Source organism: Camelus ferus, chromosome 6 (assembly GCF_009834535.1).
Source record: "Camelus ferus isolate YT-003-E chromosome 6, BCGSAC_Cfer_1.0, whole genome shotgun sequence".
Classification (NCBI taxonomy): Eukaryota; Metazoa; Chordata; class Mammalia; order Artiodactyla; family Camelidae; genus Camelus; species Camelus ferus.
In genome coordinates, this window is record NC_045701.1 from 87,533,503 (window position 1) to 87,677,681 (window position 144,179).

Genomic DNA, 144,179 nt, shown 5'->3' on the forward strand with positions numbered 1-144,179 from the left:
TGCTCAGTTTTAAAAATCTGACAGTTAAGGGAATTGAGGATTTGGGGAAGGGCGAGGGTGGGTGCTTCCTTTAGTTGGTGGTTCTTGGATTTCTTTCTCTTTCTTTCTTGTGTTTTTTTGTCCCCTTTTTGGCTTTGAATAATCTGTGGTGCAGGAATGCCTATTCACTACTGCTGGTAATTTTGGTGAAATATAAATGATTAGAGTCATATGAATGGAGACACTTTAGTTGATAATTTGTAGGTTGAATCTGTTCAAAGAGTGATCTTTCCCCTGACCACAAAAATCCACCGTCCATTACCGAGCTATTTGGAGATCTTTTAGGACAGTTGTATGCCAACTTTTTCTTAGCTGGAAACTTCAGTGTCTTGCAGAAAACATCAAGGAATAGGGTGGACTTTGTTAACTTGGAAAACATAGTAGCCTGGGGGAATAATACACGTTAAACCAAAGCAGCATTTATTGACTGAATCTTTCCCTTTGACCTTATATAGCAGAACACGAAGGTGTTTTTCAATGACCTCCGTGTGGCCTTTGGCACGTCTCTCAGCGTGAGGAGCTTTTTCCTGTGTGTTCTCGTTGTGTTGTTGTGATTGTTGCTCCTTTGAGCATTTTCCTCACTGCCTCTCTGGTTGTTGAGCTGAACATTCTCTTAAGGCTCTTATGGCAAAATCTCAAAAAGACTGAAACCAGATTCTCAAACGTCTCTCAGTTCTCCTTCTTGGACTCAGAGTGTCTGTCCAAGTACCAAGGGCACCATTCACCTTCTCCCCTTGCAAAGCACCAAGCCGGGTAACATGAGGTCATGGAAACTCTACTCTTAAAGATGCCCTAATTCAATCATGTTTAGAATCTGGTGTGAGCTGCCTTACATTTTAAACAAAAAAGTAGTATCACCCCTGTTTCTGTGAAATAATCCCTGGACTAGAAAGACTTCAATACTTCTTGTAAAAATCTACAATGGAAAAGAAGAAAAATTATATATATATATATATTTTTTTTTTCATGCCCGAAACTAACACAGCATTGTAAAACAGCTATATTTTAATTTAAAAAAAAAACTAACAGGTTTTCTAACAACACAGTCTACTATGTATGATGATGCATCACAGGTTTATAGCATCCACTGGTCAGAAAACATCCTGGAGGTAAGCTTAGAAATTTCTTGATGAGTGAAAATATTTTTTAAATGAATCTATTACTTGGTGTACATTCAAAAATCATTTCGGGTAGAAGTTACTATCTTTTATTATCTTTAAAATTTGCAGAAATTTAAAAAAATCTTGCAACAAAGGGGAGGCCGCGACACAGGCACTCTTACATGCTCGTTGCAGGAGGGTAAATTGGAATAATTTTTATGAAAGGCGATTTGCCAATATGTGTCAGGAACATTAAATATGTTGGTGCTTTGACTTAGTAATGCTATTTCCAGGAACCCATTCTAAGAAAGTAATCCAACATGGAGAGCTATTTTCCATGAATTGGTTTATTTAAGCATTACTGCAATTATGGAGGAAAAAAGTGCCCCCAAATAGGTGAATGATTAGGGAAAGTATTATATATAAACATTAGGTTATGTAAATGAGGAAATTTTAATGATATAAAGAAATATTTATTGATGAGGTTAAGGGCGAAGTACAGTGAACTCAACTGTATAAAGTGTACATGTCTAGAAGACCATGAGAATAAATCAGGTCAAAATATTTATTATTGGTTATTGTCTTAGGCCATTTTTTCCCTCTTTCTTCATGATTTTTGTATTGTGAGCATGTAAAATAATTAAAAACATTCTAAGCAGTCATCATAATTTGGCCAAAAGTGTGTGTGTGTGTGTTTAGATGAAAAAAAATTTTTTTTAGAAAAATATGTCTAGCAAGAAAGATGAAACAAAGAAATAGCTGGGCTAAGTTCACATTTTTCAAACCAACTTGTGCTTCTAAAATAAAATGCTGCCTCTCTACACACTGGGTTCCTGGAAGCTGACCAAAATCTGCTCAGTAATATTAACTCCACTTAAAAAAGGGAAGGGAACATATTGAACTACATTCACTTATGGTCTGGGTGCGCGGAGGAAATCAGCTGGTGAGTACCAAAGTGATGACATGCATGTTTCTATTTGCATTTTGAAAATTGACAGATAATTGAAAAGAATCAGCATATGAAATTTCTCAGAGGAAGCAAGCTGAAAAGCCAGAGGAACCTTGCCTACAGAGGCATCCTGGTGCCCAACGTCTGGTTGCAGAATGTTCTAGAATCGTATGCTTTTTCAGTTATCATAACATGGGTTCTCTGTTTTCTGGGAACCAAAAAGACTTTCATCTGCCTGTCCAGCCAATGCAGTAACCATGCTGTATATTCAGAATTTCTTCCTCCTCATTTTCTCCAGTTACTATTGCTGCAAAATTGCAGAGAACTTACACAGGAAATCATCGGAAATAATAATCCATTCTGGTGCCTTTTCGGGTCTCCACAAAGATACTTCAGAGAACAGCCTTATCTACTTACTAGTTTTTAAACTAGAAATGGAAGGACTGGCTTTACATTAAGCAAATCTTCAATCTACATATTTTAAAATAATCATGACCATCTGACAACATTTTAAAAGTTGCAGCCATGCACAAAATCTACATACTAATAGATTAAAAAAGAAAGCATAGAGAAGTATAAAATAAATTTTAAATCAAAAAAACCTAATTTTTAAAATTAAAAAAAATTAAACATTCAATCTAATTCCTTAATGAAAAAGAACAAAACAAAACTACTACTGAATAAAGATGTTTCACCGAGGGAAGGAGAGGTGGTGAGAATAATGGGGCAGAAAAATGGGGGACGAGGCAGAGAAAGAGTTAAAAAAAAAAAACTGTACTCACAATAGCATACACTTTTGGTGGTGGCTGTGTGAGTTTAGACCTAAGCTACCTATGGGAAACTATAAATCTGAATTTACCACCTCGTTCTGCCCCGAGGGCAGGGGGAAGGGGTGCCGAGAAACAAACAGAATTTATCCGAGAACACAGCTTACATGTCTCTTCCCTTGTGCTTCAGTCTCCCTCAAAATGTGTTTATTTAACAAATGTCACCCAAAACAGCTTGGTAGCAGATGAGGTTTATTTAATGGCAGTAAAACAGGTGAAACATTCCCTACATTTTCCGTCTCTGTTTATGTTTCTATCAAAAAAAAAAAAAGAAAAAAAAAAGGCGAGCTAGTTACAGCTCTTCATGCCCTCAGACAGAACCGGGGCATGTATTTGGGGGGGCATGTATTTGGGGATCCATGCGAATTCCACTTAGTAACTGGCTTGGAAAAGACACATCTCTACATTTTTCTCAAAGCAATTTATGATTTCTCTACCCAGAGGACAGGAGCATCCAATCCGGATTCAACTTTATTTTTATTTTATTTTCTTTCTCGAACGCTTTCCCCTTCAAGATTTGCCGTCTCGATTTGGCACCGGTTTTAAGTTCTTTTCAGTCTTCTGTTCTCTTCTTATTTTAGCTTTACTATGCTTTGGAGTGCCCTCTCGGTGAGGGAAGAACCCCACCCGGCCTCCCCCCCCCCCCGCCCCCAGTCCTTTCATCTGTAACCTTTCTACAAGTAAATGCTAATTGAAAAAGAAAGAACACCACTAATCTTGGAATTTAAATGCATTTAACAAAACCAATCTCACTCTAAATTGTTGTTTCTCCATTCCCTTTTCCCTAACAGATGTCGAGAAACTGCAGCTCCTATTAAGAGCACTTGCCTGTTCACTCAGCACGAGGACTTCAGCCTCGGTCTACATCAATCTAAATGCGTTTCGAGACGTCAGGCCCCCGAAAAGTGCAGACGGTTAGCTGGTTATTTTTAAACGTAATCTTCACATAAAAGAATCACAGCCTTTTCCCTTTCACTTTGTCATCCCGTCTCCTTTTCCACGATGGCATCCTGCAATCCGCATACAAGGGGATTTTTATGACCCTGTTCCATTTAAGTTGCTGTCGGCATGAGCTGGTGGATTTGCCATGCGGTGAATGAAATTATTAGCTAAGTTTATTAAGTTGATTGGGAAAGAAGGCGCTGTCCGGTGCTCTCTAGCCCAGCCGCTCAGCATCTGAAATGCAGCTGCGCTTTCCTGACCGTGTGCACACGGGTCTGCGGGGCCACGCGACACAGGCTCGCAGACGGAGGTGGAGGGGAGCCGGGGGTCCTACGTGGGGTCCCTGGCTTGGTGCTGGCTGGCAGGCGGGGACGAGACGAACACAGGTCCATGTCGCAATCTAGAAAACCCTCACACTCACTTGGCCTCATCCTCCAAGAGTCTTATCGTATTTGTCATTTGTTTAAAAGCACTTCCTTAGCACTTGGCACCTAACGTACATATATTGCACACGCGAGCTGCGTGATTTTGCAGCTCTCTGTTTGCACTGGGTTGTAGGGGCCCTTGTCACCTTGCCAGCACCAAGCTGCACGATTTGGAAAGATGTCTTTTCAGAATTCTCGTCATTTTGACATGTTTTCCCTTTCCAGTTCACTGTCCCTTTGATTAAACTTTTTAAGAATAGAAGGAATAAAAAAAACAGATAAGGAAATAGCATTAAGTCAAAACTGGGGGAAAAAAAATCACTCGCTGTTTGGAATGTAACTGGGGCGTGTACCTTTATTGGGCCCCTGCTAATAAATGGACTCTGGGGGTCAAGTGCACTGACGTAGCACTTTGACTTTGACTTTGACTTTGTACGGCAACTGTGCTCTTACGTGCTCCACTTTCTAGAGGAGAAAACTGAGGATCTGGAAGGTTGATTTGACCCCAAATCCAGTCTGTAAAAGAGGCCAGACTTGCACTAAAGCTTATGTATATTCTCTATTGTCCAGACAGACCCTGCAGGTTGCTGGCATTTTTGCTTTTTCATTTCTTTTAAAGAATATTCTTTAAGAGATATTTAAACACAGATGTGAAATCTCTCACTACATCATAAGCGCCCCGGGCAGCAGAGGTTGTCCTGAGGAAATAATGATGCCGTCCCCAGAAAATGCACCCTCCCCCCACGGCTGGTCATATGTTAGTGGTCGGATGTTGAATTGAGGGATTAAAAAATACAAAATACATCAGTTGTTAGATGTGCAATTGCGTCTGCCGCTCAGGTGTGATCTTCCAGTAGATGTTGATTTTACTGGCCTGATATCTTAAAAAAAAAAAAATTCTGGGATATGTGGGGTCTGGCCCCCAAGTCAATTGGTATGTGTGGTTCAGGTTAAAACTTTTTTTTTTTCCCCCTCACTTGTTCTAACTGATTTCCAGGCTTCGGAGTTCAGTGTGTGTCTGAGACTCTTTGGGTGAGAACAGGGTTGAACTTGGAGACAGGCAGGCCAGTCTGGTGGACAGCCCTGGCCTCTGGAGTAAGGCGGGCCTGGCTCTGGGCTCACCTCTCAAGCAGCTTCAGGAAAATGTCTTGTTGAAGACTCACTGTCGTCCTCCTGAAGGGGACACATAACTGTCCTCCCTGCAGGGGGAGCTGGATGACGGAGACGTGGTGATGTGTCTTGTAAATGTCCAATCTGCTCTGGTTTATGTGAGTAGAAATGATGGATTTGGGGATCTAGACAGCAAAGCGCAAGGGTGCTAGCGTTTAGTCTTTAGTGCGTCCGTCTCCTCGTTTTCTCCCGTCTCCTGTTTGCCTTCTGTTTCTTTGTCTCTCTGTCGCCTTCCTGCTCAGATCCCTTTTCTGCTTGACGTCTCTTTCCCTGACTCCCGCTCTATCTCCATGTTCTGTCTTCCTCTCTTTCCTCTCATCCCTCTTCTCCTAGGCTCGCTTTCCCCCCACCTTGTTTGCAAATCCTGTTCCCAGGCTTTGTGCCTTGATAAGGAAGAGCAGGGCTCATGGCACCTGGAGTCCGGCCGCACGAAGCATGAATCACGGCTTCCTCTCTGCACGTTTCCATGAGGCTGGTCCGGGTTGGAGACTCTCTCCAGAGCAGGATGTGAACCTGATTTCACGTACATGAGACACTTAGGCTCTTAGAATCAATCCGTCAGCACCAGCCTAGAAGCCTGGCCCTGAATCTGTCTGGAGAATCCTGGGGAGGAATCCAGCTTTGGTGTTCTCTCTGCCTCCGTGTTTGCAGATCTGGGTGTGTCTTCCCCTTGTGTTCTCTGAGCTTCTATGAGAGTAAGTGACAACAGGAGGAGGTGAATAAGGAGATGGTGGAGGGGAGATGCTAAGATTTAAATATCTTAAAATAATTGAGTCCATATCCTTTCTTTTATGCGGAAAGAAACTGAATCTCAGAGGGTTCAAGAGACTTTTCCAGACTCACATGGAAGAAGACAAGGAAGAAGATTGAAACCCAGGTCTCTTGACTCTCAAATCACTTCCGCTCTCTACCTCTTATTTCCTAGAAAGTGGACAAGGGAGGGGATGGGGTCGGAAGGCGAGAAGGGAGGAGAGCACAGGGAGGCTCCAGTGGAGCTGGTCCTGCCGGGCGGTGCACAGGGTGAACGGCACACGCTAGAGTTGAAACCGAAAGACTGATACTGAGCCGTGTGAGCTTGAGGAAGACGTTTGGCCTCCACCCTGTTCCCTTATCCACTTCCCAGCCCTCCCGGCCCTCCTCCTGTAGAAGATCCAGGTTTAGATTCCCCTGACATCGTGGGCACCTGGCCTCATTCCCGGCAGTGGGGAAGCCTTAGACAATTCAGTTCTCCCAATCAATGTTTGAGTTACCTTTTACTGTCTCATTTTGTAGGTGATGAAACTGAATCAGCAGCTTCCTTTCTTTTTCTTTACGCAGGAGAATCAAACAGAGCATAATGGTAGAAACGAAGACTTTGAAATCAGATCCACTGTGTCTGAATCCCTTCCTTCCTTCCTTCCTTTCTTCCTTTCTTCTTTTATTTCTCCCTCTTTCTCTCTCTCTTTCTTTTCTATTTTCTATATTTCTTTGCACTCTGTACTTGATCTTAGCCAAAAAGGCCAAGGAGTGATTTTCTTTGCACTCTGTGAGGGCTCTGAAGTTCAGCTTTCTCATCCGTCTGTGGAGATGAGGAGGCTGACCTTGCAGAAACAAAGGGGGCCAGGTGGGGCCTTGTTTCGGAAGGCACCCAGCCCCCTGCTAGAGAGGATCTGATCCCTCAGGAGGCAAACAGAAAGCCTCACATTAGTACCTCCTCTACTTCAGTCTGAAGTTCGGTTCTGAAGGAGGGTGAACAGAGTAGATGAAGAAAGATTCAAGAATCTTCCTACACGTGGAATTTCACTCTCTTCATTCAGGAGATGCCAGTGGAGCCCCGACCAGGATTGAGTCATGCTTCTTGGTTTTGAAACTGTCAGGAGGCTTCAGAGAACAACACAGAAATGGTTACCAGTGGGCACAGAAACCAGGAAATTCTTAATGGGGCAAATGCAAGGGCTGGAGGGCAAGTTCTGGTCCCACAGGGCGCTAGCATTCCCCCACAGCCCAGCTGTTCCCCTGCGGCTCCCCGACGCCATGAGGAGGAGCCAAAGGAAAGACACAGGCAGGAGCTGTGCACAGCGAGACACGTGCTCTGCCTACCTATTCGTCTTCCGGGGAGATGGATGAATGGACAGGAGGTGAGTTTATTGCAGTAATTTAGATGCTGCATTCTTAGATACTAACCCACGTTGTCCACGTCCAGAAGATAATGAAGAAGCGCCCTGCGTGTCACTTCACAGGGCTTTCGTCGAGTCTGGCACAGTCTGGCTCATGACAGGTCCTGTCTGCAACCCTGTCCCTCATCCGTGTGGTTCAGAATCCTCATGCAAAAATTCACCCAGTCGTTCCATAGCCACCGCGAGCACCCCACTGGCGTTCAGCATGATTCAAAATGAAGCAAAACAAAGCAGAGAGATGTGCTGGAGACGGCGGTCACAGCCTCCTCATCTCCCCTCCCTTGCCGGGGGGAGCCCTCAGCCCAGCCCGGCTATTGCTGGAGCCTCTCCCTCTCCTGTCCTGTGCTTTTCTCCCACCGCTCATCCCCCTGGCCTGCCTCTTCCTGTTTCCACATCAGACCCGCCCTTCATGGCCCCTTCCAAACGTGTCTTTGCATAAGTGTCTCTGGACCCCTTCAGCCCTGGGCCGCCTCCCCTCTGCCTGGACATCAGTGGGAGCTCATCTCTTGTGCTGACTTCTTCCTGGAAATTGCAGCTCTGTCTCCCCAGATCCACTCTTTCCAATGGCCTCCAGGGCTCCTGTTGACACAATAGGACACTTCTGCAATTTCCTGTTCTGCTTGGTGCCGAGCGGACTGCTGTGCGCGTGAATCCTGCTTACATTAGGGAACAGACACCTGCCGCAGCCTTAGGGGTCTGACCGAGGATCCTTCCTCGCCGATCTGTGCTCTCTGCTCTGCGCTTTGGAACCATGGGTCTCCAGTTGGAGTTCTGGCTGGGCCAGCTCCTTGATGTGACCTGGGGCCAACTAAGGACCTTCTCCGTGCCTCGGTGTCCTCATCCCTCACCTGGAGGGGTGAATGCTGCCTGTCTCCCAGGGCACTGTGAGGACCCAATGAGTTAATACACGGACAGCAGGTGACCAGGCCCGGGCCTCGTCAGTGGTCAATGTAGGTCAGTCCTGACACGTACAGGGTGTGAGCAGGGATGCTTGGAGAGTCTCCAGTCTGGGCTCTGCTGATGCAGATGGAAGAGCACACATTTAGGGGGGAGAGTGCCGGCCAGGGTCACGTCTGCGTGGCCAGCGTGGTGGGAGCCCAGACAGGACCTCTGATGCCTTGTGACACTGAACATTCTTTGTGTGTGTGTGTGTGTGTGTGTGTGTGAGAGGGAGAGAGAGGGAGAGATAAGGAGAGGCTAAAAGGATGGGGAGAGGAGGCAGCACCAGCCTGTTTCCAAATCTGAGCAGATTTCTCATTAGGATAACATTCAGCTGCTCTTAGGAGAAAATAGGAGGAAGGGGGAGCTCATCTCTGGGCCTGCTCAGAAGCACGCACGGCAGAAGGCAATCAAGCTTCCCTGAACCTCAGCAACCGGTCGGCGGAGAACCAGGCACGAGCTATCTTTGCTTCCCTATCTTCTCCCGAAGCCTTTAGCAATTGCTAACAATCCTATTTACTCTGCGTACCAGACAAACACAGTTGCCGTCGCCATCTCACTATTTTTTATCTAATATTGAAACTTCTCTCCCTAAGAGCGGCCCGGAATTTATTATGATATCTGCTGAATAAATGATGTGCGTAACGCGCTGTGCAGAGGCGGCGTTTTTGAGCCGGCTCTAACCGAAACGAAGGGATCATTCAGCTCTCCTTTGAAAGGAAATTCAATTGGATACATTTTCAAGAAAGCAAAGTCATGTTTTTTTTTTTTTTTTTTTCTTTTTTCTCAAATCCTTTGCAAACTTTGGGATTCGAGGCCAATCCCTTTGTATTCTGCAGTGGGATAGACGGTCCTGCCATTTCTAGCAAATTCTTCCTGCAGAAATTGAGGCTGGCTCCCTGTTCCTACGTGAGGCATGTCCCACTAATAATATCATTACCCTTGTTTTTATGTATAATAATATGTTGAAGCCATTTAATAGCATGTTCTACCTTATAGATCCTTCTCTCAGCATGTCTCTGAGTTAAAAGATGCCCATTTTGCAGAGGAGGAGGCTAGTCTACACCAGGGCGGGGCTACAGAGCAGCTGCTGTTCCCTCAACAGCTTTGCCAGCTGTACAAAGTGTTTAATATTCACAGGGTAATTTTGTTTGGCCTGTTATGCTTTGTGCAGAGTGACCACAGGGATGGTAGCAGTCTTGGCATTAATGATAACATCCTTCGCTTATTACGACAGGTTAGAAAGCATCTTTTGTGCTCCGTCATCTCCAGGGATACAGGGGAACTGAGGCCAGAAGAAGAGTGGGTAATTGTGCATGGTCCCATGGATGACAGGTGCCGAACTTGGGTTCAGATCAGGACTTCTGCCTCTGAGCGCAAGTCCATCAAGTGGTCTTTATGGGGATGCACTGCTTTCCTCCTGCGGCCTGGATCCTTGCGGTTCTGAATCCAGAAACAAAAGTCAACCCAGTTTGTTTTCATGGAGTTGATAGTCAAGAAGTCAAGTCCATGGGTGAGAAGTGCTGGTCCCTATTTCTGCGTATTCCTCACCCTTGAATTGGCTTCCACATTCTAACTCTCCTGAAAGACTAATCATCATCATCATCATCATCATCATCATCATCATCATCATCATCATCATCCTAGAGCTGGAACAAAGGCAACAAAACCACAAAATCCTCAGGGATTTCCTAAGCGGATGTCTTCCTTTTTCAGCCGAGGAAAGCGATTTTGCCCATGAAGCTCAAAAAGGTGACGCGGCTTCCCAGAACCACAGAGCTAATTAACGGTAAACTGAAGACGAAGACTCAGGTCTCTTAAATGGATCCTTCCGTGAGGTCATGAGGCTGCTTCTTGGCTAGTCTTCAGCTCATTGAGACAAAGGTTCCCAACCAAGTCATCCTGGTCCTGACCTGCTGGATCTATCAGCCTCCCCAGATCCCAGTCCCGTCCCCTCAGAGGATGACTCACCCAGAGGAGGGTTAGCAAAGTGAGGTTAGAACTCTCCCTTTTTCTGCATCCCACAGCCTGCTGACAAACATGGGCTTCAGGGAAGCACCCCTCAAGACTAGGGTCCTTTGGGTGGGAAGAGGGAGTAGGTACCCAGGAAGGTCAGATAAGTTTGGGAAAACTCTGGTTTAAACAGTTTATTTGCAGTAAGATTTTTCCATCTGTGTGAGGGGCTAGTGTGCATGATAAATATACTAGAGATACCACCAAGATGTGTGGTGCTTCCTGACTCATTTGTCTAGAGAATCATTTGTTTTTTTCCAAGAATATCTTGTAAGGCTAAGGGTTGTTGGATCATACTCTCGGTAGTGATGCTTTAGACCAGTGATCGGCAAACTATGGCCCGCAGAGCAAATCTTGCCAGGTTCCTGTTTTATAATTTTTTAAAATAAAGTTTTATTGGAACACAGACATGCTTGTTGGTTGACATTCTCTCAGCGGGTGATTTTGCACTACTGGAGTGGAATTAGCTGCTTGGAACAGACACCGTATGGCTGGCAAAGTCACACCCATTTGCTGCTTGGTTTTTTACAGGAGAAAAAAAAAGTATAACCCTTTAGAGAATCCTATAATGGGATTCTTTCTCCTTTTTATTACAAACTTAGAGCCATAGTATTAATCACTGCAGGTGTTAGAGCCAGAACACTTTTCTCCCTTCTTAATGGTATAATGGGACCTATCCATTGAGATGGTCCTTATGGACACGTTTTTAGAGTTATAATTTAGAGCCCATCTAATTTTCTATTCAGAGATAAGTTACCTAAGACTTAGCATGTAAATGTGACATCCCTGAGATCATGACGACGGCCAGTTACAGGGCGGGGCAGTTACATCTGCTGCGTGACAATCTCCTTGGCTGGAGGCTGAGTGGAAGAAACTGGGATGGAGAGCTTGCCTCTCTGCATGAAGTGCGTCCCGCCTGGATGTCCGCTGTAAGTTTCCCAGCCAAGAGGAACAGCAGCTGACTCACTGCCCGCTGTGTGCCGGTGGTTAGAGGCACGCCAATTTTATGTCTTGCTATAGACTTAGATTTATCTTTAAATTCTTTAATTTTTTTCTTTGTTGCAGATTGGCTTCCGGTGAACTGAATATTAAAAGGATATTCCAGGGAGAAACCGCCCGCCCGGCTGATTGTTTCTTCCCCAAATGGATGAGATGATGAACGAACGTTTTCATTTACATAAACAATCAGTTGGAAGGGCCTCCCCGAATGGGAGCATTCATATTTGATGACATCCTGATTGTAACCGTAAATAACAATATTTTCGTTGTTGGGTAATAAACATCATTACCCAGTGTGTTTTAGGTGAGTGGGCACTTAACAGGGTAAGGAGGAGATGATCAGGAAGATTAAGGTGAGCACTTAGCAGTATGGGAAAAGCTCACCCTGCACATTCAAGGTGTGTCATAAATGTCTCCACCAAGGGCCCATCGGTAAATAAGATGAGGTATTTGACTGATACCAGGTTAACTTGTGCAAGTGAAACGCAGCAAAGCAGAAAAACTATTTCACTCACCCCGAGAGCCTGTGTCAAGGGACCAGAAGTGCCAGGCTCTGTCCTTCAAATGCTGCTGTCTGGCTGGATGGCAAAAACACCCCCGGACAAGCACTGGCAGTGTCATGTGATGAAAGCATCAGGGCAGAGGAACCGCCTTCCAGGGAGTCTCTTTCAGTGTGGACCCTCTATGCTCCTGTGATTCTTGTTTTATTGTCCTCGTCTTCTGATTTGTTTTGTCATCTGGTTATTTTTAAATCTCTGTGTTTTAGCTTTGAATGCTTTTATTGAGGTCTGACCTGCCTCCAGAAGGGTCATTAAACTTCTGCCCCCAGGTTGATGAAGTTTTACGTTCTCCAGATCAAGACACAGAGTATTCCAACACCCTACCTGTGGGGTCGTTAATTTTAAATGGGAATTGTTGAATTAAACAGATATTTTAAACCCAAGAGCAAGACACATTCTAAATAACACAGGGAAAAAAAATGTCAGAGAGGCAAAAGAAAAAAAAAAAACTGGAAAAAGATTACAAAGAAGGCAAGTTACCCGATGGTCACAGACGCAGGTTTCAGCACGGACGGGCCTGAGTTTGAAACCCAGCATCAACGTTTACAAGCTGTGTGTTTCTAGGAAACTTGTCTCAGCTCTTCGAGATGCAGATTCCTGGTCTGCAAAACGCAGATGACAATACCTAATGGTGTGGCCGATAGTGACCGTTGTGCAGGCAACTGGTGGCAGGCGTGGAGCAGGGCGCTCAATCCCTCGCCCACATGAGAGCTCGTGCGAGCTGGTATTATGGTGTGATGGCAGACACCGATGCAAAGACCACACCTGCAGCAAGTCAACAGTTTGTGTGACCCCCAGATAATGGATTTACTTGCCAAAAGAAAATAAAATTCATAAAGGAGGAGCGACACATTGGTGATGGATGATCTTACATTGTGGAGTAAAAAGGTGATGGGGAGACTAAGAAATCTGGAGTTTGCAGATGATAGATGCCCATCTTTATATATTTTTGTTTCATAACTTCTGTTCTCTTTGTCTCCTGGGCCTTTTTATTCACGGGGAACAATGGACCTCCATCTCGACAAGTTAACATGAGAACATGTCTTCAAATGGTTTTCGGAATGAGGACAGGTGACTCTAGACTCAGGATTCTCCCTTTGCCACTTTGAATCTCATCATGGATTACTGCCATGTAAAGGGGATTTTCACATGTCAGATTGATTGCATCAAGGTGCCCAAAAAATAGGTTAAATGTGATTCTGGATGTTTCAGCAAGTGTCTTTTTTGGATGGGATTTACATTTAAATCAGTAGACTTTGAATAAAGCAGACTGCCCTCCCTAATGTGGGTGGGCCCCATCCAATCAGTTGAAGACTTCAATAGAGCAATGACTGACCTTCCCTGAGAGAGAAGAAATTCTGCCAGCAGATGGCCTTTGGACTCCAACTGCAACTCTTCCCTGGGTTCTCCAGCCTACAACCTACCTTGATGATTTTGAGCTTATCAACCCTTCACAATCGCATGAGCCAATTCCTTAAAATGAATCTATCTGTCTCTAAATATGTGCAACCCCTGTTCTATTTCTCTGGAGAACCCTGACTAGTACACCCCACACAAAGGAAGATAGTCCAATATTGGTGATGTTCATGATGCTAGACAACCAGCATCTTAAGAACAAAGAATATATATATATATATACATATCTATAGTTTTCCACACTAATGCCTTGATACATCTGCTAACCAGCATTTGGCTGTTTTACAGCTGGTGCAATTACTTTGTCAAAGGTGGTCGATTTTTGGGTTTATTTTTTAATCTTCGGAAAAGTTAGTTTATAGCTTATTAACTTAGATTACTGGAAATTGCTCCCATGGGCTTTTCAGCTGCAACAAGACCTCAGAAAAGTGAGTCCTTAAGACCAATCTGAAAGACTTAAAAACATTAATAGCTATCATTGAAACAGCAGGAGAAAAAATAGACTGTCTTTTTTTTTTTCCCTCTCTCTGCATTCAGGATCAAGTTTTTGTATTTTCCCCACAAACAACCTGAATATGATCTTTCTGTTCTTTTCTCCTGCAACACAAATGCCTAGTTTCTATAATGATGATAATTGTATAGCACCTAAGGGCTTAAAATGCATTCATTTGCACGTTTTCTATGAACAGACTCTTAGCTCACTCCAGAAAGGGAAGATTATTTGTTGATTATTTGGTTTTTCGCTGAAGGGACTGAAACTCGGGAGGATGACTGGCGTAACCAAACTGAGGTGACACGAGTGGCAGAGGAGGGTCTGGGAGCTGGGGTCAGTCTGGACACTAAGCCTGTGTCCTTTCCCGTGAGAATAAGCTGTATGTCCGAATTATGCACATTCAGCAACCAAACTGAGGACCAGCTTCTACCCAACGTCCAGGTCCTCCCCCACTTCTTGTCTCCTCCCCATCTTTAAAGACACACCCACGTCTGTCTAGATCATCTTCACTGAAGATACCTTCCTCCCTAGGCCGAAAGTTACCAGCTGAGTGCCTCCAAAGGGCCACGGGGAAAGAAAACAGAAGGGGTATCTCATGTTCGGAGTTTAAGTCCTCTCTCCGACAGGTAAATAGCTGCGTCATCTTGTCTAACTTGCTTTTTGTCTCTAACCTCAATCTTTCCATCTGTACATGGGAAGACCAATGTCCAACTAACAGCATTATTGTAATTATTAAATGAAACAGTACTTGCACCTGTATAAAGAATATAGTTAAGCACATGATATGTACTTAATAAATGCTGGCTGTATTTCTCCCTTTCCTGAAATGAGTTAACTTTTCTCAAGATGTCAACATTGATTGACAGATATGGACAAGGTGAGGTCTACTGAAGAAGAGGTTGCCAGGAGTTCACAGCCTCTGCCACCCACACCCACCCCCTTCCCAAGCACCCAGCTAGATAACACTGACCGGCCTCCCTTCCATTAGGCATTGTACCGGACTTCTTCCACAGTTCTCTGTGCCCTGATGAAGGCTCAGCTCCTCTCCTCCGGCTTGATGAAGAAAAGTACAGTGAATTTGAAAACCGCTGTTTCCTTCAGAGATACACATGTTAGAATGAACTTAAGAAAGAATTACACTTCGAATGAGTTGCATCACTGGAAGTTGAGGGTTTTTCTGTTTCAGTCGCTGGTATTAACCTCATACAGTCCTTATCCACACAGTATTGTTAGTTCATTTAGAAATAGCTCACACACTCAGACACACACCAACATACATACACACATACACACATACCAACTTGCCAGAAATTCAGCATATTGTGGACACAGCGAACGTTTTATTGACTTAATATTTGACTTTTCACCTGGTTGTTCTTGGCCTTACAGATACAACTTAAAGCATACAATTAAGAATTTTAACATTTATATCTGGAGAGACTTTCAGAGGCCAATCAAGACTCCCCATTCTATAGTTACCTAATAGATGGCCATTCTCTGCTTGAACCTCTCCCGTGACATGGTACCCGCTGCCTCCCATGGGAACTGTTGGCCAAACAACTCTTAAGTGTTACATTGTACATTTCACATCAACACCTGAGCTGCCTTCGCTAATATCTGTCCATTCCCCGTGGGTCCACCCTCTGATAAACCAAGAACCAGCCTGTTCATTTTCCTTTAGGAGAGCCCCTTAAATACTTGAAGATACAGCCAGTTTTCCTCTAACCCTTGTTTTGAAAACACATTTATTTCAATGTGATTGATTTAAATTTGCATTTTTGCATGTGTCATTTCCTGTGCAGGAAACACCAGGTGAGAGCAGAAAACTGCATCCATGTGGATGGAGCCACACGGAAATGCACAGATTGCATTCACATGCATAGCCTGCAAACATCATCTACCTCCCCAGTCTACCATGTGTATTAGAATTCACAGCCATGCACTGCCCACGTTACAGCTATTCCTCTCATTTCAGAAAGCCCTTCTTCTACCACTTTGCAATAACTCAACGGCTTCAACTCTTCCAACATCACTTCCACAAGCAAATTTTGAGCCTTTTTCGAGGTAAAGCACCATATTTAGTGCAGTATTCATATATTTTTCTTAGCCATTGAATATGCGATACCTTTTCTATGAGGTCTTTTTTTTTCTCCAATGTGCCATTGATGAAGTGTTTGAATGTTTCCCCGTTAATACTGTGGTTTATTGCACAAGTGCGTGATTATTTGCATAGTGTTTGATTTTTAGGCATACGTATGTCGCCTTAAAGCAGAACTGGTTGTGGAACTTGTATCTTCCTTTGGCCTGTCAATGGAACGGGGAATATCTGTCATTCAGGCACATCTGCACATTTGCTCAGTAACAAGATACTGTGTGCCAGGCCTTGACCTGATGCCGGCCACCCAGTGATGGATAAACACATGGAGTTTCTGCTCTCTTAAAGCATGTGGACCTACCAACCTCTTAATTCTCCTGGGAGGGAGAATAAATTGGCAAAAAAAGAGGATGCCATTGAAATGACATAATTTCTGATTCAGCTAATCTAGCCACTAAAAACAGGAAAAGGGAATAATGAATTCATGTTTGGTGGGTAACCAAAGCCAGAGTCTATGCCAAGTGTAGGTATGAGCGTTAGGTGAATCCAACCCCACTTCAACCCCTCAGATACGCCTTACATCTGCCATCTTGGAAACGAGGCAGTGAAGAGTTTTAGTGTCTTCTCAAAAGCCAGGACTCAAGTCCGACTGAGCTCTGACACTAATTCTTGTGCCTTTTCCAATACGCCACATTTTCCTCCACTTTGCTTTCTTGTCTACCCAATGTCTACTCTACTGAATTAAGGACCAACTATGTTCTTGGTACACAGAATTCTTTACAAAGAGTCCACAAAGCTGCCAGACAGGCAAAAATTGGAACAGCCGCATAAAAGTAGGTGGAGTTCATCTGGTTAGCAAAGATGAAAGAGAAAAACAAGTACACAGCTTATTAATGATTATCACTTGTCTTCAAACCTAATTTAAAACTAAGAAAGTTGCATCATTCATGCAATCATAAAGTCAAATATGTTGTAGAATTGCATCCCACATGGAAGTGATGGGCTAACCTCTCGTGTCTGTGAAACACAAGGGCGATTTCAAAGCTGCATTTCAAGTGGTGCTTGAGGGATCATTACGGGCCAGAAATGGCCGCTACGGTGGAGTTGTGGCCATTTGGTACAGGCATGGAAACTAAAAGCTGGAACTGAAGCCAGAAATGCAGTAAAAACAGACTATTCATCCTGCCTCTATGACTTGCATTCGTCACTGCGGACAACCAGGTAATTCAGTTATCTTTGGCCTTGGAAGTGTGTGTCGTGTGGCTTATGTGCCCTTCTCTATCGGTCCCTGCTGTTCCACCAGACCTGGGGATGGTGGGGCTGGGTTGGCTGGCGGGGCGGTGGGGGGAGCGGGGAAGCCCTGGTGTGCACGTGGACAAGAGGCTGAGAAGAAGAGTCTGTGTTATTTACTCTGAAAGTGATGACAGTGATCTCATGGTCCAGAATGCATTGTCCCTTAGAGCCCCCCGTAAGAATAACATGATTCACTTTTATAGCAGCACATTTTATACAAACTCTTTTGTTGGTGGAGAAAAATGTCTCATCTGACATGATTGCAGGGGAAATCTCCTTGTGTTCTTTTCTCTCTTTTGCCCCTAGTATTCTCATGCTCATCTATAAAAGTACATAAAATGTGTGGCGTGCAGGATGGTAATGAGATGGCAGAATTTTTCTTACATCAGAATTTCAATAAGGATGGAATTTGCCTCCAAAAGAGGACAGTGATCTTTTCACAAATGCTGTCCTATGTCCTGAGGCACACAAAATCCCCAAATCCCTAAAATATTTCATCTGAAGATAAGATAATTCTGCTCTAGCCTAGGCTGAAAAAGAAAGAAGGGGAAAAAGCCATCTATCAGATGCAGCCAGGAAAGCCCTGTTGCTTAGGGAGAAGGTAAATTAAAGGCTCCTATCTTATCTATATTTCAATTAAAATCTTATTTTTGGTCCCCAGCAGTGCAACCTATTGAAGTCTTTCCAAGTAAAAAACATTTCAGTAGGGTGGACGTTAGAGCAGTCTTTAGTGGGCATATTCTACAAGTGATATGGGCTACTTTTCATGTGTGGGAGGAATGACACAGACAATATTTTGAAAGAGATGTGAAACTTACAAAGGTGGAAAGGGCAATGAATGCATTACCTTGGTGAATTCTCTCTTGCAGGATCTTTTTCTCTTTTTTTCCACTGAGTCCCCATTTGAATATTTGCAAACCTGTCCCAAGTATTAAAAAAAAAAATCACTAAAGGGGCAGGAGGAGAGAAATGCAGGGAAAGGAGTTAGAAGTGATCTGAATATCTTGTCAAAATCCTTTTGAGATGCTGACTTCAGAATCAAGTTTATCTCCACAAAGCTGGTGAAAAGAAAGAAGCCAGTATTCAGATTTAGAGGATTTTATCCACGGAAGTAACTTATGGAAACAGGCTGGTAGAATTCAATGACTGAGATCTAACGCCCCATGATACAGTCTAGACTAAATCAGGCATCAAACAATAGATCAATCAATCAATTCATGAATCAATCAATCAAACTAAATGTGAAGTGATACAAAACTCTACTAAAAAGTAAAAAAAAAAAAAATGAGGTAAGTGTAAAATGTGAATTTTAAATTAGTTTAGGAAACATGAATGAAGACTTTCTACGTCCAGGGCACTGTGCTGTGTAATCACTGGGGGACCAGGGGGTAGAAGAAAAGGATGAAGATGTTTTGGAGTGAAAAAGAGAGGAGAGGGTTCCATTGCCGGCTTTGCTACAGTTGCCCAAGACAAAGGTCAGTAAACTTTCTCTATGAAGGACTAGATAGTATACACATTAGGCTTTGGAAGCCACACGTTCTCTGTCACAGCCGCTCCACTCTGCTGCTGTAGAGCAGATGCAGCCGTAGACAATGTGCAAAAAAATGGGTGTGGCTGGGTTCCAGTAAAACTTTATTTATGGATACTGAGACTGGATTTCATGTAATTTTCCATGTCCTAAGAGATTCTTCTTCTGATTTTTTCAATCATTCAAAATGTGAAAACAACTCTTAATGATCTTGCAAAAAACAGACAATGGCTTGGTTTGGCCTGTCCCTGGTAATTGGTCAACTGTTGATCAAGATGATACCTTAATACCAGCTCAAGGGGGTCAGGTTCATTGCCAAAGAAGGGATTCAGAGAATGCATGGTGTGCATGGTGAATGTGCTTTCACTCTTGGAGTTCCGAAGAGGCAACGTCTACTCCTGTTCAGATAATTTAGGTTACATGGGAGAAGATGCAGGCAGCCCTAGTTAACTATTAACTGTTTGGTTAACTAGAAACAGGTATTAGAAAGAGCAGCTGGCTGATAATAATACAACTAGTAAGTTATCTTATCGAGTTAACACTTGGAGAACACTTAACTCCCAACCAGGCACACACCATTCTGTGTGCATTTCCAACTCCTTAACTCTTACATCCATCCAGCAAGGTGGGAATTACTTCTGCCACCACTTTGCAAATGAGGAAACTGAGGTTCATGGACTTTACCTAACAGAGCTGATGAGGGATGCATCTGGAACATCCTGACTCATGTGGGTCAGAGGTGGAAGTGTGGGATATGCCGTGTCCAAGTCCAGACCTGGAGCCCAAGGGTCCGATTGTCTGGCCCCTGGTCAAGGCTCGGCCACTTGCCAGCTCCAGGAAGAGCGTCCTAATCTCTCTGAGCCTCAGTTTCCTCATCTATGGGACAGAACAGTAATTGTATCTGCTTCATAAGATGAGGTTGGAGAATAAATGGATTCATGATCCATAACTCATTCCCAGTGATATTGGCTAATGGCATTATTTAACCATCAGCTAGCCTAAGTTTTCTCAAATTGATTTATATGTGGTACCCGTGGTACCATATTATATCCTTTGCTTTGAAATTATCCCATTCCAACTCTGAGAAATTTTTCTAGAGCCATTCTTTGCATCAGGATTTAGCAAATGAGGCCAGGCTCACTCCTTTCATAACCATAAAGTTTATACTATTTTAAACAGCCTTGAAAAGTCCTGAGGATCTTTCAGACAGCCCTTGGGCACCTCCCAGGGGTCTTCAGGTTGTCCCAGACTCCATTTGGTCTGGAAATGTAAGCAGCATTGAGCACGGCTGCTGGAATACAGAGTCAATGGGCTTGAAGGGACCTGGAGGGGGAAGCTGACCTGACCCCCTGCCTCCAGCAGGGACAGCATGTCAATCATTCCCACCGGCGCTCTGGGCTTGCAGCCAGTCCCACAGGTCCACTCTCCATAGTATCAGCTCAGCTAAACTCCATCTGGTTTTATGTGGAAGCCCCTGATTATTTGAGGCCATAAAATTCCTGGGTGTGGAGGATTTTCTTTTTAGTAGTCATTGGTTTAAAAAATCAAGATCAGAACTTACCACCACATAACTCAAGGACTCACATTCCCAAAACCTAAGAGACTGCCTGTGATTTGTAGAATAAAGTTCAAATTGTTTGCTTGTTTTTTCTGATATCCAGGGTCTTTCAAACTCTCATTCATCCACTTATGCAGCAGAAGTTTATTGGTTCCTATTGCTTTCTTTTAAGCATTTTAAGAAGCACACATAAACATCTGTATGAAATTGGGACACACCTTAAAATCCCACAGCGTGTACCCATGGCTCCATACAAAGCGCAGTCATGATGCAGTCACAGCTTGTATGGAAACGCATGTCCAAGGGCTACTAGCATTGCATCTCGCAGTGTTGCAGAGATAACGGTAACCAGGGGAGGATGGTACAGCACCTTTCTAAATCCCAAGGACTCAAAGCCTTGTGGGAAGGTGGTAGACCATCCAGGGTTAGCAACATTCCCAAGGAATCAGAAATCAGCTAGTTCTACATATTTGCAAAGCAGACTTACAGCTCAGCATCAAGGACCATAATTACTTCAAGAAGTGCTGTACCACCAGCACTCCTGACGTGGAGACAATCGTACTGTGTGGAGGAAGCAAACCGCAGACTTTAACCGAAAAAGTGATTCAGGAAGCTGCAATCTGGGAATCAGTTTTAAGACTACCATAACCATATTTATTTTCTGTCACAACAGTGATATAGGAGAAAAAATATGTCTCCTTAAGCCTAAATTATTTTTCCTGTAAGTATAAAATAAAATTCCTAAGTAATAAGAAAGCATTTTTTATTTGTCAATGTTTTCTGTTGTCTTTCTGTTTTCTTAATAGCACGAATGATAGTGTTCCATCTTACAACTGATGGTGTCTTCGATTCAGTAAAATATGGTTGTGTGCTAGTCATGGTCTCCAGGAAGCAGGGGGCACAGATGAACAGAAGTGGTCTTTGCCCGTAAGGACTTACCATCCAGTATAAAAGGACACCAGTCCCCAGGTCCTCTAGGGACCGTCGCCCTGGACTCCCCCTTTTCCTCTTGGTGTATTCCTGCTTATCCTTTGAGGCCCAGATTAAATAACTCTACTGAGATATTTTCCCAGTGTCATGTCTTTGTGTCTGCAGGAATACTGACTTCCTCTTTTGTATTTCTATGTTTGTATAGAAACTTAGTTATGGGTTCCAGAGCCAGGCAGCTTGTTTTAAATTCTGGCATCTCTGCTTGAGTAAGACAATCAAAACTGCTAGACCTCAGTTTATTTATATAGTGGGAATGTCATTCATGTGTAGCTTGTATGGCTGTTTGGGGGATTAAATACATTAATACGGGAAGGACACTTAGAAGAACTTAGCTATATCTATCAAAATTCATCAAATTGTACATCTGAAATATGTGTAGTTTACTGTATAGGAATTATACTACAATAAAGGTGTTAAAAAGAGAAGATCTGAGCATAAGGCACTTGGAATTGACCATTTTCTCACCACTATGTCAGCATTGCTCCTGCTGAAATTTGATTCACTGTGATGTGGGTCTGTCTGTAGGCTCCATGGCAGCTGGAATGGTGTCTGATGTCAGTCTTATTTCTTGTAGTACAGCATTTGGCTCAGAGTAGAGAGTCACTCATTAAGCCCTTCAACAAACATTTGTTAAATTAAATACCTGGTATGTATTAGCCAGTGTTCTAAGCTCTGGTCCTAGAGAGCTTGAAAAATATTTGTTGAACAAATGAGCAAATGATTATTCACTTTACAAAGAGTGAGGTGATACCCAGAAGACAACCAAGCAATCCTCGCTTGGCCAAGGGACAGAACTCTCTAGGAGTCAGCAGCTGATAACAGTCCAAAAACTCTGGATGTGATTTGGCATCTTTTAGTTGTTTATTTCTTTGAACTAACCAATAATCTCTTAAAATTACAGCCAGCACAGATGATAGCATGGTCTTCTAGACTGCTTTCTGCCACAACTGAACTCCTTTAAGGGGCTATTTCTGACTTTGCAAGGGTCATGTGTTTCTCTGTAACTTAAAGGTTCTGCATCTGCAGGAGTTCGGGGTCTTACATTCTAAGAGTTCTCACTTCAGCTACTCACTTATCCCTCCTTCTGTCCCACCAGACATCTCACCCATGGAGCTCACTCCCAGCCTGTGATCCTTCTTTTGGTTCAACACTTCCAAGTTGATGTGCATTCAATTTCTCTTTTGGTTCTTTGTTGGTTCTATTTTGGTTTCTCTACCTGAGTCCTTCCTCCCAAGGGTAACTTTCTAAGTAGCACTTGTGTTTGCCGCCTTCCAGTCTGGGGAGGGGATCTGCCTCCCTTTGACACCCTCACAGGCAGCCTCCCTGGTTTCTTCTCCCCTGAACACGTGGGAAGAAAGTGGGGAAGTAGCTATTCATGGTGCTCATGATTTCTCAGTATCTGCCTTCTGGGCACATTGTATGTTTGTTTCTGGAATCATGTAGTGGTTTTGGCCAATGAGTTGTGAGCTGGAGAAATACATGCCACTTGAAGCTACACTGTGTATTTGCCTGTGAGAAATCCTCCAGGTCTTTCTGTCCCTCTGCTTTAGTGACCAGAACAGTCAAGATGGCAAGTGACCCATCACATGAGCCTTGGAGTGAGGAGGTAAGAAGCAGAGCTTCAGCAAACCTGTGACAGACACGGAGCATGAAAAGGAAAGAAAACTTAGTAGCTGTAAGTTACAAACATCTAGGGGCTCCTTGTTACCACAGTGTAATGTAGAGAATTCAGCCTGATAAGGGCATACAACGCTTCCTACAACCTTAACCTCTATTTCCTCTTGGATTATTCTAATGACTCATTAACTGTCAGTATAATGTGGATTAAATCCACATGACAGTGTTGGGGAGGCATCAGCCAAACATGTCAAGATCTGTATGCCTGTATCCTATGGAAGGTGGTCCCTGTTGCCAAGTTGTAGGTTGATGGACCAGTTCTGGTGTTTATTAGAACTGAAAAAGAGCAGAAAGCTGTCTAATAGAATGTCTACCATTTAGCGAGCAGGGCTGGAATTAGGTAATGGTGGTGGCCAACATTATAAGCAATCATGCTTGATGCAGGGTTCGTTTAAATTCATTCATATCATGGAGTCATTTCCAAATGCCAGTCGCCACTCCGTGAGCTGCAGCAGCGTCTACCATTTCTCAACATATTTCGGCTCAGTGACACCTTAATGGTACACAATAACACTCGGCCTCCCTCTTAGAAAAATGGATACTCTCATTTCTCTAAACATTGGGCCTTTGCCTTGAACCATTTCCATTTAAATGCAAATTTCAATCATGTCCACCTTTCCGGCTTCCAACATGAGCATACGGAAATGACAGCAGCTGGAATCCAAATTTCGAGAGGCTGAGTGCTGCTCCCTACAGGGGTCCTGGACAAGTTGAAATGGCTCTTTTTTTGACTTGGCCCTGAGATTAGTCTCAAAAGGCTTGTTTTGCCTCCACTGGGTGGAGTGGCTAAGTCAGAGGAGGGAAGGTCGGCACCCAGGGTTGGAGACACATGGATGCGGGTATTACGTGGCGGTCCCTAGGCGACCTAGTGGCATTTTGACTTGCTCTGGCTTATCTCCTTAGTCCTGGACCCCCAAAGACAGACTCAGGGCCCACGGGCTCCTTAAGGGCTCCTGTGGACAGCAGCTGTCTAGCAGCTGCCCCCGGAAGGTAGCTGAGGGTCCAGCACTGGGGAGGAAGGCTGGTGGCAATGGTGTTCACTCCTCTTCTTTGTCACATGGTTTCTCCAATGGTTCCCATTGTGTCCAGCAGAGAAATTCTTCCAGCCTAAAGGCCTTTCCTTGCCGTAGGAAAGAGAGAGCACAGGTTGGCTATTAGGACTTCCCCATTTGTCTTGAGACCAGGGAAACCCCTCAAGGAAGCAGCACTAGGGAGAAGCCTGCAGGGCTGTGGGTGAGGGGAAGGTGAAGGAGGACACTCTGTGAGCCCAACTGTGAGACTTGGTCCGCGGGGCTTCGTGGTCTGAAACTGTGTGACATTGCCATTGTGACTTACTGTGGGGTAATTTAACCTTCTCCACGGAGAAGTGGGGTGTGACTGACTGAACTTCAGTGTGGTTATAGGTTGCATTAATGAAAGACACGGTCAGTGGCCAAGGGAGGGGAAGCGTAGTGCTGGGTGGACAGCTCCCGGCAGGGTGTTTGCTTTGGGGATGTGTTCTTGACTAGGAGCCGTTAGGTGGGAAATGCTGCCAGAGCTGCTCCTCCAGGCCATATCCACGGGAGTAAGAATGACTGAGACGTTCCCAAGAAAGGGGCCCACATGCCCGTGCTTCCTCTGTACCTCCCACCACCTGTACCTCCTCTGATGTCTGAATATAGAACTTCCTGCTTAGCTCAACTCTTCCCAACAAGGCATGGGACTCATTGTGGGAAACACCATTTTATTTAAAAATTCACCTCATATCATTTCAGCCTCTACCGAATCTCTGCTGTTGCCAGGCACCAAGCTGGGCTCCTGGGAGCAACATATCTGCACACACTAGGTCCCAGAATCGGTTTGAGGTCAAAGGGAGAGACGGACGTAGAAACCAACCTTGAAGTTACTGGGTGACAAGTGCTACAGGCCTTGAGGTCACTGAGAAGAGGACCTCTCTCCCATGCTGGGAGGGTTTCCCAGAGGGGATCGTGGGAGAGCTGAGTCTTAAATACCAGCAGGAGGCAGCCCGGTAACGGAAGGGGATCTGGGGACTCAGTCCCTACATGGATTTCTTTGCTTCCTTCTTGGTTAAATGTTTGAGAGCCTTTAATCTATGAGTTTCCTTAGTTGTGACACATAGGACAAAGGAATATTTTACTGGAATCTTCGTGAAACATTAATGCTTTAGGTCTGGATTTGACCCATGATTCTAAAGTAGCCCAGGGGCCTTTCCCTCTTTAGCATAAAATGAGCAAGAACATCTGGGGAAGTCGTGGAGACCTGGGCCTGGAGCAGCCACCCACCAGCCCTCTCTGGCCTCCCAGCCATCACCACACATGTCATGGGCCATTGGCTTTACCTTCCCAATGACGAAGACAGCATCTTGTAGCAGAAGGTGCATTGGACCAAGGGTCTGAAGTCTTGGAGTCTTGACTCTACCGTGCTGAGGCCTTGGGTGACTAATACATGTCTGTAAAATGGGCTTTTTAAGAAAACATTTGAAAGAAATCCCATGGCACATCACCAGGTCAGAGAAGTACTCAGGCATCACAAGGGTGTTGGACCTTCACAATTCCCCGCTGCAGCCCCGTCCTTCTGGAAAGTCTGCTGTCTCCCCTATAAAATGGGTAAATTGGCTCTAATCCCAAGGAAGCAGTGAGGGTCTGATGAGATACTGTCCATGAGAGCACTTTGTAAAGAAAGGAGCAAAGGTGAGGTGTGATTCCTTCTTTCCTACGAACCAGGAAAAATTTACAGGCCTCACCCATAAGGTTTGATAAGTGGCTGTAAGCCCTGGAAAGACCCAGAAAAAGCATCGTCTGGCACAGGTGTGCAAATTGATTAATTGATACCAATTAAGTCAGGCAGATATGATGAGGTTATCACCTGAAAGCTTTTAGGAAAAAAACAAAAACAAAAACAAAACAAAACCCAAAATCTCACCATCGAAGCCTGATTCCTGGTCAGACCAAGACCTTGAATGCTGGTGAAGAAACAGGGAAAGCTGAGGTCCATATAGTTGATAAAACACGGGGCTGAGTGCATGTACTTTGAGCTAATTATGACCCAGAGAGCAAGCAAAGGTGGGGTGGGTAACTCAGAGGCTGTTAGTATAAGAACCTCGGTCAGAGGACCCAGAAGGGGGCCTGATGCTTGGCTGGAAGGGTTTTTCATTTTGCCATTTAGAGTTTTATTTGAAGTGTTATTAATAAAGGCATGGACATGAAAGACAGTAGCAGCTGGAGGTAAAGGAATTGCAAGGAAGGCTGGAAAACAGCCCAACGACCAGAGACAAGCAACACAGAATGTTTGCCAGAGATTATGAAGTCCTTATGAGCAAGAGTGAGGTCTGATTCAGAGAGCCTGGCACAGGGGAGTCCAGGCTTGATATGTGCCTGTCCAAGGATGGATGGATAAATGGGTGGGCGCATGAGTGAATTTGCATATGTGCTCATTAACATGTATGTCTCCCCCTTCTTCCCTCTCATCATCACCTTCCTCATGGTCTCACCAGCTCGTCCCTCTCCCCATGGAGTCAAACCTTCCCTGACATCTGCTACTGGTTGGCCCCAACTTGTCCTTCAGCTTCTGCTCAGGTGTCCCCCAGCTGCCCTCCAGGGACCAACCTCCATGCCTGTGACCCTGTCACTTGCCACTCTCCACCACTCAACCCTGGTTCACGATGCCCCGCAGCATGCACCATTCTAGGAATTTAAGTTGTGTTTGTCAGATACTCTTTCCCCACCTGTCATTGGAACATTGACGGCACCGAAGCTTGGGGTGTGGTGACCCTGTTAACCACTGCTTGCCCAGAAACCAGGCCAGCACCCAACACATGTGGATGCTCAGTAACTGTTGACGGAGTTTATCAAGGACTCTTCCTCAGCCTCATGGGGGATGTTATCTGTGGGGCACAGAGGTCCCCTAGGCTGTGTTTCTTGACACACAGTATGGCAGTGCCTCTGTAAAACAGATGTCGTTAGCCCCACTCCATAGACCCGCCGTCTCAAAGCACATGGGCACACGCACACACGCGCACAGGCAGTGCTTCTCCTGTTAGCAGAAAGCTCCTGCCGATCTCAGAACATCCTCAAAAATGTCACAGCTAAGGTCTGGATTTTTGTGGGCTGAGTCCAGCTGGCCAAGAACCCAAGGTCCAGGGGACAAGCAGGACGTGCATTTAAGAACACCGCTCTTCCAGGGCCAGCCCCGATCTCCCGGGGCCAGGAGCACGCACTGCACGAGGGGGCCTGTTCTCAGCAGATGGCGAGCCCTCCCTGCCAGACAGGGGCGTGCTAACCGAAGTCAGATGTTGCAACTCCAGGGGGCAGACCAGTCCCTGGACGTTTGGGAGAACTTGAAAGAATTCTGGGAGAGCCATAAATCTTGGACTGGAGCCTTTTATCAATCTCTAATTTATCATGGTCTCTTAATGACTTTGACGGGGGAAGTCATAATCCATATGCACTGGAAACTTGGTCGGCCCCGGGCCTGTTTCTCGTGACAAGGGCAGATCTTGACGCAGAAGATTTAGCTTAGAGCAAGTCCACTTGGTGGCGACTTGCTCCTGTGCTCCTCGGCTGGTTGTGCTTGTCCCCCCAGCAGACACTCTCCCGCCATCTCCATCTCCTGCGCCTGCAGGTAAGATACAAGAGGACGAAGAGAGCCTCTCAAGGGACTTGGTATCGACTGGGGGAGAAAAAAGACAGCTAGACAATTCCAACTGAGTGCTATAAATGACATAGGGGCCAAGTGTGGGGAGTTGTGTGGCCACTAAGAAAAGGCACAAGACTATGCCCAGGGCATCAGGGAAGGCTTCCTGAAGGAGGTGATGTCGTCCTGAGACTTAAAGGCTTTCAGAGAGCAAGGGCTACACAAAGGCCTGGAAGATGATAACATGGAATACTGGAGAACTAAAATTAGCCAGAGGTGACTCTAACTCTAGAAGAAGATTTTATAGGCATATTGATAAGGCCTGACACATAGTAGGACCTCTTCTCTGAAGTCCAGACAAATCCAACCTGCCTACTTGGTTGGCTGATGGGCCATCCCTACCTAACATGGCCCGAACTCTTGGCTCTCCCCTCACCACCCCTCTCCCCACAAGCCCCTGTCCAGTCTCAGTTCTTCCCCATCTCAGCCCACGGTAACACCATATTTCCATCTGATAAGGCTCTAAACCTAGAGGTCAAGCTTGCACTTTCCCTCCCTTAAACTCCCTCACCCAGTCCAGCACGGAGTCCTGCTGGTTCTGCCTGCAAAGTGGATCCTAAGTCTGATCAGGTGTCACCCCCACCACTACCATCCATCCCACTCCGAGCCTCCAACTACTTGGCCCGGCTTCCTGCTGGGGCCGCCCGTGCAGGACTCGGTCTGTCCAGCAGGACTGTCGTGGGGATCCCAGCACCCCCAGAGCCCAGCCCCACTGCTCGGGTACACCTGTCTATGGGCACACACTTGGAACTCTACTTGGAAACAGTGAAAACTGTTCAGTGTGTCTTCAGTCCTCTGTAATACTCGTTAGTTAGAGGCAGAGCAGAGTGTCAATGGGAAAATCCCCCAATTTGGAGACAGGCCCCATCACTTTGCATCACTGAGTGGTCCACGGGCCCCAGGCCCCATGCCAGTGCTGACTGCAGCGGTGCGGGACACCAGACGTGCCCTTGAACTTACAGTCCAGTGGGCGAGGCAGGGAGATAACCAGAGCGTCACAGCAGGGTAGGAAGGGACTCTGAGGAAGGGGACCACGGGGTGCCAGGGGGCTTGGTGAGGCGCACCTGATACAGGCAGCAGGGGAAGAGGAGTAAGTCAGCTGTGGTAGAGAGGGCTCCTCAGAGCAGGACATGCGGGGTGGCGGGGCTCTGGGGCAGACTGCGGCGGCCGCTTTGTAGCTCTTCACTGTGGGTGACTTTATGTGCCATTTGCTTTCTGTACATGCCATTACTTTTGTTACATGTAATCATTAGTCACTCCCTCACCTCCCAGCCCCAGTCATTATCCCAGGTGTCCCAGTACAGCCCTCCTAGGGGACTGTCACCACGTCTGAGGCACCCAGCAGACTGGCAGGAGGGGCTCTGTCCTAATGCACAGTGGGCCGAGGTGGAACCCCTTGGTTTAAAAAGCTCCCCAGGTAGTTCTTTTTTTTTTTTAATGGAAGTATAGTTGATTTACAATGTTGTGTTAGTTTCTGGTGGACAGCGTAGTGATTCAGTCATATATATATATATATATATATATATATATAGGTTATTGCAAGATACTGAGTATAGTTCCCTGTGCTCTACAGTAGGCCCTTGTTGTTTATCTATTTTATATATAGTAGTTAGACTCTAAAAATCCTGAACTCACAATGTATCCCTCCCTTCCCAACCCTTCCCTCGGTGGTAACCATAAGTTTGTTTTCTATGTCTGTGAATCTGTTTCTGTTTTGTAAATAAGTTCATTTGTATCAGTTCTTTGGATTCCAGATATAAGTGACATCATGTGATATTTGTCTGTCTGACTGACTTCACTTAGTATGATCATCTCCAGGTCCATCCATGTTGCTGCAAATGCCATTATTTCCTTCTTTTTAATGGCTGAGTAGTATTCCAGTGTGTGTGTGTGTGTGTGTGTGTGTGTGTGTGTGTGTGTGTGTATACAAACCACAGCTTCTTTATCCAGTCATCTGTTGACGGACATTTAGGCTGTTTCCATGTCTTGGCTGTTGTAAATAGTGCTGCCGTGAACACTGAGGTACGTACATCTTTTCAAATTGAAGTTCTCTCTGGACACATGGCCTCCCCAGGCAGTTCTGACCTCCTCCACCTTCCTGTGCTTGAACACCCCCTGGCTCGGGGCCCACTCGTGCATACCGAGCAGCTCCTTGTGCCAGGCGCCAGCTAACTGCTCTCAGGCATAGCCGCCCGGGGGGAGGGGAACGTGCCTGTCCACAGGGCAGATGAAGAGACAGGAAGTTTGAGTCACTTTTCCAAGGGCACGTACTCAGACTTAACCCCTAGACCTCAGAACGTGACCATGCTTGGAGACAGAGCCAATAGAGAGGCAGTTAAGCTTAAATGAGCTCATATGGATGGACCCTGATCCAACGCGACTGGTGTCCTTACAAAAAGAGGAGGTTAAAACACACACAACGACACAGGACTTGGGCGTTTAAAGCAATGAGCGTGCGAAGAGGCAGCAGGAGGGGCGCATCTCCAAGCCAAGGAGGGAGGCCTTGGAAGAAGATGACCTTGATCGTGGACTTCCACCCTCCATGATTGTGAGAAAATGCATTTGATGTTTGAGCCCCTCGGTCTGTGGTCGTTTGTCACCACGGCCCCAGCAAACTAATGTATCCAGCAGCACAAACGAACGCAAACTGTGTCATCATTCAGTCACTCAACAACCATCTACTGGGCACCTTGAAAACCTGTCTGTGACCCTGCTAGGCCCTGGGTAGACAATGGTACCTTCTACAAGACTTTTATTCTGAATTTATCGGCCTTGCTTGCGTGTGCACAGTCCTGTCCAGATAAAACAGACCTAAGATGATAGGCGATTCACTGTGACAATTTCATTCATTCATTCAAAGTGTATTTATTCATGCCTCTGTAGGAATGAGGCACCAGGGTACGGAGCTAAGAGCTTGAGAAAGTGATCCTGACCCCCAGGGTGCAGGTAGACCCCGGACAGGTGACCATCGGAGCCCTGGTCCTGGGGTCAGACTTCAGAGGTTCAAAGCTCTACCACCTGAGGCTGGCTGACTGTGGACAGAGTTCTTAATCTCTCCAGCTCTTCTCTTAAGTGTCAGGAGGGTATTGGAGTCTCTGCCCTAAGAGCTCGCTGTAAGGAGATTGTGGAACTACACGTGTAGGATCTCAAGCCGGTGGCAGTGCCATTGCACCTGCGCAGTGGTGAGGAGCTACAATTAAACACAGAAAAGCAGTGCTAGCAGTGCCATTGGGATTCATTTTGAAGGTTCCCCACAAACAACATTTGCAGCCACAAGGCTGTACTGGCCGTGGGACAAGGACAATGGCCCCGTGACAAGACTCAGTCCTCAGAAGTCTGGTGGTCCAGCATTTCAACGTCTTTGGGTTAAAGTTTCCTCATCTCAAAAAATGGGGATTGTATCATTTTCCTCGTGTTTAGCTAGGTTGTGAGAGTTTGGGCACATGCAATTACGAATCTTCCATTGTGCACAGGTGGAAACTGAAGTCAGAGGGTCCCAGCGAGTCGGCCAAGGTCATAACAGCTACTAAATGTCGGACCACCTGTCGTTTGCTGCATAATCTATGCCCTTGACCGCAGGTGGGAAGGGAGGAATGGCCTGCAGCTCCTTAGATGGCAGGAACAGGGCAAGGGGGGCTCTCAGGGCACAAAGCAAGAAAGGAGGGGGCAGCCGCCTGCGACCTGAAGCCCCTGCTTAGTCACATCCAGGGGAGGAGCCCTGAGGACCCCCAGTACGCAGATGTGGTCAGCATTCCCTTTTCTGGGGACACACGGTCCCAGCCTCCCCCACTTCTCGCCCCAAGCAGGATGTGCTGCAGGAGCCCAGCAAACAGCTCCCTTCCTTTGTCACATGGAAACTGGGAGAAGGATTTAAAACTCCCCGTCAGCGTAGCTCAGTGTAATGCTCGCTGTTCTTGACTTTTTTTTTTTTTTTTTTTGTCCCAGAATAGTGCCTTAGAACATTTTATTCTCATTTCCCAATTAACAGTTTTTGCTTTGCTTTGTTTTGTTGCACACTAGCCAAGAAGCAATAGACCCTTGACTCCGTGCCTCTGGGGCTGGACTGTGCACGCGGGCCCGCGGCCTCCGGAGGGAAGCACGCTTTAGGGTAACACCTATCTCCGCTTCAGTTCAGTCCTTCTTGGCTGCTCGTTCGTTTTTGGTTGAGGAGCAAAGGCACTGAGACATTGATAAGTGTATAGTCTTACATTCTCATTAAAGTAGCCCCTGACTGCAGGCTCATTAGAGCCATCGTGTTGGCAAAGATTCACTCAGGACATGAAATGCTGCTTCTGCCTCCATTGCACACAGAGATACATGAGTGTGATCTGTACCACTTATTGGGGAATTTGTAATTTTGGATTCAGACTTGTCCCATCTGTCTGGTCTGGCCTGTACCTCTGCCGTGGGGCCTGAGCCCATCCTCTCTCCTCCTCTCTTGCCTTGCTGTGAGGGCTGATGCTACACCCTGGCTTGGGTGTTTCTTTAGAAACCAAAGATGTTCCTAAGACTTTGTGCAAACTGACTTGGCCCTCCTTTTCTGTACTGGGTGGGATAGTGTCCTCCAAAAATTCATGTCCACCCAGGACCCCAGAATGTGACCTTCTTTGGGGACAGGTCTTTGAGGCGTGATCAAATGAAGATGAGGTCACAGTGGATTAGCTTGGACCCTGGGTCCTAATCCCTTGACTGTTGTCTTTATGATAAGATGGAGGAAATTTGGACACAGAGCCAAGCACAGAGGGAAGATGATGTAAAGACAGACACGGGGAACCCCACGGGGAGATGCAGGTAGAAGCTGGGGCGACATGTCTGCAAGGCAAGGGCACCAAGGACTGGCAGCAAACCGCCAGATGCTGGGAGGAAAGTATGGAACAGTCTGCCTCGCAGCCCCCCGAAGAACCAATCCTGCTGACATCTCGACTTCAGACTTCCAGCCTCCAGAGCTGAGAAAAGAAATTCCTCTTGTTGTAAGGACCCAGGTTGAGGTCATCTGTTCCGGCCTCCCTAGGAAACCAGTGTGCCTTCTTACTAACTGACAGTGAAGACCTGTGTCTCTGCCCACAAGCCCCCGCCGCCCATTTGAGGCCCAGCCCTGCCCAGGGGCCAGCCCTGCACGATGACCTGCCTCTAATGCCCTAAAGAAATGGAGGCAACTCTCTCCGCTCAGCCTCGGTCCTGACCACTCATCTCCCTCCCTCCATCTGTCCCCTCTGTGTCTGCATTGTCTCTTTTGATTTTCAAGCATGGGATCCAGCCTCACTCTACTTGCAGCCAATTTTCTGCAAACACTCTAGAGCCCACAGGAGGGGCAGCACTCGGGGCAGGGCTGAGAGGAGGTGAGGCTGGTCTGTGGGCATCCCCGGTTCCTGCCTGCTGGTCTCTTCCGTCAGGAGTCAGACTCTCCCTGGTTGATGACACCATCTACGGTGGGCCCCCAAATCATTAGCCTTCAGGTCTTCTAGAAGAGGTGTGATGATGGGGGTGGGTTCTGGGTGGAGACCATCACTCCCAGTCCAGATGCAGAGTAGGTCCTTCTTTCACGCCAGTCACACAAAGAGGGTGCTTGAGTGGCTCAGGTATCCTCAAACGCCCATCAGAGAAAGAGCTGGGGAGGCTGTGAGAGAGGCCTGATAAATATGTACCCACAGGTGGGGTGATGTTTGGAGGTGGGGCCAGCTGAAGATGATGAAGGCTTTCCTTCCAGGTGGGTAGTGATATGTCTGGAAGAGGTGGTGACAAGGAACACAGGCCAGTGATGGGGGATGAATCCCGAGTAGGACTTGGGACACAGGGAGGTCTTATTGATGGGAACTCTATGAGGGGGCGTGGATGGAGGTCTAGACCAGTGGCAGCGTGGGTGGGATGATGGGTGTGTGGTCTTGGGCACGTGATGGACAGTAAAGCAGACATAAGCCCAGGCGAGAAACAGAAAGACCCTCAGGTGGAAGGGCTCTGCCGAGAAGCCAAGAGGTCAGCCTCTGCTGGGAACCGTACCCCACGAGAAGGGAGAATGCTCGTCCAGCGTGCAGGGCCAGAGGAAAGATCTGAGATGCAGTGTAGGATTTGAGATGAATGACCGATTGGGAACCTTCAAAAGCACAGCAGAAGCCAGCCTCTAGGCTGGTTTTAGGCTTGATCTCTGGAGACTCAAGTTAGGACCCTTAAATCATCCTAGATCAGCAGCAGAAACTGGTGAGGGAGGTGAGAGTCAAATGGGTGGAGTTTGGGGCTGGGCAGGGGCGTGGTCCTTCATCCAGGTAGCCGGTTCAGCTTTAAGATGCCTTCCTGAGGACACATCTCAGCTGAATGTGCTCCTCCTGCCCCCAGGGCACAGGAAAGGGGATGGGAAAGTGGCTGCCCCCTGTGGTCGCAGTGACTTCTAATGGAACATTGTAAGGAATCCAGATTGCCCAGTTTGAAAAGACAACCATAAATAAACAGCAGTAAGTGATGGAGGAAATGAGTCACATTAACTCCTTTGTCATTTCCAAGGTGATAAGGCTATACATGTAAAATATATATATATAAACATATAAATATATGCTTCCCAGAGTTAAAGACCAGCTCCAAAGGAGAGGCCATGGAAGGATATTAAAAGTTTAATGAGGTGCAGTTTCAGAGGTGTTAACATTTGACAGCCAGAAACAGCAGTAGCCAAAAACTTATAATCTGAAACAGATGATAAATTACGGGTATGAAGGTTGTTCACTTAGCGCACCGTTCTGGGCTGCAGGGACATCCTCGTAGGGGAGAAATTGGGTGTGGCTTCTAGGCTGAAATATGAACCAGGGAAACACTTAGCCTGGGCTCCTTTGCCCTCAAACAAGGTGACCTTATATGCATTGTGGTTTTGTGGCTGAATGGAGACAATGAGTGGGAACTGCCAGCACAGGAGTGGGGCCATGGTGGGTCCTGTGGCCGATGCTCACCGTGGGCCTTGGTGCAGGCACGGTCAAGGTTCCACCAGCACTGAGACATGTCCTAGGTCGGGAAGCACAGACGGCCCGTGTTCTGCATCGTACCAGGGGTGGGAATTCTTGCTATCATGCTCATAAAACTTTCTGTAATAATTTGATTTTGCCAAACTTGCAATACTGGTTGAATAGCTCAGAGGCAGGCAAGCTTGACTCAGACCCTTCTAATAAAATAACACTTACAAAGGGTGTTTCAATGGCATTTCTGGAATATGTCCATTTTCTAAAGGAGAAGAAAGAAGGAAAATGGGTTTGGTTGTGTCAGAAATCGAAACGAGGACCAGAGACCTGAGAGAGGTGCCCAAGGAGCCCACCTTCCCCGTTGGCTTTCTGGATTCTTCTACGATGCTAGTTGCCCGCCACACTCATCGGGGTGTCACCTGTGACTGCTCTTGGGTTGCGTAACGTATGTATTGTTCCCGAGCAGGATTTTGAGGTCCTTGAAGGCAGACTGCTGTGCCATGCACGATCTTTGTGCATTCACCCATTCATTCATTCACGCTTTCATTCATTCACTTGCAGTGATGAGGAGCACACATTGCAGTGTTGTCCAGAGGCTGGCCTGGGCTTGAGTTCCACCCGATCTCTTATCCTGAAGCTTAAGAATTCTTTGTATCTGTTTCCTCATCAGTAAAATAAGGCTAATGTTAGTTCCTAATTCGAATTGTTTCTGTGAGAATTAAATAAGGCCAAACAACTTGCGCAAAAATTCCTCCAGCAAAGAGATGACTAGTAAATATTAACTGTCATGTTATAATTTGCATAATCAGGGACACTAATTGTGCACGTATCTCCTTCTGGGCTGGATAAAACATTGATATGTTAAAAGTGGCTTCGTCCCTCAAGGAGCACAAGTTCTAGTGAGAGATACTGTTTTACAAAAAAGTAGTGATCAGAAAGGGAAGGGTACAGGTCAAATGGTACAGCATGTGCTTAGCATGTATGAGGTCCTGGGTTCAAACCCCAGTATCTCCATTAAAAAAAATTACATAAACCTAATTACTTCCCCCCGAAAAAAAATTTAAAAAAAAGAAATAATGATTCATTATATATTACGTACTATTACAACACAGTGGTTATAATGCAGTATATATTATTACAACACTCCAATTGGACAGTTTTTCTACTGTCAGATTCTTTTCTATGCACTTCCCATGCGTTCACTCATTTAATCCTCACAAAAACCCAAGAGGTCAGCACTTTTTGAAAAATCTCCATTTGACAGGTAAGTCAATGAACTCTATGGGAATTTCTTATCCATTTGCTTTGTTGGAATCCATAACAATGGCTGATGTTTGCAAAACCCTTTAAAATTTTTAACCTCTTTCCATTATTATCCACTTAATCCTCACAAGAACTCTGCCCCATAGGGATGGCTTTTAGTTTTATATGCACTTTACAGATGAAGACATTGAGCCATGGGAAGGTTGGAAATGTGTCCAAGGTCACTGGGGCTGGCACACGTTTGTTTCTAAGTTTGAGGAGCTCCCTACATCCTCAATGTGTCACCTTAATGTTCCTCTGAGATGCGTCCAACTGGAAAGAGAGCGATGCCTTATTGGGCTCATGACGTTCATACTCGACTTTGGGCAGCAGCACACACATTATTTTGATTACTTTCAGCTCCTGTCGCCCTCTGCATTCTTCCCCTGAGCAGCCCAGGACCTTCTTTGCATCTCCATTGGGGCCTCTGCTCTTCTTGCTGGGACCCCACCCTCCACTGCATTCTGCCATTGTTTCTGATCATTTTTCTCCACATAGGTTCGTATGCATTTTTCCCAAGCTGCGTCTCATTTTTAACCCATCATTCCAGCTTTGAGGAGTTCCTTGCCGGATGACTCTCACTTTGATCGTGCTCCCAGGCCGTTGCGATTTAGGATATCTTTGGCAAACCTCATTAACCTGCTCTAGATGCATCAATGGTGCTGCAAAATCAGACAGGCCCTTCCCACCATGAACCTCATGGACCAAACCCCTGGACAATCAGGCATCATCAATTTTGTTACACCTAGGCTTTTCCTCAGCTCGAAGTATTGCCTGGCAACTGTGTCCATCTGTACTACTTTGGTGAGTGCAAATTTCAAGGGATGGAAGTTCATGTGTTTCTGGCACCAAACACAGATACCTACCCTGCTTCCTTCATCTGGTTTTATAAACCTATCAAAAAGGAAAAAAAAATGTCTCTCGCATAACACATGTTATTATTTATAGGCCCAGACACACTATTATTTTATGTTACGATTCTGAATCTTTCAAATGTTTCCTGTGTATTCTTTGTTCTGTTGTTTCTCTTATTAGAAATGGTCCTTTGATTTACTGCCTGGGATTGGTCTTTCTTTTCTTAAGCATTTACTAGCTGCCAGGCATCTGCTGTAAAGCCCTGTGCCTTTAAGGGCAGATACAGAGGCAAGACCCATGAGAAAGCAATCTTGCCACACAGAATGTGGACCAAGACACTTTCCCCTGTGTGACTGTGTGAACTTACTAAGCACTTTTCAGTATCAGGCTATGGCCAAATATCTATGGACAGAACCATACTTTGGATAACAGTCTGGCAGGAGGCAGCCAATAATCCTCCTGTCTAATGAAGACCAAGGCAACCATAAAACCAACAAGTGGGACAACATCAAGCTAAAAAGTTTCCTCACAGCAAAAGAAACAATCAGCAAAATGAAAAGGCAACCTCTGGAATGGGAGAAAATATTTGCAAATCATATATTTCATAAGAGGTTAATACCCAAAATATATAAAGAGCTCATACAACTCAATAGCAAAAAAAAAATCCAATTTTTAAAATGGGCAGAAGACCTGAATAGACATTTTTCAAAAGAAGACATACAGATGGTCAATAGGGGCATGAAAAAATGCTCAGCATCACTAATCTTTGGGGAAATGCAAATCGAAAGCACCATGAGACATCCTCTCACACATGTTAGAATAGCCATCATCAAAAGGATCAGATGACAAGTGTTGGCGAGGATGTGTAGAAAAGGGAACACTTCTATGTTGTTGGTAAGAATATATATTGGTACAACCACTGTGAAAAAAGTATAATGCTTCCTCAAAGAATTTAAAAAATGGAACCACCATAAGACCCAGCAACTCCACTCCTGGGACGATGTCTAAAAGAAGTAAAATCACTATCTTAAACAGATTTATGCACATTCATGGTCATTGCAGTGTTATTCACAATAGCCAAGATATGGAAACAACTTAAGTGTCTGTCAAAGGAAAAATGGATGAAGAAATTGTAAACACACAAACACACACACGCGCACACACACACACACACACGTACAAACACCGAAATATTATTCAGAAGGAAATCCTCACATTTGCAACAACATGTTTAGATCTTGAAAATATTATTATACTAAGTGAAATAGATCAGATAGAGAAAGACAAATACCACACAGTCTCACTCATAAATAGAATCTAAAAATATAGACTTTGTAGAAACAGAGAGTAGAGTGGAGGCTACCAGGGACTGGGGCTTGGGGTGGGAAACGGGGAGCTGTTGGTCAGTGTAAAACGTATGCTTATAAGATGAACAAGTTCTGAGGATCTAACATACAGCATGGTGATTATAGTTAATAATACTTGCAAGTTGCTAAGAGAGTAGATCTTAAATGTTCTCACTACAAAAAATAATTGATAATTATATGATGTGATGGAGGTGTTTGCTAACCCTGTCACAGTAACCATTTTGCAATACGTATGTAAGTGCATGAAATCAATGTGTTATATTCCTTAAACTTACACAATGTTGTATGTTAATTATATCTCAATAAAGCTAGAAAAAATCAAATTTAAATTTAAGAAAAAACTAAAGGAACTGAAGTGACCTGGTTAAAGACAAGAAGTGCTGAAGCTGAGATTTGAACTCCACTTCCTCTAATTCCAATGCATATGCCCTGTGCTGTCATGTGGCTCTGGTCCCCCCTCCTCCGTACTCCGATGCAAAGAAAGCTGGTGTTGCCCCTGCCCAGCTCCCGGCCAGCCTACTCAGATGTCACTTTGACTGCCCATTGCTATGGTCCTCAGCGTGTCTCCAGGTAGTGCCCAGGTCTGGCATCCCCATGAGCTTTGCAGTAAGGGAATCCACCAGCAAATCTCACGGTTGTTTTCACAGCCCAGCAGATGATGGATTCAGTGGTCAAAACATCAGGATAAGAAAAGGGATTGAAATTGGGCTCGAGGCCATCAATCTGGGTTGACCCTAAGATGCACTGCTTAGAGTCACACACACTAGAGGATCCTCTTCACTTTGGGTCTTCCCACAAGGGCTATGCAAGAGCCTAACCCTGGCTACCTACAATGTAGGTAGTGGTGATGGGGATTATAAAGAGGTGACAGCTGCGTATGTGTGCTCTGAACTTTATAGTGTGAAAAGTCGATTTTCCCGTGGTAAGCTCCAGTGCAGTTTCCAGCATCCTTTCACTCAAAAGAATATTGAAACACTAAAATAGAGTTACAGCTCCATGGCTTCTTTACAAATGACCTGCAGATCATCCTTCCAGGAGGGGTTCAACACTAAAACTTCAAATTTACATTTATTTATTTATTTGTTTGTTTATTTGTTTATTTAATTTAATTTATTTTTTAATATTTTTTATTTAGTTATAGTGATTTTACAATGTTGTGTCAAATTCCAGTGTAGAGCACAAATTTTCAGTTATACATGAGCATACATATATTCATTGTCACATTTTTTTTTCGCTGTGAGCTACCACAAGATCTTGTATATATTTCCCTGTGCTATACAGTATAATCTTGTTTATCTATTCTGCATATGCCTGTCAGTATCTCCAAATTTTGAAATCCCAGTCTGTCTCTTCCCACACCCTTTCCTTGGCAACCACAAGTTTGTATTCTATGTATGTGAGTCTGTTTCTGTTTTACATTTATGTTCTTTCTTTTTTTTTTTTTTAGATTCCATGTGTGAGCGATCTCATATGGTATTTTTCTCTCTTTCTGGCTTACTTCACTTAGAATGACATTCTCCAGGGACATCCATGTTACTGCAAATTGTGTTATGTTGTCGTTTTTATGGCTGAATAGTATTCCATTGTATAAATACACCACTTCTTCTTTATCCAGTCATCTGTCAATAGTCATTTAGGCTGTTTCCATGTCTTGTATTGTAAATAGTGCTGCTATGAACACTGGGGAGCAGGTATCTTTTTGAAGTAGGATTCCTTCTGGATATAGGCCCAGGAGCAGGATTCCTGGGTCATATGGTAAGTCTATTCCTAGTCTTTTGAGGAATCTTCATACTGTTTTCCACAGTGGCTGCACCAAACTGCATTCCCACCAGCAGTGTAGGAGGGTTCCCTTTTCTCCACAGTCTCTCCAGCATTTGTCATTTGTGGACTTTTGAACGATGGCCGTTCTGCCTGGTGTGAGGTGATACATCATTGTAGCTTTGATTTGCATTTCTCTGATAATTAGTGATATTGAGCATTTTTTCATGTGCCTATTGATCATTTGTATTTATTCCTTGGAGAATTGCTTGTTTAGGTCTTCTGCCCATTTTTGGATTATTTTTGTTTGTTTGTTTGTTTCTTATTATGTCATATGAGGTGCTTACATATTCTGGAGATCAAGCGTTTGTCGGTTTCATCGTTTGCAAAAATTTTCTCCCATTTCGTAGGTTGTCTTTTTGTTTTACTTATGATTTCCTTTGCTGTGCAGAAGCTTGTAAGTTTCATTAGGTCTCATTTGTTTATTTTTGCTTTTATTTCTATTGCTTGGGTAGACTGCCCTAGGAGAACCTTTTTGAGATGCATGTCAGATAATGTTTTACCTATATTTTCTTCTATGAGGTTTATTGTATCTTGTCTTATGTTTAAGTCTTTGATCCACTTTGAGTTTATCTTTGTGTGTGGTGTAAGGGAGGGTTCTAGCTTCATTGATTTACATGCTGCTGTCCAGCTTTCCTAACACCATTTGCTGAAGAGGCTGTCTTTATTCCATTGTATATTCTTGCCAAAAGTTTGTAGGTTCATTTCTGGGCTCTCTATTCTGTTCCATTGGTCCATATGTCTCTTTTGGTACTAATACCATGCTGTCTTGATGACTGTAGATCTATAGTATTGTCTGAAGTCTGGGAGAGTTATTCCTCCAGTCTCTTTCTTTTTCTTCAGTAATGCTTTGGCAATTCTAGGTCTTTGATGGCTCCGTATAAATTTTATTATGATTTGTTCTAGTTCTGTGAAATATGTCCTGGGTAATTTGATAGGGATTGCATTAAATCTATAGATTGCCTTGGGCAGTGTGACCATTTTAACAATATTAATTCTTCCAATCCAGGAGCATGGGATATCTTTCCATTTTTTAAAGTCTTCTTTAACTTCCTTAATCAGTGTTTTATAGTTTTCCGTGTATAATTCTTTCACCTCCTTGGTTAGATTTATTCCTAGGTATTTTATTACTTTGGGTGCTATTTTAAAGGGGATTGTTTCTTTACTTTCTTTTTCTGTTGATTCATTGTTAGTGTAAAGAAATGCAACTGATTTTTGAATGTTAATCTTGTAACCTGCTACCTTGCTGAATTCTTCGATCAGCTCTAGTAGTTTTTGTATGGATCTTTTAGGGTTTTCTACATATAGTATCATGTCATCTGCATATAGTAACACTTTTACCTCTTCTTTTCCAGTTTGGATCCCTTTCATTTCCCTCTCTTGCCTGACTGCTGTGGCTAGGACTTCCAAGACTATGTTGAATAGGAGTGGTGATAGTGGGCAGCCTTGTCTTGTCCCAGATTTTAATGGGAAGCTTTTGAGTTTTTCACCGTTGAGTACTATGCTGGCTGTAGGTTTGACATCTATAGCTTTTATTGTGTTGAGATATGTTCCCTCTATACCCACTTTGGTGAGAGTTTTTATCATAAATGTGTGTTGAATTTTATCAAATGCTTTTTCTGCATCTATTGAGATGATCACGTGGTTTTGTCCTTTCTCTTGTTGATGTGAATCAAGAAGAAACTGACCACCTGAACAAACCGATCACTAGAAATGAAACTGAATTAGCAATAAAAAAACCTCCCTACAAATAAAAGTCCAGGATCAGATGGCTTCACCAAGGAATTCTACCAAACATACAAAGAAGAACTCATACAAGTTCTTCTCAAACTCTTCCAGATGATTGAAAAGGAGAGAATATTTCCAAACTCATTCTATGAAGCCACCATCACTCTGACACTAAAACCAGGCAAAAACACTACAAAAAAGAGAATTACAGACCAATATCACTGATGAACATAGATACAAAAATCCTTACCAAAATATTAGCAAATAGATTCCAACAGCACATAAAAAAGATTATACATCATGATCAAGTGGGGTTCAACCCAAGGACACAACGGTGGTTCAACATATGCAAATCAATCAATGTAATACATCACACCAAATTTATATTTAAAGCTCTACACTGGGACATTCTCACTGGGCTGTCCCCCTGGTGACCTGAACTCAACAAATTCAAACTGAACCCCAGTCTCCCCCTCTGCTGCATCATCCTCATTACCGCCCACCTCACCAATTGGCAGTACCACACACCCAGACTCTGAAGTTCAAAACCTTTCTTTCACTTCCCCTGCTGGTCACCACCTGTGCCTGGGAAATGCCTTTTAGACTCCTTCCCTCCTCTCTTCCTGATGCCCATCCTCTTGGCCAGGCCTTTGCCCTTTTTCACCAGATCCCATGGTTGCTGCTTTCCAGGTTGCTCCCCTCCATCTCTGTATGAACTGCTCCCTGGCGTGGTCTTTCTAAATCTGAAATCAGTTCTTGTCATCTTGTTCTCAAAAATCCATCCTTAATACTCAGGTGCTTTCCAGAGAGAATCTGGGTTCAACAAGGAGGCACACTCTTCTGGTCTCGTCCAGATCTTATCTCCAGGCTCATTTCAGGCAAATCCACAACTGTCCCTAATGCTCCAGGGACCTGGACTTCTCATTATTCCTCACACAGGGCATGCTATTTCAGGACAATGGAGCTGTGCACAAAACTGCTGACCGAAAAAAAAATGCACAACCTAAAAGTTGAGAATTATGTTTTATTCCGCAGACTCTCTGAGGACTTAAGCCCAGGAGGCAGCCTCTCAGATAGCTCTAGGGACAGCTCTGAAGAGGTAAGCAAGGAGCCATAATATTTAGGAGTTTTTGCAAAAATGAAACAAAACAAAACAAAAAACCCTAAGTAGTCAGAACATGAAAAGATCACTGTTAATTAAAAACAGTCATCAAGTTAATGAATTTAGTGCTTTTCTGTGTATGGGAACATGCAAGAGTCTAGGCTCAGTGAATTTATTCCTTTGATCAGCACCTTAGCTCTCTAGGGCCAGTAGCCTGCTTTTCTCCATCCTGAATCCCCTCAGGGTGCACAGTCTGGGGGGTTGCAGAGGCTGAGGGCTTGACAGCCACAACATCTTTGTTTACTGATACGGCAGGTGACATTCTTTGTCCACACATGCTTCTTTTATCTCGAATACTGCCCCCCTCTCCTTTCACGTAAGCAACTCAACATTATCTTTCAAGACTCACTCACATGTCACCTCATGGACAAAGTCTTCTTGAACTCTTTCCTCTCCAAGTATTTCTTTTTCTCCATCACTTCTGTGCTCATCCATGCCTTCATTCATGTGTTCATGCATTAATGAACATTCATTGAGCTGGACCTGTGGGAAGTACTGGGATTGGAGATGAACAACAAAAGGTGCTCTCCCTCAAGAAGCTCAGGCTCTCAGTGGGGAGAAGGGCGAGGCCACAGAGCACGACACACAAGGCGGGAGGTGTACATTCCACCTGCTCAGGTCCTAGAGTACCTCTTCAGGTACAGCTCAACAATTTGATAAATCTCTAAGCTGAATGCTATTTAAAATACATGTAAGCAACTCTGGAAATTACGACTACTGCAAATAAGATTTTAGGGATGGCTGGTGGGTGGGAGAGTTGAGTGCAGTGGGGAATTTGGAGTCTCTTAAGCTGGAGCTTCCCTGAAGAATTCACAGAGCACTGACCACCGAGGCAATGGGACCCAGTGGGTATGCAGTCACGTGGGCATTAGAGGCTTGGTCCTGTGTCCTGGAGCTGCTGCCATCAGCAGGTGGTGACTCCCCTGGGGGGCTAGTACACTTTGTCTTAGAGATTGCCCAGTGTTGTTTATCTATCTGCTTGTATCATAACTATTCACAACTCTTTCGAAGCCTAATACCTGGATGACCAAAGAGCCATGTTTGTAAACTCACGACCTTCAAGTAGAGCCTCCTCTCCCTGATTATTTCTGACAATGGTTTTAAATAATAATGCCTTCCAGGTAAAAAATACTTTCCTCTGCCCTCTTTTCATCTCTGTCTCTCTGTCTCTGTCTCAGCTGCTGATTTGGAATGCATCTTGCATCTTCTTTCCAAATCCTTATTATTCACTTCTATTCTGTTTTTAATTCCAGAGCAGTCAGACTCTCAGCTGTGAGAGCCAGTAGGTGGCCAGCTCACTTGCTCATCCTGAGTCTGTCCCCTGGGTCTCTCTCATACTCAGTGAGGGGTGGGTAGCAGCCTCCTTGTTAACAGCAGAGGCAATGACTTCATCCAGCGATGAACTCCCTGAAAACAAGAACAGTGCCCTTTGCTTCCAAGACGTATCTTCAGTGCCTAGGATGGCGCTGGCACCCAGTAAAATCTCAATTAATATTTGTTGAGTGAAAGGGTGAGTTACTGAATCTCTAATGAAGTTCCCAGCCATTTCAGTGTACAATGTATATTAAGCCTTTACCTCTTTTAAAAATTGTCTCCATTTATTCAACATGAGACTGCTTATCACCTCTCATGCTCTGTGCTAAGCACTTAACAGACAATAGCTCGTTTATTTTTCTTAACAACAAATCTGTGGGTTATTATTAGCTCCTTGTTCTAGTTGAGAAAACAGACTTACAGAAGTTAAATATTTCACCCCAGGTCCTTGAAAAGAAGGAGCACTGCCACCTCCTCTGCTATTCGCAATTTGGATTCTGTCCTATTGCTCTTATAAAATGGCTGGCGTGAGGACTCCCGCTGGTCTTTTGCATTAGGAAGTAAGTTTGCGTGCTGCTAACAGACTGCGTTGTAAGGACTGTGCTGGTTTGCTTGGGCTGCTGCAATGAAGTACTGTAAACTAGGCAGCTTAGAACAAGAGAGTTTAATTTCTGGTAGTACCGGAGGTGTGTTCCAGGCCATGCTCTGTCCCTCAAGGACCTCACCCATCAACAAGGCTTTCATGCACAAGACCTTGGAGTGGACCCCAGATCTAGCTGCCATTGGCCCCAATGCCTCCTCCAACTTCCCATCTGCCTTTCCAGTCTCCTGATGGACTCCCAGAGCCAGATCCTCCTCAGATCAGTGCCTGAGGTCAGCGAGCCCAGTCTTGACTCTGGGTCCTCCCGGGACCCTCTTCCCTTGACGGCTGCCAGCTCCCCTGGTGACAGAGCACCATGGTGAGGGGTGTGGCCTGAGCATCAGACTGTCTGAGTTCAAATCCTTGTCCTCCCACAGATCAGCCCTCTGAGCTTAGGCAAGCTGTGTGACCTTCCTGTGACCACTCATTTTGCCTACAATTGCTCACCGAGTGACAGTGACAACCATCACCCAGTCGCTGTGAAAACACCAGCCTTCTCCTAGTGAGATCGTGCCCCTTGTCTTGAGAGATGGAAGTTTAATTTCACTCCTTTACTTCTACCAACACAGTGGCGTTTCAGCTGGTTTTCTGGCTTCTAGCTTATTCCCATCTAATCAAATCCCCAACCTCTTGTCCTTAGCCCTCTTCCGAGTAGCTCTAGAATATCTCTCCTGCACAAATACCTTCCATGGCTCCCATTACCTCCTGATTTGAGCTCAAGCTCCTCATCTGGGCATTCATACCCTCTGCATGTCTCCAACCAGACCTACCTCTGTCCATGTTGAGTACCTTACCCTCCAGCCCTTCCCTCCCTGATAATCCCACTTCTCCTCTTCCCATTTATGCATTTTATTTATTTATTTAATTCTCATTTTTTTATTGAGGTGTAGTTGATTTACAATGTTAGTTTCATGTGCACAGCAAAGTGATTCAATTATATATACATATATATTCAGATTCTTTTCCATTGCATCTCATTATAAAGAATTGAATGTAGTTCCCTGTGCTATATGGTAGGTCCTTGTTGTTTATCTATTTTATATACAGTAATGTGTATCTGCTAATCCCAAACTCCTAATCTATCCCTTCCCCTACTTACTCCCTTGGTATCCACAGTTTATTTTCTATATCCATGAGTCTACTTCTGGTTTGTAATTAAAATTTGTATTTTTTTTTAGATTCCACATATAAGTGACATAATATGATATTTGTCTTTCTCTGTCTGACTTACTTAACGTAATATGATAATCTCTAGGTCCATCCATGTTGCTGCAAATGGCATTATTTCATTCTTTTTATGGCTGAATAGTATTCCATTGTATATATGTACCATAACGTTTTTATCCAGTCATCTATTAATGGACATTTAGGTTGTTTCCATGTCCTGGTTTTTGTAAATAGTGCTGCTGTGAGCACTGGATGTTGAAGTCTCATTAGTCCTTCAATATTTCAAACTACCTGCTTCCAGAATCATCACTATTTCTCCTATCTCATCACTGTCTTTCCTTCTGAACCCACTCCCTCCAACCCCACAGTACTTGCCTTTTCTGTTCCACCTTGGGTCACACATGTGTGTTCCTATCCAGCCCCCTTGCTCAGTGTGGTGACATATGCATAACTAATAATAAAGAACTAAGCTTTGAGATTAATTTCCCTATTCTTTAGACATCTGAGTCATTCAGCATTAGCTCTACAGCATCTTCACCCTCACTCATCTGCACGCCACTTGCCTTTCTTGGAAGGCTGAGATTCCAGAAGCCTTGTGGGAATTGGGCTGAGTTTGACCACACTCATGGGTCCCCTGTGAAAGTCATTCAGCTCAGAGTCTCAGCAGAAAATAATCAGACAGGTACAGGGGCTGCTGCACCACCAGGGTGCATGGCGGGCAGCCAGCCCGAGTGCTCTGGGCCTTGCTCCTCTGGTCCCCTTCACCTGGCCCCATGGCCATTGGTACTGTAAGGACTGTTGCCTTCTTCCACACACCGTATGCCCAGAAAAACTAACCCACTTACCCTTAATTCTGCTTGAGAAGTCTCTGAGAACAGACTTGAATATCAAAAGATTGTTTTTTTCAGTTTTACGGAGGTATGATTGGTCTACAGAATTTCACATAATTAATATATACCATTTGATGAGTTTGGACATATGTATATAATGTTACCATCACCACCATGAAGGTCATAAACATATCCATCACCTCGAGTTTCCTCCTGTCCCCTCTTTTGTTTTGGTTGTTGTTCTTGATGTTTTTTCAGGGAATGGAGGAGGGAGATATGAAGAGTCGCTCCGTGGGTTTAAGGTTTCAGTTACACAAAATGAGCATGTTCTGGAGAGCTGCCGGACAACACTGTGCCTTGGTTAGCAGTAGGTATTGTGTACTTAAATATTTGCTCACAGGGTACATCTTCGTTAGGTGTCCTCACCTCAAAGGACTGTTTCAACTTATAGGAAATACTTGATTGACTTCTCCTGACAGTAGTAATGACACAATTGGTCACGTGCTGTTCCACAGCCTGGATGCGCCTGCTCCTGCGGGACAAGTCCAGCCCAGCATCACCCCTGCCTGCCCCGCCTCCCACAGTCCTTCCAGCCTGCGTGAGTCACCCTCCTTCTGTTCCTCCGGAAAACAGTCTCTGCTGTCAAACCTGAAAGCTCCTGACATTCTACGCCCTGCATCTGGCTGGTCAGTCGCTTCCAGCGTTATGGGCGAGCTCCCGATGGCTCAAGGCTGAAACTCGACTTCAGTAAAAATAACACTAGAAAGAAATTTGTGACCTGTGCCTCCTTTAACTTATGAATGCTAAACGATTCTCGTGGCTGCTAAGCACTTGGAGACTGGCAGCGGGAGACTTGGCCACTTCCAAATCACTCAGAACGGTTGATACCACTTCATTTAATCAGCTCCCCTGGGCGCCATGGTGTTGATGTCACCAAAAGGGGGAAAAGATGCGGAGAATAGTTGGCACCAAGGGCCTGAAAAGTGCCCGCAGTGTGCCAGGCTCACTGTTGCCTTTGCCACGTTGAATCCAGGTCCCAGACTAAACTCTTCTTATTTTGATATTTTCCTACTAAACCACATGTCTCTCTTTACATGCTTGCCTGTGCTTTTGATTACTTTGAGATATATTCTAGAAATGCTGGGCAGAACCACGAGGGAGGGGCTTAGGGTCACGGACTACCTCGCCAGCCACAAGCATCGTTTTTCCCTGGGCTAGGACTAGCTCTGTAAGTAAATACTCAAGTGAAAGAGAACACTTTTCTTGGGAAAATGCTGGTAATCTGATGCATGTAAACAAACTCTTTTATAAGAGCCCCCGTCACACTGTGGGCAAATTACATCGAACAAAGAGCAGTTTTAATTGAGAAAGACCCCGCGGGAGGCCAGCTCAGTAATGAAGGCCAGCATCTGCTGGCCACTCACTGGTGCCAGGTATCATGCGAGGTACTAAGAATACGTGATTCACTCTTCCCTATAGCCCTCTGGATGCTAGCATCGCCCCATTGAATAGATCAACACACTGAGGCACTAGTTTAAATAGGTAAAAGAAGCAAAGCGGAGATTCGAAAGCAGACAGTCTGATGTCAGAAGCTCAAATGCTTCTAATCCAGCCCAGGCCTTTACCATTAGTGGTTAGCATTCTGTATATATCTGCGTGCGTTTCCTAGGCCTGCTGTGTAAACGTGCCACAACCTGAGTGACTTAAACAACAGACATGTGCTGTCTCACAGTTCTGGAGGCCAGAAGCCTGAGACCAAGGTGTCAGCAGGGCCATGCTCTCCTTGAAGATGCTAGAGGAGGACCCCTTCCTTCCATGACCATCTCCTGGCTTCTGTATCCCTCCAGCCTGACGTCCTTCCATGGCTTTCTCCCTGCGTCTTCACGCTGCCTGCCTTCTGGGCACGTCTGTCTCTGCATCTAACATCCCGCCTTCTATAAGGACACCGGTCGTACTGGATTTGGGCTCACACTAATGACCTCGTTTTAACTCGATCACCCCTGTAAGAATCCTATTTCTATATGAGGTCACATTCTGGGTTATTTGGGATTAGGATTCCAACGTATCTCTCTTGGGAGGACGCAATTCAACCCACGGCAATACTGAATAAGCTGGACACTTACGAAGACCGATGCCTCAGGCCCAAGGTGATTTTCCAGCTTCATTTACCGCCACCTGCCTGCCTCCCACCCCCAAGCGTAAGCCTAGCACCCCAGCTGCACAGCCTGTTCCGCTGTGAACACACTGGTCTTTAAGTCTGTCCTGCCTCTCTGCCCTGCTCGCGCTGCGATGTCCTTCCTCACGCTATCTATATGGAAAGTCCCTGTTCATTCTTCAGGGACCAAGGGTTCCTGCCACTCCCACCTGGGAGCCTCGTAGACCCTCCTGCTCCTCCACAACCTGCATGCAGCTGTTCCTCCTTTTCTCCTTTTCTGTGGTTCCTGGTGTGATCTTCTGTTTGCTTATTGGTGCCCCTGACAGCCTGTGAGATCCCCTCAGCCAGGATCTGCACCTTGGGCAGAACTCTGACCCAGAGTGTCGCTATACACTGTCCAGTCCATGCCGGGGTCTCACAGATCTTTCTCTCAGGAATGCACATCATACGTCTTACCTCTTCTGAAATTCACTGTGCTCAGTTTCACTAATTGTCAAGGAAGAGAGCTGCAGTGGGAAGTCTCTAAGCACTTTTACTTCAGTTAGTATGCGATCCTATGGTTTCTTCTGAATATACAGAAAGTATCAAGTTTATGTAATGTTGGGTAGTAATCTCTCAGTGTATAACTTATCTTTTTATTTTAATGTTTTTTTAATGGTTTAGGCGTTTTGTGCCTGGTTTATACAATACTTCCCCAAAGTCATGGAGATAATCACCATTTTTTTTTCTTCTAACTGTTTAAAAATTTTTTCTCTCATATTTAAGTCTTTAATTCATTAGAATTACTTTTTTATGGACATAATGTGAGGTAGGGATCTCACCTTTTCCCCATACCAATAACCAATCATGCTAGTGCAGTTTGTTGAAAAGTAACCAGGAATTTTTGCCTCGCAGATTCAAGGGTACCTTGAGAGTTAATTTTTGATTCACTTATATTGTATATACATCTCTGTTCTATTCAAGATACATTATGAACCTTGTAAACTTATAGATAGTCTTGCACAAAATCAGCCAGAGTCAAAAGATTTCATTAATAATTCAAGAATATAGAACTTCAAGTCTTCATTTCATATGCGGACCATGGTTCCATAAAGATTTGTGTAAATTTGGCATGATAGAACATTTTATATGCCTCTCTTTAGTTATATTTAAATTTAAAAATTATCAGAAAGAGATGAGTGCTTTAATTAGTAAGAGAACATAAATCCCCAAGCACTTGGCCAGTTAGAGCCACAGTGGAAGGGAAAATGCTGGCACCACTTCAGAGAAGGATTCAGGAGCATCTTCAACTGATGTGCTTCTGCCTGGAACCATTTTTAGCACTTTCTGTGCTCAGGATAAGTGGCTAGGAAACATTTTTAAAGAATCTTGGGTTTATCCCTAGGGAGGCCAAGAGAAGAGTGAGAAAGGATTTCTAAGTCCTATTTTTCAGACACCACTGGGAATAAAGGAAACCCAGCAGACCTCAGGCAGCTTAGTGGGGGGAGAAGAAGCCAGTGGGCTGGGTCTTCGGGCTGCTGGGGACAAAGAAAGGGCCACATGGGGAAAGGACCCTGGGGCCAGTGATAACCACAACCACTGCTGTTAGTATCAATGATTCCATCCCTAGTGCAGGCCACGCCCTGTGCTGGGTGCTTGATGCTGAATCTCAGACCTTTACGACATCCAGAGGATAATAAAGAAGTGAGGCTCAGAGATGGCAAGGGACTTGCCAGGGTCACAAAGTCAAGGTTATAAATGGGACTCAGGCCTAGAGTTCTGAATAGGACCATCTAATCTCATGGTGTGTGTTGGGTACTCGGCAGGGTTCCTGGCACAGGGCAGGTCCTCAGTAAACACTTGTTGAGTTTTGCCACAAGAGGACAATAGTCAACTATTAAGTGACATTCAGAGTATTTCTGAAGCCCTGAAAAAAGTTTCCCTAAGGATCTGGGGCCCTTTTCTACGTGTGTCTCAAACCTTCTCTTGTGGCTTTCTACATACTCCTCATGACCGTGTCCAGTGGATTGTCAGCGTGGCCAAGTGGACAGGGATCAGGCTCCCAGGTCAGACACACCTGTCTAGAATCCTAGCTTTGCCACCTATCAGCTCTGGAGGATGTGGGCGGGTTCCTTAACCTCGCTGACCCTCGTTCCTTCATCTGCAAAACGAGCCTGCGAGGCCTTCCCCGGGGGTTGCCTTGAAGACTAATGACATGGTGCGTGTGAAATGCCTGGTACCCAGCAGGCATTCTAGGACAGATGGCAGTCATTCCTATTAGTGGGGTGGCCTCCTCACTGCTGGTGTCACTTCCTGATTGCTGGGAGCCGATGGAGGGCACGCTTTCCCACGTAGATCAAATGACCACTTTGGTTGATTATAGGGTTTGTTGTATGTGTGTGCTTTAAACAACCTCTCAGCACTTGCCCTCTTGGCTGCAACAGAAGTGAGTCAGAGGGTGATGAACAGAAAGGTGGGAAGAGGCAGGGAGGCCAGACACCCCCAGGGACAAAGAACCACCTGGACGTCTCCCCTTCCAGGTCCCCAGGTAGAGGCGACCAGCCCAGCATATGGCAGCCAGCCGGGGTTATTATTCATCCCCGACCCTGAGTCTAAGTGAGGGAATGAGCAGGGGCTGGTTGGAAGAGTGTTCTCTGACCAGCAATTCCTGGAACTGGAGGCGATGCACTTTGAAAAGTTTGTCGGTTCTGGAGTTCTTTGGGGACAAATAAAAAAGCACGAGTGGCTGTTGAGGTCAACAGTGAGTCCCAGAGGACATTGCCTGCTAGCCCCCAAATGCTTTCTCCTTCCTCAAGGGCCACCCTTCCCACCGGTGCCTTGTCCTAATCCCCCCTCCTCTTCTAGGAAGAGGAAATCAAATAGGCAATTGTCGAGTATTCATGTTCTGCAAGGAGCTGGACTACAAATTCACCTAATACTGGTGTCGCTTCATCTATGACTAAGTGATGAGGGCAGCTTGTGTTTATTGTATGCCTAAGATGTGCCGGGCACTGGGCTAAGACTGTGAGTATATGTGTGTGTGTATAATTTTCATTCAATATCCACAACAAGCTTTGCAGCTTTAGAGACCAACCACTATTACAGTCTTCATTTTAAAGGTGAGACAATGAGACTCAGCTTTTTAAAGACACAAGGGTAGAAAGGAAGGAAGCCAGGATTTGCACACGAGCCTGAGATGCTTAACACTGGCACAAGAACCACTGAGGAAGAGTGGTCATGTTTTCACTTGGAAGTCGAGGAAACAAACACAGAGAGGCGAAAGGACAAGGGACAAAGTCAAGCAAAGTCACCAGGATCAAACACTTTCAGGTTGGAGAATCCTGGATTCCAGCCCAGGTGTGAGGACTCCTTTCCAGTTCTGTGACGGTGGCCAAGTCCCTTCATCTCTCTGCAAAATGAAGTAGAAGAGTGTTGGTGGAGTTTGGATGGCATCGTTTGCGTATCAAGTGACATTACACACATGCAGGCCTGGTATGGTGTAACGTTGTAATGCTCGATAAACAGTGACAGAGGACAGTGGTCATTCTGATGTCTGAATTCACACAGACAGGAAGGAAGGCCGGGGCTGGTTCCTTCTACAACGTAGCTTTGCCTCAGCTGATTCATTAATGCTCATCATGTGCACGAACTCAGTTTAATGATGGAATTGTCACCTGTTTTGGCAGCCTCTCACTCACTCTCTCCAGGACTGTGTACGTCGGATATTTTGAAGGGAGCTGGAAGGGGATGTAGTGATCTATTTGCCTCTATAAGGCACCCAGTAATATACAGATCTTTTGAGTGAATGAGGAAGGATCGCTCCCTCCTCTGGGCACCCTGCCAGGGCAGCAGCTTTGCAAGGGGAAAGTGGGTTGGGTTTCACTCACCCTTTGCCCTTTGGCCAGGAGCCTGTGTGAACAGTTGGGCATGGCATCACTGGCTCTCCCCAGGACCAACATAAAGAGTGGGAGACTGAGGACCAGACAGCAGCCCACCTGGACCATCTAGTGTGACACGGATGGAGGAGGGCTTGATTGGCTTTGACTCTCAGTCACCGTGCTGCCACCCTGCCCTGCTCATTGGGCGAAGGGTGTCCGTGGCCCCGGCATGGACCTGAGTGCCTGCTGCTGCCTGCTGCTGCGCCCCAGACACACAGGGCGTCAGAGAAAGACTCAGAAGACCGACAGCACTGCTAACTAGCACTGGGACCTTGTCCACGTTGCTCCGCATCTGTGAAATGGGATTAATATTGTTCCCCTTGAAGTCTTATCCTGAAACAGACGTGAAAAAGTGCACGTGAAGACCCCGTAGCCCTCTGTTGGCATGGGAGTAGCTCTGAGCTTTCAGAAGGGGAAGTCCAAGACTTGGGAGTTAATGATCAGGTAGGAAAGGTTCTAAGACTTGGGTGAGACCTTAGGACACCAGCTGTTGGGCTTCATGAGCCCAGACTGTCTGTATCTCTAGTGCTGCCCTTGAACCTGCCTTGTTGAAAAGGCCCAAGAAATGGGATAAAGGAAGAATGAACAGATGAAGACTGCATCATGTACTCAAGATCACAGAGCACGGGCGTAGCAGACACGGGGGGGAAATTTGGCTTTCCATAGACTACAAGACCTGAAGTCACTCTGCAGTTCACCCTGCCTCCTCCGGGCAGAGTAGCACATGCCAACTCTTGGGAGAATCCCCACAGCTTACACTTGGGGTAGGATGGGTTGGGTGGGGTCTGTTTCTGCTTTTCGCTCTTGTGTTTTTGTTTCCGCGCTCTGCTCAACTTCTCCCATAGCTGGGAGGATATTCAGGGATTTACCTTTTCCTCAAAGCGTTGAGTCTTACAGTTTTCCACCCCTTCCTGGAATTAGCCTGCTACTTGTTGGACTGGCCCAGTTGTTGCCTTCTGAGCAAGAGAAATGGGGTGTTAAATCACCACCTTCCCTATTGGTTTTCTCAGAATCACTGAATGGTCTTCTAGCTCTGAGCCCCACACCAGGAAGACCACCCATCTCTCCTTCAAAAAAGCAAATCACATATTTTCTTTTTAAACAAAGCAAAATGATTACTTCTTTGCTCCCACAACTAGCATTTCCTGAGAGTTCATGTATTCCAAAGTTACTTGAGCAATTTAGCCTTTGAAGTTTGGCTTCCACCTTGGGCTATCAGAATTATTTCTTGGAAAAGCGATTAGCACTGAAACGCTGTATGAAAATTGGCATCCAAGGATGGTTGTCTCATTATGCCAAGTGCCCATAGATTCACCTCCAAACACCTCGTGATTTCACAAGCGCTATTATCTCCAAGATACATCTCTTCTTTGGAGCTTATTACTTAAATAAAAAATGTTAATTGTTTCTGAGAAGTGTGCAGTGAGGGATGAGGGCTGCCATCTCTGAGGAGCCAGGTCTCCGAATTCCCAGGCTGCTGCTAACTTTCTTGTCTAATGCTGGAAGCTCTCCGTCGGCCAACCATCAATTTGTGCAGACTAAGTCACAATTTACATCGAGCACCGTCTCCTCATGGGGTGTTATTTATTGAGCTGGGTACTACAGCGAGGAGGGCAGGAGCTCCTGAGTAATTAGAATCGTGTCCTCGCTGGGAGTGCACAATGACTTCCAGCTATCTCCGCCTTCTAATGGGTTTGCAATGGCGCTATCTCTACTTCCATAAATAACGCGCTCCATGTAAATAAGGAGTCATTAAAAATGGGGCAGCATCCACACATCATTTCATAAACATGAGGGAGGTACTCAGGAAGGGGCTCATCAATAAACAGGCTGTGCTCTGTGCCACAAAACTGACGCTGCTCTGGAGGGAGTGTGCACACACCGCCTCGTCTATCACAAATCACTCCATTAGCACTTACCCCGCGTTGGCTGCTGTAAGTGTGGGGCAGGGTGGTAGGAGCAGGGCCTCTGGAGGCAGACAGACCTGGGTGCAGAGTTGTAGTTCTGATTCTCAGCATCTGCGAAATCTTGGGCAAATCCCCTGGCCCGTCCGAGTCTTGATTTCTTCCTCTGGACCATGAGAAAAGCAGGGGCTACTCGATTTGTATACCAAAATTCATGAATGAGTTGGGTTAGATTGGGTGCAGGCAGGAAGCAACTTTATTTTTTCACACCATTTCCTTGCCTTCACATTCCATCCTTGTCCTTGGATTGTTAAAATGGTGAGTCCTGTCGAATGACATTTCTGGTTCCATTTAAAGATCTATCTCATCCTTAACTTGGACCGGCTGAGCTCCAATGCCAGCAGTGAAGAAGGGGTCTGAGTTTTTCTTTCCCTAACATCTTCCTCTCCTTCTCTTCTTCCTTCTCCCTGAGATGCGTCTGGCTCTTCCAGGAGGGGAGCCACCTTAGAGGGTGGTCACAAAGGGGACATTGGTGCCAATATTATCTTTTGTGCTTGGTATGGTTACTCATACACTGATCATTGTGGCCAAAAGCCATTCTTTTTCTGAGATCCTTTTCTGAATTTCTCAAAGATCTTCCCACTAGGACTCTGTTGGTGATTCGCTGGTGAGAGTGATATTCCCTCTAGTGGGTCTTTTTGAATCCATTCAGCCATTAGCATGTAAGGGGTCTCTTCAACTTCTTGAGGCTGAGATCCTTGTACCATTTTAGGATGTTCTTTGGGCAGCCCAAAGCAGAATCTTTCCATGGGCAGCTCTAGCTGCTACCAAGAGTGACAGTTACCTGGCTTTGCTCTGCTTCCCTAAGCTAGTCCAGTCTTCTACATTTAGACTTTTATAGGTAAGAGAGAATGGTCCTTATGACCCCCAAATGCAAAGAACACATATCAAATTCCCCTAATTACTCCCTTGATGCTTTTTTTTTTTAAGTTGCTAAAGGTGATGGGAAAGCAAAATGCCAGCAACTCTTTGTAAAGAGACTTTTACTCTCCATTCTCCTTTCCAAGAAATTCCTAGCCTGCTGGAGGTAGCTGATGGGCTGATAATGGCAGAACCAGACTGTGAAGGCATGTGTCACTCTTCTTCTTGGCCTTGGAGCTCAACTGGAAAGTAGATAATAGGAAAAGTCCTATATTCCATTGACCACGAGGAAGATTAATGAGTCTGTTCTACGTGATTGGCAATGATCCATACTAAGATGTCAGTAAAGTTTGGTTCTCAGTATTAGACGTCGTCAAGCACCGGATGATACCTCACAGGTGTTACTCACACTTTAAGTGTTACAACAGCCCTAGAAAATGTTATCATTTGTGTCATTATCTCTATGGCACAAATGAAGACTTTAAGTTTTGAAGAAGCCTCATAGCTGGCGGGCAGACCCAGGAGAGTAGCTTCAGGGGATAGATGCTCACTCACCCTCCTGTGTGCCTGGAGATACAAATAGAAGCAGATCTATCTCCTTCCAAAACAGTGTTTATACAAGAAAAATTCATTCCTCGCCATTCATCAGGACTCAGCCTGAATCCAAGCCCCTTCTCACTTGCTTGTTTCTTGTTTCTCACTAGTAGTAGGCATCTGTCCCCTAAGGAAGTTAGACTCTTAACTGCTTTTGCTGTGGTCACACCTACGTTCCTATAGAAGCTGCCTGAATGCCCCAAATCAATCAGCTCATCCCATGTGAGTCGCCATTTCCTCTTGGCATCTCTCCTTGTTTTGGCTCCAGCCACGCCTGCTTACAGCATGGCATTGACATCACGGTCATCTCTTGTCCTGGTGGGGAGACCTAGGGATTCCCTGGGTCCGTCTTGACCCTCCTCACTTGGACCCACACTGCCCTCCGCATCCCACACACCTGCTTCCTCATCCAGTCACCAGTGCACTGCCCAGTCTCATTTGATTTAGAATCCTTACCTCTCCATGAGATTATCCCATCATCTGTCTCTGTGTGTGTTGCTTTCTTCCTTTCTAGAACACAGATGAGGGTGGTCTGAAGCTAGTCCAGAAATACAGGTCCCTACCCTCAGCTAATTTTTAGTCTCATTGAGGGAAATAAAGGGCACAGCAACAAGTTTGCATCTGCTCCCTGTGCAAACCTTCCCAGGCACAGCCCCTTTCTGAGCCTCACGCTTTCTCCCTCTCCCGTGGGAAGCTGGACCACATGATTTAAGAGGCTACTCCTGCTTTAAAGGTCTTTGACTCTGGAATTGCGGCTTCCCTTAATGTTCCTGGAAGAGCAGACAAGTCGAATCTGATTATTGCGGGAAGAGTTAACGCTGGGATGAGTGCTTACCCCATCCCCTTCTTCTCTTTCCCCTCCAGGCAGCGTTCGTGTTTCTGGGCCTTTATCCCATTATCCCAGCCTGACTTTATGAGTACCACCTGGAGAGGGGCCCGCTCCCCAGCAGACATCGCAGGAAATGCAGAGCATTGGCTTTGTGTTAGCCTTGGCTTTCTGTTTACACACTTCCGGACCACTTCTCTCCCTTCCCCTCTGTTTATCCGGGAGGGAAATCTCTGCCACCAGCCTGGGTCTCAGGGAAGGAAGGCTTGCTGAGTCCACGTGAAAACTCAATCCAGTTTCTGGATTCCTTATGTTTTTTTTTTTAGCCCAGTTGAACCAGTTGGGGTTTTCAAAAATGACTGTGTTCCATCCAGAGAACAAACGAAAAGAAAACAGATAAGACTGAAAGGCAGAGGAGGTCTGGCTGTCTGATTCCAGGTGCTGATGGCTGCCTCTGACACCCGCTGAGGCATTCTGGCCTTCACCTGTTCTCTGCCCATCACACGAGAAACTGGGCTCCTTCTGTTCCTCAAATATCATGTCCCGTCTCTCTCCTGAGGGTCTTAATACACATCCTCTTTGCCTGGAGAACACCTGGCCTCCCATTCATGTACAAATGACAAGTTATCTTCAGGGGTCCTGCAGGCCATTTCTCCTGACCTCTCAAACTTCGATGAGGTGTCCAGCTTTGCACACCTACCACATCCCACAGCCATGCTGGATACTGGGCCCTCAGTGATGAAATTCAGCTACCCGCCCCCCACCCTCTCGGCAGGTCCTACGCTCTGTGTGCAAAGGGAGAGAGGACCAGTCACCAGGAGGATAAAATTCAGGGTACCAAGGGCGAAGCTAGAGGCGCCCCAGAGAGCTGTGGGAACTCAGGGAAGGGTGCTGCCTTCAGAGAAAAGGCCTGAAGGCTGAGCAGAAAGAGAGAAACTGCAAAAATAATTCAAAGAGAACAGCATGTGTAAAGGCTTTATGGTGAGAAAGAGTATCGCTGTAGGGCCTGGCCACGCTACGAAAGGACTCATGACGCATTTTAACGTTTGGATTTTCCCACAGGGTGAGGAGAAATAGACTCAGTATTTTCGAAGAAGAGTGAAAGACACCAGCACATGTGCAATTTAGGGGTTGTTCCCAGGGGACTCCTCGCCTGGCCAGGGTCCAGGGAGCACATCTGCCCGCACACCGCCAGGGCGGCAGCGCGCCTTGGTCTCAAAGAGTGGATGGTCCCAGAGATCCGCGCGGTGAACTGAGAGCCCAGAAATACACCCTTCCGTTTGCGGTGCCTCGATCTTTGACAAGGACACCAAGACAACCCAGGGGAGAGCGAATTGTCTTTCCAACGCATGGTGTTGCGTATCCACTTGTACAGCAACTAGATGTCCACATGCAAGAGAAAGGAGCTGGACACCAACCCCATGCCACACACACAAACACACACACACACAGAGTGAACACCGACCCTAAGTGTGAGGGCTCAAACTATAAAACGCTTCAAAGAAAACACAGGTGTAAATCTTCATTACTATATGTGATAGTTCCTTAGCTATGAAACCAAAAATGCAAGTGACAAAATAATACAAATTTTTAAAAATGTACATTAGTAAAATAAAAAAAAAAAAAGTTTTGTGCTACAAAGTGAAAGTGAAGAAGGTGCAGAGATCACCCGCCGACGAAAGACGATCTTTCACGTGGGCTTTCTGAGGTTGCTCCAGCCTGAAGGATTTCTCCCAGGCCCCGGAACGGAAGAATTGGTCTGTTCTTAGCGGATGAGCTTTTTGCACATTTGGTTGATCGTGTTTGCTTTGGCTCCTGAGAAGGCCATTCTCTCTGAGTAATTTTCCAAAACTTTGGGACAGTGGTTCTCAAAGCTTAGTGTGCATCACCTGAACATGAAAATACGCAAATCTGCTGCTCGTGTGTCTGCCCTCAAGGGGGGCCAAGGGCTGGGTCTGGGCAGGGCCAGGGGGGCGCATCTGAGGCAGCCAGTAGGTGGCGCAGACGCCGGCGATGAGCAGACGGCATTTAGGGGCGTCGCCTTACGTTCCGCCTTTAATAGTTTAATTCTCCCCAGTTTCATCTTACTTTCACCAGCGCATTAACTGGTAACTAAACGTTGCGTGGAGCATTGCAGCTTCCCCAATGCTTTCACAGTATTATTTTCTTCACTGTGACCCTCGTAAGAGCTCCCTGAGTTCTCCATTGGTGTTCTCACTTAACAGATGAAAAAGACGGGTTCAGGAAAAAAAAAAAAACAAAAAAACTTGTAGGAAAGCAAGTATTGACTTGAAAACAACCAGCTCCGAGGACTGCATGTGTGGCATTTACAGCGCGGGCATGCGCTTATGATGCGGTAAAGACAGGGTTACAGGCATTTGCAGAAATGGGTCAGGTTTCCACCTCAGAAGAGGAAGTGATCTTTCTCAAAATTCGCTCCAGACAGACAGCAGCTGATCTCAGCTTCTGTTTCGGAGTTTGAGCAGATCATTGATCCAGCTTCGTCTCAGCCCCAGTCCAGCTTCTGAAACCCCACCAGTTGTCCCCTCACCCATCGCACGGTCTCCAACCAAACATTAGGGAGTGTGTGACTGCTAGGGAGAAGGGGCACCGATGGTGCACTATGAGGTTTGGGCGGTGAATCCACTCTATTCCTCCTACTTTTCAGTGAAATCTGCATCCATCCGGGGCATGTGAGGAGAGGACCTGAGTGTGTCTGTGTATGGTGTCTTTGTGATGTGTGTGGTGTGTGGTATATGTGTGTGTGTCATGTGCCTGTGGTATGTGTGTGCGTGTAGTGTGTGTGTGTGTGGTGTGGTGTGTAGTGTGGTCGGTGTCTGTGTATGTGTAATGTGTGTGTGGTGTGTGTGTGCGTGTGGTGTGGTATGTAATGTGGTCTGTGTATGTGTGGGGGGTGTGTGTGTGCGCATGTGTGGTAAGATGAGGTGGACGGGAAATGCCCCTGGTAGTACAGGGCAGTGGTAACAAGAGAGCCAGAGGAGAAGGCAGGGCAGGTCAAGCGTGAGGACTGGGTACCAGAGGAGCAGAGACCCAGAACATCCGAGGAGGCAGAAGGCTGAGCAGGGAGGCTAGGTTTCCAGGAGTCCTGAAGCAGGGGGTTGAGGTCATTACCACTGGGGTATTTGGGGAGGACTGTCCAGGGACAGCCGGGGGAGTGAGTTTATGGCTCCACCAATCTGAGACGAGCATCTTGCATTCCAGGCAGATTATTAGCCCTTTCACGGTCAGTTAAGCTCCTGGATGAGCAGGCGGGCTGGATAGTACTCTTGTGCTTATTTTATGGTAAACTAAGGCACAGAGAAGAAACTCATCCAGTTCGTAAATGGATGAAGGCACATTTTTCCGGTTTGGCTCCGGAGCTGGCAGTGGAAACCACAATGCCCCGGGGCCCTGCGCCATCTTTCTTTCCACTGCCACTCCACGAGCAAATTGCAGATGGCTGTTAGAACACAGACACTCTTTGTAAAACTAACCACTTCCCTTTTGTTCTTGATTGAAGCATCCTGCAGGACCGCAAGGTGGGAGAGGGCAGCGGTGGAAACCCAGCCAAACTATTAATGGAAGGCTAGGTCCTCTCCTTTGTCACCCTTCCTTGGTCCAACCGCCAGGAGGCTGAACCAAAACCAAGGGCAAGAACCCTCTGCGCGACCTCCCGTACCCCAAATGCAAGATCAAATGCTGTGGAGAAGGAGGTAAGCTTCGGCTCTTCATTAAGGCAAATACCATTAAACATATGTTGAAGATAACAGAGTGTTTTGACCCCAGCTGGCATTTGGACCACAGTGAAAATTTACTTTCCTTCTCAGAGGGCAGAGGGCACAGAATATGTTTTCCCAGACAGAAACCGCCATTATGAGGGTGTAGCCCTTAGCAATGAAATTGGCATTAATACGTATGTGTGTGTATGCACAATTATGACTTCAACAGATACCTGGGCAGACCCGCTCTCCCTGGGGCGGTGTGTGTGCGTGCCCAAGCGCACAGGACAGCTCTGCGGCGTAGCTGCCCAGCTTCGCTCTTGACCCTTCATTGTTATAGGACCCGCCTTAGTGGTAGAACGTTTACCTTGTCCTTGTCTATTTTATTGGTTGGACTTTGGTCATCTGATCCCAAATAAACCGATCAAAGGCTTATCCAGGGAATTTGGGGATAGAAACGAAGAAATAGAGTGCAGTCTCGTTGAGGAAGCCTGGAACAGCATCAGGACATGTGAAGAGTTTGGCTGAAGTGGCAATTGTCATGTATTCTTTTCAAGTAGATACGAGAAACTAAAGGAAGAGGAGGGAGCCAGTGGGAGAGAAAGAGGGGAGATGAAAGGAGGAGGAGGAGGAGGAAGAGGAGAAGGAGGAGGGGGTAGTGAAAGAACAAAGAGTAAACATGGACTAGAACTGAGAAGAAAGAGGATGAAGCATCCAGTGTCATTCTTGAAATCTGCTAGAATTCCTTTCTTTAGTCCCATGATACTCCCCACTATCTTTAATGATAAATTTCCCATTTTGCTTCATTTAACTGAGTTGGGTTATCATTGTTGCTTCACGGATCTGACCCTTCTGTTTGTTCGCTATTTAATCCAACAAACCCTGACTGAACATCACCCGTGTGCCACACCCTCTTCTGGGCACCGAGCATGCCCCAAACTCAGACATTGCTCCCAAAGCGTCCCAGTGTCAGGGAGGCGATGCTCTGTTTGTGGTACCGGTTCAGTATTTGGGGAAAGGAACTCTGAAGAATGATCTCCGAGAAGGGGGAACAAATTCTAGAGAGGTCAGTGTCGGGGAGCTCTTTCTGGAGAAGGTCATGCTCCCACTATATCTTGGAAGATGAGTACCAGTGTCAGCTGGGAGAATGTGTTCAGGCTGAGAGGTGAAAAATAGCAAAGTAAACGTGGTTTGGTTTGGCTGTATAGGAGAGATAGTGGATTTGGTACGGATTAGGACAGGGGGAGAGACTGGAAGGAAAGGTGGACACAGAGCAGGAGGAACCTCCAAGGCCAGTCTGAAGACTTTGGACTTTACCTTGACAAAGGCTGTTAAGTGGGTCCTTTTGTAGAAGTTGACAGCAGCGTCCCCACTGGATTCCATGAGTAGACATCCCTTGAGAAAGGGCAAGCTGTGCACAGACATGCAATATTTTCTGTTTCCCAGTGTGGTATTATTTTCTGATTTGTAGATTTTCTGGAATATTCTCCTAGAAATACCCGGTACACACATGCTTTTCCATCTCCTGCATTTGAGCACATTTTGATCAACCCCAACTCTTCATAGGGAATGATTCCTTATATTTTTCAAATAGGTATAAACAACAGAAAAAGTAACCGGGTACGAGAACCCTTCGGAGTTGATGTCACAACAAAGATTCACATGTAATAGTAGCAGCAGCCGCGGCCGACAGCGTGGAGTGTGCGCCCTGTGCCCCGGCAGCGCTGAGAGGCAGACACGCTGTCAGAACTAAGGATGGCCACCGGGGGAGAAGTGGATGGAGATGCCCGGATGCAAAGCCTGGCTCTCCCACTGGCCGACTGTGTGGCCTTGCTTACGTCACACACAATGGGGACGACTCTGCTATTCCCCTTGCAGGGCTGCCGTGAGGCGCAATCACTCCTCAGGTTCACAGGGCAGGGACTCAGGTTGAGTGCGGGGTACTGTGAGTGCTCACGAAAGGTAACCTGTGTGCTCTTTGAAATTAAGGAAGAGGGAGATAGATATGCAATAGATAGATAATGCTGATACTTTTAAGTAACCCCTCTCAGTCGTATTCCAATGCAAGTCTCATTCTGTGCGTTTCTTCCACTGCCAAATCCAGTGTATTTGCGTGACATCAGGTATCAGTCATGGTCCACCTGAGGCTGCGGGGAAAACCAAGAGAAAGGAAAACTGTTGATGACTCTTTCCGACTGGGTTTTCAGCCTGAAAATGCTATGATTTATTGATTACACTTGGCAGATACATATGGCTTTGATAAAATGATCTGTACTTTAATTTATTACTTCAATAAAAGATCCACTGTAGAACACTGGGAAAAATAAAATGCACTTCAAAAGCCTACTGCCCGTGCTAATACTTTAGCTGTTGTTTTCATTTCTTTTCACTCGTGTGTTTATTTCAAAAAATGTTTTGAATACCTACACCCATACACACACAATTTTGTAACTTCAGTTCCATTTTCATTATTTGATAACTGTTTGAAAGTTTATTTGGCTTTTTGTAAACAATACCTGTTTATTATTCCTTCAAACTGCCAACAGTTTATTTTCCAGGATTGAACATTTGTGGTGTTTCCAAATACGTAGTAGTGAATTCGAATAGACACGTGTTAATGTCATTAAGAATAAAAGGATAAATTAGGAGTATGAGCTTAACAGATACATATTATCATACGTAAAACAGATGAACAACAAGGACCTACTGAATAGCACAGGGAGCTATATTCAATTTCTTATAATAACATGTAATGGAAAAGAATCTGAAAAAATACATACGTATGTGTATGCATAACTAAATCACTTTGCTGTATACCTGAAACTAATAATGTAAATCAATTACACCTTAATAAAAAAAGAAAAGAAAAGAATGAAAGGAAATTGTTGTAAAACTGTCCCATTAAATCAGCAAACATGCAAACAAATTCAGCCCTGGTATCACCAATGTGCAAACTTGTACTATATGAAGACAATCTTAGAGACAGCTACAAATACCACAGCAACCCTTTTTCTTTTCTTCCTAAGAGAAGAAAGAAGCCAGACAGAATCAGGTTCAGAATCCACCACTGTCTAGCTGGTGGTCTCGGGCAGCTGCTTGACCTCTCTGAGCATTTGTTTTCTCATTTATAAAATGGGGATAATGTTGCATTCCCCATGAGATTATTGTAAAGATTAAATCATGTCTGTCTGATACGATGTGTCCCAAATCCTGTAACTTGTGTGTGGTATTTAATGGTTCCAAATCCCATCTCTCCTGTGGACAGAAAACCTACGGAGGCAGAATCCATGTCCATCACATCTTTAGTACCTAGCAGGATGACTGTCACACAACAGGCACTTGGTAAACAGTTATTAAACAAATGAATGAATATCCTTCAATAAGAAAACTTGGGGAAAAAAAAAAGAAAACTTGGAAAAAAATAACTAATTTTCAAAAATAGTGAGTCTTCTAAGGAAATGATGGCATCTCCATTCCCTATGCCCAGAGCTACAGCTCTGCTTGTGACCAAACTGTGATTGCGGAGTATTTCCCCCCGAGACTGTAATTGTATTTATGGAAATTGCAATGAATCTTCAGCAACACAAACCTTGACTCCATTGTCCTAAGCGGAACAACTCTGGAGAACAATAGACTTTCTTAGTGGAATTCCCTCCTCATACTTTGCTACCAAAACATAAATGTGGGGGGAGGGAGAGGGGAAGTAATTTTCCCAGCAAAGCATCTCTACATGTGGGTGGTCAATGATGTTTACCTAAAATGGATTTGTAGCTAAAGAGAAAATTCTTATTTCCCGAAAGGTGAATCTCACTGACGTTGATTACAGAAATGAGTTGTACGGTTTGATGTAAGGGGAAAAAAAAAGGGAAACTTTCTAATTTATCCCCGCCTCATACAAACAAGGGCCAAGGAAGATTACAGGTTTTCCGTGACTCTGAGTTCTGCAGAGGCAGGAGGCTCTATCAATATTGAAATTGCAAATGCTAGAACATTGGATTTGCTTTCCGCCCACAAAAAGTAAAAGCTGTTGCTTCTCTTTCTTTCTCTGTCAACAACCTGTATGCATGGGGGCCCAAAATGTGACTCTTTGGGCTTGCCAGTTTCTCTCCCTCGCCTCCCCGTCATCCCTGGCTGACGGGACACCTGCCCGCAAGGGTGAGAGTCTACAACGTGGGGCCAGCTCCTTATTGCAGTTTGTCACAAAATGTGGAACTTTCAGACACAATCAACATGATCAATTTTTCCTTCCTGAAGAATGATTAGATTCCCAAGGCTGCTTGTGATCATTCCTCTCATCACACTCATGAGGGGTTGTGACACATGCTGGAACATGTGTGTTCCAACCTGAGGTCCCACTGGCATCTGCAGGAGGCATCTTTAGGACTCAGAAATCGGCTTCTAGAAGAAGCAGATAGGAGCACAGGAAGAGAGCTAGCGAAGGAGGCCCAGGGTCGCTTTCCCACTGGCCTGCTTGTCCTGAATGCATCTCCATCTCCATGAGCCTTGGTTTTCCTTTCTGCAAACGTCAACCATGCAAACTCCATCTCTGCCCATTAGGAGGACTCAGTGGGATCAGACTGAGCTGAGAGAGCAGTTTTTCAACTACAGATCTCTAAACCGGCTATTTCCAGCCCAAGGGATTGGTAGATACTATTGGTAAAAGCTGAGATCACAGATCACTCTTTATTTCTTTTTGTTGAAGTACAGTTAATTTACAATGTTGTGTTAGTTTTTAGTGTGCAGCACAGTGATTCAATTATATGCATATATATACTTTTCCAGATTATTTTCCATTATAGGTTATTACAAGATATTGAATATAGTTCCCTGTGCTACATAGCATGACTTTGTTGTTTGTCTACTTTATATATGGTAGTGTCTATCTGCCAGTCCCAAATTCCTAATTTATCCCTCCCCTCCCCTTCTCACTTTGGTAACCATAAGCTTTTTCTCTATGTCTGTGAGTCTGTTTCTGTTCTGTAAATAAGTTTATTTGTGTCATTTTTTTTAGATTCCACATATAACTGATATCTTATGATATTTGTCCCAGATCACTCTCTTAAAGTGTGAGTTCACCTTCTCACTAGAAATTGATTTAGGAAAATTTGTTTTACAGTTGAAAATTAATCATTAGCCTATTTCTAAATATTTCTTTATATTCAGAAGTCTTTGAGTCATATTCTCGACACTTTCTTATTTAAGCTTCATCAAGTCTCAAAACTTTCATTGCCTCATTTGTGAAAAAGAAATAGTGGCCATAATAATTTAAATTATATGATACATATATGGGAAGTTGCCAAGCGCAGTGCTGGGGGCAGAGTAGGTGCTTAAGAAAGAGCCAGGGAAACTGAAGGTGAACATTTACTAATCTTCTGCCTCCTTTCCTGGTAATAAGGTTCTGGAGGACAGAGACATTCCTGGACATGGCTATCAAGAAGGGAGGATGATAAATCTTCCATGATAGCTACCTTTTAATGAGACTTGAGTACTTTGCACACATTCACTTAATTAACCTTCTCAACCATCCAGCAAAGGAGGTTTTTATATCCCCACTAATGAGGAAACAAAATTAGAGACGTTAAATCTTGACCAAGGCCACAGATCTACAAGGAGTGGGCACAGCTGGGTTTAGAACTCAAGTTTACCTCATTTCAATGTCGTGTATTGTCTTTGATCTAAGTAGGTGAACAAAGCAAAATAGAATCTTTACCCACTATCCCCAAGTTGGTACTCAGTGGAAAAGAGATGACAAATGAGTCAGACCTCCAGGATGGAATCTTGGCTGCATCCTTTACGCTCTCTGTGACTCAGTTCCTATTTGTAAAATTGGGAAAATATCCATATTATTGTGTTTCATTCCCTATTGTGTGGCAGGCAGACGCTGTCTCAGGACTTACATGCATTGATTCACTGAATCCTCACCAAAACTCTAGGAAGGAAGTACTGTTATTATTCCCATTGTATAGATAAGGAAGCTGAGTCACAGAAGGGCTAAAAGTAAGTTGTCTATAGATACAGTAAGTTGTCTAGTAAGTGACTGAGCTTGCATCAAAATCCAGTGAGTCCTGGAGTCTATGCTCAACCACCATGTCAGCCTCCCCATAGATTACTTTTTTATAAACCTATATTGTGGTAGGATTCCTGTACAGTAAACTACACATAATTCAGATGTACAATTTGATTAATTTTGATAGATGTATACATCGATGAAACCACCACCACCACCAAGATAGCTAACATTTCCATCATTCTCCAAGAGGGGCAAATTTTGGGTTCCAAATTTATCCCTTCTCATTCCTTTTACCACCTGGTAATCATAAATTTGTTCTCTATGTCTATGAGTGTGTTTCTGTTTTGTAGATAAGTTCATTTGTGTCCTTTTTTTTTTTAAGATTCCATACACAAATGATATCATATGATATTTTTCTTTCTCTTTCTGGTTTACCCCACAGGCTATCATCAGGCTAAAATGATATGATATTTAAAACTCCTTGGAGAAATGCCTGACCCATAGAGTCATTCAATAAATGAGAGCAATTATTCATCATTATGAATACAATCATGGTTGTTGTACATGCAACAGCTAACCCTTTTGAAGCTCAGAGTAACTCAAAAAGCAAGTTCAAGAAAGATGGCCTCTGAGGTGCTGATTTTAGCAAAAGAAAAGAGGGTGCTATCTGCAGTGATGAGAGGGACTTTCTAGGGATGTGGGTGCAATTTCTTCTGTATCTTTAATTCAACCATTACAAACAATTCTGGAAAAGGATGTATATAATTCCATTCTCAGCCCTTAAGCAGAAGGGAGTGAGGGAGGCAGCTGTGGTTCTTAAAAAAAAAAAAAATAGAAATCTGACTTCTTAATCACAGATAATCCCGACAAAAATAAAATGGATCAGTGTTTAAAGTAACAAGGAAGCTACATAGACAGCTCTCTAATAAGCTCAGATATTTATAATAGTTTTTTCCTTTAAACATTTTAAATCAAATTATTCTTTACATCTGCTTAGAAAGTCAAAGAGTACAAGAATTTATGATAAAAAGCAACAATTCTCAGGCCATCTACACTCTCAGCTCAGTCCCCTAAGGAAATCACTTTTCTTCTCTTCTGCTGTTAAATCTTTGAAATGCTATGGTCTTATACTCTTATTTATGATTTTTTTCCAAGATCACACATTATTTACTGATTTTCTACTATGATAAAGCATCATTTTTTCACCTAGATTACTTTCTACCAAATTTTTTATTAATTCAGTTAATTTCACTGCTAATTTTAAATTATTGTTTTGGCTCATATGTTGGTTACTTGTGCATGTCAATGATCTATTAGTCCTCTATTTCTTGCTCCATAAACTTGGTGGTATAAGAAGAATATCTTCTTCCCTGCACCCCTCCCCCCACCGTCCCATCTCACCTCCCATTTTCCATCAGTTGTACCATCACTCTTCTCTTGTCCAGGACTTACTATCCTCTGCTCAGTCATTTTACTCTTCTTGTTCATGTTGTCTCTTTGGTTGAATTTGTAAGTGAAAACTCAACACATTACTCTTCCTTTATGAGAAGACATTTTAAATGGATCATTCTGGAGGCCTTCTGAGTCCCTCAAGCACGTAGCCAGACGTGCTGCAGAAAGCTCTCATCCTAGGTTCCCTTTGCTTTCAATGAACCCTTGGAGTGCATCCTTTTATTCTCCCCACATCGTCCTCTTTGTTTGTGTCCTGCTTGTTTGGCTGGAGGTACCTTCAAGAAACTCTGTCGAGGCGAGAGTATAGCTCAATGATAGAGTGTGTACTTAGTGTGCGTGAGGTCCTGAGTTCAACCCCAGTACCGCCATTAAAATAAATAAATAAGCCTAATTACCTGCGCCCCAAAGTGAATGAACAAAAAAAAAAACAACCAAACAAAAAGAAACTCTCTCAGATGGGGAATTCAGGAAGTAAATTTTTGAGTTCTTGAAAGCAAAAACAAGCAAACAAAAAAATATTGTACCTTCACACTTGATTGATAGTTTGACCAAGTGTAAAATTCTGGGCATAAAACCATTTCTCTAAAAACCTTATAAGATGTCATTTCACTGTTCTCCAGCACCTATTTGTGATTATCAAAGAATGATATTATTTAAATCCTATTTTTTGGTAGGTTATATATTTTGTAATTTTTTTCCCTTTGTAATATTTTAGAATCTTCTCTTTGTCACTGGAGTTGTGAAATATACAAATAAAGATAGGTGGACTTTGGGCTGATTAAATTTCCTTACCTAAAGAATCACGGTTAAAAGAGCAATACAGCTGAGGAAGAGGACTGTCTAACCTGTTCCATTCTATATCATCGCCTATGTTGGAAGTCTCGACTAAACACATAAAAATAGGAAAGCTAAATTTCAGACAGCGTAGAGAATCTGAATGATAACATCAAGATTCAAAGTGTCTAAACACATTTGAATATCTTCAGTTACCTCCAACAAGTGGCAGCGTTAGAGGAAATAGATCATCCATGAGATTTGCAGAGCAATTGCATATGTAATTTCAAAATTTTCAAGATACCGACACCCTTCATTCTCTCCAAAAATTCATATCCTTTCATTCCAACTTTAAGGAAAATATTCAAGTATGGGGAGAGAGTGCCCTCTCCCTCTTTGGACTCCTGAAACATTTCGTCTCTCCTTTTTGACACTTGTCTTTTTCTCTATTTCATTATTAAAGTTTTTTGTTTCCCTGGGGAATGGCCAGAATTTCTTGCTTTTCCACTCTCTTTCCACCTGCAAATGTACTTGAATGATACACACTGTGATTGTAGGGTGAGCGTAACCCATGCCTTCCCAGAGGTTGGAGTTTAACAAAGAATATAGATATGAGACACATGATGTTATGGAGAAGTACCAGATACCATGGGGATATATAACAGGGTTGCCTAGCATGTGTTTGGAGGGCATGTGACCTAGTCCAGGGAGGCTCCTATGAGTCCTTGATCTTGGAAACTGGCCCAGCAGGTTAGGTTTGCTACCTTCCTAAGTTAGTCTCCATATAGCATTATTTCCTGTTTAATCTTGGAACTTCAAAGCTACCATTTCCACCATGAAAAATCTGGATTCTCAGAAAAAGTTTCATCAGTGTCAGAAAACCCAGTACCTAGCCCAGGGACTATCACACAGTAGGTGCTTAGGAAATTGAGGTTAATTCTTAAATAAATGTGGCATAAGGTGATTAACATGTATCCCTTGGAAAACATCTAGTCCAACACCCATCTCCTTAAATACTCGCTTTACAAGAGAAGAGATAGCTAAGGGTTAGAGTGGGGAAGTGACTTACACAAGATTACATAACCCAGCTTGCTTGTCAGTTCCTTTTTCCTGCTGTTACTTCATTGATGCTTTGACAGTTATTTAACATGTCCTCCTCATGCTCATTCCTATGCCAGGAGTTGTTGAACCAACAGTTAAACCAAATTCAGTACCTCCCATCTCCAAGCTTATAGGCAATTGTGTAGATAAAACAAAACCCAACACTCTGAATGTTCATGTTAATAAGAGTACCTACTTTATTGGCATCTATGATGATCACATGAGCTTATGCCTACCCCTTGGAAAGCATTTCAATAATAATGGCTAATAATCAGTAGTAGTGGTAGCAATTTTGCTATTTTTCTCAAATAAAAGGGGTTCCGGTTGATGTTGGGAATCACAGAAGGGAGACATTGCGTGGGACTGAAAAGATTAGCTATGTTGTGAGTTAAATAAACAAACAAATCTTCTCTCTGCATGACAAAGGCTGAGTGCTCTAATGGAAATACTTCTGCTTGTGAGGATAGGGAGATAGCATCTTTGAAAAGAGCTAACACAGTGTCTGACATTTAGTAAAAGTGCCTGACTTACAAATTCACCACTGCATTGTTTATAAACAAACAAACAAGAGATTCTAGGACAATCTACAGAACACAATATGGAAGTGGATAGATAAATAATGAGACAGCCCCCCAGTGGAATATTAAGCAGCATATAAAGTCTATACTAATAAAGCATATGTAATAGAATGGAGACTACCTACAATGTAATTTAAATAAAAATAGAATATGATAAAAATTGCATATGCAATATGATTGTAACAACAACAAACTAAAACCGAAATAAAGATGAAAACCCTGGAAATAGATGTGACAAATTATAGTTTCCTTTGAAATGTGACAACAGAAAGTATTGTTTTATTTCATTTTTTCTATTTTCTAACTTTATTAAATAAACACATATATGTCCTGTAATGAGAAAAATAAGAAAACACCATTTTAAATAATATCGAAAAGTTGAAGCATCATTAAACTAAGCATATTGTTATAGAAGGGACTGCTTTACTGGGTGAGGTGTTTGTTTCAATTTATGGGTGATGCCCCTTCCAACTCAGCTTGCATCTCCCACAATCCTAACTGTGTTCCCTCTCACCTGAAAGTACCCGGGGCGCATCTGAGGAGAGAAGCATGTAAATGAGCCATGGAAGAGATCAGGAAGCAACAAACACCGTACAAATTGTTAAAGGCACACGCCCACCTCCAAATACTTGGGTGACAGAGTGTTTGGCAGAACAATGGCTGGGGGCTGAAAAGAGACGCTATTTACATCATGTTGCTCAAAAACCCTGTCCTAGTAAACTTTGAGAAGTCCATAGCCCTCTGGAGTTTGTGGGCTATATCTGCTTGCCCTTCAAACATTTTTTTGGAGCTCCAATATAAATCAGACCTTGTGCAGGAAGCTGCAGGAGAATTAGACGTGCATGAGCCTGATCTCAGCCCTCAGTGAAGTTCAGAAATACAAATGAAATCAGATTATTATAGAGAGCTCTGAAATGCAATCAAAGAAATTTGTGTGAAACCACTTCAAGTTTATTTGGCAATAATTTAATGCGAATATATAGGTGCGGTTCTGAATTGGCCATGGTGGATACAAAAGACATGAGCAACATGGTGCTGACCATCCAAGAACTCACATTCCAGTGGAGCAGTCAAGGGTTCAACTGCTCATCATACAATCGGTGATCTATTGTGAGGTTGGATCAAGGATGAGGCCGTGGTACCCTGAGCACACATACTGGGTGTCTTAATTTTCCATTGTGGCCATAATAAATTCCACACACTTAGCGACTTTAAACAACAGAAGTTTATTTTCTCACAGCTCTGGAAGCCAGTATTTCAAAGCTTGTAGGGCAGCCCATTCTCTCTAAAGGCTGTAGAGGAGATATCTTGGCTCCTCCCAGCTTCTGGTGGCTCCAAGTGTCCTAGGCTTGTGGCTGCATCACTCCAATTTCTGTCTCTGTCTTCACACAGCTTTGTCCTCTGTGTGTCTCTGTGTCTCCTATCCCTCTCCCCTTTCTCTTAGGAGGACATCAGTCACTGAACTTAGGGCTCACCCTAAGTCCAGGGCGACCTCATCCTGATACCCAAACTTAATTAGACCGACAAAGCCTCTACCTCCAAACAAGGTCACATGTGCAGGTGGTGCTAGTTTGAACTTGGACATGATTCAACTCACTTTACTGGAGGAGGGGTTGGGAAGGTGAGAAGAATACGGGGAAGTCTGGAAACTTTGAAAAACAACCATCCTCTGCTTGCGAGGGGTGAATTGAGATTGAGACCCATTCAAGGCAGTGGGAACGTCTGATGAAAAATCAGAAGGTGAGGGCTTCTGATGAAAACTCCGAAAGCCAGTCGGTGTGACCAGCCCAGTGAAAAAAGCCGAGAAGATACCACACAAGTTGAGACCGTCGAGGAGGCCCAGCCCTGCTGGGGGTTTTGGTCTTTATCTGAAGAAGTAAAGGAAGCCACTGAGAGCTTTAAGAAGGAACAGGGTGGACGGATAACTGTTGGGACTGGCAGGGAACCTCTGCTTTAAGGACGTCACTCTGCCTCCGAGTAGAGGGCTGACTGAAGGGAGACCAGGGCAGTGGGAGACTCCTTGTGAGCACCTTGCACTGATCCAGATATGATGGCTGCTTGAGCGAGGGTGTCAGACGAAGAACTGGGAAGAACTAGTGGATTTGAGAGGTAATTAGGGTACAAAAGCCACAGGACCTTGGGACTGATTAAAGATGAGGAGTGTGGAATCAACGGCCTCTCCCCAGTTTCTGGTTTGTAGCTCTGGAGGAATCCTGGTTCCATTCACTTAGACAGAAACCCAGAACTGGAGCCAGGTTTGGGGGAAAGATGATAAATTCAGTCAGTTAGGATGGGGAGGGTGTTAAATGTAGCAGATAAACCCTGATGGGGGAAAAGATCTGAAAGCTCCATCCAGGAGGCAGGATTTAGGCCAGGCCTTAAATACCTTCCAGAAATCAAGTGCAGTGGGTGGAGCCCAAGGGAAGAGGTTCCCAACAGAGGTAGCACTCGGAGCCAAATCCTGTAGGTTCCTGATATTTCTGTCCGTTATCCTGCTGGTAAACTTTTCATTGACGTTTAGCACGCACACAGAAGAGTGCACGATTCACAGCAACACACTTACACAAAGTTTAACCACGTGAATCATTCATTTCCTTGGGAGACGGGTCCATTATTTAATTAATTAATTAATTAGTTTAGTTAATTAATTAATTTTTTTATATTTTAATTGTGTATAGTTCTCTGGTTCAAAGCTACATCAAATTCTTCTCAGAAGCCCGTCGGGAAGAAAAACTCGTTGGTGAATGAATGTGCTTGGTAAGAAATGGGGTCGTAATGGTGGTAGCAGCAGAGTGACTGAAAACAGTGGTGACTGCAGTTGGAAAGCCGCCGTAATTTGTACTGACTTAGGAGGATGCAGTGAGGGAAGGAGACTGGAAGATGTCACTGGTCCCCACTCTGGCTGTATCCTTGGCAGTTATATATAAATCAGCAATTCTCCTCTGTGCAAGTTTCGAGACATTGAGAGCTCAAAGTGCTTACACAGAATTCATGTGTAGTGTCTGGAAGAACAGAAGGATGGAAAAGAAAGATGCGTGAGTGCAGAGAACAAGGGAGAGCTCCTGGCCGGAGAGCGAGATTTGTGAGCCCCGAGTACATGGATGGTGTTGACGGCCTTGGCTGGGAGGGGGTTATCTGTGTTCTGTTTTGTTGTGTTTTGTTTTGTTTTGTTTTGTTTTGGGTATGTTTGTTTGGTTGGTTTTGCCCACAAATGAATAGGAATACCTTATTATACAGTTGAAAATGTGGTTCTGGAACAAGAAAGATTGATCAAAGCTGGAGGCAAGGCTCTGGGTCTCGTCTGTCTGTAGAGAGTAATGGAAGCCCTGGGCTGGGACCAGATGGTCCAGAGGATGTGTGGACCAAATTGAGGATGTGGGGCCTGAGGATGGAGCTGAGGGCAGCGGACTCCTGCTGCACCTCCGTGGCCCTGGAGGCTAGGCTAGGGGCAGGGAGAACCACAGACAGGGCTAAAAGCTAGATAGAGTGCTTTCCAGATGTCAACAGCTGATTGCAGACAGTGGAGGCTGTCTTTGTTTCTCTCTCCCAGGACCCCGAACAAACTGTCTGAACCACAGCAGTGGAGTCTGAGCGTATCAAACAAGTAAGGCAAAGAGGGACCCCATGAAATAACTGTGGTTAGTGGCTTGTGGGGCTGCGGATGGCGTTGAGGGGAGGGCTGCCCGAGAGAAGGAAACTTGCTTCTAATCGATGTGCTAACCTGGGACAGAAGGCCTCCTTTCTCCTCTCATTTCATTTTCCCGGGTTCAGTCCTCGCATCCACCCCCCCACCCCCCAGGCCCACTCAGCCTCCTCCCCATATAGGCTGAGTGGAAATTCGGTCCGGTTTTTTTTTTTAACATAGATACATTAAAAAACAGACACTGATCTTCAAAGAAGCCTGCAATTTCACTGGCGACGGAATGTTTACAGCCGCAATTTGTTTGGTCCTGATAAAATGCACATGCTCCCTTATTCCATTTTGCTTCTTCCCAAGTCAGGCTCACTTCGTGCATGGGCCTGCACCGTCCCCAAGGAGCAAGGCAGAGACGGAGTGACAGAGATGGAGAGACCCTTCCCGGAGCCGTGGCTGCGTCTCTCTGTGTGTGCTCTGCATTGCCCGGGCTCAGAAGCCGTCTGAAGGAGCAGGAGGGGCACCACTCGGGGGTCAGGACAACTGGCTGGAGGGACATTTAAAATGCTCCCTTAAGACCTATCAAGACAAACGCCAACGTTCGCAGGTCTGGATCAAGCTAGGATAAAATCTCTCCAACTCTTTTCGGGAGGTGGTGTGACGGAGACAGGAGAGTCTTAAAGCCAGGAAGATTCGGATTTAAATGTCGGTTGAGTCACTTCCTTGCTGCATGACCTCGAGCAGAACTTTCTCTGAATTGGTTTTCTCCACCTAAGGACCAGGGGCATCTCCCCTGCAGGATGGCCATGAGGTTAAGGGGGTGGAGTGGAGCCCCCGGGGCTGACGGTGCCTGGAAGGAAGCAGACAGCGGAGTGTCTGTGGGAGGGGGAACCAGGAGGAGTCTTCTAGGCGGGGGAGCAGCAGGCACCCGGGCGCACGGGCATGAGAAAGCAGCATTGCTTGGGGGAGGGAGAAGTTTGGGTTGACGTGGGTTTTCAGTGTGAGGACAAAGTAACAGCAAGTGAGGCTAGCGGACAGAACCAGAGGTCAAGCAAGCCAAAAGCCATGCTGAGCAGTTTGAAGTTTTCTCGGAAGGCCGTGGGAGAGCCTTGGAAAGGACCCTGCTTGTTTAGACAGTGTTCTAGAACAGATCTGCTATGGATGTGAGAGGAAGGAGGAAAGTTAGAAAAGGTGAATGTATGTGATACAACTCAATAGGGTGCCATGTATGAATGCTGCTAGAGCATTATACACATAATATATATATTATATACACCAATCATTTAAGCCTCCAAATAGCCATGTGAAGAATATACATTGGTACCATCCCCATTTTACAGATAGGGTCACTGAGGCAAAGAGAGTTTAAGGAATTGATTCCAGGTTTCACAATTGGCATCTATACATTTTTTTTCTTTTTAAAAATTCTTTATAAGAATTAAAGCTCAGAGAAACTGAGTAATTACTGCCATAATTAGCTGCTACTTGGAAGAACTGGGGTATAAACCCAGGACTGCTTCCAAAACCAATACTCAAACATGCCGTATTGAGAGAGGGAGATTAGGCATGAAAAGCTTGGGTTCTTCCGTCTTGAGATGTGCGGAGCATATAACAGCCAGTGGAGATATTGCTGGTGGAAGATCCTGGTTTCAATGCTTTGTAAAAAGTACCCCACCCCATTCCATCACTGTGTGTGTGTGTGTGTGTGTGTGTGTGTGTGTTACCAGGTTGGCTCTGGCCAGAGCTAATAGTTCTCATGATTTTGAGAAACTTTAAATGAAGCTTTGCTTTTGGACAGATCAATCAACCCAAGAGCAGATTTCCACATTTTCACTCTTGGCTAAAGTCTACTTCTCTTCTTCCCTTCCTCTTAGCTATATTTGGTTGAAGTTTAAATCTGATAAAGATGAGCTCTATTTAAAACCAGTCAGGCTCTATTTCAAAAGATTAGTGTGATTTTATCTGAAAAGTAAATTTGTAATTATAATTTGAAGTTTCTCTGCAAGTAAGACCCTGGAACCAATTTTCCATACGAGTGAGAGAAAACGATAGAGTCATGGAGCCCTGGCTGTTGGGGGAGCCTCCATCCCAACCACCTGCCACACCTGACGCCCCGCCATGCTCCCTGGACCACCACGTGACCACTTCAGAGATGCAGAGCTTTCTGCTCCTAGGAATTCTTTCCTTCTATACCTGGGCCACTCCGGCTGTGTGAAGGTTGCTACTAGTAGATGAAATGTTGTCCTCTGGAGCCCCCTTACCTCATTAGCTCCCAAAGCACTGTCCCTTCTTTCCCAGGAGAGCTCTTCTGCAATCTGTAGCCATTACTCTCTGTCCCCCTTGAGTCTCTTCTTCCTTGTGCTGACATTTTGAGTTTGTTTAGTCATTCCCCTAGAAGGGCACGATTTCCATATCCCTTTGGGGAAAGTTGTGCTCTGGAGCTAAGTCAGGTCCACATGGATGTCACTCCTTACCATGAAATTATGGGCCAGGCTTTGTTATCGGCTGGTTTCCAATGCAACTGATGCTCTACATTGAACCTGTCGCAAGGAAGTCGTGGGAAAGCTACTGCCTTATTGGCATAAATGAGATCCTCTGATAACTCTGCGTTCTACTTGGAAGAAGATTGAAGCTCCTTTTTCTCACTGATGGGCTGCAGTCCCTGCCGTTGGACTCCAGCTCGTCTGGCAGTCATCTCCCCTTCCTCCCTCTCCCGCAGCCACACTGGCCTCTGTTTTGTTCCTTAAACATGCCAAGTGTATCCCTTAGGGTCTTTTCAAGTGCTGTTCCCTCTGATTGGAGGGTTCTTTTCCTGACCTCTGCAGGTCTGGTTCCTACCTGTCCTCAGGTCTTCATTCTTTTCTTGACTTTTCTATCTCATGTGCTCCCTGCTGCCTCAGTCTCTCTCCAGCTCACCATCTCATTTCACTTCTCCACAGCCCTTATCAAGATGAAAATCACCTTATTTCCTCCCTTGTTTTTCATTTGGTACTTTCCCCACCGAGGCTACCGGCTCTGTGAGTGGAGGGGATGTGCTTGTCTTGTTTGCATCTGTGTCCCTGTTGACTAGACCTGCATCTGGCACTTGGTGTCATGCATGGGGGGTTGTTTGCTAAATTAATGCCTCTACGAATGAGTCAATGGCCTGAGTGTGGGGAGGATTCAAAATAAGTATGTAGAGTCATGACATTGTAAAGACTGTAAAATACTGGAGACATTGAGTCTAATCCACTGTGCTTACCCCACAGGTAATGAATCTCTGTCCAACGAGGGTGATTGATGTACCCAATATCACACCATAAGTTCACGCCAGAGCTGGCACAAGAATCTGCTTCCTAATAGAAGTGACTTTTTTTTTTTTTAATTCTTACAGTGAAAAGAAAAATGCATCAGCATACACTAAAATCTAAAAGTGCTAAATTAATTTGGTGTCTTGGTTGAGAAGACTGAGGATTTCCAGAGCAAGTTTTCTAAAGTGGTCTTGTTGATGCAGAGAAGATTTGCATGGAAAGTACAGAGGTAAAAATATACAAGGACAGAGCTGCCTGGGAAGACTCCCAGAAGCAGAGCTCAGCAGAATTGATTCAGGAAAAGCCTAGAACCAGATCTGGTGGGGAAGGAGGGAGGTCTCAGGGAAAGGAGGTGGGTGAGCTAAGAGGAAGGAAGGCCTTGGCTGTCTGGATAAAGGCCAAAGGATCTTTGGATCCTGCCCATGGGTGGCCCTTGAATGGGAGAGTGGGATTTAGGGGGCCTCACATGGCAGTGGTGGACAGAGAGAACAGGACAAGGAAGGGAGCAAATGGACAAAGGCCCGACCAGATGTCACTGAAGGCTCCAGCCATTCTATGATGGTGACCACACCAAGCAGCAGAGAGAGGCAAAATGATTGAGAATTAAGGGGGTTGCACAGTACAGAGAGGCAGGGAGGTTGAGTACAATTATGGGAACGCTCCCAGGGTTTCCTGTGGCATGGAGTGCTCAGAGTTTGAGGACACAACAACTGTATCCTCTATGATGTTCTTAATGAGCTGACAAAACCTAGGTCACACCAGTGACCTCCCTCCCTTACTGTGCCTTCCTCACCTACTGGGAGGCACCTGGTCACCTACCACAGGCAGGTGTTGAAACCGTATACAAGCCCCTGTGTCCCTGCCCTTTTAAGTAAAAGACTTTTGCTTTAGTCTCCCAGGTCTTCACTGAGTCTCAAAAGGCTGACTCAAGAGTAAATGATTAGGGGAAATGTGAAGACGTAGAGACAAAGAACAGCTGTTGGCCAGGGGAACTGGTAACAATTTAGACTGTAAATCTACCAAGTGGTGGAATCACCCAACTTCCAGTTCCCTGGGAAATACAGATAAAGGCCTGACACACATTCCTAAGTTGTTTTTACAGAATGCAGACCCCCACCAGATGAGAACTACTAATCTCAAGCACATAGACCCTGCACTGACTGAAACCAGAGGCTGATGATGCTTGAAACCTCACCTTAAGGCCAACTAGTCTGAGAACTGTGCAGGAGCAGATCACACACCTTGCAGCCCCCTCCCTCACACTGCCTTTAAAACCCCTTCCCTGAAAGCCATTTGGAAGTTTGAGGTTTGAGCATGAGCTGCCCATTCTCCTTGCTTGGTGCCCTGCAATAAATGCTGTACTTTCCTTCACCACAACCTGGTGTCAGTAGATTGGCTCTACTGTGCACCAGCAGGCAGAACCCAAGTTTGGTTTGGTAACAGTATCTTGAAGTCACACAAGCCAGTTTTCTAGGAAGGAGTTGGGTGATGTTGGAAGTTTTTGCATTTTTTTTGGTCTCACAGTTTTCTCAGCTGTACAAAGGGAACAAAAAATGTCTACCACCTAGAACTGTTGTCTAGAATTGTGTGAGAATTTGTGTGTAAAATGGGTACAACCATCTATGGCAACAGGAAGTAGTCAATACATATTTGTTCCCTATATTCTTCCTTCTGTGTGCAACTTGGACTTCTTGCTATACCCCTGATTTTACATTTATTTAATTGATTGATTCATTTGAGAAGAATGTTCCCAATGAAGACATCTGAAAGTCATAGTTTCATAGAGTACTATAACTGAACAGGAATTTAAGATCATTTAGTCCATAAGTTAAAATTTGTGGCTGGCAGATACGATTTTTGGGGGGGGGGTGTTGGGGGTAGGGGAGAGGTCAGGGTTGTGGAATTGTTTAAAATATTTGAATCAATCGCCATTTTCAAATTGAGAGATTTCACATATTGCAAAATGTCTGGCATGTCTTGGCAAGTCTGATGGTCCAGTAGCTCAGAACCCACTGCATGTTGGTCGTCAGCTGGAGCTGGCTGGCTACCACCTACCCTTTCCAGCCCTATTAGTGTCCCTAGGGCTGCCCAACAAAGGAGCCACGTGCTGGATGGTTTAAACAACAGAAATCTATTCTCTCACTGTTCTAGAGGCTAGAGGTCTGAGATGAAGGAGTCAGTGGGGTTGGTTCCTCCTGAGAGCTGTAAGGGAAAACCTGTTCCAGGCTTCTCTCCTGGCTTCTGGGGGTTTAGGGCAGTCTCTGGCATTCTAGAAGCATCACTCTGATCTCTGCCCTTATCTTCACATGGCACTCTTGCATGCTGGCCTCTGTTCAAATTTCCCCTTTTTTATATAAGCACCAATCTTAGTGGATTAGGGACCATGCTAGTGACCTGGTCTTGATCAATTACATCGGCAATAACTCTATTGCCAAACAAGGTCACATGCTGAGGTGCTAGATTTAGGACTTCAACGTATGAATTTTTAGAGGACATAAGTCAACTCATAATTGCACCACAGCACCACCAGCTTACAGCATCCCTACCCCCAGGTTACTTGTACCCATCTGGGAATTCCCACTGGTCCTGTCACATATCAGCAGGAAGTAGATAACTTTAGGTAAAAAGCCTCCTTTCTGTCACTGAGGACTTGGGGATCTAGTCTCTAGGAGAGCACTGGTCAGCTACCAGGTCTGGAGTGACTGGTGAGTGGACGTTCATATTAAGTGGTTCTTCCAAGGCGGCCCAGGTGGTGACTGGTGGAGCTAGGATGTTCTCTTACTCACGACCAGTTCATTCATCCCTGCATCTCCCGCTCTGCCAGAGAGGAAGCAGTAAGAGATGCTTAGATATTTGTGAGAAGTCAAGAATTCAAGAAGGAGTGTTGGTTTAGTGGGGGGAGAGGGCCTGGTGACAAGTGGGGCTGTGACAGCTGGAGCCTGAGGTGACATCCTAGGGGAACTGCCCAGGAGGCAGTGGAAATGCTGGCCTGATGTGCTCACATCTGCCCTTTGAGCCAGTCAGGGCAGAGTCTTCTCATATTTGGCGAAAGCCTCATCAGGATGATATTTCATGAGACATTCCTGTACATTTGTAATTTTTCCCTAATGTAGGTTGATAACTGGGAAGCATTGCACATATTCACAGAGCAAAGATTTTGAGGTAAAACACAGTTTCTCAGTGTTTGATTTTCCATGAAAAATGTTCCTTTTTGTGTTTCTCTTATGAACAACAAGGGTGGGTTTTTTCCCTACCAAAAATGCCAAATTATATTTTAGTCATTTTCCCAATGTGCCAGCTGCCAACAGCATTTTAAACAATAAGAATTAGATCACTCCTAAATAAGGTGGTGATTCCATTAAAAAAATGCTGGAGGCCCCAGAGCTCAGGGTCTAAGGAACTGAACTACAGGCTAGTGGCAAGGTTTATAAAATTCTGAAAACCTGAACACAAATTTACTGTACTTTGCTGGGGATCCACCGTACACCACAGTCTTAACACGGGATTACAACTCTTAGGAGATTACTAAGGACATTCATGTGATTCTTCCTACTTGGGAATCTCTAAACTTCACGTGATCAGGTGATCAGGTAGGAATTACTGTCTTCACTTACGGAGGAGAAAACGGAGGCTTAGAGAGAAGACAAATCTCATCCAAGATTGTGCAAAAGTGAGAGGCCAAGCCAGGAGTAGCCACGGCAGACATGCTCTGGAGGGCTACACGCCTAGGCCACCTTTTGGAGACAGAGTAGCCCTAGGCAGTGCTGGGACAATGGGATTCCAATGTATTTACCTTTTTGGGTGTTAGACATGGCCACAAATCTGTATCCTGATTTGACTCTGTAGAGCGATTGTACTGAGGATCAGAGAAAGAAATAGGTAGAAGATATAAGTAAAGTACAGATTATTCATGAATAACCACTGTTTGCCAGGATGTACACTCAACTTGTGAGCTAGTTTACTTCACATGTTAACATCACACAACTCTACTGTTACCATCACCATCATCACTCATTTTAGAGTTGAGGAAACTGAGGCCCTAATTATATGCATGTATATACCTGTATATTATAAATATATATTTGTATATATAATTATGCTCAGCACCTAGCAAATTACTTAACAGGCTCTGTACATATACACCCCAATTCAGTAGACCTCTGTGGGATTGTGTGTGTGTACACACTGTTATGTCCCTATGAAGATGTCAAATGCCCTCTCTTCTCTTTCCACTAAACTAGAATTTTAAAAAATGTTTAGGAAAGCAAGGAATTCAAGCTACCTAGAGTGAAGAATAAATGTAAGAAAAATTCATGCTAAAATCATGGAAAGCTGTTGGGAAAATTTGCTCTGACTCAACTAAAAAAAAATTTTAGTTAGAAATAAGTCAAAAGGAATGATATATAAAAAAAATACTATAACAAGACATTTTAATCCAATACCTAGAATTCACAAAAGTGAACATTTAGCTTTTTTTTTTTTAAACCACTCTGCAGACAAAGTCTACTTACATCCATCTCTGACCCCACTTCTCTTCCTCCAACTATGGCAATTTCAGGATTGCTAAACCATACCATGGTGAAAAGCAGACCTACTAACTAAAGTACAAAATTTATTTACAACTTTCTACATAAAATTTGCGCACTTTAAAGTGAACAAGTCTTAAATGCACAATTCGAGCCAGTTTGACAGATGAATACATCCCTATCAAACGACACCACTACCAAGACATAAAACATGTTCACTCTCCAGAAAAGTTCCTTGTATTTCTTCCAAGTAAATACCTCCTTCCTAGTTCCCAACTGGAGGCACTGTTCTGATTTTTCACCGTAGATTGATTTTGCCTGTTTAGAATTTCATGTAAATGACATCATATACATTATGCTCTGTTTTGTGAGAAACTTTGTCCACTCACTATAATATATGTGGGATTCACTGATATTGTTGAATGTACCAATAATTCACTCAAAGTTACTGCTAAGTAGTATTTTATTATATTATGATTTTCTTATCCATTTACCTGTTGATGGACACTTGAACTGTCTCCAGTTTTCAGCTATTATGAATAGAGTTGTTATATATATTTTTGCACAAAGGTTTTTGAAGGAATATGTCTTTATTTCTATTGGATGAATCCCTAGGATTAGAATTATGGGGTCAATGGTAGGTCTATAATTAACTTAAAAAGTAAACTACTGAACTTTTCAAATAGATTATGCCATTTTACATTTCTGCTAAGAATATGAGATCTATGTATGTTCCATATCACAACCTTTGACTTCAACAGTCATTACAATTTCAGCCATTTTATTGGGAGTGTGGTGGCATCTCACTGAACTTTTAATTACACTTCACTGATGACTAGTAAGTCAGAGAACTTTTCAGGTGCTTATTGGCAGCTTTCATGTCTTCCTTTGTGAAGTGTTTGTTCATGTCTTTTGCTCATTTTAAAAATTAGCTTTTTGTTTTTATTGTTGAGTCATAAGAATTTATATACTGAATAAAAGCCTTCTGTAAGATAAGTGTTGTGCAAACTTTCTGGATCATTTCCTTAAATGTGTCTCTGGATAAGCAGATTTTTAAAAAAATTGAACTAAGTCTAATTTATCAATCTTTTTTTTTCTTGTATGATTCTTCTATTCTGTATTCTGTCTAAGAAAACCTTGTCTACTCTCAGATCATGAAAGTACTCTCCTGTGCTTCCCTGTCTAAATGCTTTATAATTTTAGCTCTTACGTGATATTAAAATTAATTTTTGTAGGGTGTCAGGTAAGGATTGAGGTTCGTTTTTATTCCCATGTGAATATCCAGTTTGTTAAAAAGACTTTGTATTCATTGTTTAATCCTTTCGATACTTCTGTTGAAAATCGAATGGGTCTCTTAATTCCTTATTCTGCTTCACTGATTTATTTGTCTGTTTTTATGTCAACACCACAGTCTTGTTTAATGCAGCTGTACAGTACATCTTGAAGCCTGGTGTGCCAAGTTGTCTAACTTTGTTCTATTTGTCAAGATTGCTTTGGCCACTTCAGGTTCTTTGAATTTTCATACAATCTACGTGGTTTTTTTTGTTTTTTTTTTTTTTTTTTAGCCAGCATGAGTTATGATTAAGGTAGTGTTGAATCTATGGGCCAATGTAAATAGAATTGATATCTTAACAATATTAGGTCACTGAGACTTCAATTCATGAGCATAGTATATCTCTCTATTCAGGTTTTCTTAATTTCTCTCAGCAATGATTGTAGTTAATAGTGTAGAGATCTTATACATGCCATGTTAAATTTATTACCAAGTATTTTATGCTTTTTAAAATGAAATTTTAAACTTTAATTCTCTAGTATATATACATAAAATTTGTTATTGTATATTGAACTCGCATCTTGAGGCTTTATCAGTTCTAAGTGTTTTGTTCATGTATTTGTATATATATGTATGTATTTGAATAATGAGTACTTTCCAAATAAACAATCAAATTGTCTGAGGAAAGAAGCAATATAACTTTTTTATTTCCATTGTTTATGTCTCTTATTTATTTTTCTAGCCTTGTTAATCTGATTAGAATCATTTTTACCTTGTTCCTTACATTAGAGGAAAAGATTCAGTTTCTTCATTTGTTACGATGTTAGTTACAGGTTTTTCATATAATCCCTTTGTTTGATTCAGGAAGTTCCTTTCTACTCCTATTTTGCTGAAAATTTTTGTCATAAATAGATGGTCAATTTTGTCAGATGCAATTTTCTCTACCTCTAATTGATTTTCAAATGTTAAAATTTTACTCTTGAGAAAAAACTCACTTGATCAGGATGTTTTAAATTTTATATATATGACTATATTAAATATACTGACCTTTTGTTGATGATTTCAGAATTTATACTGATAATGAATACTGGTTTAAGATTTACTTATTCTATTATTCCCAAGTTTAGTAGCAGGGTATTTACTGTTACTAGTAATATCCCTTTAATCATTCTTGATATTGATAATTTGTTTTTTTCCTTTATTTTTTGAATCAGTTTTTTTAGGAGTTTACTGACTTTATTAATAATGTCAACAAAATTGCTTTTGTTGTTAATTTTATTTGAGGTCCATTTTATAATTTATTAATTTATGCTTTTATCTCTATTTCATTTTTTACTTATTTTGGGTTTAATTTGATCTTATTTGGGGTTTAATCTGATGCAAACCTAGATTATAAATTTTAGATCTTCTATAATGTAAGCATTTAAGTTACATAAGCTATTTTTAATATTTATATAATTATACTTAATATTGAAATATGTATAAACTTATATTTCTTATATGAATATATTTAAATCATATAATAATATAATATAAGCACTTAAAGCTATAAATTTATATTTATATACTGCTTTAATTGCATCCCATAAATTTTGTTACATGTTGTCTTTATTATCATTCTACTCAAAATATTTTAAAATTTCTTTTTATTTCTTCTTTGACTCATAAAATATTTAGAAGTGTAGTTAGGACTCTTCTGGGTATCTTAATTATGTGGTCAGAGAATATGTTCCTTTGAAATTTATTTAGACATTTTTTTGGCTCAGCATATGATATGTCCTGGTGAACAGTCCATGTTCACTTTAAAAAAAATATATGTATATATATAATTTCTGCAGTTTGGGGATGTAATGTGTTAAAAATATCAATCAGATCAACATGGTTGATTTTTTTGTTACGATATTCTATATCCTAGCTGACATTTTTTTGCCTAGTTACTTTGTGAGTGTTTCATGTTTTAAATTTCTGTTATTTGGTCCTAATTTTTCTTATGGTTACTATTTTCATGGTATTTATTTCTTCATCCTTTTTACTCTAATCCTATATGCATCTTTGTATTTGAACTTTATCTTTGGTCAACAACATACATTTGATAATACTTTTATGTCCAATTTGGATATCTTTGCCTTTTATATAGAGTATTCAGAACCTTTCTATTTAATGGAATTATTGATACTTAATGATGATATAATAGTGATTATCTCACTATTATAATCCATCAAAGGCAGTCCATCATGCTTTCATTTTCATATAATTTCAGACTTTTTGCATAAATGGGAATAATTAATAAGTTATGATAAAATAATCTTCAGGATGATGAAAGAGAAAAATATTTCAGATGTAAGAAAAATAAGATTGCTAAGATCTAATCTTGTATTTTAAATTTATAAATGAGTTTGGTGGACTGATGTGGTAATTGCAAGATAGAGTTTTATTCTATTAAAATCTAAAATCTATAAAAATTTAAATATCCTTTAAAATGCTTTGTATTTTGCAAGATTGTTAGGAAGTAACAAAAGCCACAAAATACCAGTTCTCCCAGATTCTGTTTAGAAAAGGATCAAGATGGCAGAGTAAGAAGACCCTGAGCTCACCTCCCCCCATGAACCCATCAAAACTACAAGTACACATAGAGCAACTCTCGCTGAGTACAAATTGCGAGCTAACAGAATAGGTCTTCTACATCCAAAGCTTTAAATAAGGAACCACCAGAGTCTGATGAGAGGGGAAGAGATGTGATCTAGTCAGGACCCACATTCCTAGTGAGTGACGCAGGAGGAGAGGAGGATATGACAGACTAGAGGATCCTTCTTAAGGAGTGGGTCCCATAGGAGGCACCCAGCCCCGGGCCTGCCACCAGGAAGATAAGCCCCCTTAGCTGGTTTAGAAACTGGTAGAGATTACAGGAGTGCTGTAAGAAACTGAGATTCCACTCTTGAACATGCACACAGACCTACTTGCTCTCAGTCCCAGCATACAGGCAGCCAACTGAAAACTGCCTGGTGCTCTGGCTAGCTTGCCAGGACCACCCCAGCATGCACACCAGCCCACACTGGACTTCCTGCTCCAGACCCTCCTCTCTGGCACTGATCACTGCTGAGGCAGAGACTGCCACTGCCAATCCCAGTGCAGGAACCAGGGAAGGAGTGGAGCCAGCTTAGGGCCCAGCTCTGCCTCTACCAAGGTGGAGACCTGGCATCAGCTCAAAAGTACAGGGAATATAGCCAATATTTTATAATCACTTTTTATGGAGCATAATCTATAAATATAGTGACTCACCATGTTGTACACCTGAAACTAATATAATGTTGTAAGTCAAAGATACTTCAAAAAATTTTTTAAAAAGAATGTGGTCTATAGGACCCTGATAATATACCAATGTTTAAAGTATTCGTTAATTAGTTCAGAAACCTGGCCCACATAAGAGACAGTTCATATTAACTGCACTTTTCTGGTCCGTTGTCACACTTTTCTGTTGCATATCTTAGGAATCTTCAATTGTATCCCAGAAATGGTAAGTGACACCTTGTAGAGATACTAGATTGAGTTATGTTCTTCTAAGAAGTACACATTTCTTTCCTAGCAGGCAGTTAACTTGGCTGGAATAAAACTCCCTCCTCTGTTTCCCCTGCAGTAAACAACATCTCAAATGTCACGGCAGTTCTTCTGAATTTCAGCTGCCTGTGCCTCGTTCAGCAGTTAGCCAAGGACTGGGGCTGCTTATTGAGGACACACACCTTCTACTTTGCCCTGCTGTTTAGTGCCTTCTTCCTTATTGGGTTAGCCATGCAATCATGCCGGCAGTCCTAAAGTCTTCCCTCTTACACATGAAGCCGACAAGACAATGACATTCTCCTGGCCACGCTGCGCAGGCTGGAGTCAGCTCTTGGGCAGAAAGTCACAAGCACACGAGTTTCACCCAGTTCAGTTCCTGTCTTTCAAGACTAGACTTCCTTCCAGTTTTTGCTTGATTTAGTTTACTCTTCAAAGAGTTCATTTTTATTTTCTCTTTCAGGTTTTATAATTGTTACTGTGAGATAAGTTAGTTCAACGAAGCTATTCTGCCATTACTATAAATCAAAATGGTTTTTTGGTTTGGCTTTTAGTTTCAACAATCATAATCTGTTTTTTTACAAGTCTTATGTGATCATCTTTCTAATCCTATCTTTGTGTTTGTGTGTTTATGCTATCGTTTTATTTTATTTTTTATTTTTGTGGAGTTTTTTTTTGGGGGGGGTAATTAGATTTATTTAGTTAGTTATTTTAATGGAGGTGCTGGGGATTGAACCCAGGACCTTGTGCATGTCAAGCATGTACTCTAACTACCGAGCTATAACCTCCCCCTTTATTTTTTATTTTTTAATTTAAGTATGGTCAGTTTATAATGTGTTAGTTTCTAGTATACAGCATAGTGATTCTGTTATATATGTGCATATATATATATATATATATATATATATATATATATATTTCTTTGCATATTATTTTTCACTAAAGGTTGTTATAAGATGTTGGATATAGTTCCATGTGCTGTACAGTAGGACCTTGTTGTTCAGCTTTTTTATGTACAGTAGTTTGTATCTGATACTCCTGAACTCTCAACTTATCCCTCCACCACCCTTCCCCGCTGGTGACCATAAGTTTGTTTTCTATGTCTGCGAGTCTGTTTCTGTTTTATAAATAAGTTCATTTTTTTTCTTACAAGTTCCCTTTCTTTCTTTATGGTTTTACTTTTTCTATTTTCTCTTTACTTCAAGCACATTTATTTTAAGGGATCTTTTGGATTCTCCTAGAAGGCTATGACCCTATCTCTTGCCCCAATGTGGGCTTTCAATTTCTAGTCACTAAAACCTATAAGCACATTCAACCCCTGTAGGCCACCAAAATTTCAGCTCTAGCTTATAATGTGGCTTTGAGTTCCTTCTTTATTTCTAAACCCTGGGGATTTCTTTTCCCTTGAACTAACCTATGCATATTTACCTTTCATTCATTATATTTGAGCCCATATTTTGTTTTCCTGGTAGGAGAAGAGAGAAGGCTCCTCACAAAAATAGGAAATTAGGCTTCACATGTATTGCTGAACACAAAGCAGAAACTGAATATAATGACCAGTTGCCACATACTTACAAAAACCAAAACTCAGAAAACTTGTGACATGTTAAATTGCAAAAGTTGACTCTTAAAAGGCAGATCGATTTCTTGCTCCTAGGAGTGGTCATTCTGTGGATCCCACCAAACTTTAGATCTGTTGTATTATAAGCATGCGTGGATTTTCCTAGCTTCGTTTCCTCCAGCAGTGGAGAGGGAGTACCTTTCCCTGTTTCCACTGACGGGAACCCCCCCTGGCACAGGAGGGACAAAGACCCCAGCTGTCTGTTGCATAAGCAAACTCACCAGCGTGCTGGCAGCCTGCAGTGGAGATGACCATAACTCGAAGGCGACGCACAGAGCTGAGGGGAATCCTCCCAGTGCTCTTCTGATCTTCCAGTCCCCTGCAATTCCATGTTTGCAATTTCTCTAATTCCTTTGGAAGACTGGGCGAGTGGAATGTTGAAATTTCCAGTAACCCAAAACCTCCACAGTCTGTCACACTTCAAACCCAGAGCTGTGCATCCAACCGAGAATTCAAAACACTATTTTCACACTTCACTTCTGACCAAAGGAAATGTGGTATGCTGGCTTTGGCTTTGAATTTCAATCGATTTAATTCAAAATAGATGAAATCAAAGTGAATTTCCAGAACATCTGAGAGAGTCACCAAGTGCCCAGCCTCTCCTACCCTGTCCTGGCCAAGCTGGTTCTTATTTTGTGTGTTTCAAGTCCCTGTTTGAAGTGCATCCATGGGGCTCAAGTTCTGGCTTGGCTTTCATTCCATGCCACATTTGACACTCACTTTTCATTTCACATGAAAACCAGGGGCAGAAGAAGAAATGGAGACTGTGGTCAAAGGGGATGGGATCATATCTCTAATGAAAGACGCCAAATCAGAGTTTTCTCTACCAGTTTGAAATTAGACTCTAAATGACGAGAGTTGATAATTATTGGCAGAAATGCCATTTATTGAGCATCTACTGTATGTACCACGTTCGGGCCTCATTTTAGAGGAAAAATAAATTGCAGGTTTTGTGCCTAAGCAAGAGCCAGACAAGTAACCAGTAATTAGGATAAAATGTGCTGAATCAGTAATTCCAGGAGGACATAAATAAAGAGGAACGTTGATGAGGGCTTAAGAGAAGACCAGGCATTTCACTTGGATTTTGAATCATGAGCAAGAGTTCTCCTAGTGACGTAGATAGGGTGACTGTAGAAAATTAAAGCCAAGGGCACTTAGGGTGGTGACAAGGGGCTGGATCTAAGCCAGATGGTCATGCCCAGGAAGCCAGGGTCAGGGCCAGTTTGCTTGGCCAAGACCAAGGTAAAGCGGTTTTTAACTAAGCAAAGCCAGGCACTGAGAACCAGCGTGGAGGCCAAGGTCAAGTATGAACTCTTTTGGATAAGAGTAATGACAATGCAATTAACATTTCACTGAATGTCCACCTTGTGCCTGGCAGTTTTCTAATCATTTATATTTATTAACTCATTTAATTTTTCTGCCCAGCCTGGAAGATAGGTATCATCACCCTCATTCAAATTTTATAGACAAGGGAACTGAGTCAGAGAAAGGATAAATGCAGCTCCTAAGGTCACACAGATCACAAATGGCAGAGCCAGGATGGACTCAGACTATGGTCTTCTGATGACAGTCAGTGTTTCTAATTGTGACCTTACTATGTCTCCCAGAGGGACACTGAGTTAAAACATCCTGGGGTACAATTCCGGAGGGACATTTTTAACAGCTCCACAGAGCAGGGAACCAAGAGATCAGAACCCCTCAAGGGTGGCATTGGAATGATGGGAAGCAGGGATGTTCAGGGGAGAGACGAGGCTCTTTGTTCTGGGTAATGGTCCTGGTCACTCAACCTCAGCTCATGGTAGGGGTTCTGTATTAAAGGGGACAGTTCTGTGGGAGGATCTTGCAGGCTCAAGGTGTTGAGGTTGAACGGACAGTATGGGATGGAGGGACAAGAGGCAGACAAACAGTAGGCTGGATTCAGGGTGTGGCTTTTTACCAGTAAAGAGTCTGGAAGTGAAAGTCTCCTGGTGGTGACAAGGACTAACCAAAGAGGAGGGTGGGGGTATAGCTCAGTGGTAGAGCACATGCTTACCAGGCACGAGGTCCTGGGTTCAATCCCCAGTGCCTCCATTAAAAAACAAACAAAGGAACACACAAACACACAAACCAGAAAACAAACAGAAAACAAAGAGAAGCAGAAGGATCAAAGTCTTGATTAAGCTGGGGTCCATTTCCTAGATCATCAAGCTGGTGGGCGGGTGACAGGTCTGGGTGGTGGTGGGGACTACTGGACAACAGTAGAGGCTGGTTCCAGGCAGCTCATTCACAGCAGAAGCTGTTCTTTTGGGAAGGCACATCAAGAGCCAGGCAGGAACCCAACAATTAACCTAGCAATAAGGGATAGAATATAGCCCTTGTATGGACCAGCATTTTGGACAGGGAACCTAAGAAGCGTCTTCTAACCACAGAGAAGATGGCATGAAGAAGGAAAGGGATTTGGTGGGCAGGCCAGCACCCAGGAGTCTATGCAAGTAAATCAACTCCCTTGGACAGTGTGTACAGCTGTGTGAGTAATTCCAGGGGTGAGAATATTCATGTTGTGCTTGGAGTTGTGCAGTGCACAACCTGCACAACTGCATTGGTGGTGCTCCTTGCAGTTTCCAGGACTGCAATTCTAGACTCTACTTACTGGAAGGAATGAGGGTTTAATGATCCCAGCAATTGGCCCATTTCTACCGTGTAATCTCCAAGACTGATCCCAGGAACTGGGTAAGGCTTCGGCCACACTGGGGAATTGACTTCCTACGTGGGCATTCAGGGGCTGACAAGTAAGATTTCTTCCTTTTTTTTTTTTTTTTTTGAACATTTTTTTTAATTGAGTTATAGTCATTTTACAATTTTGTGTCACTTTTTTTTTTCTTATCTCAGAAGATGTGTAACTAATGTTGTAGACCCAAGACAGGACCAACTCTATAATGTATAGATTCCACTGGGAAATAAAACCATGGGGGCCTTTACTCAAAAAGCAGAAAATATATCATTAAAGGTACTAAAACATAAGGCGTGTTCTCTTCTTTAGCATCACTCGTCAGAGCAGTTTTATTTTTCATGTTTTTCTAAGTTAAGACTATAAATAATTAGCATGGATTTTCCTTTTTGTCTTTCTAGAGTACGGTGCCGGTTTTAAATGGAGTAACATTTAACTCTTCTGTAGAATCACCAAAGATTACACAAGTTGTATTTTGCAGCTTCCAGGTGCACACATATTTCGTTCTTACCAGAACAGTGGAAACACTGCACAAAACAAATGTATCTTAACCAGCAAAGTCCTACTGTAGAGCACAGGGAACTATACTCAAAATCTTATAATGACCTGTAATGGAGAAGAATCTGAAAAATAATGTGTGTGTGTGTGTGTGTGTTTGTGTAATTGAATCACTTTGCTGTACACCTGAATCTAACACAACACTATAAATCAACTATATTTCAATAAAAAAAAATAAGAAAAAAATTTAAACGCATCTATTTTTATTCCATGTCTTGACACATGCTCATTCTGCCAACACGCAGGTGTCATTCCCCTGATGAGTAAGGGGCTGGAAGGAAGAGGAGCTTTGGGGGGCGAGATGTCTCCCTTTTCTTCTGTCTCATCACTTTCAGTGTTGGTGGCTGTCCCATACAGGGAAGTCCCATGAGTAAGAAAGGCCATATTAGGGTTCCTTGGATGTTGCCATTTCTCAGAATGCTCTTGCCTTCTGTCTTGGTTTGAACAGAAAGCGTGGCCACTTGGGGTTGTGAGCAGCCCTGCTCCTCCCCTCTGAGTCAGGGATGGAACACAGTTATTTTGGGCTCACTTCACGTTTCTCTGAACTCCCGTGCATCGCAGGTCCTCCCGGATTCTGTGCTCATGGGCACGGTGATGGCTGTAGGCAAAGGACGCACATGTTCACTTACAAAACACAAGGTCAAAGGTAAGTTGTCAAGAATCTCAAGACAGCTACTGCAGAGCATTAAACCAAGTCTCGGGGCCTTTCCAGTGAAGGTTCCTGTGAGACTGCCCGGTGCCTCCCCACTGCGGGGGAGGCAGCCCGTCCAGAGGCACTCAGTGCCCCTCACCTACCCTGGTCTGGGACCCTCAGAATCACAGAGACTCTCCTGGACCAGCTGCACTGCAGAACTAAGACTTCTTTTGGAAGATGGTAAGATAGATATCCACCTTCCTGGAGGCTGACTCGTGCACTTTTCATGCCAGAAGTCCCCTTGGTTGTAATCTGAACCAATGGTTTCCAAAGTGTCTTGGTTTGTTTGTTTTCAGTTTTAAATGAGAAAACTTTTCCTTCAAGACAATTCGTACCTTATCTTCGTTGTTTCAGGCCGCTGTAACAAAATGCCAGTGACTGGGTGGCTTCTAAACAACAGAAATTTTCTTCTCGCGGTCCTGGAGGCTGGGCGTCTGAGATCAGGGTGCCAGTGCGGTTGGGTGAGAGTCCTCTCCTAGTCTCAGGCATCCTCCTTATATTCATACCCAGCAGAAGGGGGAAGGGAGCTCTGTGGGGTCACTTTTTTTAAATTGAAGTATAGTTTATTTACAATGTGTTGTTAGTTTCTGGTGTGCAGCATAGTGATTTAGTTTTATATATATATGTGTGTGTGTATATATATATATAGTTTTTGATATTCATTTTCATTACAGGTTATTACAAGATATCGAATATAATTCCCTGTGCTCTACAGTAGGACCTTGTTTTTTATCTATTTTCTATATAGTAGCTTGTATCTATTAATCCTGAGCTCCTAATTTATCCCTCCCCCATTTTCTTTTGCTTTGATACACTTTATGAATAGGTCATGAATCCTTGGGCTAATCCCAAACTCCTAATTTATCCTTCCCTCCTTCCCTCCTTTGGTAACCTTAAGTTTGTTTTCTATGTCTATGAGTCTGTTTCTGTTTTGCAAATAAGTTTATTTGTATCATTTTTTAGATTCCACATATAAGTGATATCATATGATATTTGTCTTTCTCTGTCTGACTTACTTCATTTAGCATGGTGCTGTCTAGGTCCATCCATGTTGCTACAAATGGCATCATTTCATTCTTTTTTATGGCTGAGTAGTATTCTATTATATATACGATAGAATATATAATAATATTTATACACACACACACACACACACACACACACACCACATCTTCCTTATCCAGTCATCTGTCAGTGGACATTTAGGTTGCTTCCATCTCTTGGCTATTGTAAATAGTGCTGCTATGAACACTGGGGTGCAGGTGTCTTTTTGAAGTAGGGTTCCTTCTGGATATATGCCCAGGAGCGGGATTCCTGGATCATATGATAAGTGTATTTTTAGTTTTTTTAAGAACTCTCCATACTATGGAATTCCTTACATCATTCATCTCATTCATGGGAGCTCCACACTCATGATATAATCACCTCCCAAAGGCTCCCTCCTCCAACACCATCACATTGGGTGTTAGAATTTCAACATATGAATTTTAAGGGGGACATCAACATTCAAATCATAACACACATCAACTCAATCTATAAAATGGAGCAGGATGGGGAAGCATGAGCTCTCGTCACTCACTCTCCCTGATCCCAGAATCACCTCTGACACCTGTGCACGACTTTTGAGGATACAGTTTAAAACCAAACAAAACAAAAGCTGATCTGATCCATGCAAATTTCTTGCACATAATACATAAAGAAAAGACTTTGGAGCCTTTTAATGACCTGCTGCCTTTCATAGTCAGGTCTCCTACCCCAGTGGCTCTCAAAGTAAGGTCCTCATCTGGTCAGAGATGCAAATTCTTGGTTCCTTCCAGGCCTACCACATCGGATGCCCTTGGGGTGGCGGGGTGGGGGGTGAGCAGCCATCTGTTTCAACAAGCCCTCCGGGCAATTCGGATAGAGGATCAAGATTGAGAACCACTGGCTTCCACATTCCACTTAGTTTGTCTAGTCATCTCCAGGATGGGAAACCCATCCGGAGCCTGGCTGGTCCCCTGAGGGATGGTTCTAATGTGGTTTTCTTTCTTATCCCGAGAACCAAGTCCTGTGGCCTGTGAGGGGCCGAGGGGAGGGGAGGAGAGGCACAGAGGGCTGTGGCTAAGCCCTCACTGTGTGCCAGGCCCCTGGAGGCGCACGATGTCAGTACTTGCCAGAGCAACCTCCAGTCGAGGCATTAGCATCCTTCCCAGGAGAGGAAGCACATACGGCCCGTCGTTGCCAGTGGGGCTGGTGTGCCGCCTCCCAAGACCCTCGACTACTGGGAAATGCACCTTCTTTGTGTGTTTCCAATGGTCTTCTTTCACCCCTGCAGCTTCAGCACCACACCTTCACCTTCTCCATCACCACCTCCACCATGTGCAGGGCTCTCGGCCGAGGTTTCTACACGCAGATCTCTTAGCTTCGCACCACTGGCTCATCTGTGTGCGCATGCTACAGAGAAGTAAACTGAGGCGAGGAGAGTTGACAGGACGAGCCAGTCAGGGAGCAGGCATTCAAAGCTCGGCAGTTAATCCACTGTTAGCTTCAGTTTGTATTTGTTTCACACCTTTTCTTTTTTTTTTTTTTTCTTATATTTTGGGTCATGCTGTTTGAAAATAGTAATACACCACATTGTATAATTTCAATTTTAATTAGACAATGTCCACAGTAAAAATGATATTTCCTCCCACCACTGACCCCAGTTCATCAGAATTCCTCCCATGGAAAACTATTAGGACCGGTTTCTTACATAACCTTCAAGAGACAGCCTATGCAAATACAATCCGACACAAGTACCTGCTCTGCCTTATTTCTGCACAGGAGTTGGTGCTCTGTAGGCGTGGATTTGTCCTCTGTTGCTTGCACATGGCAATGTAACTTGGAACATGTCTCGTAGTAGTTGCATGTGTCTGCAAGAATGTATCTATATGCATGTATGGATTTGAATGTATGCATCCATATGCATGCATCTGCGTGTATCTGTACGTATCTGCTCACTCTGTGTAATGGCAGCACTGTATTCTTATGCACCAACCGTCTTTATTTAACCAGTCCCCTAATGTTGGGCATTTTGGTTGTTTCTGGTCCTTTGCCACTGCAGACAGTTTTGTGATGACTGGTCCTGTGTGTATGTCTGAGCACATGTAAGTGTGTCCATTGGATATTCCTTGGCCATCCTGCCCGTAACAAATCAAATCTATCCCACTGGGTTCCTCCCACAGTCCCTGTAGCATTTCAGGGGGATAAGTTTCCCTCATGTTCAGATATTGACTCTTCAGCTAAAACTTTCAGCCTCCTGAAGATAAAGGTTTTATTTTACCCCCTTTGGGTGCTTACCATTCCCTACCTCCAGCCAGCTCCACCATCCCATGCAGGAAAGGTCAGGGGAAAAGTCTCTTCATCTGAGTTGGAGCATCAGGAGTCGGGCTGGTTCGCCTTGGCGGCCCCAGCCCCCCACAGCTGTTTCGGATGGCGTGGAGGGAATCACGCCGCTGGTGCCCTCGAGATGCTCGCAAGCCAAGCACGGCTGCCGAGACGGCTAGCCGCGGATGCAGCCATTGTTTCAAGCGAGCCCCAGGGACACGGCTTGGACAAGAGTGAACAGCAGCTGGGCCGGCCCACGGCCGCATCTCACCGGTGGGTGGGGCAGCGTGAGGAGGCCAATCCCAGCCCGTTCCTGGGCTGCAGCTGTAGAAGGGCACCACACGTGTCCTTTTGGGAAGAGGGTGAGTGCATATACTGCATTTGAATCGACCATTATTTAACCCTCTGAAAAAGTCTTGGTAAATAAGTCTTGTCAAATTGGATTATGCTGTGAAATATTTCCTACACTACACTTTTGAGCTTGCATTTGGAGTCAGATGAGGGCTTGAATCCCAACACCAATAAATAAAACTGTGACTTAGGGACAATCACTGCAGGGAGCCGCCCTCCATGACCCCCCCCCCCCCCATGGAAAGTGGCAGGATGGAATCCTTGTGCCTTCTCTAGCAACCTCTTGTATATCATCACTGAGGATGTTGCACAGATGCTGTGGCATCCTGAGGACCACGTTCCTCACACCGAGCAGGTGATCATGCCCATTCACGGGGCAGAATGTGCAGGTGCGTACATGGGATACAACCTCTCTGGCTGTTTACGTTTAGCCAGAGACCCTCATTGAAACACGAGTATTTTCACAACAAGATGCTTAGAGAATCTCTGTTTAATCACTTGATGTCTCCTTTGCCTCATCTCTCCAAGGCCTTGCCCACCAAACCTGTCCATGTTATGGGCTTTCTTCACTCACAGGGTTCAGATATTTATTAATTTCTTACTCCCTTCATGGTGGGATAAAGAGCTCTAGCTGACGCAACAGACGAATCACAAACTCTCCGTTTCAGGTTTTCAGTTCCCTCATGTGGGAGAGACAGAGAGAGAGAGAGAGAGAAAGATGGAGGGAGGAAAGGGTGGAGGGAGGCGGGTGGAGAATTAGATACTTGCTCTCAGCATCCTCGGGCTATGAGAGGAGCACCCCTCCTGCTCCCATTCCCACCGCGAGAGCTCAGTACCGTGGCCCTGATCTAATCATGGGGCTGGGAAATGTCTTCCTTCACGCCCAGGGGAGAAACCAGCGTGGTGAACACAGCATTAATTCTGCCTCTTTTGCTCCTATCTAGGTGCTCCGTGAGAATTTTAAGCAGAAAAGCCATTCCACCTAATGCCTTGCCAGGCTCAGGGCAAGCCCTTCCAAAGCTGCCTTTCCCAGCAGATCCTGTTTCTAAGCCATGTCAACTTTTGCACAGGACTTTCCCTGTGAACCAAATGACTGTCATGGTTGGAAGAGGAGTCCAGTCATTCCGGACAGCCATTGCCCATGAAACCAGACCAGCTATTTTGATTAATGTGGCCAGTTAAGCTAAACAAAGAGATTGGCCATTACTGGGTAAAATCAGTCACTCCAGAAGCCCCAGAGAGACCGGTTTCTGGCATCAAAGCAAATTAAATCCACAGCTGTCGATAGAGGGGCTCTTCAGAGAGACAAGTCTCTCACCCATTGCTGTGGGAGTAGAAATACAGATTACATTTTGGGAAAGTAAATGGTCCACATACATCACTGACGTTAAATTCCCCATACTGTCTGACATAAAGAGCCCAGCTTCGACCCTAAGAATCCATCTTTAGAAACCCTGCAGATACTGGAAGAGAGGAGGGGGAGCACCAGGAGATCGTCACACCTTCACTTAAGGTTTAGAAACACTAGGAACCACTCAGCTGCGTGTGAAACAGTTGGGTATATTGTAGGATAGTCAATTCATGGAAGACTACTGAGAACTTAAAATTATTTTTACTAAGTCTTTTTCATTATACAAGTTTTCAGAAATATTGAGAAATGCTCTTGATATAAGAATAAATGGAAAACTGTACACACACTGAATTTACAGAGTCTGGTCACAATTGTGTCATGTGTAACATTATAGAAATAAGAGTGATCACGGTAGTCAGAGCACTCAGTGAACACACACCTTCTGTGAATTAACCTCACTCGGTTCTCACCCAGATCTAGGAAGTAGGTGGCTCTGTCCCCATTTGATGGGTAAAGAAACAGAGCCAGGGGAGCTCGCCGCTCCCGGCCACCCAGCCGCGAAACTGACATACACCTTCAGGTCTGCCTCCAAGTCCCGTGTTCTCAGGGAGCTGGCTCAGCAGTGCAAGTCCACGTAGATTCAAAAATAGAGAAGTTGGAAGGATGGGTATTCCCGGCACCAGTATGTGGTGGTTAACGCGACACGGCAGAAACGGCAGCACTTTGGGAGTTCTCTTCCGTGTGCTTTATTTTCATCAATTTCTGCATCAAATATCCATCACCTTAAAAATTATATATATACAGTGTACACTGCCATGTGATGTAAGAAGAAGAACCTACATAAATAATGCAGCTCGCTATCCGAGTGTCGTAACAACTATAACACCAAATAAACCTTGAACGGTGAAAAAAATATGTATATATACACACAATTGACCCTTGGACAACATGTGCAAGTCAACTTACACGTGGATTTTTTAAATTAAATACTGTACTACAGTACTATGTAATCCAAGGGCGATTGGATCCACAGATGCAGAACTGTGGTTACGAGGACCAGCTAAAGTTGTACACAAAGTTCCAACTGTGTGGAAAGTTGGTGCCTCTGATCTCCTCATTGTTCAAGGGCCAACTGTATACCTTGAAGCTTAAGCAAATGAGCTGATTCACAGATTGTAAACAGACGACACTATGCACGAGGGAAAAGACAGACAAATGCTCCCGCAGAGTAAAAGTGTGATTGAGTTGTGAGACATGGCGATTTTCTCTCTGCTGCTTTTTTTATGTTCCTTACTTTAGGACTCACAACTTTTAGAAAAGGAAAAAAAAAAAAAAAAAAAAAAAAAAAAGCGAGCGAGAGAGAAGTAACTATGTTTGCAGACCTATATCAGTTTTATTTCTTTTTGATTTCAGGAGACAAACATGCCTCTCTCCTCCAGAGAGGCCAAAGTCAAAGGGCCACGCCACAAAACACACGATGAGATTTTTGACTCACCAGGAGAGAGACATGGGGACAGTGAGCGTGCCCATCACGGAAGGAAAATGATTTACAGTGGGTGGCTCTGTGCTGCGCTCAGGGCTCCGTAGCCCAGCTGGGCCCTGCTGCTGTCAGGGCGACCTTGGAGCTGGCATTCGGTCGCGGCGGAGGAGGGAGAGCAGGACTGAAGGGCTGTGTTGAGTAGACGGGATCCCTGGATGTCGTGCCTTGAAGTTCGCTGTACCTCTGAAATCAGGGCTCCACTTACTAGGAAGTTTTAAAATACAGAGAGTGAACAAGAGAGAAAAAAGCCAGCAGACAGACGGATGTGACCAGACTCCTGCCAGATCGGACCTGCTGCCCCTCTTCTTGTGGAGCATGTCTACTTGGGCTCATGAGGATGGCTTTTCGGGGCACTCGGAACTGAGAAGCCAAAGTTGTCTGCCCTGGGGCTCCTGGTCCCTTGGAGTGGGCGGAGGGCAGTGGGGGCTTTTGTCTCTCTTGCTCTGCCTTTTGCACCCTGAGCATGGCTGGGTGTCTGGGCCTGGCTCCTCTCTCTCCTTGTTATACATGTACTGTACTTCTTTTGTCGAACGCAATTTTTAATATACACAAAAAAGGAGACATAACCATTCTCGCAGGCTTATCGATTTCGTATTAGAAATAAGACCCTTGAATGATGGGGAGGCAGAGGTTGATGGCTGCCTTACCGGTCAGGATAATCTTCCCAATCATCTCTCCTAAGCGCATCCGGAAGTTCTCCTATCCCAGACGTAGCCAAGAGAAGCTGGAACATTACAAGACATACCTGACAGAAGCTGGGGCCTGGATCCCGGGGCACGTATGGCATCAAATCCTTGCCGGGGAGGACCCTGCAGTGCAGGAGAGCGAGGCTCAGATACTTCAGCATCCTGATCCCCTGACACTCAGCTCATCTCCCAGCTGGATGCCAGCAGTGCAGCCAGGACGTGGCTTCTTTCTGACGGCTTGGCATGGAGTCTGAATACCTCCTGATAAGTCAGTTACCCCTTCTGGGCCTCAGTCTCCAGACCTGTGAAATGAGGGTCAGAGGCAGCTGGATTACGACGGCAGAGGCAAGTGGCTTCAACTTCAAAGAAGCAGCTCGGTCCTTCTTGGCCAGTGACTTTGAGGCTGACCTTTAACCTCTCAGGGCCACAGCTGCCTCACTGGCTAAGTGGAGACCCAGTGACATGGCATCGATCAAGGGTCCTGATGCAGAGAGGGCTCCCCCGTGAATGTCAGCACTCCATCCTCCCTTCCCCTCCTTAGACGTCTCAGTTCATGGGCTCTGGTGAGATTCCACCTGAGATACTATTTCGTGTGTCATCCCCAAAGTCTCCCTCTTAGCTCAAGTGGTACCGACATGATATACAGTCGGTCAAACCTCCCCAATCCCTGCTCTCATCTCTATCAAACAAAGCTGGACTTGAGGGTTACTGAGGCTACGGTCACACGCCCCCACACCTGAGAGGGGGACTGTGCCGGGGCAGAGAAGACGCCTGGACTGCGAGTGAGACACTGGATTTCCTTGTCTCAGTGCCTCCTGAGTCAGCGACCCCTTCTGGGCCTCAGTCTCCAGACCTGCGAAATGAGGGGTGGTTCCAAAACTAAAATGCGTGCAAATGCATTTTGCAGACCTTAGAGCATTCACCTGAATCTCTGTGTGCTTTGAGAATGGTTACGGATAGGTTTTATTAATTTTCAAAGGACCAAAATGGCCAATTTCCTTATCTTGATTTTCTGGAATTTGACTAAAATAATGAAGTGCCTCTTCACTGTTTCAGGGCCATTTCCTTCCATGTGGCCTTGGGACCAGCTGCTAACCTACTGGAGGCTGCCTTTCTCCATCCAGAAAATGATGACTGAATACTGCCCGCTTCACAGAAGATTCTAGGATGCCCCAAGAAGACTCGTAGACGTGATTGCTAAACCCCAAAGCTCCCAGCAATGTGCGGGTAGTGAGTGTGGGACACCGTGCTTGAAGCGAACACAGAATTAGTAACTGGGGAATTAACCTATGCACCTATGGGACTCGTGCCTGTAACACGCAGGCTCCGTGATATTCGCGGGCAGGGCCAACTTCTCCTACTGCCGGCACACAGCAGGTTTTCAAGCACTAGGCATTTAAAAACTGCATACACTTAGAAAATGAATTATCTGGTCAGCCTAATTTGCTATTGTTTCTAACTGGTCATGTTTTGTATCAACTTTACCACTTTGCAAAGCCTGCCTTAATTTTATTCTGATGTAGCAAGTCAGTCCATATATATATATATATATTTTGTTTTTCTTGAGGCTATTCCTGTGTATGTTGTAAAAAGCAGAGATGTTAACCCCCACTCAGCAGACCACCGGGCTCCTTCCTACAGGCGATGCTGTACTGGCTCAGCCATCCCAGGGCGCTGAGACTGGCACCGTGCACGGTCTTGGTGCTGAAAAATCATCTTTTCAGGAACATGGACAATAGCAACAACTCACCTTGCTTTTATCTCTGCCTTTCATTCCCGAGAGCAGCCCCAGAATTTGTTCTGATCAAACACAAGGACATAAATAAGTTATATCCTATTTCACGATGATTTCAGAAAAATCTGCAAATGGAAATTGACCTGAAAGGCAACACACACACACACACACACACACAGTGAGATACTCTGAGATACCATATGATAAAGTAATATATAATACAAAGTACAGCTGACTCTTGAACAACGCGGGGCTTCGAGCGGCAGACTCCCGATTCAAACCCTGATTCTTTTGATCCCACATACTTGTGTGATCTCTCATCAAACACAAAGGTTTCCTCACACTCGACTAGTGTACAGATCAGTAAAATGAAAACCGAGGAAATGTATTGATTAAAAGACACACGTAGACGTGAACTTGTGCAGTGCAAACCCGCGCTGGTGGAGGGTCGAATGCACGTCTAGGAAGACGCTCTGCTTCTCAGTACCAGGCACTGTCGTCGGAACGAGGGGACACGTTCTCCGCTTTTTGTTTTCAACATCCTGTGCTTGGATCCTGATCCTACCAGTTACCTGTGATTTAGGCAATTTATGTCATTTATTGATCCCCAGGCAATATTTCAACCACGCCACCAATTGTAAGATGCATCCACTTCAGATGTTAAAATATTTTTTAAAATCTTGCCTTGTTAGATGTCAATGTTTTCCTCCTGTGATATGTAAAAGCAACGACACATCTTACAGTGAATTGGACCTTAAATTCGATGACATTCAGCAGTCACCCTTCCTACATTTCCATTTCAGTCTTGGCGAAATTGCTAACGTGGAGCTGCTGTGAGACTTAAAATCATTAAGGCACTTCCTTAGATACCTCAGTACGGGCAGTACGGGCACTCAAGAAAAGACACACTTAAAATCGCCACGCTAAGTTGTTAATGACAGCTGTAATTTAAAGAACAGACTTTCTACTGGCGACACTTGCTCTCAACGCACAGGTGAGAATGTATAGGCTTAGGGAGGCTGGCTTACTTACCAGAGGACAAGACTAAATTCAAGAACAGCATCTGTCTGACTCCAAAGTTTGCGTTCACCCACTCTGCCTCTCTAGATATAAATACATTTCATATCTCATATGTTATCCGCACACAAAAAGTGGCCGATTGTTCACAAACCACAAATCTGTGCTCCTTCCCCGGCCAGGAGGGAGTGGGGTCCAAAGCAAGCCTCCACCACATTCTACTGACTCTGCACAGGCCCTGGAAGGCACATATTTATTTCTGGGTACCCCCGAATGTGCTGGCTATTTAATCACCTCAGATCCTTCAGTAATGACTCTAGATTGCAGAATGGGAGTCAGCAACTTCTGTTCACTTTAATATACATGAGGCAGAGGGAGGGCTATTTCTCACTGAAGGTTTTATGGAAAATTCTGCCTTTATTGATTTTTTCCCTTAAATCTTATTCTTTAAATATTCCCCCCTCCCCCCCACACACTCACACACACGCACACACCCGCACACACACGCACACATATATATGATGAAAATGATTGCTCTGGCCATGTTTGTTCAACCTAACAAAAATACAGCATATTGACCACATTATCTGTCATTCCCGCATTTCACCTGGAGTAGAAAACTGTTTGATCTCAAAAGCCCGCGGACGACATCAGTTTGTAGGTATCTTTTATTCACGCACGTTAAAATAAAGACAACCGTATGCAAGGGTTTCTGTAACTTGGGAAAGAGAAGAAAAAAAAATGAAGCTTGCTTCTGCTTGCAAAGCTTGGCATGTCGGTTTCAGTCACCATGGTCATGCCACCAGCTTTTCTGCATTGCCCTGGATCTCTTATGTTTTTAATGATCAGCACACATTCCAAGCCTCGTTGAGCTGGCAGTGCCCTGAGGGGTTATCGCTTTTCAAGGGAGAAAACTGAAGGTCCAGTCATTTAGGGACTTGTATGGGGTCCCGTGTGCATTCTGTATAAGATAAGACTCCAGCAAAACGCATCTGCCTTGCAATTCTCCGCTTGAATCCAGATTCTAAAAGATGTGGATGGGGCAACCATGGGGAAGATACTGCATCTCTTTAGACTTCTGCTTTCTCTGCTGGGAAATGGGCTGGTAGCCTGGGTCTCACGAGGCTGTGGCGAGGACGATCTAAAACAGTCGACGTAAAGGTGCGGGCACAGCGCTGGGCACGGTTCCCTGCAGCTGTTTGCTTCATTCCGGTTTCCGTGCTTCTCCTTTCCCTGCTGCCGGAGCATCACATGCCACCTCTCGGGTAGAGTTCAGGGTGCTGCGTAAACTGTAAAGCTGTCTGGGTGGCCTCTTTCTGTTCTTCTTTTAGAACAGAGGTGTCCATTGCCTAGGGGATGATGTTTCATCTTCAACAATCTTGGGGACCAAAGGCAGCGCCTACCTGGCTCCCTGTATGGGTGTAATGTGTCGAATCTGACAATTCGCTGTCTGGGGTCCTTTGAGGAGGCAGCCGGTCCTGTGGCCAACCTGCGGCTTCCGGGTGTCAGAGTAAATGTCTCTGCCTTAGAGTCCTTGGTCCTGTGAGCTCAGTAAGGCAGGTGTCACTCAGCCAAGTTGGAAACCGCTCTGCACTGTTTTCCTTTCGGTCTCCTCCTTGCAGGGGGCGGGGGACACACCTTTGGCCGCTGTTCTCTGAGTGGAGAGTATTACGTTTTATTCTGATGCCTGCTTTGGGTGCCTGGGTTCAGCTGCCCCCTGAGCACAGAGTCGCCGCAGGTGTGTGGAGGGAGCTCCGGTTTTTTCCGGGAGTCCCTGAGCCATTGGGTGGCCACTTGGATGCTCTGACCCATGTCTGGTCACTGGACAGCCAGAAAGAATTAGGCGCCTTCCACGCTGCCCCAGGCCTCTCCAGCCTCTCTTCTGCTTAAATCTGTGGTCTTGAAAGGATGTTCATGGGCCACGTGAGAAAGACACCAGTCACCGAGTGCACACTGTGGAATCGGCGGCCAGGAGCAGCCGTCTTTATTTCTCCATGACTAAGTGAGGTCATTTCCTGGAGCAAGTCCTGGCAGACTCAGTGGCTTAAAATGACACAAAGGCATTCACTTTAGGGGCCAAAATCAAGGTGTCATTAGGGCTGATTCCTTCTGGAGGCCCCAGGAATGAATCCACGCCTTGTCGCTCCTGGCTTGTAGGGAGCGCTGGGACTCCTTGGTGCCCATATCACTCGGCATCTATCGTCACATCACTTCTCCTGCCACTGGCCTTCTTGCCTGCCTCTTGTAAGGACGTGAGGATTGCATCAGCCCCACCCACGTAATCAGCTTCGTCTCTCCATCTCGAGATCCTTAATTAAGTTGACAAAGTCGCTTCTGCCGTGTGAGGTAACGTATTCACAGAACATGGGCATTAGAACATGGGCATTTGCGGGGAGGGGACATTATTCAGCCAACCACATGCGCGAAGCTTAGTTTCTATCTGGAGCTCTCTCCTCCCTAGAGGTAAAACCCTAAAACTCCCTTTTTCAGAGTAAACCTGGTGGGTGCACAGCCCTTCCCTCCCCGAGGCTGTGTCTCAGTCCCACAGTTGATGGCCCTGAGGTGCAGGGCTGGTGGTGTCTGCTTGGTGGTCCTCACCTCCCTGCTCCTGCGTCCCTGGGATGTCTGCGCTCCCACCAGCTTCACATTCCTCTGGCTGCATCCTTTCACCCAGACCAGGCCTCTCCAGATCCACCTGCTCTCCGAGTCACAGCCCCTCCACTCCATCCACGGGGACCAGGCGGTCAGCTGCCCGTATCCCAGTGGGGAGCGAGGCGCCTGGCTCCTCCACCCACCATCGTGTTCAACTCACTGAAGTGCGTGGGGGCTCACTGCCTCTAGGTGAGAAGGGCCCCGGGGCTCTAGGTCTCCCTGTCCTCCTGCTCCTCATCCCCATCTGGGAACTTCATTGCCCTCACCCATCACCCTCCAGCCTGCAGGGCGAGGGCAGGAGGCAGGACACCTTCTCTGGGGTGTACGAGGGATCCCCCCCCCCGCCGCTTTCCTTCCCCTTCCCACCGCGTCGGTCTGCTGGGGCTGCCGTAGCGAGGTAGCACAGGCTGGGGGCTCAGACCCTACACAGCCACCCCTCAGCTGGAGAGGCCGAAAGTCCAAGATAGAGCCCACAGAGCTGCTCCTCCTGAGGCCTCTCTCCTTGGCTCGTGTGTCGCCTTCACTCTGCGTCTCACATAGTCTTTCCCTGGTGTGCGAGTCTGTGTCCCACTCTCTGTTTTATACGAACACCAGTCATGTTGAATTTGAGCCCACCCTCGTGGCCTCATATGAATGCAATTACCCCTCTGAAGATGTATCTCAAAATGAGATCACATGGGAGGTACTGCGGGGTGAAGACTTCAGCAGAAACTGGGGGGGCACGATTCACCCTGTAACACCCACCCAGGAAGCCTGCTTTCTTTTTTTACATATCGCAGAGTGGTAGCGAGATTTGGTCTTGTCTGGTAACTCATCGTGCCAAATCTTTCTTCCAGCTTGCATCCAGACGACAGCTTTCAAAACTCAAAGGTGGACTTTGATGTCTTAGTTCTCTTGTTTTGCTGTGACAGGTCTTCTCCAAAGCAGTGGGCACTTTCCTTCTGGTTGCCTGGGCTGGAGTGGAAGGCCTCAGAATACTGGAAGCATGTATGATGTGTGTGTGTGTGTGTGTGTGTGTGTGAGATACAAGGGAGTTGGGGTGGGGGCACATCAAATAATTTTTGAAAGTATTATCTGCAACCAGCAACTGTTTGTTAACTTCTCACTCAGCAAGACGCGGTACTAAATGTTTTCCATATGCATCTTTTTTTTTTTTTTTTTTTGCATCTAACCCTCACAATAGACTTGTACAATTGTAATATTAGTCCCATTTTACAGATGAGAAAACTGAGTTTCAGAGAAGGACCTGCCCAGGGTCTTATATCTATTAAGGCAGAGATCAAGATGCAAACCCAGGTCTAGTTGACTACATAACATCCTTTGTTATTTCTGTTCCCCTCCACCCCTCTCTGATGTGCGGGGTTGGTGGTAATGGCATTGAATTTTGTGAGCTTAGCAGTGAGGGGTCCCAAGCTCCCAGACTTAGCTCTGCCCTCTCTTCCAAAACAATGGAGCAGGAGGCAGGAAGGGGCCAGGCTATGATTTGAGCATGACTTTCACGCCCCACCAGTGTGCATTCTATGTCTTCTTTCTGGTGTTATTTTCTGAATTCTTGGGTCCAATTAATTTTCAGAACAAATCCTTGTGGCCATCAGCACAAGTCCTACCTCATGGATGAGCAAGCCCAGGATAAATCAAGCACCCAGTGGCCCCCAGTTAACCAGGAAAGAAGGAAGAGGCTGATCCACTGCTCAGAACAGAATGGATTTCTTCCTGCAGGAGAAGGGGGACTCAGAAAGTGTGGGGGAAGACCAGGCATTTTCGAGTGCAGAGGACAGCGCTGCTGGCTTCTGTCATTCCACTGTGAAGTCCAGGATCACCGCCCTGCCAGAGTGGTCAGTAAGCAAGATGGTTAGTTGTCATGTCAACCGTCTGTGCCTGGTGAAGGTTCCATGTTACCCCTTTCTAGAACACAGACACACACACACACATATACGGAGTCTACCTTTAATGGAATGATTTTGATACATCTTCTAACTAACCAAAAATAACATCTTGATAATTTTAATAGGTTCATTATACACTTTGGGTCATCTTGAAAAGTGCCCAACTTGGGGTCCTATGTCTTGACCACTGCAAGACCCCTCACAGGGTTTTCGCAGCCACTGGCTTCCCGGCAGGGCTCCTGTTGTGGATGCTTCTGCTCCCGCCTGCCCTGGCCTTGCGTGGCCAGCCCTGCCCTTGGGACACAGTCCATCTCCCTCTCTTAGAATCGCCCAGCTGCATGCGCCTGCCAGCTCATTACTAAAGCCAGTCTTGCCCCTGCCCTTTGGTGACAGTGACTCTGAAGACCAGGCCGGCTTGGGCTCCCCACGGGTCCTCAGGACCAAGGCCTGGGGCAGGTCCAACTGGTTCCAAAAGGACCTACTGAAGGATGGTGTGTGGGCCGCCGGAGGATGCTGGGCGAGGTGGGCTGAGGAATGGCCCCCAAAGACGGCCTCCTCCTAATTCTTGGGACCTGGGAATGTTCCCTTATGTGGCAAAAGGGACTCTGCAGATGTGATTAAATAGCAGGTGTTGAGCTGGGGAGTGATCGTGGGGGGAGATTAATGGTACCACGAGGAACCTTAGAAGAGGGAGGCAAGAAAGTCAAAAGAGGAAGAAGGGGATGTGTTGATGAAAGCTGAGGTTAAAGGTGGAGGAAGGGGCTGCAACCATGGAGGACAGGTCACCACTGGACTCTAGAAAAGATCAGGACAGTGAATTCTCCCCTAAAGTCCCCAGAAGGAAAACCAGTGTGCTGTCACCTTCATATTAGACCTCTGATCTCCAGAACTATAAGGGAATATATTTGTGTTGATTTAAGCCACAGAGTTTTGGGTAATTTTTTAGAACGGCCTCAGGACACTAATACCCTGGGGACTTCCAGAGGAAGGACACCATCCAGCCGAGGTCCTGCCCAGGCTGGGCCGTGCGGAGGCGAGCACTGGTCCCGGGATGTGCCATCCATCATGTCAGCCCTCTGCTCAGCTCAAGGGCCAGGCGGGTGCTGAATCTGGACTCACAGAGTGTCAGGTCCCTCAGGGACCAAGCAGCTCAGGCAGTTGCTATGGAGGCAACATCTGTGCGGGGTTATTTCTGATGCTGTTCCCATCCACAGCCACCATCCATCATCCCAGTTGATCTCCTGTCCATTGATGCTCACAGCACGGCTCTCTAGTCTGTGAGGCTCAGAGAGGTGAAGCAAGAGGCCTGGAGTCACACAGCAAGCCAGGGGTCCGGAGGTGTCTAGTCCCAGATCCCGAGCCCTCATCACAGCCGCACCGTGGAGGGGGGTGAGATGCCACTTCTCCAAGCCTCTCAGCTGCCGCCTCCCCACTCAGTCGGCCCCGTTCCCGCAGCTGCAGCTCTCGGCAGCCCGTTTCTGAAGAAGTCTGCCACGTGTACTCTTGGAGCTGCAGCGCAAGACCCCAGAGCTTGCTCGGGCCCCCGGAACGAACACTCCTGTGGTTTTCCGTGACTGGGAAACCTCACTGGAAAGGGAGCCGTGGGGCCCTGGCCCTGGAGAAAGAGCCCTTTTGATGTGGCCTTGACCCCAGGCCCGCAAGCCAGGCGGCTCGCTCAGCATCAGACTCGACTCTTCCTCCCTGAATAAAGAGGTCAGTGTTCGCTGGCTGCCGGACCAGAAACGGCTTTGACATGCGCTAACTTCAGCTAATAATCAGAACCAGGCTCGCGGGGCAGAGGGTGGAATGACATGGTCCTTTTGACTTAAAAGAAACATTTTTAACTTCACATTTGCCAAGTTAGACAGAAAAATCTCAAATCACTTTCCCCCAACGCCCCTTTCCCCAAGCACCACCCCCACTCTGTCTATCTTTAACTTTGATTGTTAATATATACGAAACCTAGCCCATGGCGCCCCTGCTTGGTGTCGTTTGGCTTCAGACTCAAACCACTGCTCAGCCTGGCCCCCTCTGGAGGGAGGTTGGCTTCAGGATTGGGGGCTGATGATCTTTGGGTCCCGGGTGATTGGCAACGGTTGAGTCTGTCAAAGTGCTGCCTCAGCCGTCCTGGCGCAGGCCTGGGCGGGCCATCCTCTTCCTCTAGGACACATGGCTGGCTTTGGTGACTAAAACACAGCACATACGATGCAAGCAAAGACCTAAATTCAAGACCCCAAAAGTGCTTGGCATTCAGGTTGCCCCTCTTGGAACTTTGTGCTTGACATGCAAAGAGGCTGGGAGTAACCAGCTGCGGGGAAGAGACGAAACACAGAGAGAGGTCCCAGGCACCCCAAACAAGGTTGTCATCCACCAGCCATGTCAGGCCAACACACCCACATCCCCAGACCCAAGAGTACACAAGCCCGGCCCAGCCCAGAAGAAGTGTAGGCTTTGCCATCCCAAACCATGAACCTTAAGACCTGAGGGCCCTGTGGCTGTTGTCTCAGATCCACAAGTTCTGAGATGATTTATTACACGGCAAACCTAACTGATACACTTCATCTGGGGCGTTTACAGTGACATTCTTGGCTGGGTAATTTGTCTCTCTTCTGTCCTGTACCACATTTGGACACTGTATTGCACACTCATCTGACTCCTTTTGCTTTTCCTTTGTCTTTGGGGACATTTGGAACCTTAGGAGCCGAGCTGCCCACACGTCGACGGCTTCCACGTCACCCGCTTTAGATGTTCCTTTTCTAGAGAAAAGAATCAAACTAATACAAGAGCATAACGGAGACAAAAAGGAGCATCGAGCCCATATTGCATTCATTTGCTCCAGAAAGAGGGACCGGGGTGCACAAAGACCTAGAGCAAGACGGATCCTAAGCCATTTAACAAACTGAAATAAAATACGATTGGAGTTGAGGACAGGAGAGACCGTTCTGGGAGCTAAAGCCAGAGAGCTGGGCAGGGGACAGGTCACCTGGGGCCTCGTGGGTCATTTTAAGTGTTTTTCACTTTCTCCGTAGAGCTGTGGGAGGCTAATAAAAGGTTGTAAAAAGATCCATTTTAGTCCAAGTTTCAATCTAGCTCAAAGGACACAGTCAGTGGCCAGGACTTCTATGAAAAACTACGGGTAAGTCTTATGTTGTTCAGTGTCCCTGATCCTCCGTGGACAGTGTTAGCCACTTAAACTATTCTGGGTGTGTCACTTGTGAGCAAGTCATTGGAGCCTCCCCATCTGCAAGGTGGGAACAGCAATGACAGAATCGGCGCTGTAAGACGGACAGAGGGAGGCACGTTTTGGACCTGCCTGTGACATCACTGTTCTAAGTGCTTTGTAAGTATCACCCTTGAACCCACCCCTCCAGCTGACCTTAGAGAGCGTGCGTGTGTGTGTGTGCCGGGCGCTGCTCCCAGTGCAACGTGTGCATGAACTCATCCAGTTCTCAAAACAGTGCTAGAGGTTATTCACGATTGTTACCCTTCGACCACAGACTTGGGGATTAAGCCTCAGAGAGGGCCAGGGTCTTGCCAGGTCCACAGTCTGCATCGTCGAGATCTGAGCAGTCTGACTCAGGAGCCTGTCCCCTTCGCGCCTAGGAGCACCACCTGAGCAGGAATGAACGCATCCACCTGCATCTTGCAGAGAAGGTTATGGGATGTACGTACGCGGTTCGAACGGTGGGTCCACGGAGGAGCTGAGACTTGGACCCGGGGACGTTGAACGTGGACGAGGCTTAGTCACCACTGTGTGCGCTCCTAACATCACTGACCTCCGCATGAACACTCCCAAGGATGAATGTATCACGCGTGTGTGTTGATGCGGTATGTGTTGGATTCTTTATTTCTCCACTTGGGTCCCTTGGAAGAGCTCAGTAGTGGGAGCCATTACCATTAGTTGCCTGCAACGAGCCAGGAAGGACTGGAGCTAGAATGCGAAGAGAAGACGTCACTTTCTGCTTCTTCCTTGAAATCACAAGCCCAGTGAGTTACAGAGCTGAGCAAAACTCACCTCCTCGTGCACCACCCTCTCACGTTTCTCATACAGAAAAACAAAAACAAAAACAGGACAAGAAAAGCTGGCATGTCTACATATTTGGGCAGCTCTGTTGCTTTGTAAATTGGGTTTGTAATATTCATAATAAACATTCTCTAGTGAGTTACAGCTTCAGATTAGGGCTGCGTGAAGACAAGGCAGGGGCGGATAATCAGTGGAACTGCTGACATCCCCCTGGTGTGTTCATGGCTGAGGAGGAGTGATTGAGCAGCAGGGAGGCTCCTCACATGGACAGGGCAGGGCGACCTTTCCTGAGTCACCGACTTACTGCCTGGATTTGCACAACACCAGTCAGGTTGCGTCGAACCCTCCCTCCTCTCACTTTCCAAGCGCTGAAACGTACACAGAGCAACTGTGGGGCGCCTCCTTTTCCCAGAATCGCAAAAGCAGGTTTGACAGTTCAGGCTTTCTTGGGAGGTCAGACAGCCGGCCGGGGGATGAGTGCTTCTGCAGGACGTCGGAGGGTAGCTCTGGTTTGTTAAAGGGACGGTCACTGAACTGCAGACCGAACATGGTCCTAGGGATGCACATGTGCCGTGAAACAAGGCTCATCTCCTGCCTCCAGGAACTGGGGCTGAGCTGGAGAGACGGATATGGAGGGAGAAGAGGGCTCAGACTGACACCTCTATTCAGCGGCTTGGGAGCCGCCGGAAGCCAGGGGCCAGCCATCAAGTGTCAATCAAACAAGGACCAAGCCAGGATCCCAGAGGATCTGGGGGTGGGGATGTGGGGTGGGGGTGGGATGTTCTAGTTTCTTTCCCTGCAGGAGGGCAGAGATGCTTGGTTTCTGGTCTAAGAGAGCCTCAGTAAGCGACCATATTTTGTGGGGTCAGGAGACTACACAGTCATCATTTGGGAACTTGACCTGAGTCCCCAGGGCTTCCTGAGACCAGGATAGAGGATCACTGCTCCGCCAGAGGAGGTGTCCTATTGGAAGGAGCAGAGGAGGGGAGGGCTGTCCTCCTGTTTTGTCTCTTGGACTCCTGGGCACCCTGAGAGGGACGCAGTGTCGCTGGTCCCATCAGCACAGTGGGAAGCAGGTTGTGTTTCACAGGAGGCCTCCCAGTGGAAGCAGGATGCAACAGGAGCCTCTCACCGTCAAAAGGTTCCAGAAAAGGGTTCACAATCTTCATGCCTAGCACGGTCCTTTGACCCACAGCCTCCTTTGCACAGCTGTTTGGAAGCCTCAGTTTCCAGGCCCCCGAACATTTTGCACACGACGGGGCTCCTGGCCTTGGAGCCCATGGGGAGCCCTGGGGCCGTTTGGCTCCCAGCTGTCTGGACCCACAGCACTGCTTTTTCCTGTCCCGCTGGCTTCTGGGGCTCTCCCCAAACCAGAGCCCGAGCAGTCTGGCCTACTTTGGCAGTGAGCAGCCCGACAGCCCTGCGATGGCAGGAAGTGATAAGGGCGGCTGCCTCCTGGGCCCACGGCGGCCTCCTCTGCGGAAACCCAGGTTCTCACGGTCCCTGCGAGGCCCTGGCAGCCAGGCTGCCGCTCTGCCCTTTACAGTTAGTCAGCTGGCGTGGGGCGGCTTCCCTCTCCACGGCTGAGCCCTAGATGACTGTGGAGATAAAACAGAAAGGCCACCAAGGACTGTCTGTCCAGGCTGGCTTCTGAGAGGGCCTTACTGCAGTCAGGGCTGAGGAAGTACCTGGGTCCCCACCGGGTTCCTGTCCACGTCCCGGGGTTCCCCCTTCCCCACGGAGGACCGAGTGCCCTGAGCAGGGACAGAAAGGGGACTGAAGACCATTGTGTTTCTGCAGTCATTGCCAAGTGCTGGGTTCTGGTCTGAACACAGCAGGGGACAGTCTTTCAACTACTCTTCATAATTCAACTAAAGCAGAGCTCCTTGACCTTGGCTGTGTTGACACTGGGGTTCAGATAATTCTCTGTTGTGGGGATGCCCTGACCATTGCAGGGTGGTTAGCTGCATCCTTCCCCTCTACCCGGGTGCTGGTGGCACCCCCACCCCTGGTGGTGACAGTCCATCAGGTCTTCAGACAGCACTCGATGTCCCCTGGGGAGAGCCACTGGGATGAAAACAGGGAACGCTAGAGGTTGCTGAGCACCAGACAGAAAGGACTCCTCCAAGACCCCACAGTGGAGGCAAGAGTCAAATCCAGGGCGTTTGTTATTTTTCACTTTGCTCGTCACATCACATGCTACTTGAGTTCAGGAAACCCTCAGCAATCTGGGTTAATGCCTCAGCTGTAAATGACATTGCAGCGCTGTGCCCCCTGGGTGGTCACAAGATCAAATATGACAGTGGTCTTCCACGTGTAAAGTAGGCAAGAGGGTTGGGTTTGTGGTGGGTCCCTTTTCTTGCAACAGAAACATTCTCCTGAAAGAAAAACACATGCCTGTGAGAATACAGCAGTTCTTAACCTTGTCTGAGGGTTAGAACTCCCAGCGGCTTTGATGATGGCAGATGCCTGGGCCCCAGGGCAAGAGGAGCTGGTTTAATGGGTCTGGGTGGAACTGGGCATCCGCAGACCTTTAGAACTCCCCAGGTAATCCCAGCTCTCAGCCAGGGTGGAGAAGCGGTCAGAAGCCCTTCTGAAAACCAAAGTGGCTCCAATATCAAGCCCACGTTCCAGGCAGGAAGGAGGAAGTCCAGTGAGAAGGGGGTGAGGGCGATCTGTTCCCTGGAGTCACTTTTCCTGGTAGCACTGGACAGAGATGATGGCGAGGAGGAGATAACGGGCCGAGATCTTTACGGCGCTTTCTTGGGAATTTTCAAGTATTAACAGGAAATATTGACATCTGAAACATAACTGAGATGCTGCTTCAAGGTAAGTGAAAGGAGACGAAATATGAACCTTAGGGCAGGTACCGTAGGTAATTAAATATACGTGACCTTCAAATAAAAGCATGAAGAATTTTCTTAAGAGAGAGCTAGGCATAAAATGGTGAAGGAGGCTTCTTTTTCTCCTCCCCCTCTTCCTCCGCCTCCCCCTTTCCCTTCCCCTCCTCCCCCACGTCCTCTCTTTCCCTTTCCCTTCCTCCTCTTCCTCTTCTTTTCTTACTTTTCTTTTCTGTCCATCTTTTAACACCCATTTGTTTCTTTCGATTTATTGTCCAGCTAGAAAATACAGAAACAGCGCTGGTCTTACTCAGCAGGCAGGGTTGTCCACTGCAGGCCCCCGCTAGTTCTTGAATGCATATGCACTGAGAGGTTACTAAATTAGAACATATTAGAGGCCATTTGGTACCAAGCTCCTCTCACTCTACATTACAAGCATGTTTCTATACCTCAAATAATTCCTGAAAACATGATTTTGATCCCTACGGAATTGTCTCTCCTCCGCCTGAATCTCTCTGTCACAATTTATTTCCCTATTTCTCCTTTGTTCGTCAGCTATATGGTTCCCATTTTTGCAAAGAAAATGCTATTTTAAATAGAGCTGAAGTAAGCATCCTCCTCCATTTCCTCAGGAAACATTCCTGGAGGTGAAATTATTTGGACAAAATCGGGGATTGGTGATGTCATGTGTCATGATGATTAAGGCTTGCTTTCCATAAACAGACAGGAAAATTTAGGTGCTAACCCCCTCGGTGTGAGAAACTGACTCGTCTTCAGCAACCCTGGCTGACATCATTCAAATATTGACAATTCAATCACTGAAAAGTAGTCCCTTATTTTTTCATTTAATTTGCCTCTGTTGAATTATTAGTGGTGATAAATATGAGTGGAGATAATGTTTGTTAGTTACTTAAACATCTTTTTGATGTGAACGTTTGTGTGAGTGTATTTTCTGCTACTCTCTTTGCCTGGTTACAGACTGGAATGCCTTTTTCTTAATTTAGAAAACCTCTTTCTAGATCGAAGATGTTCATATCTTGTCTTTATGTTACAAACATTACTTCCCAGTTTGTTTATACCTTTTACATTTTCGTGTACTTTAGACAATGTTTATTATCTCTTTTCTCTCTGACATTTAAGAGAAAAATATACTTATGGGGAAAATTTATAAAAACAAATATAGAAATGTAAACTACAAAACAAAATATGTTTTGCGTTCCACCCGAACTATCACTGTTACATTGTGGGGACGCTCCGGCTATCGACAGGAATATAACCTTTTTTATTTGAGAATTGGAATTACACAGAAGATGTCATACGGCAACCTGTTTTTGTGGGCATTTGCTTTGTTCACTCAACAGTCCTACAAGACATAATATTTAATAGCTGTAAACTCTTCCATAGCACAGATGCAATACGTTATTTTAAACAATGACCGGCTGTCGGGAATTCCAGATACTTCAGAATGTACGCCAGAAATTGACACATTGTAACTGACTATACCACAAAACAAACAAACAAACAAACAAACAAACTAGAATAAATCCTGCTACTGTGAACGCCCTTCCACATCTAATTATTTCCCTTGGATGTAGTCCTAAGGGTGAAGTCGTCAGGTCCACGGTCTGCCTGTGTTAAAGATTCTGATTCAAAGAGACCAAATTGTCCTTAAAGAATGTTGAGTCCAATCACCGTCACACCCAAAGTCTATGAGCACAGGAGAGCATCATGAAAATGAAGAACTATAGTTCAGTGTCTTGGACACACTGTGTGCTTCCCAATGTTCATTCTGCTCCCTCTTCCTTTCCTTCAGGATAAACTTCTGAACTCTTGTGAAGTCCAGTTGAGCCTCGTGGGGTTGCAAAGCTGTTTTTCGTAACTGTTTACTTCGTGGAGCGCATGACTCTGCAGGATATTTCTAGTTTAAGCAACATACAGGCTGACATCTTTCCCCCAAAACCACTCTGGCTTTCCCTCCAGTCCTCCTCCTTAATCATGTTTACATAATTTCCTTACATGCATCACACAGAGTGACAAGTCCCACACTGTGTCCGTCAGGGCCAGTTAAGGGGGCTGGCAGCTGATGTTTTCCAAAGTGGCAGGTCAATGTGGTGCTGGGACCAAGGCGTTCTAGGAGCAACATTGTCCCAGGGGAGTTTGGGCATGTGGCTGGATGGCAGGAGGAATTCATGGGGTATCTCGACATTCTGGTCAGCAGGGGCAGGAGTGCTGAGCGTCCCTATGCAGAGGGTGGAGGTAGCAACCAAGATCATCTTTGACTGAAAAGGGAGGAGGGTAGAATCAGAAGTGGGAGTCTTAGCAGCTGAGATTTAAATTATCCTGAATATCAGCAGCCGTGCCCATCACAGTGCTAGCTGTGATCTAGGCTGCAAGTTGGCAAACTAAGGACTGAGGGGTAACTGCAACCCACTGTCTGTTTATCTAAGTAAAGTTTTATTGGAACACATGCCCAGTTGTTTGCACGCAGTCTGCCGCTGCTTTCACACTCTGCCAGCGGAGTTGAGTAGTTGCGACAGAGACCAGATGAGCCACAAAGATGAAAAGTGCTCTTGTCCAACTGTTGGCCACTCAGCCCCCTGGACCAGACTCCACGAGAGCAGGGTCAGTCCTCACTCATTCTTCTATGGCCAGCATCGTGGACCACAGGGGAGATGCTGGGACGTAGCGTGGAAGAAAGAGGTAGGTAGACAGTGGAGTCGTTGGCTGTGCAATGAGGAGGGAAGAGCGGGGCCGGGGGCAGACACACCAGGGTTGGAATCCCGATTCTGACCACAACTCATGGTGTCACCTCGGGCACATCACTTCACCTCTCCAATTCTTCATCGGGAACATGGCAGGAAAACTTCTCTGCAGGGTCATCTTCAAACTAAATAAGAAAGCAATACAAACAGATTTTCTCTGCTTAATAAGGTTGTATTCAAATGGGACAGAAGACATAGTTTTTTTTTTTAGCTTGTTTTTAAATTTCTCTCATAATTTGGAGAGATGCATAACAGATCGATAGAAAATGAGAAAATGAGTGAAGTTGCAGATCCACCTGGAGAGACCACTGGACATGCAGGATGGAAGATGGAGAGACTGCAAAACACTATGATCCAAGGAGGTAAGAGGAAGCAACTGGTGTCTCCTGAGACCCTGCAGCCTGGCTGGGCGATAGGTTGTGCTAATTCATCATGAAGACTTGGCCAGAGAAGTATCATCATCTCCCTTAAAACACATCATTGAGATTTAGAGAGTTAGAGAATTCAGGTGCTCACAGAGGCACAAAAGAAAGAGAAAGTGGGCAAGAGGACTGTAGATTTGTGGGATAAATAAAATAAATAGGAGAGAGAGAGAGAGATGGGATTTACCTCCATGTTTTCCCAGCCTCCTTCGGCTTCAGCGGGTGTTTGATGAGTCAGAAACTCTTCCACAGCTGCAAACGTGAAAATAGTCGTCGACACCTCACGAGGGGAAAATGCTCACTTTTCTCATCCTAGTCCTGGTCGAAATCAGAAAGCAGAGACCTGCGCAAACCCAATCCATTCTTTGAAGTTAACATTTTCAGTGTTCTCTAGGGCTTCGGTTTGACTTGAGTGTTGGAGCTGGGGCTTCGCTGTCCAGCCCAATTTATCCATGGTGCCAAATTCCAGTTGACAAGTAGGGGAGGGAAATGTATATTCATGCGCACAGGAAAGGCCGTCCTTTCAGAATGTACACTTGATGGCTTCAAGGGACTTTTCAGGTTTTAACTGATTACGCTCAGATCAGAAGATTTGGGGAGAAACTCTGAAATGTCTTTTTTGTGTGTGTGGCGGGAGGATTTCAGAGGGTGGTCGGGAGACAGAACCCTTAGGAATGCCCTTACACTCCTAATTGGAACTTAATTTTTCTGTCACTTTTCCTATCTAGAACACAGCCAATGGCAGGGGACAAAAGCTAGAAAAGCCCACAAACAGACCAAAGAAGTGACACAAAGACAAGTGACGTCCACATTGTGAACCCACTCACTTGCCTTGGCAACCGGTTTCCATCAGCTAGCATTTACTCACTGATACCCACCTACACTCTCGTGCTGTAAAAAATGCAACCCGGAAACAAAGAAGGGGCTCCTCCAGGCAGCGCAGGTGAAATAAAACTTGGCAGACAAGGAGCAGACAGGAAGTCCTCCGAACGGTCCTCGCTAGAGAGCAGCCCCACAGGGGGAACAACGCGCAGAGCCAGTGATTGTAGGGGCTGAACCTGACGCTCCCACTGCCACAAAAATCGTAGGAAATAGAAGTCCCGTGAAATAAGTGGCTTTTTGTAAAAAATAAACCTGAGTCAGAAAAATTTTTGTTTTAAAAGTGAGAAGAAAGGAAATGAAGCATCTATTACTTTTTTAAATAAAGTTTTTTTTCTTGGAATAATATTAGCTTTATAATAAAAAAATTTCACCGAGCGTGCAGAGAACCCCCTTTCCCACACTCAGTTTTCCTTATTATTAATATTTTCAATCAGCGTGGTCCATTTGTCACAAGTCATACGTCAGTATCATTACATTGCTATTAAATAAACCCTCCATTTATTTTCGCCTGTCCTCACTTTGCTTGTAAGGCCGTTTCGTCTGTTCCAGGACTTCACCGAGGACAGCACGTCACGTGATGTCATGATGTCTCCTGAGGTCCCTCTAAGTGACTGTGCAGGCCCTCAGACTCCCCTTTCGACAGTTCAGGGGAGAACTGATCAGGTGTTTGGCAGCAGGCCCCTTGGCTGGGTTCAACTAATGCTTTTCTTATGATTAGACTGGAGTTCTTGGTCTTGGGGAGGGAGACGCAGAGGTCCAGCGCCGCCCTCACACATCCCGTCGAGGGTACGTTCTACCAACTTGACTGATCGCTGTCCACGCTGACCTTGATCACCTGGCTGAGGCGTGTCTTCCAGGTTTCCCCATGCAACGTTATCCCTGCCTCCCGCACTGCCTTCTGTGAAAGGATGTTGCTACGTGCAGCCCACACCGAGGAGGCGGGGGGTTATGCTCCCTCTCTTTGCAGGAGGAAGCTCTAAATAAGTTATTTGGAATCCTTAGGCACGAGAGGCTTGTCTGTTCTCTTATTTGCACATTCAAGTCATTTATGACAGTATGGTATCATGAGTATTTATCGTATCCTTTGGATTATAATCTGATGCTATGTTGTTAACTTTTTGCTCAAATTGTTCCAGCTTTGATCATTAGGAGATCTTTCAATTGTCTTCTGTGTTGTTGTTGTTGTTGTTGTTTAGCACACCCCGTTCATCTGGGCTTTGAGTACTTCCTCACTTCCTGACACCACAGGATGTTCTAGCCTCGTCTTGTGTACTTCTTGCCCCAGCCCTAGAATCAGTCCCTGCTCCTGACTTCTCTTTGTGGAGACTGGTGTTAGAAACCAGTGCCTCTGCATGAGCTGTGCTTGTGCAGCTGGGGTAGCATTTCTTTGGGAGATCCTATTACTTTCAGGAGCAAGAAAGGGTTACTATTTCTTTAAATAGTCCAGTGTTTAAAGAGTTAATTATTTAGCTGCTTGGGGGAAAAAAAAAAATCCTACCCAGAGTGGCTCATTTTTCACTGGACTGGGAATAAGACCACACTGGTTTCAATAGAGAAAGATTATGCATAGACTTCAATGCTGACGAATAATCGCTTACTATGCAATCTTTAACAACTTATCTTTACAGTTTCTCACTTATAAATAAGAAAAATAATGTATAATTTATGTAACTATTTTTCGAATAGACAATCAAATATATAAAATGCCCAGAACAGAGCCTCTCCATGGTAAGTGACTGAAAAAAAAATTCTAACTTCCTCATCCTAAAATCCTAGCCTTCAGCACAGTCTTATGCATAAATAATTATCAGTTAACATAAAAGTGCTTAATATGAACATGGTTATATGTATTCTACATGTATCAACATGTTTAATTCTCATAGCATCCCTAAGAAGTTGGTATTATGCCTATACCCATTTTATGGATGAGGAAACTGAGGCACAGAGAGGTTAAATCAATTGCCACTGTCACACAGTAATGGAGTAGGAAGCAGCGTATGCTCTGGCTCTGGGGGTAATGCCCTTAAAAAGTACTAGAGGATGATCTGGGTAAACCAGATACCTCACTTATAAAATGGGGCTTATAATACAAAATTCATAGGCTGCCATGTAGCCCAAACATATACACTCATTCAATCAATAAACACTTAGAGAGTATGTTCCATGGGCCGGAGAGCATGTAGATTACCTAGAAGCTGGGGAAACTGACAAACAGCGAGAGCTCTGAGCAGACCTGGCCTCACGGGGGCAGGATCTGACGAGCTGGATTTCAGCCCCTTCCTCACTCCTTGGCCGGGCACTCTGGTGTGGTGTACAGCCTGCCCGGCTGCGCATGGGCAGCCTGGCAGAGACTGCGCTGGGACTGGGACCCTAGACGTGAACTCGGTAAAGGCATTCTCTGCTCCTGCGCGACTTCTGTGTGTTAAATACGCACTTTAACAGTTGCGCCAACTCTGAAGCCTGGCATCAATGCAAGACGCACTCAAGATCATCGTGACTGCCGTTCTAATCACCGACTAGTCTCAGTATTAGCCGTGACGGCACCAACGAGCCACGTCGCTAGCAGGCAGCGCTGGTAAGTGTGTAGCAGGCCGCTTGCAGGAAAAGCACAGCCATGTTGTGCATCTCTTTCCAATTTCCGTGGTGTGAATGCTCCTTCCGTGGCCCATTTCAGGCTCCTTGCTTGCTGCCACTGAGCTGGGGCTCGAGAAGAGAGAGATGTAGGGATGGATGAGGGGAACCCTGCCACCTGCTCTGGGTGGAAGGGGACAGGAAAAAGTAGGTGACCGTAACACAGTTTGTATTTGAGCTCACTTCTGCTGGATGCGAAAGTCATCATTTTTCCCACCCACCAGGGCTCTGAACAAACTTCCTTATAGGCCCTGTGTCTCTGCCAGAGGATTTTGGGCTTCGGGGCAGTGCATGCGGCTACCAACTTGGGAATCAGTGACTCCGTTCGGCAGCTGCTTCTTGTGTATCATATAGGCACACAGCTCCGGGCAGGGCCCCGTGGGCGACACCCAGAGAAGATTTAGCACGTCGCAGCTCGTAAGGGACTGAGGTGCAGTGAGAGAGACAGACGTGCCCACAGTCTGCAGGGCCACCTGCTCTGCTGATGACAGCGCAGGGCATGCAGTAGCCTTAAGGGGAAGGGGGAACAAGGGTAGAATGAGCTCCAAGCTGGGGCATCTGGGAAGGCTTCCTGGAGGAGGCCTTGTGGGGCTGGCTTGGAAGAAGAGAAGGACGGGACGTTCTCCCTGGAGGCTGGGGGAACTGCACCTGTCGGCTGGGACAGCGTCAAGAGCAGGCTTACAGATGCCTTCAGCACAGTCCTCAGCCAGACTTACAGACCCCACGCTGGGTCCTCTAAACCCTTCATCCTCAGTCTATGTGCCCCTCCCCCCCAAGCCTCATGGCGGTCCCCTCCTCTGCCATGTGTCCCAGGCTGCTTTCATACATTCTGTTTTTCACCCCTACAGCAAACTCTCCCCACCTCCTCGTGCAGGATTCTGTTCACCCTTCAAAACACAGTTAAATCAGGCCAGCGCTTTGGAAACAACTCCAGCCCCCCTCGTTCTGGGCTGTGTATTCATTCTCTGCTTTCTCATAATAAGCTGTAGCTTCCTCTGCTTTACCTTTTAGTTTGTTTATTCATTTAGCAAATACTTAGGGGGCCCTTGGCATAGTATTCATAATAGTATGTTTTTGTTGAGCATTTACTATGTTCTGAGGGCTGCTCACACGGACATTTAACCTCTGCAATAATCTATGCAACGCATATTATCATGTATGTTTTTCTGGAAGAAGAAATTCAAACATAAAGAATTCCACTAGCTGTTTGGTGAGACGTGACTGGGGTTTGAACCCAGGTAGCCCGGGTACAGGGTGGGAGGTCTGGACAACTTTATCATGTGATAGACAGGCACTCCATGCAGCCCACAAAACAGGCACAAAGGATGTCTGTTTAGGAGGGGAGACGGGTGCAAAGCAGAAAAAACAAAAAAAAACATGCCACTGCACATTGTATGACGGAAGGTAGGGAAGTCAACCTCTCTGTGTCTCATTTTTCTCATCTGGAAAAGGGGGCTATTAAGGGTACAATCTTGGGTAAGGACGACACGCGACAATCTGTGTGATATACCTGGAATAGAACCTGTAAGTGACAAGTGCTCAGTCATGCCGTCAACTATGCTTGTTACGCTTTATCTCTGCTTCCCTCTAAGAGAGCAGACCCACAGGAAGTGTCTATAGAATAAATGCAGGAGCTGGAAGAATACAGGGCACTTGTCCCAAGTGGCCTTGGTGTGTCATATTTAAGAATGGGCTTTAATATTCCAACCCTGTGAAACCCCCAGAAGATGAAGTGTTTCCTGGAGTGCAGACCCTCAGGCCTTCCTGCTCTCCCTCAGCTTCAGGGGTAGTTAATGGTGGCGGACTGGCAGGGCCCATCCCCGATCCACCAACATTTGTCTCACAGTCACAGTGTGGCTAGAAACGTGCAAATAAAATAATGCACAAAATCCAACAGAGCAGCAGAAATCTTGATCTAAAGCAGCTGTTTGGGTACCAGCTGCTTGGTAACAAATACATCTTTAATGAAATCAAACAATCCAGCCAGGATTTATTGGTTGAGAAGCAATTGCTTTTAAATACAGGCCGGTAGCTGGGACCGTTAACATTCTCTTTTGTTCAATTAGTTCAGTTGGTTTGCATTAGAGACACTCGACTATCAGTTAAGAAAAATAAATGCTATTACCATTCAGCATTAAGTCCCCCACCCTCTCCTTCCCCCTTCACTAAAGCATGGCAGGGCGCCCCGGCAACGGAGATTTTTGAGGGTATTATAACGGTTTGCAGGGAAGGGAGTCTTACAGGAAACAAAAGTCCAACAAACTCCCAAATGGGAACTGATCTCAGCCCTCAGTCTGGAATGAGGGGTGGGGGATGGAGGGAACTCGTCCAGGTTTCGTGTATAATTTGGCAGCTTACCCAGGGTCTAGCCTGACACTAGGTGGTGCTTCTAAAACCAGATTTCACAGCGGCGTCATAGGTCTTTGTAGGATGGTGTTCCATCCACCATATAATGTGTCTTGATGAAAGGAACCGCCACCTACCCTGTCGCTCAAATGAGAAACCTGGAAATTACCCACAGAGTCGCTCCTTCCCTACCCCTCATACGAAGTGGGCTCCCAAACTCTTGAGTTCTATTTCTTGCATTTTTTTTTCCAATCTGCCCCTTCTTCTCATGTCTACATCCTCCGCAAGGGACCACATCATGATTTCTCACCTAGGTTCATGCTTTCACGCCTTTAATTGGCTCGCCTACATTAGTCTCCTTCCTAGCCACCAGTCGTGGAAGTGGGGAGTCAGAGTTCGCCTGGGCTGCCATGACAAATAACACAGACCAGGGGCACTTAAACAACAGCTGTTTATTCCCTCACAGGCCTGGGGGCTGGAGATCCCAGATCAAGCTGTTGGCCGGGTTGGTTTCTTCTGAGGTCTCTCTCCCTGGTTTGCAGACGACCACCCTCTTGCTGTGTGGCCCCTCAGTCTGTGCGTTGTCTGTGTCCTGAACTTTTCTTGAAAGAACACCAGTCACGTTGGGTTAGGGCCTGCTCCAATGACCACTTTTTATCCTTACCCCTGTAAAGGTTCTGTCTCCAAATACAGTCATATTTTGAGCTGAGGACTTGACCTATGAATTATGAAGGGACACATTTCAGAACAAAATGGGGAGACTCCTAAGTCAAAAATCTCAGCAGTGCACTCCATAGACCTCTAATAGAGGTCCCCGTGGTCTTCAGGGCAAAGTCAAGTTCCTCAGCTCCATCCAACAGGCCTTCCAGAATCTGGGGCCCTGATTATTCTTCAGACCATCATCCCTAAGATTGGATTTCTATTTCTGTGCCAGGCGCGATTCTAAATCTTATGAATACTGACTCATTTTCTCCTTTAAGAACTGAGGTGCAGAAATAATGTCATTGTCCCAGACTCCAGTGGGAATTCCACTGGGCCAGTCCCATGTGTCAGTTACCTCTCAACCCTCCACGTCTAGCACGAGGTTTAGCATCAAACAGGTGCTCAATAAGAGATTGTTAAATGAACTATGGTCTAGCCTGTGTTTGGCTTTCTGTGCAGCTTTGTGCACTCAGAGGCCAGCCTCCTGGAAAGCAAGGGATGTTCAGGATGAGCCTAAGTGTCTCCTTGGGGGCTGGAGGTTTATCAGAAACATCGCACCGCTCTTCCTGATTGGGATGCAGGCCACTGCTCTCTGGGCGCGGCATCACAGGGACATCTGCTGTGCTTGGGCCACGAGCACCCGCACCTCGAAGCGACCTTCAGAGGCTGCCCAGTGGAGAACAGGCTTGGCCAGTGCTTTTCACTCTGGGAAGCAAGTGGTCCAGGGGCAACTTTCTGTCTCCATCCGTCTCTCCTCTGCCGCACCCTCTCGCACTCACCCGGCCACAGTGGGGAGGCCAGTCCTACTCTGGCCCTGCTTCTGGCTCAGTGACATCTTCCCGATGCTGGTCTTTGCTCAACACCCCGTTTCTGTCTCCTGTAAATTCTGTCTTCCTCCCACAGGGTTGTTATCAGTCATGAAAGCAAACGGTGGCCTCGATCCATTTCTCTTCTGTCTTATTTCTCCCTTTGTTCAGATCTTAGGCAAAGAGGATGATACTAAAAACTCAACCCTTGGGTACAACTGCCTGGATTACTGAGCTATTTGAGGACACAAAGTAGATTTAGAGGGACTGCAGCTTTGGTGGGGCCAGGTGGCTGGGTCCTGTGCTTTATGGGTGAGGCAGTGCTTGGCAGTCCACAGAAGTTCAGGTGGGCCAGCTGGGCCTTAACAGCTGTGCAGGCGGCTTTTAGCTCCCCGGGCCTAGGACAGAGGCCTTAGGTCTTGGGGCACATGGTGATTTGTCTTTGGTGGGTGATCACAGTTGACAGTGACTTTGTCCACAGTGGAGCAACTTCCTTCAGGAGCAAACTGCGTATCTTTGGCTGCAGAAAGGCCCATGTGAATAGCTTTAAGCAAAAGGAAATCAGACATGGGAACACCTCTGAAGGGCACATAGCCTCTGTAGGTGACCCCCAGCAGACGTCATCCTTGTGGGGCTTGGCAAGCAAACGCCAGCCGTGCTGGCCGCAGTAAAGGTGTAGGCACTGGGCAGCCACCAGCAGCCTTAGGGTGCACTTTGACCTTGAAATACACACTTACAGGAGGCAAAGGCCTCGGGGAGGGTTCAGGCCATTCTACAGTGTGGGAGTGCCTGCTCCAGAGGTGGGCAGGGCTTTTTCTGAACAGGTGTAATGAAAGCAGCCACTGGGCTGGAGGAGAGAGACTTTCCCACGGACATTAGTGGAAGGAACAGGCCCTGCCTTTAGTCTGCGGGGCAGTGGGTTCAGAGCTGGCCCCCCAGGAAGAGAAACAGTCTGTGTCAGGTGTGGGAGGCAGCACTGGACCAGCCACATTCGCTGGACTTCTCTGACGGGAACAATGGAAAGATGGGGGTTTTATCCCATCCCTGGAGAGAGAGACACGGTGGGAAGACACTCCTACTACTCACGGCTGGGACACTCCAAAGCTGAGACACGACACCCGGGTCCAGACACAGGCTTCCCTGGTGCAGAGCGCCATGGGGAGGGAAGCAGTAGGGTAGCAATTAGCAGAGCATCATTCTACAGACAAAGCCTATTTGCGACCAGTGACGGCAGGTCCCTTTGCTATGAAATTCCATAGCAGGTGCGTGCACATGGTCACCGTATCTGGAGACTGAAAATGCCTGCCTACAGCAGAGAGCAGCGGGGTCCAGTAGACACAGTTCACACTTAGTTTAGCACCGAGGGGCAAGAAGACCAGGCAAGGAGGAAAACGGGAATTCAGAAGCTTTAAATGCCCTGATGGGAAGGAAAGGCAGCTGCGCTTTTCTGAAAAGCAAGACAGGATGTCCAGGGAGGTCTTCAAAGTGGTGAGTGCACAGCACACAAATTAACTTACTGACAGGAGATTTCCCCCATTTGAGTTTTAATTTCCCATTTTTTGGGATCCAGACAATGACACGTTTGGACTGGAAACCTGATGAGGCTCAAGCTAGAAGGAGCTCCTCCACCCTCTCCTCCGCAGAGCTGCGCTAGGCGCCTTTGGCAACACTGGGAGCTGAGCTCAGGAACATCTTTTTTCCCTGGGATAACTAAGAAGAGTGCTTTAGGATTGACAATGGAAATGTGTTCGGCATTTGGTGGTTTGGGGAACCGTGCTAATCTTCAGTCCCCTTTGTCCTATTAATCCTTTCAACTCTTAAATTTTAACAGGTTTATAAGAGAATTTGTTATAAACTAAGACATGGTCTGAAGATGCCACACCTGTTTCAAAGGGCGATAACTTAGGCTTATAACTGCGTAAGGAACCCCAGGATCCCCCAGGAATCAAGGACTTCTCAAACCAAGACTGCAAAGCATAGGAAATCAAGGAAGAGAGTTCTGGCATTTTAACCTAAGAATTTTGAATTTTAGACTTTTATCTCAGACCAAAAATTTTATGATTTCATCTTGAATTTCTCTGAGATTCAATTTGCAAGGGGATTTAATTTTCAAGCTATACCTTCTCAGCTGGACCTGGATAATGGGAGAGGTTTTTACTGGAGTTTGGCACCTTGGATGTTGGTGTTTGGTAAGTGGAGGGTCCCTGTGCACTTACTTATCAGCCTGTCTTCCTGTTTTGTCTCATTGCAGAAGCATTGGTGAATACATAGCACAGCTGGACATTGACTTTCAGGATAGGAAGAGAGAAATGAGTCAAGTTCAGTCTCAGTGGAAGAAGTTTTGTTGTTGACCTATTTCAGAGTCTACCAGTGACAAAATCTAAACTGCCCCCCCTCCCAGGGGCCTGGAGCTGGGCAGAGGAGCAGGGGTTAGTATCAGGCTGTGTATCTGGGCAGGACCAATAAGAAAAACTCTCCCTTTGCTGACCTCCTTCCAGGGGCAGGGCATGGCATGCTTGATTTTCAAGCCTGTTGTGTTAGAAACATGCTCATCTAGGGTGAGTCAGGGCGACGCCTCTTCCTCCTTCTGTTTTCCCTTCCAAGTTAACATCTCTCTGCTAACATCTCTCTCCTGGCTTCCTGCATTCTCTTTCCTGATGGACAAACATGAGAATGAGTAGCATGTGTGAAGCAGGCAGTTTCCCAGCTCTCCAGAAGCAGACCCTCCACAGCCCCTCATCAGAGGATCGACAGATGATTGGATAAAGAAACTGTGGGATACACACACACACACACACACACACACACACACACACACACAATGGAATACTACTCAGCCATAAAAAAGAATGAAATAATGCCATATACTGCAACATGGATGGACCTGGAGATTGTCACACTAAGTGAAGTAAGCCAGAAAGAGAAAGACAAATACCATATGATATCACTTATATGTGGAATCTAAAAAAAAAATATTACACAAATGAACTTATTTACAAAACAGAAACAGACTTACAGACATAGAAAACTAACTTATGGTTATGAGATGGGGAAAGTGGTAGGGAAGGATAAATTAGAAGTTTGGGATTTGTAGGTACAAATTACTATACATAAAATAGATAAATGACAAGGTCCTACTGTATAACACAGGAAACTATATTCAATACCTTGTAATAGTGTATAACGAAAAAGAATATGAAAAGGAATATATATGTATAACTGAATCACTATGCTGTACACCATAAAATAACACAACATTGTAAATCAACTATACTTCAATTAAAAGTAAATAATGCTGGTTGTGCCCCTCAGGAAATGGGCTGTCAGAGAGGATAGGTGATTCGTTCAAGGTTACTTGGCTTCTGAGATGGTGACGTGGGAACTCAATCCAGGTCAGATTTCAAAGTGAGTGGCTTGTTCCACCAGAGGCCAGTGCCCGCTTCTCCTTCCTGGGACCAGGAGCTGCAGACCTGGCTCCATCTCTGACGTTGCCACATGGATCATGGAGCCTGGTGCTGCCCCTGACCCTCCGGGGCTCAGACCCCATGAGTGAGAGGAGGCAGCCTGGACCTTACCTGCGAAGCATCCATAGACCCAAGTGGGACCGTGAATCCCATGCATTTTCATCAGAAAATCGGAGCTGAGTGACGTCTTACAGCTCTTGAGGCCAAGCAAAGACACGGGTGGGAGAGACCCTCTTTTCCCCCTTCAGCTTTTCATTTCCATGCTCATAACAGCTTTGGTGTCACAAATACCTCCTCCCAGCCTTTAGAAGTTCAACTTGAATTAGAATTTGACAAGGAAGGCCTTTGCTACTGTTTTTCTTCTCTTTCAAGATGAAAAGAAAAGATCTAAATAGGCAGCCTTCTGCTTAGCATAGTGCATTTTCTGTAGAAGCTGACTGACTGCTCCGCCAGACTGAGTCAAGCCACTCTCCTGAGCTGCGGGCACCTGGGCTGGTCTTCAGCCCCCGCCCCTCGGTGCCAAAGGAACCCAGGCTGCCAGGGAGCCCACCCCATGCCCCCCCTGCCTCCAAACCTTTGCTTCTGGCTGCTGTCCCCTCATAGAATCCATTCCCCCTCAGGCTGCTTCACCATTTGTCAAAACCCCATCCCCCCAAAGCTTAAGACACCCCTAGAGCAGGCTCTTCCTTGAAATCCTCTAGGGCTCCCCAAGACAGAAGGGGTCTTTTCTCCTCTGTCTTCCCACCACATTTGACTCACGAGGCTACAAATGCATCTGTCTTGGCCACCTCTCATCTTCTGTGTGATAGGCCCTCTCGCAGTAGAGGACAAGTTCCCCAAAGGCAGGGTCCACTTTGCACTGGAATGTATGCCTCCAGCCCCTTCACTTAAGGCCCCAGCATGGTGTCTGGAACATGGTAGGACTCAGTGAACTCCCCTTAAAAGTACTGTATTTAAATGCCTGTCCAGGACCAACTGCCATGCGGGGAAGTACCACCTGGTGGCTCTTTGGGCTCTGCCCCTGGGATGCTGTGCAACTTTGGAAACATTTAAATTTGCTTAAGCTCCCAAAGTTGATCTTCTCATCTGTAAAGGAGGCTCATAATGTAAATTCCAGTGGACTGGGGGGAAGAATATGTGATAATATATGAGGAAGTGTTCAGTACATGATTCAGTCTCAGAATGCTGTCCATCAGCTGCTAAATCACAAGACTCACTCATAAGCTGTTGTCTAATTATTTTTAATTTTATTTTTTAAATTGAAGTATAGTTGATTTATAATATTACATTAATTTCAAGTGTACCACAAAGTGAGTCAGTATTTTTGCAGGTTATATTCTATTATAGGTTATTACAAGATATTGAGTATAATTCCTCGTGCTATACAGTAAATCCCTGTTGCTTATTTCTTTTATGTGTAATAGTTTGCATCTGCTAATCTCATACTCCTCATTTGCCCCTCACCCCTCCCTTAATTTGTTTTAGGTTCTAAATTTTTGAAAACAGCATTTTTTGGTTTTCCATCTTTATTTGCCTTTCCTAATCTATGTTATCCACTCAAGGACTTGAACTTTTGCTCTGGGTAAATTATTAGGAGCAAGAAAAAAAAACAAATGTATAGTGGGCTAAAATGACTTAAATTATTTTTAATTGCTGTCATATATGCATAACCTAAAAGTTAACATCTTAACCATTTTCAAGTGGCATTAAATGTATTCACATTATTGTGCAACCATCCCCACTATCCATCTCCAGGTCTTTCTTCACTTTGAAAAATATTAAATGTTAACTCCATTAAATAATATCTTTCCATAAACCCCCTACCCCCAAGCCCCTGGTACCACCATTCTATTTTCTGATTCTATAAATTTGACTGCTCTATGTTCCTCATATAAGTGAGATTGTATAGTATTTGTCCTTTTGTAGCTGGCCTATTTCATTTAGCATAACATCCTCAAGGTTCATCCATGTTGCAGCACATATCAGAATTGTATTTTGGGGGGCTGACTAGTATTCCACTGTATGGATATACCACATTTTGTTTATCCATTCATTTGTCAATGAATACTTGGGTTGCTTCCACTGAAGTGACAGTTTTTGACTGAGATAGATCTGTAGAAGTAATTTTCAGGAATCTTCTCCACTTCTCCCCAGTAACAGAGGAGGAAGACTGATCTTGCTTTGACTTTCAGCTCTGTTTTTACTAATCTGTGTCTTTGGGTCATCATATCTAAATCATACTGAACCTCAGTCCTTTAATTTCTACTTCGAGATGAGGATACCTACCTGACCTGGTAACAAGAAGAGACTGAGGGCATTTCTTGTGTTCGTCTGGGGCCCTGACACACCAGATAAATGGCATCTACTATCCTTAGCTTTTTGGGGATTATGCCACAGCTAGTTCTGGGCCTGTTGCTTCCTGAGAAACCCGTTTACTAAGGAAGGACTCCTCTGACTCTTGAGGAACAGCATTCACTCTTCCCCTTCATCACTGGGGGCTGAAAACACTGTGCCCAGGACAGCATGTGGGTTAGAGATTCACTTCTTTGGCTCCATGTTTATTATTGTTCTCTGTGCTTCAAAATTAAAAGTGCAAGTGCTTTCACATCTGCATTATAAGGTTGTGTCATTACTGTTTTTGACTTTCTGAAATGTCTCTGTGTCTGTCCATGTCACCGAATGCAGCAAATACTCCCTGAGAGTGTACACCCTAGGTTAGGTGTCTGGTCGCGATACGGATGCAGAGGGGTGAACTGGCTGAGTCACTTTCCTCCAAGAACTCATCACCTAACAGAGGGGCACACACAACGGCAGTCCTGCCTCCATCAGGCACTGGCAGAAGGAGTGACAAAACCCTGTTCTTTGTTTGCTGTATATGTTGTATTGAACTTCAGGATGTGAAATAAGATCGAGGCTTAAGCGTGGCTGCATGACCTTTGGGAACAGACTCAATATCCTTGAGCCTTGGTTTCTTCAGCTGTTAAGTGGAGATAGTGCCTACCTTAAAAGGCTGGTGTTCCAGGAATAAAAAGGAACAAATTACTGACACATGAACCGACATGGAACCACCCATGTGCCTTTTGATAGGTGAAAGAAATCAGACTCGAAAGGCAACATACTATATGATTCCATTTATACGATCTTCTAGAGAAAGCAAAATTTTAGGGAGTGAAATTGGATCAGTGGATGTCAGGGGCTGGGGCTGGAGGTTGAGAAAAAATTAACCAATGGCAATATTCTGTACCCTGATTGTGATTGCGGTTAATGAATGGATATTTGTGCCAAAATCTTAGAACAGTGTACCTTAAAAGGGGGGATTTTACTGAATGAAAATTGCACCCTAATAAATAAACAAGTAAACAAAAAGATTGCAGTGAACCAAACGATGATTCCCGTGAAAGGTCCTGCCGAAGTCTATCACCCAGCAGGTGTCCCGTAAAAATTTAGTTCATCTATTCAAACCAAAGAAAAGAGGATTTTCCTCTGAAGCAGCAAGACCTAAGTTCAATGCCAGCTCTTCCATCTAGTAGCTTTGCAACTTTGGGCAATTTCTTTAAACGACCTGAAGTTCTTCACTCAGAAAATGAAAATAAAATGGTGATTTTGCAGGATGGGAGCTTGTGAGAATCCAGTTGTATAATGTAAAGACCTAAACTTAGGGTGTATCACCTGGGAAGTTTTACTTTATTTCCTTAAACACACGAACACTGTGCTTATTGTATACCAGGCACTATGCTGGAGAATGCACAGATACTGATTTAATCCTTATTATGGCCCCATTTTACAGATGTGGAAACTGATCATGGGAAGCATAAGTACCAAGTTCAGGACCACATCTGGGCTGGAAGCTGGAGTCTAGAGTTCTCCCTCTCATCACTAGCCAATTCTGCCTGTTTGATTGACTAATCATTTACAATTAGCCCCCTTGCTGCAGGAAATCGCTTCTGAACGATCTTACGTGTTAAAAGTCCTACCAGGAGAAGCAAATCTTTTATTCTTTCCAAGTGAAGTTTATTTATTAGAACTTTGTAATTGTTTCCAGATGATGGAACTGGCTCTCAGAAATGCTGAGTGGCTTACAGAGGCCACCGAGCTACAACTTGATCCCAGACCTTATGTCTCCAGATCTTGGATTTTCCTTCTCAGCACCAGTGTCTGTATAAATCCTGCCTTCCTCATCCACTATGCAGTGAGAAATAAGCTCCCAGGCAAAGGTTTCTAAGTAAGAAACTAAATAAGCCCTTTCAAATACTACTGGCAAAACTGAATTGCTCGGATGTTTTGCTGAGGACAATTTGGTGATGTGTGTCAAAAATGCCTTATAAATGGACTTTCCCTTTGACTTAACCATTTTAAGTCTAGGGATTTTTCTTAAAGAAATAATCATGTATGGACAAAGATCTATATAAAAGCAATTCCAGTACATTATTTATGCTGCTGGAACTCTGGAAGCACATTAAATACTCACCAGTAATGGAGGAGTTAACTAATTTACAGGGTGACCATAAAATGGGATACTAAGTAACTGTTAAAAATCATGTTTTAGAAGGTTACTTAATGACAGGGAACATGTTTGTCCATAGTGTTTTTGAAGAAAAAAAAAAACAGGATTAAAATAAACTTATGCATCCATGGCTATAGAAAATAAGACCAGAATAATAATACATGGGTGAAATAAAATATGTGAAAAAGATTGTAGACCTATCAAGGTGAGAACATTATGGATGATTTTATTTCTGGTTCATTGCTTTCCTATATTTTCTAGATTATATATCTATTTGTGTTTGGTGGAACACAACCAATGCCATTACAACTTATAAAAGCATGAAAAGTTCTCTTATTCTCTTGAGGATGAAAATTTAAGTAGGTCCTGTTGGGTTCTCTATGGCAGGTATGTACAAAAAGAGACTACTTTATCCCTCCAAACACAGCAAACCCCTTGGGAACTTGACTTCTCCCGTATGTAGACTACACACCAAGGCATTATTGGATAGAGCCTAGTGTTCTATAAACCCTTGTTTGCGCAGAAGAATAGAAATTTAGGATGGTTGGAAGGGAGCTTGGGTATCACCTCCCCACTGGCCCACAGTGCAGGAATCTCCAAGTTTCATCCCTGACAGGAGGCCCCCTTGCCTTGTCCTGAGGTCTCCCAGGGCCAGGGAACCCCCATAAGCAAGTGAGGGCTTTATCACTACAGCACTGCTCCGGTTGACTGGAGCATCTACTGAGACAAAATCTGTGATTTCTGCCTCCTGGGGCCACACAGCATGAATCATGTAAATGACAGCTCTCCCAATGTGGGAAGACAGGTCATGTGTCTCCTGAGCCATTCCTTTCTCAGACACATGCATGAAAAAGACTGGGGGGCTTGAGTCAATATCAGACAGCAGCATCGGTCAATAGACGCAACTCAACAGTGAAGAGGTTCTTTCCTTAGGAAGCCCTCCTGACAACCTCAGTAGACACAAGCTTCCTCCATCTGCCTCCCACAGCAACCTGTCTTTCAACATGGTGTGATGATGGGGTCCTTTTCCTCGGCACTCTGTAGCCTCCTCAAGACAAGGGACCTTTTCCAACTCTTCTCTGTGTGCCCAGTGCTTACCATGGGGACAGATATCCATCCATTCATTGGATCATGCACCACATATTTATTGAGTGCCTGCACTGAGCCAGGCACTACAGTAACTCTGGATCTACACTGCACACAAAACAGATAGGAGCCTTCCCTGGATGGAATTCATAGTTGTGAAGGAAGTCAGAATATAAATAGATAGATGAAGATAGATAGATAGATAGATAGATAGATAGATATGATTGGATGGATGGATGGATGGATTGGATGGGTGGGTGAATAGATGGATAAATTGGGTGGATAGATGGACTGGATAAATGGATGGATTGGATGGATAAATAAATAAATGGCAGGTACCAGCTAGTTTACACTATGTGGCATACTATGAGGAGAAAGAAGAAGGGAGCTGTAAGAGGGGATACAGTGAGCATAAGAATGGTGTAGCAGTTAGGAGCAAAGATTCTGGAGCCAAAGAATATGGACCACAGCTCCACCTCTTACTAGCTGTGTGGACACAGGCAGTTGGTGGTGGTGGTGGTGGTATTTTTTTAATTACTGTGCCTTGCTTTCTTCACCAGTCAAGTTGGGATTATATTAGTTTGTTTCTGTGGTGATGTTTAAAACATGCATACAAAAGTAAGGGCTGGTTGTTATTGTTATTTTCAAGATGTGTGGGTATGAGTGGGTGGGGTGTCAGCAAAAATCTTTCTGGGATTTTTAAGATGAGTAAGAAAAGACCAGGAAAAGGTAAGGGGGTGGGGAAGGAGGAAGAGCTTGAATGAGAACTCCAGGCTGATGAAGAGGCTGGAGTAACCCAAGAATCAAAGGCCAGGAGACCTAGGGTGTGAGAGCAGAAGAGAGATGATCAAGAACACCTGGGAAGCTGGCTGGTTGGCTCCTGCAGGCTCTCACAAGTCACTTCCGTTGGTTTGAGAGTGCTGGGAAGTAGGGGAGGGCCATATTTCACTTTATAGTTTCTCTGGAAGCTCAGTGGGAAGGAGGGTGGCAGGGAGGCCTGGGAGGAGTCTGGTCAGGTGTCAGGCAGTGATGGAGAAGTTGTATGAAGACAGAGTCGACTGGTATTGCTGATGAAGCATTGTGAGAATGAGAAAACTACAGTGCACACACGTACAAACACACACACAACTCCCTGTCTGCAGGCAGACATAGACTGGGTGCCAGGAGACAGATAACATATGGTGACTGGACAAGATTGGGTTTAGTCTGTGCTAGCATCCTTTCTCAAGAGTCCTTATTAAAGAAAACAATTATTTATGGCACTTGTTAAAGGTGGTAAGGCAGACTATTCAGCACCATCCTGGTCGGAATGATAGAGTTTTGCAGTGACAGAGAGAGATTGGGCTCAGTTCTGAATACAGCATGACCAGGTGGGAATTTATAGCCAAGAAATAGGGGAGGGGTCAGTGGGTGGAAAATTACCAAGAGGAAACATCAGGCGTAGGAGAGGATTCTGGTTAAACCTATGTAGCAGGAACCTTGCTGAAAGCAGGTTGAAGTGATCAGACGTCACCTGGGGGATGATGGAGAATGAGCATCCAATTAGATTGTGGGGGAGATCAGATAACACAAATGAGAGTTTCCTGCTAAACTGACTTAAACTGGATTTCACAAGGAAGGGAACACATAGGCCTAAGAGAACTTTCAGGATCCTGAATAAAGTTTGGTCCAGCCAGAGATCTTTGTCACCTTGTACACATATACATACAATATTTCTGTTCTAATAAGTGTGTGGCAGGGAAGCCAGATGCTGTTTCCTTCCTAGGACAGAAGAATGAATGATTATCAGGCTGGAGTGCAGGAGGATGGTGTCCCAGAGGGAGAGAGTGATTCGTCTCTTCTCCCTGAACGGAATCTGCTTTCTTAGGCTTCAAAGGATAGGAGACAGTTGACTATGCAGCCTTTTCAGGAACGAGGGCAGTGAGATGAGAGAATGGCAGACAGCAAGGGGGGAGGTGGAACCTGGAGAAAGTAGTTCAGATGCTCAGGGTCACTCTTCAAATATTTGAAGGACTGCCACTGGGAAATGAAGTTCAGCTGGTTCAGCAAGGTTTTGATGAGATTAAAGGCCAGTGGACAAAGCCAACAAACACATGAAAATAGATTCAACATTAAGGAAGTGCAAATTAAAACCACAATGAGATATCACTTCAGACCCATCAGGAAGGCTAGAATCAAAAAGATGCACAACAACAAGTGCTGGAGATGCTGTGGAGTAATTGGAACCCTCATGCATTGCTGGTGGGAGTGTAAATTGGAGTGATGAACACGTTCTGGAGTTAGATATTTTACTGGTTGCACAACTTTGGCTTTGTGAATGTACTAAAAATCAATAAACAATACACCTTTACAGGGTAAGTTTTATGGTATGTAAATTACATGTCAATAAAGCTGTTCTTAAAAAAATACAACAAATTATGGAAAAAAGAGTAGTTTGCACTTAAACAAGAGAGCCGAAAGCACTTAAAGCCTATTACCCAAACTAGAGGATATTATGTAGAAGTCTATAGGGAGCCTTTTTTCTTTTTTTAGTACATTTCCCTTTTTTTTAATTTTGTCTTTTATTGAAGTGTAGTTAATTTACCATGTTAGTTTCAGGTGTACAGCAAAGTGATTCAGTTATACATACACATACTTTTTTTTTCATATTCTTTTCCATTATGTGTTATTACAAGAAATTGAATATAGTTCCCTATGCTATACAGTAGGTCCTTGTTGTTTATCTATTTTATGTACAGTAATGTGTATCTCTTAATCCCAAATTTCTAATTTATTCTTCCTCTGTCCTTTCCCCTTTGGTAACCAGTTTGTTTTCTATGTCTGTGAGTCTATTTTTGGTTTATAAATAAGATTTGTATTATTTTTTTTAGGTTCCACATATGAGCACATTAGTCTTTCCCTTTATGACTTACTTTACTTAATGTAATAATCTCTAGTTTCATTAAACGGGGAGCCATTTATCCAGCAATGACTATTGGATGGTGTTCAGACCTACATTTTGTAAATAATGCTCTATAAACATTCTATACATATATCTTTGTAGGCTTCCCTAACCATTTCCTCAACTTCAATTTCTAAACTGGAATTCTTCAGACAAAGCCTAGATAATAGGTTTTCGGACAACTGGGATGTATTAGTGGACTGTTCTTCATCCAGGCTATGCCATTTGTTGTTGCCCCACCAGCAGAACATGGAATTTTTCATTCTGTGGGTTTATAGATCCTTGGTATGTGTGTTGCTGGGTTGAACAAGGCCTGGTGAGCCTTGGGGACAGGACAACTAGAATGAAGACTCCACTGGACAAGTCATGGTTCTCACTTTTTGAGGGCTTACCCTTGACAAATCTCTATAGCAAGATCATTGGGGTCTCACCTAAAGAACGAGGAAGAAAAAGGACTATTGAGTTGGAGCTAACTGATGCTAAGCCTTTAAGGCATTTGGAAGTGTTGAGGATGTCAGCCTTCAGTCATTGTGGGCTCTGAGTTGGGCAAATGACATGATCAAAATGACACTTAATCTCTCCGTAATTAATTGAGGACCTATAAAAATAGCATAATTGGCAAACTGTCATGCAATTAGCATACTAATATGGTGACCCTTGCCAGGTGAGCAGCGTGGATTTATATGTGGATGTTGTGCTGGGACCCACGGCTGGAAGGCAGATCTGGTGCAGGGAGGTATCCGAGCTCCATTATCCCATCAACGGACTGCTTTGTTCCAAGACAAGGATTAGTGCTAATAATTTCTCCCCAGGGAAGCACTATCTAAATCCAGGTTTTTTTTGCAGAGCCTGTAAATGCAGCCAGAGTCCTATTGGGGAGCAGAGAGGAAAGGCACGCGTAAGTAGGTCAATCCGAGTGCTTTTGTGCACCAACAATGACGGAGAACATCAAAGTTGCCGCGTGGCTTAGGCAATTGTTCTGTTTGTATTGACAGAGTAAGCTAGAAATCCAGGAGGGAGGGAATTTACAGTATTAGAAGCCAGCGAGTCTTCGGGAGCCAAAATAATAATAATAATAGTAATTGTGTTTCTATATAGAATTGGGCATTTCTGAGTGATGGGAGGACCTTTACGCACCTCTCTCAGCTTCCCTGTTGTAACAGGATCCGAAGGCTCTCTCCAAGCTTTCTGACAGAATGTTTGGCCACCACATATTTTGAGAAATGATTATTCACAAAAGATTGTGTTTTTTTAAATTTTTATTTTATTGAAGTATAGTCAGTTATAATAATTGACACAATGTAACTGACTGTACTTCAATAAAGTGATTGTGTTTTAAATGCATTCTCTGACCCAGTTTGTTACAAGAGTACCATTTATGGGAGGGGTCCTCTCTGTAAAATCTTAGGGCAAGTTGCCTGGTGGAATGGAGACACTGTAGGCTGTGAGCAAGGGGACCTGGGTTCTAGACCCAGCCTGGGAACCAACTTTCTGCCCAGCTTGAGACCAGTGGCTTTTCCCTCCTTTACACGGGGCACCACGTTTAAAATTAGAAAGTGGGTTGGATGGCTTCTTGGACCCCCTCTACTCTAATAATAATAATAAATAAAAATTATCTCTGAAGTCGTATCTGAGTAACTTGGGGAGGGATGATATAAAGACTATTTGCAAATCTACTAATGAATGAAGAATTACTGATGAAAAGGATTGAGCATTTTTTCTGTGCCTAAAGTCTCAAACTCTCTGTCATATGCTTTTTCACAGACTCCTCAAAACCGCCATGATTTTGGCTGTCACCTCCGTTTTTGCAGCGGAGCCCACCTGGGGCTCACAGAGTTTGCAACTTATCCAATTATTTTGCATCCAGCAAGCAGAAAATGTGGATCTTTATCTAAACAGTTAATAGTAGCAGGAAACATGTGTAAAATACTCTTATAAGGGTTCATTATTATTATTATTAATTCATTTAATCTTTTCAACAACATTGTGAGATAGTTTGATGATTTTAGAGACGAGGAAGGTGTTGCTCAGAGTAGGTCAGTGGCTTTTTCACAGTCAATAAAAGGTTAACAAGAAATATTGCTTTCTGATTACATGAGTGAGTGGATGGATGGATGGATGGATGGATGAAAGAATGAGAAAATTAACTAGACAAGTGGCTGATGAGGCTCGGGCTGATAAACCATCCACAACCTATGGTGACCAACAACCACTGATGTGTGATGTGGTCTTATGCCACCTCTGTTTAAAAATCTTAAATGATTCCATATTGGAAGTAAAAAAATAATAAAAAAAGATTCTTCTAGATGGTATATAATAATAACACTACCATTTATTGCTCAAGTACTATTTGCTACAAATAAGTAAGTGTGTTTGCATAAATTATTTCATTGACTCCTCATAGCTGCTCTGTGAGTAGAGCAGTATTAGTTATTTTGATGATTTCACTGGAAAGAAACTAAAGGTCATGAAAGCTAACTGATTCATGTGGTTACCTGGGAATGGGTAACCACATGATTTGTCATCCTAACTGGGATCATTTTGATAGTGAGAGGGAGGAGTTTTGATAATTTGATTGGGACGTCAGGCATAACCGGGAATTTTGCACACCTACTGGAGGTAGTATCTTTACAGCTTGGAAGTGAAAAACCTGACGTATAAGGAGGCTCTCCTCTGAGAGCCCATGTTCCTACCCTCCACCCTCCCAGGCCTGCCGCCAAGTGGTCCAGGCTGGGCCGCGCTCACCTGTTCCTGCAGCGCTGCTTCCGTGCCGCCATGTTTGATGTGAGCCGTTGCATTTCCCCTGACTTGAATTACTTCTGAGATTATCCCCCTTTGCACACTCCTCTACTTGTATATCCTCCTCCTCTTCTTTGCCAAACCGCCGTTCAGTCCTCAAAACTCCTTCCATCTGCAGTTCCTCTGGGAAGCCTTCTGTAATACTTACTTCCCCCTCTCCACATCTCATGCTTTCTTGTTCATGTCTCTTTTTCTTTCTTTCCCACTCAGCTGTGATGTTTCAAGGGCAGACACTTGCTGTTGCAACCCCAGGGTCCAGCGTGAAAGTCACCACTGAGTGGGACTCAATAATTTTTAAGAAAGGAAGGAAAATCAGAGGAAAGGGAGAAGTATGAGTACTTGTGGTTCTGATGGAAATTGAAGATGGAACATTCATTTATTCTCTCAATTATTTAATAAATGTTTACTGAGCACCTCTCATATTTTAGGTACTGGAAGTTTACTGGTGAGTAAAACAGACAGCTTCTTGTTTTGGAGATGCTCATTTCCTAGAAGGGTTCAGATAACACATAAATAACCAAATATCAATCATGAAATTTATCCACCCTTAAGGTGAGGCGAAGAATCCTGCAGAAATGGAGTAATCAAGAGAATGCATTTCAGATGCAAAGGCATACTCCTTGCTCCTTCTAGTCTGCATTTTATTGCTGAACTCAAGGATCACACCCTCAAGGAACTCTGTAGTCAGCTTCAACCCTCTTTTTTATGAGATCACTTTGAGGGAGGCAGGATGGGAATTATTGTACCCAACCTGCAGATTCAAAGACAGGAAATGAGAGCAGTAAAGATGTGTTGCCTGGTGGTACAGACTGTGTGAAGGCAGGTGGGAGGTGAACACAGATCTTCTGCTGACACACTTTTCCTAGGAATTCTGATTAATTGAAACAGATTCTATTAATAATATCATTTTTAAGTCTTATTTATAATATTAAAATATACTGATATATAAATGTATTAATTTTATGTGGCTGCTATGACAAATGACCACAGACTTACTGGCTCAAAACAACAGAAAGTCACAGTTTTGGAAGCCAGAGGTCTGAAATGAGGATCACTGGGCTGAAATCAAGGCATCAGCAGGGCTGTTCTCCCTCTGGCTACTCTAGGGACAATTCCTTCCTTGCTTCCCCCAGCTTTTCATGGCTGCCAGCAGTCCTTGGCTTGTGGCCACATCACTCCAACCTTTAATACCGGCGTCTCTTCAAATCTCTTTCTGCTCTGTTTTCACATTGCCTTCCCCTCTGCGTGCGTAGTCAAATCTTCTGCCTCCATCTTATAAGGACATTTTTTATTGCATTTAGATCTCTTTCAGAAAACCTGGAATAATCTTCCCATCTCCAGATCCTTAATCGAATCACATGTGCATAGACTCCACGTGTTTTTTTTTTGTTTGTTTTTGTTGTTGTTTTTGGCCATATAAAGTAACAGATTCACTGGTTCCAGGGATTAGGACATGGGCATCTTTTGAGAGGCCCCTTTTCAGCCGACCACAGAAACTAACTCCTAACTGCACTTAGACTTGGTAGATCATAGGGATATTAAGCCACATTTTATCCAATGCTTACACTGCCTCTTAGACAACACCTACAGTGGCTACCAACTCTGAAATGGAAGGGAGAGGTTTCAAATCCAGCTTTCTTCAACTCTGGTCTTAGACATTTTCCACCACTTTCCATTGAAGCGGTCTTATTAAACAGTAGTTGTTTTTTTTTTTTCTTTCTTTCTTTTTTCCTTTTCCTGAACCAAAGTCTTTCATCAGTGAAGTACCCCAGTTTGCAAAATAGGAAACTTTCCCTCTGGCTATGTGTTCCTGGGAAGGAAAGCTGTATTTTTCATTTTGCCCAAGTTTTGGTTCTTTAAAAGCAAACTCTGTGTTCTGTTTGTGCAAATTATCCTTGCTGACAGTGATGGGCAAACACTCTTATTCCAAGGGAGCTAACAGATCCCAGCATCTGGGAAGCCATCTCTTTGCCACTTTCCCCGGGAACAATGGGATTTGTTTGTCAGTTCAATGAAGTGTTGGCAAAGAAAGGATCCTTCTCAGTTTCATTCACCTGGAGTTTTCTGGTTCCTAGAGCCTCTGTGTTTCCAGTCCTCAGTCAATTAACAGTAAGCTCAGCTGAATGGGTGCAAGGATCCAATCTCTCAGTTCCAGAGGGTGATTCAAACTTGCCTCAAGCTAATTCAAATGGGATTTTCATAACAATCAATACAATCTGAGTGAGGTCAAAGTCAGGTTGTCCTGTTCTGTGAGTGATGATTGCTTAATAATATTAATAGTTAAAAGATGCTAAAGTTCCCCAAAACATGTTAGGGTTTTTCCTCTTTCTCTTTTGGCTGTCATTCTCATCTCACTGATAGTGTGTGAGAGGCAAAGTCTTTCCCTACTCCAGCTCAAACTTAATACAGTGCAGGCGAGCTATTTATTCCAGCTCCCCAGAGACATCTGAAATTGATTTCAGAGGCTGAACACTCAAATTAGACATTTAAAGCAATGAAGACAAATTTGAAGATGAATTTATCCTGTCGAGACTCAGAGGACAACTGATGAAACTTGGGGGTTTTTTGTTTGTTTGTTTGTTTGTTTGTTTTTAATTCTTAGCCCATAAGGTGGATTCTCATCCAGCTGGTCATTTTCTGGAATCTTGACAAACAAATCAAAGAAATGTAGAACCAAGTATCCACCTGTAAGGATTGTGTGTCATCAGGAGTCTGTCTAGGTTTGCCTTGAAACCAGAGTATAGATTTGGCAAGCTGAGTTTGGAACGCTCAGCCTTGATGGATTCACTTTGCTTCCAGAACTTCAGCTTCACCCAGTTTGGACTCAATTTAATTTTATACCAGCAATGTTATTTCACTTGCTTGGGAGAATCACAAACAATTGATTTTGTGCACGTTTGGGAACCTTATAGGGTGTAACACAGCAAGATGCCCTCTTTTCAACTAAAATTTTAATTAAAAATATGTATTTGCAGATTTGTTCATTAGAGGCCAAAGAAATTCCAGAATGAATGTTCACAAGAATATATTATGCACCAGAGGCAGGGTCTAGGTATGAAATATAATATAGTCAAGGAAAAGAAAAGGTGGAGTCTCTTCAAGTAATTCCGTAGCTTCCTTTGACTTTGCTTCATTTCATTCTAGTTTATATATTAAGTATATGCATGGTCACAGCTTCTTTCTGGAGCACTGCCCTGCCCTGGATATTTTACTCTTTTCTGTGTGAAAATAATTGTAAATTGCAATGAGTCTGAGAAGATGGAAAGAAATGGTTTGGTTTTCCAACAGAACAAGGCATTCCTTAAAGACATAGCACCAACTTTCTGCTAAGAGAGATCCTTTTATTTTTCAAGAAGGACATGGGATTATAGGGAGGGAGGATTGGAATTTTGCCTTGACCTTTCTCCTCCTGAATGAGACCCCAGTGGCATTAACTTAACCTACTGAGATGTATGATTTGTTCATCTATTCTTAAAACCTACCAGCTTAAGTTCCATAAATAATTATGGAGAGACTGCCCGTTTAGGCGGGTGATGAGGCTGTGAGTCTACCCCCAATCAGATTTAGGTTAATTCAACTATGACATCAACTAGAGGAAATGGATATGGAATTGAATTATAAATTGTGCCACACAAAGGTAATTCTCACAGTTTTTAGAGTGGAATTGGAGAGGACTCTGGAGGCAAACAGACAATGGTTTAATCCTAGGTTCTTCCACATCCTAACTGAGTGGATTTAGGCAAACAAATCAATGTCTATGTATTAGTAAGGATAAGCTAGGCTATGCTTCAGTAACAAGTAAGTCCAAAATCCCAATGGCTTAATAGGTTTGTTGCTTGACATAGAACATGTCTATTGGGGATGTGCCTTACACTATCACTCAGGGCTCACAGGGACTCCCCCCTTCAGAGCTTCACTATCAGAAGGCACGGCCTCCCTGGTTGTCATAAGAGAGAAGAGAGAGCTGAAGGCTGTGTGCCATTTCCTCACTGCCTGGGCCTGGATGTGACACAAGTCACTTTTGCTCACCGTTGTAGGCCTAACTACAAAGGAGCTAAAAGATGGAGAAGAACTGATGGAATGTTTGGGACATGTCCTTGTCTCTATAAAACAATACCTACCACTACAGGTTGCTCTGAAGATAAGTGATAAAAAACTTCAAGGCATCTTCTAAGTGCATAATAAAATTGAGCTATTAATATGGCAACAATCAGACCACTCGTGTTGTTCAACTTGTAGACATACATCAGTGAATTCAGGTTCTTATAGGAACACTAGATGATGAAGACAAGTCTTACTTCATCAAATTCATTGGAAGTGATTGAGAACTTTCTAGGTGTCAGGCTTAGAGCTGCAGACAATACAAAAGGAATTAAAATGCAGCTGCAATCAACAGGAACTAGTGTTAGTCCAGGACGTGGAGAAATAAGAAAAATGCCCACATAACCTGATTGTGAAAATAATTAAGTATATGAAAAGATGCTCAACATCATTAGCCATTAGGGAAATCCAAATCAAAACCACATGATAACACTGCACACCCACTAGGATGACTATAATAAATAACTAAATTATATATCTCTCTATATAATAACAAATATTGATAAGGATGAAGGGAG

General features: G+C 44.8%; 1 non-coding gene across 1 annotated transcript; it reads left to right on the top strand.

Moving 5' to 3' along the window:
- The first annotated feature begins 90,827 nt into the window (after positions 1 to 90,827).
- Positions 90,828 to 90,899, top strand: TRNAG-ACC. The gene has a single exon. It is a non-coding gene; the product is annotated as a tRNA-Gly (tRNA).
- The last annotated feature ends 53,280 nt before the right edge of the window (positions 90,900 to 144,179 follow it).